The 124,003-nt window shown below is 44.1% G+C and overlaps 3 protein-coding genes and 1 pseudogene across 4 annotated transcripts; 2 read left to right on the top strand and 2 right to left on the bottom strand.

Moving 5' to 3' along the window:
- The first annotated feature begins 15,136 nt into the window (after nucleotides 1-15,136).
- GM2A (ganglioside GM2 activator) lies at nucleotides 15,137-27,500 on the top strand. Its single transcript, XM_028106579.2, has 5 exons — nucleotides 15,137-15,289; nucleotides 20,502-20,654; nucleotides 25,280-25,462; nucleotides 25,826-26,010; nucleotides 27,165-27,500. Exons 1-4 carry the CDS (start codon nucleotides 15,200-15,202, stop codon nucleotides 25,979-25,981), a joined length of 582 nt encoding a protein of 193 aa, XP_027962380.1. The 5' UTR covers nucleotides 15,137-15,199; the 3' UTR covers nucleotides 25,982-26,010; nucleotides 27,165-27,500.
- An 11,932-nt stretch (nucleotides 27,501-39,432) lies between these two features.
- SLC36A3 (solute carrier family 36 member 3) lies at nucleotides 39,433-64,278 on the bottom strand. The gene is made up of 10 exons (XM_028106553.2): nucleotides 64,124-64,278; nucleotides 61,012-61,102; nucleotides 58,343-58,431; nucleotides 55,429-55,524; nucleotides 50,494-50,578; nucleotides 49,341-49,559; nucleotides 46,763-46,861; nucleotides 46,217-46,383; nucleotides 42,815-42,984; nucleotides 39,433-39,701 (listed from the first exon to the last, which is right to left on the bottom strand). Exons 1-10 carry the CDS (start codon nucleotides 64,261-64,263, stop codon nucleotides 39,433-39,435), a joined length of 1,425 nt encoding a protein of 474 aa, XP_027962354.2. The 5' UTR covers nucleotides 64,264-64,278.
- On the top strand, nucleotides 53,879-55,019 carry LOC114211970 (rab9 effector protein with kelch motifs pseudogene; annotated as a pseudogene).
- A 3,285-nt stretch (nucleotides 64,279-67,563) lies between the features above and the next one.
- On the bottom strand, nucleotides 67,564-94,110 carry SLC36A2 (solute carrier family 36 member 2). 2 transcript variants are annotated; one of them, XM_028106705.2, is made up of 11 exons: nucleotides 93,925-94,110; nucleotides 93,124-93,332; nucleotides 90,001-90,091; nucleotides 89,352-89,440; nucleotides 88,720-88,815; nucleotides 85,201-85,285; nucleotides 82,182-82,400; nucleotides 80,707-80,805; nucleotides 75,226-75,392; nucleotides 73,112-73,281; nucleotides 67,564-69,977 (listed from the first exon to the last, which is right to left on the bottom strand). In XM_028106705.2, the coding sequence occupies exons 1-11, from the start codon at nucleotides 94,078-94,080 to the stop codon at nucleotides 69,706-69,708; spliced, it is 1,653 nt and encodes a 550-aa protein (XP_027962506.1). In that variant the 5' UTR covers nucleotides 94,081-94,110; the 3' UTR covers nucleotides 67,564-69,705. The 2 variants fall into 2 exon arrangements, with proteins under 2 accessions (XP_027962506.1, XP_027962507.1); XM_028106706.2 differs by having other exon boundaries at nucleotides 93,124-93,295; nucleotides 93,925-93,982.
- Nucleotides 94,111-124,003: the final 29,893 nt, after the last annotated feature.

Raw genomic sequence — 124,003 nt, 5'->3', positions numbered from 1 at the left:
AAGCAGAGTAGCGAGGTGGTTCTAGAGATCTGTAGTACAACATTGTGCTAGAGTTAACAGTCCTCAATGGTGCACTTAAACGTTTGTTAATAGGGTGGCTCTTATGTTAAGTGTTCTCACCACAAAAACAACAGGAAAAATAAATGGGCACAAGGAAACTTTGAGAAGTGATGGATATGTTTCTCACCTTGATTGTGGTGATGGTTTCAGGGATATATGCATATGCCCAAACTCATGGAATTGTATACATTAAATATGTGCAGTTCTTTCTATATGGATTATACCTCAAGAACGTTGTTTTTATTTATTTTTTAAAAGATTTTACTTATTTATTTGTGAGAAAGAAAGAACAAACGGCAGGCAGAGGAAGAAGCTGGCTCCCTGCTGAGCAAGGAGCCCCATGCGGGACTCAATCCCAAGACCCTGGGATGATGACCTGAGCTGAAGGCAGACGCTTAACCGATTGAGCCACCCAGGCATCCCAAGAAAGTTGTTTTTTAAAGAAAAGACTTTCTTTCTGATCCTTGGCTTGCTACTGATTTGCATTTTGACCCTGGGTAATTCACATGCGTTGACTTCGCTGGCCTCACATCCCTGCCCCATGTTTGACCCAGTGCCTGGCATGGAGTGAACTCAAGCAAAGATTTGTTGAACAAATGATGAATGGATTAATTGATTGGATTGGGTCCGATGTTGGATCAGGATCCATGGGCTTCAGAGGTTACGCGAACCTCTTGAAATTTCATTCACAATTGTGTGTGTATGAATGACCCCATTTTTTCTTGGATAGGGTCAATGGCTTTAATCACCATTGCCATCATTTATTGATGATTTATTATGATATGCTAAAGTCTACATCCTTTATCACATTTAATCATCAGGAACCACCCACCGTACTAAAGTGAAAACCCAGGTTTGAGGAGTGTTAAGGACTTGCTTAGGGTCATATGCTGGATCAGATGGACATCAACCAGACTTCCCAACCTGAGCTCTAAACCACTATGATGAATGACTCAGCTTCTCAAAGAGATCTGTGACCCCAGAAGGCAAAGAGGAAACATTCTAAGACCCCAGAGCTTTATTTCCTTTTGGGACTGTGGGGAATGGGGGATGAAGGGCGGAGGTGGAGGAGAGAGCCAACCAGCCGGAGCAGGACAGCGCCCACGCGGGCAAAGCTGCTATTTAGAGCAGCCCCAGAGCCCCCAGAAAGGATGATAAGGGGGCAGACAGGGGAGAGCAGTTGTAAAAGGAGCCCGAGGGGGGGGGGGAGGGGGCTATCTCCTCCCCCGCCCCTGCTGCCTCCAGCTCACTCTGTCGCCTGATGTCTAAATAAGGCTTACAGGCACATTCTAGGCAGCTAAAAATAAACTCCTGCTCCCCCTCCTGCCCTTGGGCTCTGGCGACCTCCCCAGCCCAGTCAGGGTTCCCCTGGGCAGGACCAGCTCTCCGGAGCACGCCCTCTGAGCTATAGAATTGGGCTTCGCTGGGGACCCCAGGGTTCTGATGGGTGTTCTTCCTACCGTGAGAGAGACCTGAGCTAGATGTCAGGATTCCTGAGTCCTACTCTTGTCTCTGCCCTAACAGACTTGGACAATTCCCTCTTTTCTCTGAACTCAGTCTCCACACAGATAAAATGCTGGCGTTGAAATAATGATATAAAGCTCTGGCATTTTTGAATGAAGTCAGGATCCTACACTCTGTGGTCCCAAACTTCAGTTTGTCCACGGAGGTTGTTGAGGGTCCATCTGTCTTGCAGACTTATTTTTAGCTCACTAGGTCTTTTATAACGATCTGAATTCGCTGCCCACACTTAACGATTTGAAGAATTCACATAAAATTCTGTATTTCCAGCTTCTCTTGAAAAATCAGACCTGTCCACACTGGGCCCGCGTGTCTGCCAACAGAAGCTCGAATTGGGTAACGGCCGCCCCCTGCCGGCGAGATGAATGTACTACAGGTGGCCGCCGATAGCCTCACCCAGATTTCCACCCAGCCCTGCAGGCAAGAGTGTGCGAGGTGCTGTTCGGAGCGATTGCTGGGAGTACTTACAGCGCAGGCCCATTCAGTTTTGCATCCCGGGCATGAGACCCTGGCATTGCTCTGCCCAGTAAATGCTTGTTGAATGAATGATCGAAAGAGCTAATGGAATGCTTTGGAAACTGTAAAGGACCCGTGTAGAGGTTGTGATGATGGTGCTGGCTAGAGGAAATCTGGTGCCCGGCGGTGCATTGCTAGCCCCTGTCCCGGAGTCCAAGTCCCAGGTCCTACTGATGTGGGAAAAAAGGCAGAAGGAAATGTAGATAAGATTAAATGGCCTTATAACCTGCCCCCCCATGGACAAATACTTGAGGCAGGCAGTGTATAACCTTCGTCCAGGAAGCTCCCAGCTGTCTTAATGCCTTGCTAGAGGGAAAAACGACCTTGGTTTGACTATAACAAGGCCTCAGGTTTCCTGCATCTTCTATTAGCATATGAAAATCCTTTTGGAACTTCTCTTATCTTCACTTCCCCCAACCCCAAAGTATATATACAAGTAGTTGCTCCTTACAATCCTGGGGCGGCAGCAGCTCTTTCTGCCCATGGGTCCCGTCCCTGTGCTTTAATAAAACCACCTTTTTGCATCAAAGACGGCTCAAGAATTCTTTCTTGGTCTTCGGCTCCGGACCCCACCAACTTCACCTGTATTCCAAAAACTACATCACTAAGAAAGGGCAAGATTCTTATACCCTCACCCTCAACCCCCAACCCTGTTGGGAGTTACCAGACAAGGTTCTTTTAAAGGCATTGCCTGGACCTCCTGAGAGGGAGGACAAGGGATTGTCCTTGGTTGGAAAATTACGGACAGAAACAGCCAGGGTCTGTTAAACTCAATCCTTCAGAGCTACTTTGGAGACAAGCAGGGGAGCAGAGAAGGAAGCAGGAGGGAGGAAGGGCAGGAAAAGTAGAACAGAGCTTTTCAAAGAACAGGCTTCTGGTCAGCCTGCTTGGATTCCCCCAACTCACTGGAGCTGGATGCTGCCTTTGGACTGACCCTCAAACATCACGAAATCCACCTCACCTCAACATGCAGTAGGGTGATGTGCAGAGATGAGAACCTAGGAATGCCAGGCCTTATCCTTCCTGCTCTAGCTCCATAAACCAGGAGGAGTCACCCGATGCCTTCTTTGGAAGGAAACAGTGACTCTATAGCCTATCTCTGCCCCTCAAGAGCAGAGGAAAGTCAATCAGTCTGGACCCTTGCTACTCTCATCATGGTCCTCTGACCAGCAGCGTTGACTTCAAGGAGACTTTGTTAGAAGTGCACATTCTTGGGCTCCACCTCAGACCTGGGGAATCACAATCTGCATTTTAACAAGATCCCAGGTGTGCTGCATGCATTTTACCATTAGATAAAATCATCTTTAGACCAGCGGTTCTCAATGTTGGCTTCACCCTGGAATTCCCTGGGGGACTTTTAAAAAATGCTGCTGTCTGGAGTGCCTGGGTGGCTCAGCAGGTTTGGTATCTGACTCTTGATTTCAGCTCAGGTCACGATCTCAGGGTCGTGAGATCGAGTCCTGCATCGGGCTCTGCCCTCGGCATAGAGTCCGCTTGAGATTCTCTCTCTTCCTCTGCCCCTCCCCCCTCTTAAATAAATAAATAAATCTTTTAAAAAAAAGTGCTGATGTCTGGGTCCCATCCTCAGGGGCAACCTGGGCATGGGCTCTCAGGTAATTTGTTTAAAGCTCCTCAGGTGATTTCAGTGTGTGCCAGTAGTGAGACCACAGCTCTAGGCAAAGGCTCTAAGGTGATGAAAATCTTTGGGAATCAGAGCCATGCAAATTTGAACAGGGGCCTCCCACCCTGGGCCCTCAAACTCAGGTTGGCCGAGGGGAGGTCAGGTAGGCCGGGCTGGTGCTCAGAGGCACCTTCCCCAGCACAGCCGCCACCGCCCCCCACCAACCTGCCTGCCAGACCAGGCTAACCCCTACCCCCCAGGGCATTGTCAGGCCACCAGGTGCTCAGGTTTCAGACAGGTGGACTGAGAAACAGGTGATGCTCCTCTGAGTTCGGGCAATCCCACCCAGGGGTGTGGCCCTGACCCAGGAGACTAGAAGGCATTGCCTAAAGTCAGAAATACCATTTACCATTTAGAAAAAATTGTTGGCTTCAATGCAAAACTGTTTATTGCCTAGAGCGTCCCCTTCCAATGTGTGCTTGTGATTCTATGGGCGGGCTCCATGCCTTTCATTGCCTCTGAAGTTGTAGATAACTCATGACACTGGAAAATCATCTTTGCTTATGGACATGTAAATGCTTGTCCTGCGGAGATTAAATTGACTTCTCTCGTCTACCATGGAAGAGGCAGCTTTGCCTCCATTTGCACATTTATCTCAATATTCCTGATCTACAAGTGTGTTTGTGCTTTAGACTTTCCTGTGCCCTGGTTGTAGCATCCGTATCCCTCATTGAAGAAGTTAAATAAAATCTCTCACGTGTGCTCATTTTCTATCTGTATGAGAGCTATGATTTTACCTTCTTTTTGACAATGACACTTTCTAACAAGCATAGCCATGATTTAAAACTAGATATCCAGACTACACTTGGGTTGAAACCACACAGAGACCAGGCTATAGCAGAAATGAGAGATGCAAACTGTATACCCACAGGGGCTATGGAGACTGCTGAACTCAGATCCTACGGAAGGGGGCAATGACAGCTCAGCTTCAATGGACTGTTGCCTGTGGGAGTGCAGGCTGGTGTGTCCAGATTCTCTGATTTTTCAGAAAAAGTTGGAAATCCACAATTTAATGAGGAATCACTTGTTTTTACTATACATTGGCAACTACATAAATTTCTAAGAAATACCATTCGAACAAATTGTGAGTTTGAGGCTGGTGACTTCTGATCTGACTCAGTGCCTGCTTCGTATACATTTAAAGTGGTAAACCCTCCTCATTACCCTCCGGGCACTCACCATGCCAGCCTGTATGCACCTGCTGGGTCCCCAGCAGCACTGACTCACCACACCGCGTAGGTGGTAGGTCATCCTGGGCTCTGTTATTCTAGGGCTCAGACCCAGTTACTCCTCTAGGAAGCCCATGACCAGGAATGTTAGACTGATAACAATTTCCAGTTTTCCAGCCGGTCACTCCCAGGATGCAATTTCTTCAAGGACCATTGTTTTAACAATTGCCACTTTTGGGCGCCTGGGTGGCCCAGTTGGTTGGGCCACTGCCTTCAGCTCAGGTCATGATCCTGGAGTCGTGGGGATCGAGTCCCGCGTGGGGATCGAGTCCCGCGTCGGGCTCCCTGCTCGGCGGGGAGTCTGCTTCTCCCTCTGACCCTCCCCCCTCTCGTGCTCTCTCCCTCTCTCTCACTCTCTCTCTCTCTCTCAAATAAACAAACAAAATCTTTAAAAAAAATAATTGCCCCTTTTATGTGCATGTGCACCTGTTGTTGGCCAGGTGCTTCACATCACCGGATGTCACTTTTGGCTACATATTTGAGTTGTCTGGAATTAAAAAATATGCTGAGGCCAGAGATTTAGATGTAATTGGTCTGAGTATGGGCCTGGGGATGGGGATTTTTAAAAGCTGCCTCGATGATGGTGGTGTGCAGCCCTGTCTGGGAACCACGGCCTGATGGTCTTGACCATGTTTATGTTTCACATTGACTCTTACCCCAGATGTTTTTCACTTCTCCCAAGGATGATCGTCTGTCTCTTCAGAGAATTCTTACCAGACTCAAGAAGCCCTGTCACACTTTGTATTTTTTGTCTTCCGGTATAATTACTCTTAGATAGTATCTTGTTTATGTCCTTACTTGCTGATTGCCTTTCTGGAATGGACTTTGTTGGGGGTAGGGGTGGGATTATAAGGGTGGGGGCAGGACCTTTATATAGTTCAAAACTTTCTATAGTTTAAATCTATAAGTATTTGTTGAACGAGTGAATAGTTTAGCACAGACAAGTAGTTGTTTATTATTATTATTAATTATTATTATTTTAATCTTTGTTTTGTTTTGCAAATGAGGAAACCAAGGCCAGAGAGGATAAGGCCCCTTCCCAGGCTCTCACTGGACAAAGACCTGGGTCTGCCTGACGTGGAGTAAGTGCTCTGAACAAGATACTGTCCTTGTGGTTTCACCTTCCACATTGGTTATGTTCTTGGTTTCTAGTCACTGTGTCTGTGGCCTTCCAGCATCTCCTCCAAAGCCCTTCAGATGGAGGTTAAATACTCTCATCCACAAGGAATGTGCCAGCTCACTGAGAGATCCTCCAAGATGGCTGAGAGCATTAACCTTTGATGCCCAAGATCAATAAGGGCTTGTGTGAAGGAGTGTGCCTGAGGCTGAGAGACTAGAGTATTCAGGAGTGGGGAGGAAGTGGGTAATGGGGTTGAAGGGTCTTGGCAGGTGCAAAGATGGAAAAAGAATGTTGCTGGAAAGGAATTGGTGCTGCCCTTTTCCTATTTCCCAATGAGGTTCCAGGGCAGACTAGCATTGGCTTCTAGTTCCCCTATCTACCACCCACACAACCACCAAGGAGTGTAGCCATATGGGCATCTCTCATACCACTGTGGGATTAGCTTCAGGAGAAGTGAGTTCTAATTTTTCTTTTGCTGTGGGTCATTGGACAAATCCTCTACCTCAAGGGGCCTGAAAATGCACTTGCATATAATGAGGAGGCTGTTCTAGATGAGAAAAGGAAGAGCTTATCAGAATGGAAGGAAGGCATGCAATTTAAAAAGCATATTAATTTTAGCCATTCTGACAGGTGTGAGATGGTATCTTACTGTAGTTCTGATTTGCATTTCCCTGATGATGAATGATGTTGAGCATCTTTCCACGTGTCTGTTGACCATCTGTATGTCTTCTTTGGAAAAACATCTATTCATGTCTTCTGCCCATTTTTAATTGGATTATTTATTTTGGGGGTGTTGAGTTTGACAGTTCTTCAGATATTTTGGATACTAACCCCTTATCAGATATCTCTTTTGCAAATATTTTCTCCCATTCTGTAAGCTGCCTTTTAGTTTTGTTGATTGTTTCCTTCACTGCACAGAAGCTTTTTATTTTGATGTAGTCTCAATAGTTTATTTTTGCTTTTATTTCCCTTGCCTCAAAAGACATTATCTAGAAGGAAGTTGTTATGGCTAGTGTCAAAGAGGTTGCTGCCTGTGTTCTCCTCTAGGATTTTGATGGTTTCCTGTCTCACATTTAGGCCTTTCATCCATTTTGAATTTATCTTTGTGTATGGTGTAAGAAAGTGGTCCAGTTTCATTCTTCTGCATGTTGCTGTCCAGTTTTCCCAACACCATCTGTTGAAGAGACTATCTTTTCCCATTGGATATTCTTTTCTGCTTTGTTGAAGATTAATTGACCATATAGTTGTGGGTTTATTTCTGGGTTTTCTATTCTGTTCTGTTGATCTGTGTATCTATTTTTGTGCCAGTGCCATATTTCAGCTTCATAATATAGGTTGAAGTCTGGAATCGTGATGCCTCCAGCTTTGCTTTTCTTTTTCAAGATTGCTTTGGCTGTTTGGGGTGTTTGTGGTTCCATACAGATGTTAGGATTGTTTGTTCTAGCTCTGTGAAAAATGCTAAACAACAGGTGTTGGGGAGGATGTGGAGAAAGAGGAACCCACCTACATTGTTGGGAATGCAAACTGGTGCAGCCACTCTGGAAAACAATATGGAGATTTCTCAAGATGTTAAAAATAGAACTACCTTATGATCAGCAATTGTACTACTAGGTATTTACCCAAAGAAGACAAAACTACTAACTCAAAGGGATACAAGTACCCTGATGTTTATAGCAGCATTATCTACAATAGCCAAATTATGGAAACAGCTGAAGTGTCCATTGACTGATGAATGGATAAAGATGTGGTATATATACATGATGGAATATTACTCAGCCATGAAAAAGAATGAAATCTTGCCATTTGCAATGATATGGATGGAGCTAGAGTGTATTATGCTAAGCAAAGTAAGTTACTCAGAGAAAGACAAACACCATATGATTTCACTCATTTGTGGAATTTAAGAAACAAAACAAATGAGCAAAGGGGGAAAAAAAGAGAGAGAGAGTTAAGAAACAGACTGTTAACTATAGAGAATAAACTAATTGATGGTTACCAGAGGGGAAGTGGGTGGAGGAATGGGTGAAATAGGTGATGGGGATTAAGGAGTGCACTTGCTGTGATGAGCACAGGGTGATGTAAGGAAGTGTCGAATCACTATATTGTACACCTGAAAGTAATATTACACTGTGTGTTAACTAACTGGAATTTAAATAAAAACTTAACAAAAGCATATTAAAAGATCAAGTGAAGTCTGGAGCTTAGTTAATAGCAATGCACCAATACCAGTTTCTTAGTTTTTATAAAAACCCCTGATCTTTTTTTTAAACTTAAAATCAATAAGTTAAGACTGAAGAGTCCAAGAAGGTGGAGGAGTAGGAGACCTTAGTTTTGTCAGGTCCCAGGAATTCAGCTAGAGAGCTATCAAATCATTCTGAATACCTGCGAACTCAACCAGAGATCTAAGAAAAGAATAGCTGCAACTCTGAAAAGTGACTGCTTTCTGCAAGAATGACAAGATGGAAAAACTCACCTCAAAAAAGAGAAGAAGAGGCACTACTGACTGCCAGGGACCTAATTAGAATAGATATAAGTAAGATGTCAGAGCTAGAGTTCAGAATAACAATTATAAAGATATTAGCTGGGCTTGAAAAAAGCATAGAAGACACTAGAGAATCCCTTTCTGGAGAAATAAAAGAACCAAAATCTAACTAAGTTGATATCAAAAAGGCTATTAATGAGATGCAATAAAAAATGGAGGCCCTAACAGCTAGGATAAATGAGGCAGAAGAGAGAATGTGATAGAGAAGACAAAATGATGGAGGAAAAAAAAAAAAGGCTGAGAAAAAGAGAGATAAACAACTACTGGATCATGAGGGGAGAATTCAAGAGATAAGGGATACCATAAAGTGAAACAATGTTAGAATAATTGGGATCCCAGAAGAAGAGGAAAGAGAGAGAGGGACAGAAGGTATATTGGAGCAAATAATAGAGGAGAACTTCCTTAATCTGGGGAAGGAAACCGGCATCAAAATCCAGGAGGCATAAGGAACCCCACGTCAAAATCAATAAAAATAGGCCAACACCCTGACATATAATAGGGAAACTTACAAATCTTAGAGCCAAAGAGAAAATCCTGAAAGCCGCTCAAGACAAGAGGTCCGTAACCTGCAAGGGTAGAAAGATTAGATTGGCAACAGACCTATCCACGGAGAACTGACAGGCCAGAAAGGACTGGCATGATATATTCAAGGTGCCAAATGAGAAAAATATGCAGCCAAGAATACTTTATCCAGCTAGGATGTCATTCAAAATAGGAAGAGTGATAAAAAGCTTCCAAGACAAACAGAAACTAAAAGAATTTGTGATCACCAAAGCAGCCCTACAAGAAATATTAAAAGGGATCCTCTAAGCAAAGAGAGAGCCCAAAAGTAATATAGACCAGAAAGGAACAGAGACAATATACAGTAACAGTCACTTTACAGGTAATACAATGGCACTAAATTCATATTTTCAATAGTTACCCTAAATGTAAATGGGCTAAATGCCCCAAATCAAAAGACACAAGGTATCAGATTAGATAAAAAAGTAAGACCCATCAATATGCTGTCTGCAAAAGACTCATTTTAGACCCAAAGATATCTGCAGATTGAAAGTGAGGGGGTGGAAAACCATTTATCATGCTAATGGACATCAAAAGAAAGCTGGGGTGGAAATCCTTATATCAGACCAATTAGATTTTAAACCAAAGACTGTAATAAGAGATGAGAAAAGACACTATATCATACTTAAAGGGTCTATCCAACAAGAAGATCTAACAATTGCAAATATTTATGCCCCTAACATGGGAGCAGCCAATTATATCAGCTAATTAATAACAAAATCAAAGAAACACATCGACAATAATACAATAATAGTAGGGACTTTAACACCCCCCCCCCACTGCAATGGACAGATCATCTAAGCAAAAGATCAGCAAGGAAAAAGGGCTTTGAATGACACACTGGATGAGATGGACTTCACAGATATATTCAGAACATTCCATCCCAAAGCTACAGAATACACATTCTTCTCTAGTGCCCATGGAACATTCTCCAGAATAGATCACATCCTGGGTCACAAATCAGGTCTCAACTGGTACGCAAAGATTGGGATCATTCCCTGCCTAATTTTGGACCACAGTGCTTTGAAACTCGAGCTCAGTCACAAGAGGAAAGTTGGAAAGAACTCAAATACCTGGAGGCTAAAGAGCATCCTACTAAACAATGAATGGGTCAGCCAGGAATTAAAGAAGAATTAAAAAAATTCATGGAAACAAATGAAAATGAAAACACAACTGTTCAAAACCTTTGGGATGCAGCAAAGGCAGTCCTAAGAGGGAAGTATATAACAATACAAGCCTTTCTCAAGAAACAAGAAAGGTCTCAAATACACAACCTAACCCTACACCTAAAGGAGTTGGAGAAAGAACAGCAAATAAAGCCCAAACCCATCAGGAGAAGAGAAATAATGAAGATCAGAGCAGAAATCAATGAAATAGAAACCAAAAGAACAGTAGAACAGATTAATGAAACTAGGAGCTGGTTTTTTGAAAGCATTAATAAGATTGATAAACCCCTGGCCAGACTTATCAAAAAGAAAAGAGAAAGGACCCAAATAAATAAAATCATGAATGAAAGAGGAGAGATCACAACCAACACTGAAAAAACACAATTATAAGAACATATTATGAGCATCTATATGCCAACACATTAGGTAATCTGGAAGAAATGGGATGCATTCCTAGAGATGTATAAACTACCAAAACTGAACCAGGAAGAAATAGAAAACTTGAACAGACCCATAACCAGCAAGGAAATTGAAGCAGTCATCAAAAATCTCCCAACAAACAAGAGCCCAGGGCCAGATGGCTTCCCAGGGGAAGTCTACCAAACTCTGAAAGAAGAATTAATACCTATTTTTTGGAAACTGTTCCAAAAAATAGAAACAGAAGGAAAACTTCCAACTCTTTCTATGAGGACAGCATTACCTTGATCCCAAAACCAAAGACCCCACCAAAAAGGAGCATTACAGACCAATAGCCCTGATGAACATGGATGCAAAAATTCTCACCAAGATACTAGCCAATAGGATCCAACAGTACATTAAAAGGATTATTCACCATGACTAAGTGGGTTTTATTCCTGGGCTGCAAGTTTGGTTCAACATCTGCAAATCAATGTGATGCACTACATAAATAAAAGAAAGGACTAGAACTATATGATACTCTCAATAGGTGCAGAAAACACATTTGACAAAGTACAGCATCCTTTCTTGATTAAAACTCTTCACAGTGTAGGGATAGAGGGTACATACCTCAATATCATAAAGCCATCTATGAAAAACCCACAGTGAATATCATTCTCAATGGGGAAAAACAGAGAGCTTTTCCCCTAAGGTGAGGAACACGACAGGGATGTCCACTATCACCACTGCTGTTCAACATAGTACTGGAAGTCCTAGCTTCAGCAATCAGACTACAAAAAGAAATAAAAGGCATCTGAATTGGCAAAGAAGTCAAACTCTCACTCTTCACAGATGACATGATACTCTATGTGGAAAACCCAAAAGACTCCACCCCAAAATTGCTAGGACTCATACAGGAATTCAGCAAAGTGGCAGGATATAAAATCAATGCACAGAAATCAGTTGCATTCCTATACACTACCAACAACAGAAGAAAGAGAAATTAAGGAGTTGATCCCATTTACAACTGCACCCAAAACCATAAGATACCTAGGAATAAACCTAACCAAAGAGGCAAAGGATCTGTACTCGGAAAACTATAGACTACTCATGAAAGAAATTGAGGAAGACACTAAGAAATGGAAAAACGTTCCATGCTCATGGATTGGAAGAACAAATATTGTGAAAATGTCTATGCTACCTAGAGCAATCTACATATTCAATACAATCCCTATCAAAATACCATCACCTTTTTTCACAGAGCTGGAACAAATAATCCTAAAATTTGTATAGAACCAGAAAAAGGCCAAAAGAGCCAGAGGAATGTTGAAAAAGGAAACCAAAACTGGTGGCGGGGCACCTGGGTGGCTCAATCATTAAGTCTGCCTTTGGTTCAGGTCATGATCCCAGGGTCCTGGGATCCAGCCCTGCATCAGGTTCCCTGCTTGGCAGGAAGCCTCCTTCTCCCTCTCCCACTCTCCCTGCTTGTGTTCCGTCTTTCACTGTCTCTCTCTCTCTGTCAAATAAGTAAAGTCTTTGAAAAAAAAAAGACAAAACTGGTGGCAACACAATTCTGGACTTCCAGCTCTATTACAAAGCTGTAATCATCAAGACAGTATGGTACTGGCACAAAAACAGACACATAGATCAATGGAACACAATAGAGAACTCAGAAATGGACTCTCATCTCTATGGTTAACTAATCTTCCACAAAGCAGGAAAGAATATCCAATGGAAAAAGACAGTCTTTTCAATAAATGGTGTTGGGAAAATTGAACAGCCAAAAGCAGAAGAATGAAACTGGATCATTTCCTCACACCATACACAAAAATAGACTCAAAATGGATGAAAGACCTAAATGTGAGACAGGAATCCATCAAAATCCTAGAGGAGAACACAGGCAGCAACCTCTTTGACCACAGCCACAGCAACTTCTTCCTGGACACATCGCCAAAGGAAAGCAAAGCAAGGGTAAAAATGAACTATTGGGACTTCATCAAGATAAAAAGCTTTTGCACAGCAAAGGAAACAGTCAACAAAACCAAAAGACAACTGACAAAATGGGAGAAGATATTTGCAAATGACATCTCAGATAAAGGGCTAGTATCCAAAATCTATAAAGAACTTATCAAACTCAACACCCAAGGAACAAATAATCCAATCAAGAACTGGGCAGAAGACATGAACAGATATGTCTGCAAAGAAGACATACAAATGGCCGACAGGCACATGAAAAAATGCTCAGTGTCACTCGGCATCAGGAAAATCCAAATCAAAACCACTATTACATACCGCCTCACACCAGTCAGAATGGCTAAAATGAACAAGTCAGGAAATGACAGATGTTGGCGGGGATGCAGAGAAAGAGGAACCTTCCTACACTGTTGGTGGGAATGCAAGCTGGTGTAGCCACTCTGGAAAACAGTATGGAGATTCCTCAAAAAGTTGAAAATAGAGCTACCCTACGACCCAGCATTTGCACTACTGGGTATTTACCTCAAAGATACAAATGTAGTGTTCCGAAGGGGCATGTGTACCCCAATGTTTATAGCAGCAACGTCCACAATTGCCAAACTATGGAAAGAGCCCAGATGTCCACCGACAGATGAATGGATAAAAAAGATATGGTATATATATACAATGGACTACTGCTCAGCCATCAAAAAAATGAAATCTTGCCATTTGCAATGACATGGATGGAACTAGAGGGTATTGTGCTAAGTGAAATAAGTCATTCGGAGAAAGATAATTATCACATGGTATCACTGATATATAGAATTCAAGAAACAAAACAGAGGATCATAGGGGAAGAGAGGAAAAAATAAAACGAGATGAAACCAGAGAGGGAGACAAACCAGAGAGGGAGACAAACCATAAGAGACTCTTAACCATAAGAAACCTAAGAAACCATAAGGAGGGTTGCTGGAGGGGAGGAGGGTGTAAGGATGGGGTAACTGAGCGATGGACATTAAGGAGGGCATGTGATGTAATGAGCACTGGGTATTATGTAAGACTGATGAATCAAAGGCCTGCACCTCTGAAACCAATAATACATTATGTTCATTAATTGAATTTAAATAAAAAATGTTTAAAAATTAAAAAAATACAATGTTTTTTTAAAAATATTTTATTTATTTGACAGAGAGATACAAAGCGAGAGAGGGAACACAAGCAGGGGGAGTGGGAGAGGGAGAAGCAGGCTCCCCGCAGAGCAGGGAGCCCGATGAGGGGCTCGATCCCCGGACCCTGGGATCATGACCTGAGCCAAAGGCAGACGCTTAACGACTGAGCCACCCAGACACCCAAAAAATACAACAATGCTTTTAAAAATAAGATTAAAAAAAAAGTCAATTAGTTAACATGTAGTAGACTTTAGTGATTCTTTGGTTGCGTATAACACCCAGTGCTCATTACACAAAGTGATAAAAATACCCTGATTTCTTAATGTTAACAATGGGGAAATTGGTAGCATTCCGTACTAGTTTTGCAATTTTTCTGTAAATCTAAAATTAATTCCAAAATTTAAAAAATTATATATAAAAAAGATGATTAGGTAAGTTTTAAATTCTACTCATGTGTTCATTTATGCAACCAAGACTGATTGCCTATTATGTGTCAGGTCTTAAGTACATGTTAGTGCCACCCCTTGTGGGGTTTACAATCTAGTGGTGATTTGGCAGGAATAATATCCCTATTGTTTTTTTAAAAAGCAAAACTCAACTACAAAGCATTATAGCTTAACAAAATCTTGGCTGTGGGCTCTATAAGCAGAATCCTTGCCCTATCACTTCCTAGCTTTGTGACCTTGGCAAAGCTAACCTCGCCTTGTGTGTTTTCCTCAGTGTTAAGGTGGGGCAAAAAAACCAGATTCCCTCATAGGCGTTTAACAGTGCTTAGCATGCATTAAAGCACTTACTCTCAGTTATTACAATTATGATTATAATCATTAAGAAGACACAGTGATTCGTAACACGGATACAGGAGAGCGTACTATGAACAGGGAGCGTGACATTCGCTCGAAGAACGCACCCGGGTCTGACAACCAAAATGCTTTTCAGACAGCGACTGTCACTGCCTGCGTGGGTTTAGAAACAGCAGCTCCGGCCCCGCCCTCGGCCCCGCCCCTTTCATCCTCGGGCTCCGCGGTCGCCGGTCAGAGGGAGGGGCTTGACGCCTACGCCCAGAGGGAGGGGCTGAAGCCGGAGCCTCCGCAGGTCTGAGTCCGGAGAGGTCTGTTCTACGCCAGGCCTTGAAATCTCACATCCCCCCACGGGGCGGAGCAAACCTGGAAGTGGCCGCGCTGTTTTGCATAGCAATGACCAGCTTTGCATAACGAGCGTAGGCAAGCATTTAAAGGCGCTGCCGCGGCCACAGACCTGGTAATCCGGCGCAGACCCACTGCTCGAAATGATCTCAAAGATGCAGGCTCCGCTCCTGATGGCCTTGGGCCTGCTCCTCGCCGGCCCTGCGGCCCGTGCACGCGTCCATCTGAATCAGGTGAGCCCCCCTCTCCTTTCGGTGGCTGCTTCCAGTTTGCCGGCCCAGTTGGGGTGGGATTATGGGGGTGGCTGCTCCGCTTTCTAGAATTCCTTCTCTTCAACAGAGCCTCCCAAAGTCACTAACTGTGGGACTCTGAGTGGGTCCTTTTCTGTCTCTGAGTTTCGGTTAACTCATCTGTACAGTGAGGGTGGGCTATTAGGCCTTGTCTGCTCCAGACTTCTGGGGAAAGGTTAATCTCCCTCAGGTCTCTACTCTCTTGTCCTCTTCTTTCTGAACATCTGAGTGAAATTTGCCAGAACTGCAAGGCTAAGGAACTGCTCCCAGGCCCAGAGACTCAGCCTTGTTTACCAGCCCCCCCTTCCACCTCCCATAAAAAGGCCTGGCACCCATCCCTTCCCCTTCTGTACTGCTCTGTGGCTCCGCTTGTCCTGATGGGTGGGTGGGTTTGAGAGGCTTGTTCTTCTGGTGATTGAGATCCAGCACTGTGACCCACTGCTTCTAGTTACAGGCCACGAAGAGTCTCCAGCTTCCTCCTTCACTTTTCACTCACCCCATGCTCCAGACCCTTGGAAAAGGGAAGTTCTGTCATTCTAAGACCAGGAGAAGCCTGGTTCCATTGCCTCTTTGCTGCATAGCTGTGGGCAAGACACAGATGGTGTCCTCATCTGTAAAATGAGCATGATGATTTCAACCTGCCTTTCTCAGATGCATATGGGCATCAGAAGCATCTGGAAAGTTGAGTTTTATTTCCTGTTCTAGCATTAACCAGTCTCGTGTCACCGGGCTGAGAAAGGCAGGTTGAGAATGTTTCTCTTGGCTCCAGGCTGACCACTGTGAGGTGGAGTCTGGCTAGAGCTCCAACTTGCCCTACATCCCCAATTCTCTTAGATGTCTTGGCCAAGGATGCCCTCCCAGACCAGAGGCTTTAGATAGATCAGCAGTTTTGGGGAGGCCCTGAGACATCATAGAGTTCACCCACCTTGTTCAGGACCCTAGAGGATACAGGCCCACCCACCATTGTACAGCAAGAGGCACTTTACTTCGTTTTTTCTGGGCTCATGGTTATTCAGAGCCCTGTGCCTGAGACCATGGTCCAGATAAAGGCATTGGGGTGATAGTGAGCATTTAAGCATCTAGAAACTCGAGTTTTATTTCCTTTTCTAGCATTAACCAGTCTCGTGTCACCGGGCTGTGGCCAGCATTAGACAGTGGGGAGAATGTCTAATCCTGTGCTAGGCATATAGTAGGTGCTTAATAGACTCTGTGACACTGTATAACGACTGTCATTTATTGTGCACGTACTCTGTGCTATGTGTTGAGCTGTGTGCTTTTTCTTCTAATAAGCTTTTTTGGGGGAATACTTTTATTTTTTTTTAAAGATTTTATTTATTTATTTGTCAGAGAGAGAACAAGAGAGAGAACACAAGCAGGGGGAGTGTCAGGCAGAGGAAGAAGCAGACTCCCTGCTAAGCAAGGAGCCCAATGCAGGACTCCATCTCAGGACCCTAAGATCATGACCTGAGCTGAAGGCAGATGCTTAACCAAGCCACCTAGGTGTCCCTGGGGGAATAATTTTAGATTTACAGAAAAGTTAACAGAGATAGTATAGAATTCTCATATACTTCTCACCTCGGTTCCCCTAATGTTAACATCTTCTGTTACCATTGTGCATTTGTCCAAACTGAGAAACTAACATTGGTTCATCACCATGAACTAAACTCTAAATTTTATTTGGATTTTACCAGTTTTCCCACAAATGTCCTCTTTCTGTTCCAGGATCCAGTCCAGGGCACCACAGTGCATTTGCCCTCAGGTCTCCCCAGCTTCCTCTGGTCTGTGACAGCTTCCCAGTCTTGTGTTTTCATGGTCTGACAGTCTTGAGGAGTGATGACCTGTATTTTCTGTACAGACTTCTCTTTTTCCCAGTAGCCCTGTGAGAAGATATAATTGTGCCCATTTAATAGATGAGGAAACTGAACCTCAAGAGGGTAACTTCACTCATGGTCTCAGCTGGTACGAGCAGCTCAGGTGTGATTGGAACCCAGGTCTGTGATGTATACCCATATTTTTGCCTCCAGAGCTGTGCCTTTCCCCACTGCCCTGTGTTGCGTCTTCCCACGTGTTGGCCTCTATTGGGGCTGGTAAATACAGTAGTCTTCCCCTTATCCATGGTTTTCCTCTCTGTGGCATGGAAGCCCAGTCTGGAAGCAGATGATCCTCCTTCTGATGTCATCGGAAGGTTAATAGTAGCCTAATGTTCTATCACAATGCCTGCGTCATTCCCTTGCCTTACTTCATCAGACGGGCACTTTCTCGACTTACATCATCAACAAGAAAAAGGGTGAGTGTAGTCTAGTAAGATATTTTGAGAGAGAGAGGCCACATTCACAAAACTTTTATTATAGTACATTATAATTTTTCTACTTTGTATTAGTTATGGTTGTTAATCTCTTACTGTGCCCAATTTATAAATTAAACTTGATCATAGGTAAGTATAAACAAGTATGCATAGAAAAAAAAAATGTAGAATATAGAGGGTTCAGTGCTGTCTGTGGTCTCAGGCATTCAGTGGGGGTCTTGGGACGTATCCTGCACGGATAAGAGGAACTCCTGTGCCAGGTCTGGCCCTCAGTGGGCATTGCTAATCCTTCATGCCTCTGTTTCCAGACGAGGCTGGACCCAGCTGTAGAAATCATTGCCACAGAAACCTCTAGTCGGGCACTGGGAAACCGCACTGTTATGCCTCCCCCAGGGCCTGAAGGAAAGGAGCTTAGGAGAAGGGAGGGAATTCTTCATCTCCAACAGGACACTCGGGATACCTGCCGCAGCCAGAAATGAGTCCTCGATGTGAAGCAGGTTGTCTTAGAATCTGTGAAAGCAGCCCCAGAAAATGGCTAGTCCTCCTACCAACCCTCCAGCCCAGCTCTTAAGTCCAGGCCTTCTTTCATTTGACAGTGGCCTCCGAACTGGTCTCCCCCTTCCAGACTTGTCCCTCTCCAATCCATTCTCAACCATAAACCAGAGCGTGGCACTCTCTTGCAGTGGGATTCCATTGCATTATAGTAAATCCAGGGTTCCAGTTGTGACCTATGAGGTCATACATTAAATGACCTTGCCACCCCTCCAGCCTCATCCGTGTCAGTCATCTGCTATACCTAGCCCAATAGCCTTCTTGTAGTGCCCAGACCAGTTAAGCTTCTTGTCACAGGGTCTTTACCCATGTTGTCCGCCTAGAGAGAACATTCTTTCTCTCTGTACTTACATGGCTGACTCCTCATCCTGCAGGGAGTCCAGCTTAAGTATCATTTCCTTACTGCCTTATTTAAGTAAGCCCTTTATTACTCTCAGCATGACCTCTGCGCATTTCTTTTCCGGCACTCAGAAATCATGGTGGGTAATATTTATTGGCATTAGAATCTAAGTTCCTCAAGGCAGGGCAAGAACATTTCAAATTGTTTACCACTGTTAACACAGACTGAGCCCAGGGCCTGTGATCATTGCTCCCTAAATATTTATGGGATGAATACTGAAGGAAACATTTATCGGTACCTACCCTGTGTAAGGGGCTGTGGGGCATGAATCAGACCCTCTCCTATTTTTCTTACTCATGGCATGACATTTCATTCCAAGGGACAGAAACCCATTCCAAGAAGCTCAAGTAAAGGGATGTTTACTCCAGGTATACAAGGAATCTCATGGAGCTAATGGCAGGAAGTGGAGGCTGGGCCATATAGTGGCTTCCATTCTGTGAGCCAGCTCATGCTTTGGGCCTGGCATTGTTTTAGGAGCTTGCACGCTCTCATGCACGCTCTCGTCCTCACAATCACCCTAAGAGGAAAGTATAAAGCCTTCACTCCAAAGATGTGGGAATTGGGGTGCCAAAGGGGAAACTATAGAATCATGTGATATGGTGGCTGAGCCACGCTTGTTGAGTAAAGCTCTGGTTTACCCCATATCTGTCTGAGTCATGCCTTTCACTGCTACCCCGTACTGCCTATTTAGACCGGGGTGGGGGTGGGGAGGGGACATTTCTGTTCTCTCTTCCAGACACCAGCAGAGCTCTTAGTTCTTGTCTCTTCCCAAACTTCGGCTTGGTCGTGGGTCTCAGGTCTAGGTGTTCTGGCCTCATCCCAAAGGTTATGACCCAATGACAACACAAAGTTCTCTAAGTGATTTTTGTGTCAACCTCCATTTCCCAGAGGCAGAGAGAATCTGTCAGCCTAGATTGGGTTACGTGTTTCCTTTCAGCCAGTTGGCTGTGTTGACGATGGGGTCGGCTTGGGGATGTGGGGCTGGCAGGTTTTCCTTCTAAGATGGGGTGTGCATGGTAGGAGTGCCTAAAGTGTGTCTTAGATGGCCTTCAGGGGGCTGGGAAAGGGGTGAGTGGGTGGGCAGAGTCTGCATGATACATAGACATAGACAAGTAGGCAGGGTTCTATGGGAGTGGGGAGTCAGCGGTCTTGTGTAGCCAGATAAGATGGTGGAATCTGGAGACCTCTGGGGGATGTGGAGGAAGAAGAGGAAGTAGCTCAGCAGAGGTGAGGAAGGTGATTCAGATGGGGCAGGGCATGGGTAATGGGATGGGAGGCAGGAAGCACTGGTTAGGATTGGGGAAGCTTGTTCACTGGGGTTCAATAAGCACCCCACTGGGGGTCTCTCAACATGTGTCCTATTACCTACCCAGGCTGACTGCATTCCCCTTGAGGGTGGAGTTTCCCACTGTGTTAAGTTTCCTTTTATTCCTGGCCCTGGATTGGGCATGAGGTGTGACATGAATAAGGTCCTGGGCATGGGGCTGCAAAGGTGAATCCTCCAGGAGCTTCCCTCTAAGGAGATACCAGGACTGGCTGGAGAGGGGGAGGGGGCCAGGGGTGGGAGATCAGAGAAGCTACCTACCAAGGGCGGATGTGGTTAGTCACCTGTTTTGAAGCTCAAGGTCTGGTATATTGTGCTCTATAGTTTACAGCACACTTTTGGGAGATTATGTCTTTGGAGGCTTTTAGTATAGTACTACCTAGGAAATGGGTGTCACAAGTGTTATCTCCGGCTTCCAGATACAGAGTTGCAGATAAAGCTCAGGGGAGGGGAGGAGGTACCTCGCCCAATGTCACACCATCACTAGCCTGTTCTGTTGATGCTTCTGACTTGTGAGGGTTCCTTTTGTCAATGTTTCTTTTCTTTCTGCCGGATTTTTCCTTGGCCATCCCAGCTGGGTAGCTTTGACTGGGAGAACTGCGATGACAAGAAGGACCCTGTGGTGCTCAAAAGCCTGACTCTGGAACCTGACCCCATTGCCTTTCCTGGGAACATGACTGTCAGCGCCGAGGTCCAGATCGATGTCCCCCTCAGTAGTCCTCAGAAGGTGAGCCTGGGCATGGGTAGGGTTGGGGAGGTGCTGGAGGGAAGGTGATGGGGCCAGCTGGCAGGGGCCCTGAGGGATGTATGTTCACTGTGAGTGATTTTGCAATCCTGGATTTCCCAGAGCAGCAAAGGATGCATAGATTCGTCGGCTGTCTAACAGCTCCAGTTGGGCAGTGTTGTTGTGGTGCTGTTGTTAATTATAGGACATACACATCACTTAGTAAATAACATGTAGTCACTTTAGAAATCACAAATTGTCAAAGGGGGCGGGGAGAAATATATCATCTGAAATCTCAGTACCCGGTGTTAAGGGGTAAGCACTTTTAACATTTGGTAGGTGAGGCTTTGGAACTGTCCCCCATGCAATCAATATATAACACACATATTAATTTTGAATGGATATGTATGAAAAAAAAAAGCAGTGCTCCTTGTAAATGTCCTGCAATGTGACTCCTCAGGAGATAGTCATTGTTAGCTATTTACATAATTGTCAGAATGTTTTCTACAGGACGCCTGGGTGGCTCAGTCGTTAGGCGTCTGCCTTCGGCTCAGGTCATGATCCCAGGGTCCTGGGATCGAGCCCCACATCGGGCTCCCTGCACTACGGGAAGCCTGCTTTTCCCTCTCCCACTCCCACTGCTTGTGTTCCCTCTCTCACTGTCTCTCTCTCTGTCAAATAAATAAATAAAATCTTAAAAAAAAAAAGAATGTTTTCTACATTTGTAAATATATGTACATTTACACTAGTGGGTTTTTATGGCATGTGCTATTAAACTTGCTTTTTTTGGCATCATCTTATAGGTTCTGTACCTCTTTCTATGGCATTTTGCAGCAATCTACCTAATTTTTTTTTTAAGATTTCACTTATTTATTTGACAGAGAGAGAGAGCACAGGCAGGGGGAGCAGCAGAGGGAGAGGGAGAAGCAGGCTCCCCGCTGAGCAGGGACCCCGACACGGGGCTCCATCCCAGGACCCTGGGATCACGACCTGAGCTGAAAGCAGATGCTTATATGACTGAACCACCCAGGCGCCCCTACCTGATTTTTTTAATGGCAGAAATATTCTGTTGTAAATCTGTCTTGGTGCACTTAACAAATCTATTGCCAGACATTTAGTTTGTTTCTGTGGTAGTTTTTGCCTGTTTGGCTTTGTTTATTTTTTGGCTGTTAGAAACACCTTTGCTAAAATTATCCTTGAAATGTATCTTTTTGTCCTTCTCTGATTATCTAGTCACAACCTTTCTAGGTCTTTAGATACAGATTGCCAGAGTGCCTCCACATATTTGAACTCATGTATCCTCTCCAACAGATTTGCCAGCAACAGATTTGATTTTTCTACACATTAATGATTCTGAGCATTTTCTAATAATATTTTCCACTATTTTATGTCATCCCTAGTGAGGTTTGATGTCTTTTCATTAATTTTGTTGCCTTTTGTATATACTTTGGGATTGGCCAGTTTGATGATGTCTGTTTTTCTCTTTTGGGGTGGCTATTTACATGCTTTTCAACAGAACAATAAAGGCTTTTCAAAGGTCTATTGTAACACCATACATACTGTACTTCTCACTACTTTGAATTGCTGCCTTTATAGCATATTCTTACATGCCCTTCAGCTTGTCCCAGTGTAGATCTATTCTGGCACCCGTTTTATTCTGTTTCTTTAAAAGGTTTCTGATTTAGAATCTATCCCTGTAACTACCATTCAACCTGGCCGAATCACAGCCTCTACCTCGTAGGTTGCTGATGGACAATTACTGGGTTAATAATGTGGAGAGCGCTTTGCACAGGACCTGGCCCACAAGACCTGCTCAGAATGTTAACTCTTGTTGATAGTTCAGTTAGTGTCAGTCTTTTCCTGCTGCCCCTGGGACCCGGACAGAAGCCCCGGATGTGTGTGGGCCACTCTCGGGCCCTGCCTTCGTCAGGACCTCCTTCCAGGTCTTCTCCAGGCAAGATCATTGCATTTTCTTTAGCCAAACTTCAACTGATAATCTAGCAGGGTCACACAAATGCCGTTTCCCTACTCCTTCTGCTGAGTCTGGGGTGCAGGGCTCTCTGGCAGGTGCTCTCCTGACACTGTTATGCAAAACGCTGGCTTTTCCATGACACTGTGCGTCTGACTTGGAAGGAAAAAACTGGCGATCTCCTTCTGCCCCCAGCCTGCTTTTCTTGGCTTCTTTGAAGGCCATTAAGAAGAACACCCCCTTTCCTATTACTTAATTACCTGTCATAAATTTGGGCCATTGCACTTTTTAAAAACTGTGCTCAGATTCCCTCTGCCGCTCCCCTTCCCCCTACCTTTCTCTTCTATATTTTTGGTTTAGTTCTTTTACTTTTCAGGTAATGTGCATATTGGCCGTTAAATGAAAGCCTCTGAACACTTGTGTAGGAGAAACAATGATTAACCTCGTTTTACACATAAGAGACACTGAGGCTCATAGAAGGGTGCAGCCTGCCCCAGGTCACAGGTTATTAGCACATTCAAGGCCAGGTGTCCTTATATTGTGTTGTTACTGTTCCTGAACTTTTTCAGGCAGGGAGGTGGACTTCGTGCTTGGTGTGTTTGTAGGAGAGTGCTCCAGAACTCTCCCTTGCTCAGCAGAGACCCCCCTTGGGACAGTACCGACTCTAGGACTCTAGCCCCGTGTGAGCCTGGAGGCCTCAATGGCTTCCACCTCTTGTTACTGAGGCCCAGAGGGGAGAGTAAGTGTCCAGGCCACTGGAGAGCCAACCCATCCTCTCTTCCTCTGACCTGCTGAAGTGGAACTTTTTTAATCCAGAGTCTCATCTCAGACCTGGGTGGATTTAACCTTAGCTGTAGTGTTGAGAAGCTGGATGCCCCAGATTCCATGAGCCATGGGCAAGACTGGGGATACCCAGGAGCTCCCTTTTCCTCTTTTGACTTGCTTCATAGGATTCGGCATAATTTATAACTTCCCTCTCTGGGCCCTCTCTCAAGTTCCAGCCTCTGGGACCCTGGTTTTCCCATGCTCAGGAATCAAATTGCTGCTTTATTTGGCCTATACGCTTATTTGGGGCTTTTAGACGTGGCTTTCAGGCCTGATGGTTTGGCCTTCTTTCCCCTCCTAAAATCATGTACCTGCAGTGCCCCTGCCTGAGGCCTGTGACCTTTTTAACTGCCCCCTTCCCAATGTATCACATGGCTCCCCTTCAGTTGCTATCAGTGTATCTTTATCTAGAGCCTTTGTGTGCCTCTCTGTGTGGGAGAGAGGTCAGCAAGGGAGGCAACTTGAGTTTGTCCACTCAGGATCCAGAGTACACTGATGTCTCCCTTCCTCCTGGGCCTGGATCCTGACATCTAGGGTGGTTGGAAGATTGAGTCCACAACCTGGGGAGCCAGCCCAAGCCCAGCAGGCTCTGGGGGGAATAAGCGCCCATCCAGGATTTGTCTCTTAAACACAAAAGTCCTAAATCAAGTGAGCCTGGAGGCTGGGAAACATGGAATTAATAGGATGTCAGAACTGAAAGGGTTCTTAAAATTGTGGTTTCCCGCCATAACACCCACAAGGAATCAGATGCTCCAGTGAGCTAATGTCCTCCTGCCCTTTCCTTACTGTTTTCCCTTGATACGTTTTGGGGGGCTCGGGGCACGAACATGGTCAAGAGAGACAACTCACTTAGAGAATGCCTGGCAAACACCAGGCACAGCTGGGACTGTCCCCCTTGAGATGCTGGCCACTTCTGGGTCAGTTGCAACCTGTAGAACAGGAATAGCATCAGGGCAGCACGGAGGTGTGAAGCACATCATAGATCTCGTCCAGCTTCTCTCTGGATGTAGAGCTCCTTCAGTGGCTTCCCCAACTGAGTCCAGGGAGCCCACCACTTTTTGGGGTGGTTCTGTCTGTTGTAACCTAGCTATGATGGTTAGGAAGATCTTGCTTTATATCAATCCCCAAGTGACCTCCCTATAAATTCCTATTGTTTTAAATTCTGTCTTGTGGCACCTGGGTGGCTCAGTCAGTTAAGCGTCTGCCTTTGCCTCAGGTCGTGATCTCAGGGTCCTGGGATCGAGTCCCCACATCAGGCTGCCTGCTCAGTGGGGAGTCTGCTGCTCCCTCTCTCTCTCTGATCTCTCTTGTTCTCACTCTCAAGTAAATAAATTAAAAAAATCTCTAAAAAAAAAAATAAATTTGGTGTTTGATGGCTGTACACAGGAAATTTGATCCAAGGATAGAAAATAGGCTTCTGCTCCAATTGGCTGGCAGTAGCTGAGGTCCTACACAGACAAGGGCTCTGAAGCCAAGATTGGACTGAGAAGGGAAGTCTAGGAAGTGATGCTAGTTAGCCAGATAGCAGTTAGACAAGTGCATTTCAAATCCAGTGTTAGCTTCCACTGATGGTAGCGACACTACCTAAAGAATTCTAAGACTGTGGTTCAGTGAAGGGGGGGGAATCACAGCAATGATTAATACCTGCCATGGGCACAGGAAGAGGTACCATTGTGGTATGTGCCACAATATTGTCTCTTCTGGATCAGAGTATCTCTAAGACCCCATCTGATGGAAAATTCTGTGATTAAAATAAAATGCTGACTTTTGGAGATGTAGAGGGTCTGGCATGTTTGCCTTGGAATTCATACTGTGTCAAACTCTTTCTTACCAGCTGGAATTAACTATGGAGAAGGAAGTGGCCAGCTTCTGGGTCAAAGTCCCATGTGTGGAACAAATTGGTAGCTGCACCTATGAAGACTTCTGCCAAATACTTGGTGCTTTAATCCCCCCTGGACAGCCCTGCCCGGAGCCCCTGCACACCTATGGGCTTCCCTGCCACTGTCCCATCAAAGTAGTAAGTACTTAGGGAAGGAGAGTATTATTTCTGTGGCTGGAGTAAAGACAGGGGTCTTGCATTCTCCTCCTGCAGATCTGGATGTCTGTGGCTGTAAATTGGTGTGATCTATCCCAAATTGCTTGTGTTTGGAGGGCCTTGGTTTATCCATCTGTGAATGGGGAGACTTGAATTGCAGTGTGCCCTCCAGTGCCTGTGAGCTGTAACATTCCATGCTCTGTAGACCTCCGGCGATGTCTAATCTCACGTGGCTCTTGGGAGAGTGGGAGGAGGGGCAGTTCATGACTGCAGTCTTACAGGAGAGCTCCAGGAGAGTCCCATCAGTAGGGTCCCACTGACTGTGATCCATTGGTTTTCCCACAGGGCATCTATTCACTGCCCAAGACTGAGTTCACCCTGCCCAGCATGGAGCTGCCCAGCTGGCTCAGCTCCGGGTCCTACCGCATCAAGAGCATCCTCAGCAGTGGTGGGAAACGCCTGGGCTGTATCAAGATCTCTGCCTCCCTGAAGGGCAAATAATGTAGCACCAGCCACAGCAGAATGAAGGGGTATGAGGAAGATGTCCCTCTTCTTCTGTCTTGCATTTGCCAAGGTCAAATTCTGACTCTCTGTCCCCCTTCAAGCCCCTTTCTACAATGATGCCACTTCCCTCACTGAAAATCCTTTTGTGCCACCTACGTTTTAGGCACGGGCAGGCAGCCCTAACCTAGGGAGGAGCTTGGCAGTTCTTGATAGCCCACGACACCTGCCAGGCCGGCTGCTTCATTTTCCTCGTCAAACCTATGATTTTCTAAGAGCTTAACTCATTTTCTAAATAATCAAGGAATGGGACGAATATATTTTGTGAACCCAAGTTCAGACTGACCCAATCTTGGTTTCCTGAAGTACCTTCATGATTTTCTTAAAAATTTTTTTTTTTTTTTTTGGTCACTGACTTAAAAGCAGAATGAGAGTATTAATAGTTTTTGTTTTACTCCAGGCCCCTCTTACGATGAAGGGACTGAAGTAGTTCACCTTAGTCTATTCCTCCATTAACTTCTATGATTAATTCAGTATTCTTTTCTAGATTTGCCCAATGAACAGTGGGGCCTAGCGTATCCTAGGGAGGTAGGGCATGTGGTGGAGGGCTTCACTAGGAGAGGTATTTAAGAATGCTCTATGTATTTAAAATAGTTTACAAACTCAGGTGCCTTCTGGGCCAAGCACAAGACCTAAACGAGTGAGGATGACCACAAGGAACATATTGCTTCCAGGCATGTCTTTTTTCCCCCCTTTGTATAGCAGCTCATATCCACTGTTACAAGGCAGCTGATGTCCAGGCTTGAGCTTGGTAATATTAGCAGGGATGATGGGGCCTGAACTGAGTTAGAGAGGGTGCATTCAGCCCTTAGGGGCACCTGCTGTAGGGCTCTGGCAGTTGGTGCCACCTGAGGATGTTGTGGGCCCAATATTACCAAATAGTCTCCATTGTTTTTCCTTGGAGAAGCCAGAAATCCAGACTTTTATATGAAATCTTATAGTTTTTAAATATTGGCAACTAATTATTTTTTAAAACACTGTGCAGGCCAAAAGGGCCAAACAGACTTGTCAGTGAGGAAATCTGGCCCAGTGTGGCCAGTTTGCAACCTCTGACGTAAGAACATGCATTCCTTGTCCTTTTGGTCTTGAGACAACTCCTCCAGTGCCGTTTCTCCCTCCCTAGGGCCAAATCCATAGTGTCTGACCCACGGAGCAGGCTCTTCCAGGGCTTGAGGAGGGGGAGGCAGCCTCTCAGAGATGTGAGCTGCAGGGATCACAAGGCTGCCTGCCCCAGCCTAAGAGTGTTGTTGGGGTGAATGGGGCAAACACTGAAGAGTTGGAACCCACCAGCAGCTGCTCTGTGGAGCAAGGATCCCACGAAGAGGGGTGGACTCACATCAGGTGCCTGGGTTTGTCCATCATCCCATCCTCCATGACAGCCTACTGACCCATGGATCGTCCCCAGTTTCTGGGCTCATTTGAAGCCTGAAATGGCAATAAAACTTTGACTTGCTGAGAATTCCTCCTTTGTCTTGGCTGCATATTTGTCCACCTTGGGGTTTTTGGAGCTTCTTCACGGTGGGCTGTTCCTGCTGGAAAGTTTTGTTGGTGGTACAGACGAGCCGAGGTGATTTCAGGGACTGTCTCTTCTGTTTCTGCCTTGTGAGCTGCTCGTTATCCCTGCTTCATTCGGCCTCATCACCATACAGTGTCCTTGGTTTGCTTTTTTGCTTTCCTATTGCTCTGTGACCATGCCAGCCTTTTCCCTTTTTGGCTTTTTTGACCTGATTCTCACAGTTGTTCTCAGTTCATATCCTATAATGGAATCTCATTGGCTCAGTATATCTTTCCATGTCATGCCAAGCTCTTGGGTCCAATGTTCCCCCCGGTCTCACTGAGGAGGGGATGAGAAATCTCAAAATCACAGGCAAAATAGACTTTTTAAGGAATGGTATTGAGCCAACTGGAAAGCCATTTGGAAAAAGTTGAAATTAGATTCATTCTTCACACCATATGCAGAATAAACTCCAAATGTATCCAGGGTCTAAATGTCAGAAAGTGAAATCATACAAGTACTAAAAGAAAACATAGGTGAAAAATCTAGAGGTGATAAAAGACTGATACATTTAGCTACATTAAAAAAAAAGTCACTTAAGAAATACCATAAAGTCAAAAGACTGGAAGAAAACATTTACAGCACATATCATAGACAAAGTGTTAATATTTCTACTATATAAAGAAAGAAACATTGAAGGGACTAAAAACCTGATAGAAAAATTGAGAAAAGACAACTCTCTCTCTCACACACATTCACACTAAAATGTGAAAATGGCCCTTAAACACGAAAAGTGTACACACTTACCCATGATTAGAAAAATGTCAATTGAAACAATAGAGAGGATGTCATGTCTCAGACTGGTGAACAATGGAAATACAACCACACTGCTAGGCAAAGCTGTAGGGAGACAGGTATTCCTACACAGCTGGTGGGAATGCAAAGTGGTACAATTCTTGACAAGGATTTGTCAGTACCTACCTAAACAAACCAAAAATGCTTACTCTTTGACCCAACATCTACCGCTGGGAATTTCCTCTGAAGTTACACTGCCAAAAATACAAAATTATGCCCACATGTTGATTATTCATTGCAGCATTGTGATTGCAAAGACTGGAAATGTAAATGTCTATAAGAAAGTGACTGAATAGGGGCACCTGAGTGGCTCAGTCGTTAAGTGTCTGCCTTTGGCTCAGGTCATGATCCTGGGGTCCTGGGATCAAGCCCCACATCGGGTTCTCTGCTCCACGGGAAGCCTGCTTCTCCTTCTCCCACTCCCCCTGCTTGTGTTCCCTCTCTCACTGTGTCTCTCTCTGTCAAATAAATAAATAAAATCTTAAAAAAAAAAAAGAAAGTGGCTGAATAACAAATTGGATAATCTGGAAGAACTGGATGCATTCCTAGAGTTGTATAAACTACCAAAACTGAACCAGGAAGAAATAGAAAACCTGAACAGACCCATAATCAGCAAGGAAATTGAAGCAGTCATCAAAAATCTCCCAACAAACAAGAGCCCAGGGCCAGATGGCTTCCCAGGGGAAGTCTACCAAACACTGAAAGAAGAATTAATACCAATTCTTTGGAAACTGTTCCAAAAAATAGAAACAGAAGGAAAACTTCCAACCCTTTCTATGAGGCCAGCATTACCTTGATTCCAAAACCAGACAAAGACCCCACCAAAAAGGAGTATTACAGACCAATAGCCCTGATAAACATGGATGCAAAAATTCTCACCAAGATACTAGCCAATAGGATCCAACAGTACATTAAAAGGATTATTCACCATGACCAAGTGGATTTTATTCCTGGGCTACAAGGTTGGTACAACATCTGCAAATCAATCAATATGATACACTCCATAAATAAAAGAAAGGACAAGAACCATATGATACTCTCAATAGATGCAGAAAACACATTTGACAAAGTACAGCATCCTTTTTTGATTAAAACTCTTCACAGTGTAGGGATAGAGGGTACATACCTCAATATCATAAAAGCCATCTATGAAAAACCCACAGCAACTATCATTCTCAATAGGGAAAAACAGAGCTTTTCCCCTAAGGTGAGGAACACGGCAGGGATGTCCACTATCACCACTGCTGTTCAACATAGTACTGGAAGTCCTAGCCTCAGCAATCAGACAATAAAAAAAAAAAGGCATCCAAATTGGCAAATAAGTCAAACTCTCACTTTTCACAGATGATATGATACTTTATGTGGAAAACCCAAAAGACTCCTCCCCAAAACTGCTAGAACTCCTACAGGAACTCAGTGAAGTGGCAGGATATAAAATCAATGCACAGAAATCAGTTGCATTCCTATACACCAACAACAACAGAAGAAAGAGAAATTAAGGAGTTGATCCCATTTACAACTGCACCCAAAACCATAAGATACCTAGGAATAAACCTAACCAAAGAGGTAAAGGATCTGTACTCAGAATACTATAGACTACTCATGACAGAAATTGAGGAAGACACAAAGAAATGGAAAAACGTTTCATGCTCATGGATTGGAAGAACAAATATTGTGAAAATGTCTATGCTACCTAAAGCAATCTACACATTTAATGCAATCCCTATCAAAATACCATCACCTTTTTTCACAGAGCTGGAACAAATAATCCTAAAATTTGTATGGAACCAGAAAACACCCCGAATAGCCAGAGGAATGTTGAAAAAGAAAAGCAAAGCTGGTGTCATCACAATTCTGGAAGCTGTGATCATCAAGACAGTATGGTACTGGCACAAAAACAGACACATAGATCAATGGAACACAATAGAGAACTCAGAAATGGACTCTCATCTCTATGATCAACTAATCTTCCACAAAGCAGGAAAGAATATCCAATGGAAAAAAGACAGTCTCTTCAACAAATGGTGTGGGAAAACTGGACAGCCACATGCAGAAGAATGAAACTGGACCATTTCCTTATACCATACACAAAAATAGACTCAAAAGGGATGAAAGACCTAAATGTGAGACAGGAATCCATCAAAATTCTTGAGGAGAACACAGGCAGCAACCTCTTTGACCTCAGCAGCAGCAACTTCTTTCTGGACACATTGCGAAAGGCAAGGGAAGCAAGGGCAAAAATGAACTGTTGGGACTTCATCAAGATAGAAAGCTTTTGCACAGCAAAGGAAACAGTCAACAAAACCAAAAGACAACCAACAGAATGGGAGAAGATATTTGCAAATGACATCTCAGATAAAGGGCTAGTATCCAAAATCTATAAAGAACATATCAAACTCAACACCCAAGGAACAAATAATCCAATTAAGAACTGGGCAGAAGACATGAACAGACATTTCTGCAAAGAAGACATACAAATGGCCGACAGGCACATGAAAAAGTGCTCCACATCACTGGGCATCAAGGAAATACAAATCAAAACCACAATGAGATACCACCTCACACCAGTCAGAATGGCTAAAATTAACAAGTCAGGAAATGACAGATGTTCGCGGGGATGCGGAGAAAGGGGAACGCTGCTACACTGTTGGTGGGAATGCAAGCTGGTGCAACCACTCTGGAACACAGTATGGAGGTTCTTCAGAAAGTTGAAAATAGAGCTACCCTATGTCCCAGCAATTGCATTACTGGGTATTTACCCTAAAGATACAAATGTAGTGATCCAAAGGGGCACCTGCCCCCCATGTTCATAGCAGCAATGTCCACAGTAGCCAAACTATGGAAAGAGCCTAGATGTCCATCAAGAGATGAATGGATAAAGAAGATGTGGTATATGTATACAATGGAATACTACTCAGGCATAAAAAAAAATGACATCTTGCCATTTGCAACAACATGGATGGAACTAGAGGGTATTGTGCTAAGGGAAATAAGTCAATCAGAGAAAGACAATTATCATATGATCTCACTCATATGTGGAATGTGAGAAACAAGAGAGAGGATCATAGGGGAAGGGAGGGAAAAATGAAACAAGACAAAACCAGAGAGGGGGATAAACCATAAGAGACTCTTAATCTCAGGAAACAAACTGAGGGTTGCTGGAGTGGTAGGGGCGTGGGAGGGATGGGGCGGCTGGGTGATGGACATTGGGGACGGGATGTGTTGTGGTGAGCGCTGTGTATTGTGCAAGACTGTTGAATCACAGATCTGTACCTCTGAAACAAATAATACATTATATGTTAATAATAAAAAAAAAGAATGAGGAAGATCTTTGAACTGATATAGAGTTATTTCCAGGGTATAGTGTTAAGTGCAAAGCAAAGTGCAGAGAAGTGTAATGTGCTACTTTTCACGTAAGACAGAAGGGGTGGGTATAAATAAATATACATGCATTTGCTCATTTGTAAAGATGAGCCAGGACTAATGAGATTAGTGATTTACAGAGGTTAGGTAGGAATAATGTGGAAAGAGGGGGAAATGATAACAGGGTGTAGAGGACGAAATGGGTGGGACACTTCTGAGTATATCTTTTTGTGTAACTGTGACTCTTAGAACCATAATAATGTTCCTCATACCCAGAACATGATTAAGATCATCCAGGAGATGAGGGGAATTCAATATGAAATACAAACAATAACCAACAAATGGTATTTCAAATGAGGAATGCAACCACACTGAAGGAAGTGATAAGAAATATAACTAACTGCTGTTACAGTATTTTGATGGGATACTACACAGCTAAAGACCAATGGATCTGCACACAAATATTGGACTTAATTAGTCAATCTGTTTTTCACAGGAGTAGGGGTTAGAAATTCTGAAAATATTTGGAATTGAAGGATTGAAAAAATAAATATATTGTGGATAATGAGAGCATGGGGGCATACTGAAAGGACATAGGAGCCAACTTGAAGGAGCTCTCAATAGCCAAATCTTGGACATTTTGAGCAATAAAATAAATGATGACAATAATGTATTCTAATCCACAGGATAAAAAAAAAAAATCCATAAGTCCATACACAATAGAATCCCAGTTAAATGTAGAAGGAATGTCAGGAAGAGAAAAAAAAAAAATCACCATTAGGCAAATAGCATTGTAATAGCAAGGAACACCTATGAATGCTAAAATTATTGGGTCAAAATATGATTAAAAACAGGATTTCACAGGGCACCTGGGTGGCTCAGTCGGTTCAGCGACCAAGTCTCGATTTTGGCTCAGATCATGATCTCAGGGTCATGAAATCAAGCCCCCCATTGGGCTCCACACTCAGCAGGGAGTTCACTTGAGATTCTGTCTCTCCCTCTGCTCTCCCTATCTCCTCCCACTCTCCCCATTCCAGCTTGTGTGCTTGCGCCCTCTCTCTCTCTAAAACAAAACAAAACAAAACAAAATAGGATTTTCATGGTTTCAAGGTATTTCCTTACAAGATATCAGCTGCAAAGGGGAAAATAGTCACTATAGTGAGAAAACTGGCAGGTGCCATCTTAACCAAATGTACATCACCAAGTTAACATCACTAGTAATAAGACATTGACCATGTGCACCTCTTGATATGATGCACTGATAAAGCACAATGAGACTTCTGTGGGCTTGTCAAAAGTGGGTTAACCTCAGTGAGGAGGAAAGAGGAGACAAACCCAGATTGAGAGACCAGTACAAAATAAATGGCCAGTATTCCTCAAAAGTGTGGGGCCATGAACAATAAGGAAAGACTGAGGAACGGTCACAGATTGGAGAGAATAAAGAAACTGTGGGCTCTTGAATTGGTTGCTGGATTAGAAAAAGGCCCAGAAACAGGATTTCACCAATGTTAATTACTTGGCTTTGATCATTGTATTTGAGTTCTGTAAGATGTTAACATTTGTGAAAACAAGGTGAAAGGTATATTGGGAACTCTGTATTATTTTTGCCACCTTAAAGTTTTTTCAAAATAAAAAGTTGTAAAAATATATTGCTGAAGTTTCCATTTTGAGGGACAAAAAGGGTATGAGCTAGCTCTCATGCAACTTCAGTCCAGGAAGGGAGACAAACATGTATGCAAATAAATACCACAACTGTGGTGGGTTACTAAATAGAAGTTCCTGGGGACCGCAGAGTCTGGGTCGGTGCATGAAGTCAGAAGAGGGTTTTCTTGAGGAAGTGGTAGCTGACATCTGAGACATGAGGAGGGATGAATCAGGGAAAGAGAGAGAGGAATAGTGTACGTGGAAGCTCTGCAGCAAGGGGCAACATGGTGCTTTTAGGCAACTGCATGAGGGCCGTTAAGACTGGAAGGAAAATGTGCTGCTGGTGCAGGAAGAAGCTGGAGAGGTGGGGAGGGACCAGATCACCCAGGGCCTTGTAATTGGGTCCCAGTTTTTGCCAAAGCAGCACAGACAGCAGAGAATTTATCCTCCATTGTTGCAACTAGACTGATCAGTTTGGGTCCTATCGGTGATCTTCAGAGTGCTGATTGCAATCAGCCAGTGTACGTTGTACCCATTACATGGTGCCTGAGGTTCCTTGTCTGGTAGCTTACCTAAACTCCCTGACCTGTAAGTCCAGCTTCTTAAGTTGGAGTCCTCCTAAATATTTTCTCTTTCAAGAGTCATATCACCTCAATGTCACTTTTAAGTGGTATTGGCATACCAGGCAGAAGTTCTGCCCCCTCACCCATTTTTTTTTATCTTTGAACTCAGGGACTTGCTCGAGGCGCTCCTATGTAGGTCTAAGTCAGCCTGGACATTATTTGCCAAGAACAAATCTTGTGCGTCCTTAGGAATTTGCCTTTCAGTCTCGTTGCCAGGGCCACTGTGGCTTATAAACCGCTGCACTTGTGTCACTAATGTCTACTTGGAGTCAACTCTGAATGCCTCCATTTCACATGGGTGACTTCTGCTGCCCGCCACCCCCACCCACCCAGGCAGGGCTTGTGTTGCTTTAGCAATCTCAACTTGAGTTCTGTAGCAATCCCAGTTCTCTTATTGCTCCTTCTTTCAGTGGACTTGCTGAAGATCCAAATTAAGCCTCTCTTTAAAATGACTTTGTGTCTCATTCCACTCTTCGCCCCAATTGTAGTCCAGCTCTGTCATTTTAAGAGAGATCACATTTGTCCAGCAGAGAACTGCAATGGGAAATATTTCTGAAGGTCCTGGGGCAAGGGCAGGAACCCCCCTCCATCCTTGGTATCCTCTAAAATATCTCTATTCCAGCTACCAGGTCCCAGTTTTTGCCAAGGAAGCACATAGCAGTAGAGAATTCAGCTTACACTGATGCAACTGGAATGGCCAATTTGGGTCCTATCAGTGATCTTCAGAATGCAGGTTGCAATCAGATAACATGTGTCGCACCAGTCACATGGTGCCTGACGTTCATTGTCTGGTGGCTTACCTCCCTAATTTGATTTTGCATTGCTTTATTTTGCATGCAAACCTTTGTGCCAAGCTTGGCTATCCACTATCTGTAGATTGTTCAATGTTATGAGAAGCAGAGATTCTTGCATTTCTTTTTCCAGAGGTTCTTTTGCAACCCAGGGTCTATTAACTTCATGGACTTTTTGTTCCTCAAATTGCACGTAAAACTTAGCATGTGTGCATATGTGTGAATTTTATGAAAGAGGATCTATTATCCTCTTATATCCTATTATATCACTTCCATTAGAATTTCAACAAGGTGTATGACCATCCCCTACCCCAAAGTCATAAACCACACTGTCTTACCTGCATTTTATTGCTCTATATTCTATAGGAAGGCTTCCATATATTCCCCAAAGCCTCACTTTCTCCACGCTTGTGGTCTGGGTCTCAAAAGGGCAAAGATTTTATTATTGGCTTATAGTTTTCTTATCTAGTGATAGGATGCTCCTCTCTACCTCCCTCTCTTTCATAGCTACTTCACATCTCCTCCAGGAGCTTGTTGCTTGACATCTGACTATTGGTAAATGGATGGTGACACACAGAGGATGAGAGCTCTCCTGACTCCAGCTGGGATTCCTGGTGTTCCATAGCATCAATTATGTTATAGAAGGGGAGGTTGAAAAGTGACATTACTTACAAGTATTCACTATACTGTACATTTATGCTTTATGTACTTTCCCATATGGGTTAAAAATAAAAAGTGTTTTTTTTAAGATTTTATTTATTTGACAGAGAGAGACACAGCGAGAGAGGGAACACAAGCAGGGGGAGCGGGAGAGGGAGAAGCAGGCTCCCCATTGAGCAGGGAGCCTGATGCGGGGCTCAATCCCAGGACTCTGGGACCATGACCCGAGCCGAAGGCAGACGTTTAATGACTGAGTCACCCAGGCGCCCCAAAAATAAAAAGTTTTTTTAACATTGTGTTTCCATTATAGTGAAACAAATCATCATTAAAATTTCCCCTCACATGAAGTTTCTTTAGCTGTAAAGTCAATACATTACTATTAAAAATACAGTAACACAGGCAAGCAAAAAAAAAAAAAAGCATAAAATTTCACTCCTAACTCAACCAACTTGGTGAAAATTCCTATAACGTTTTATGTTCTGCATACCCTTCAAAATTGCTTGACTATATGCAAATGACCTCTTTTTAAAAAAGAACCAGAATGGAATCATGCTTTACATTTTATTTTTAACAGCTGTATTGAGGTATAGTTAATATTAAACTGCACATATCTAAAGTGTATAATTGGTAAGTTTTGAAATATATACACATCCATGGGAAACCATCCTCACAATAAAAATTATAAAGACATTATCCATAACATCAAAAATTTTCCTCATGCCCCTTTGTAATATCTCCCACCCACTCCACCCACTCCTTCTCCTTTCAGAAACCAGATTTGCCTTCTGTCTCTACAGAACAGGTTGCATATTATCTACTATGATAAAGCTACCATGAACATTTATGTACAAGTCTTTTTATAGGTATATGCTTCCTTTTCTTTTATGGGAGTTCCAGTTCCTCCACATCTTTGCCAACACTAATATGGTCAATCTTTTAAATTTTAGATATAAAGTAGTATCTCATTATGGCTTTTATTTGGATTTCCCTAATTACTAATGATGTTGAACATATTCTCATATGCTTTTTTACCAACCATATATCTTCTTTGGTAATGGGTCTATTCAAACCTTTGCCTATTAAAAAAATAAGTTGTTTCCTTATCACTGGGCTTTGAGAGTTCTTCATGTATTCTGGGTATGAGTGTTTAAATAGACGTAACTTTGCAAAGATTTTTCTCTCAGACTGTGGCTTTTCCTTCCATCCTTTCAACAGTGTCTTTTGAAGAGCAAAAGTTTTAATTTTGATGAAGTCTACCTCAGTGATTTGTTCTTTAATGGATTGTGCTTTGGGTGTTGTATCTAAGAAATCTTTGCCTAACCCAAGGTCACAAAATTTTTCTCCTATGATTTCTTCTAAAAATTTTATAGTTTTAGGTTTTATATTTAGGCCTAAGACCCATAGGTCTATTTTGAGTTGATTAATAAATATAATGTAAAGTATGGATCTTTTTTTTTTTTTTGCATATGGATATCCAATTTTTGTAGCTTCATTTCTTGAAAAGGCAATCCTTTCCCCACTACTTTGCCTCTGCATCTTTGTCAAAAATCAGTTGACCACATATGGGTAGACTTTATTCCAGGCTCTATTCTGGTCTATTCATCTACTTGTCTATCTTGGCACCAACACCATGCAGTTTTGGTTATTACAGCTCTGTTATAATTCTTGAAATCGGTGTTAGCCCTCGATTTTTGTTCTTCTTTTTCAAAGATATCTTGGCCATTCTAGGTCCTTTACATTTTCATAGAATCAGCTAGTCAGCTTATAAAAAAAAAAAAAGCCTGCTGAATTTGGTGAGAATTGATATCTTGACCACAAAAAATCTTCTGAGTCATGAACAAGGTGTATCTCTCCATTTTTTAGGCATCAATTTCTTTTAGCAGTATATTATTGTCTTTATAAAGATTATATATGATAGCCTTTAACAGGTGTTTCATATCTTTCATCAGATTTATCCCCCATTATTGCATATTTTTGATGCAATTATAAGTGCAATTTCGGATTGTTCTCAGCTAGTACAGAGAAATACAATGGATTTTGTATATTGACCTTGTGTCCTGAAGCATTGTAAACCAATTAGTAGTAGCTTTTTTGTAGATTCCATTGGGTTTTCTACATTGGTATCATGCCATCTTCATAAAGACAGTTCTTTCTTCCTTTCTGATCTGGATGCCATTTATTTCTTTTTCTTGCCTAATTTCATTGTGTAGATATCTGACACAATATCGAATAGAAGTGGCTAGAATAAGTGTCTCTGATTGCTTCTGATCTTTCTTACAGGAAAAGCATTCAATTTTTTCCATCAAGTATGATATTAGCTACATGTATTCATAGATGCTTTTTACTGGTTGTGAAAGTTCCCTTCTATTCCTAGTTGCTGGGAGTTTTATATTAGGAGTAGATGTTGGATTTTGCCAAATGCTTTTCTGTGTCTATTGAGATGATTATTTCTTTTTTTAGTTTGTTAATAATGGTGAATTACACTGATTTCAAACATTAAACCAACCCTGTATTCCTAGGATAAATCCCATTCTGTCATGATGTATTACCCTTTTAATATATTATTGAATTGCTAAAATTTTGTTTACAATTTTTACATGTATATCCATGAAAGATTTTGATCTGTAGCTTTATTTTCTCATACTGTCTTTGTCTAGTTTTGGTTTGCATGTTTTTAATAAACCAGCCTTTTCCCACTGATCAATCACAAATATATTTGCCTATCGATAGATGCATTTTTGCAGTGTGGGGGGGCATCACACCATTTTATTTTGGATGAGTCATAATTTAACCTAATGTTGGATGTTTGTTTCCAACTTTTTAGTATTATAAAAAATACAAGCTCTCCTTTCACATAAACTTTTGCAAACACAAAATATTCTTAGGATAAATTCCCAGAATTAGTGGGTCAGAGGGCCACTAATTATCCCTCAGAAAAGCCATAACAATGTATACTCCCAACTGCAGAGTACAAGATTATCTGTTTTTCAAAACCCTTCCCAAAACTCGGTATAATTTTTTTAAGTAGGTCAGTAGTCCTTGCACATGATGAAATCCTTTCTCACACAAATCGCACAGCCTCTTCAGCCTAAATAGCTCTAAGTGGCCTTGAGATGTGAGAGAAAAAAGAGAGAGAAAGAAAGAGGTAATGTCCTTCTAGGTAGGGAAGTCACCATAATGACAGTTTGCTAAGACATATGTTTGTATCCCTTACCCTACTTCTGGTAGGCCCATATCTCCAGGGCAGTACTGTGGTTTGCTAGATGGCAAACACTTTGATTTTCACACATGTGGTTAAAGGATAAATTAATTTCTTGGTTTAATATTTGAAATCAGTGTAATTCACTCAGAATGTTAGATCTAGATGAATCCTTAACAACCAATTCGTCTAGTCCCTCATTTCATAGATGGGAAAACTGAGACAGAGAGAGGGAAAAACTTGCCCAAGATCCCATAGGAAATTAGTGGCAGAGCCAAATGGTTGAATAAAATTACTGCTAAGTTCTGTTTTTGTTCTGTCTGTGACTCTTCCACTTAGAAGCATATTCAAATAGAAAACCTCACTTCCCCAACATATACTTCTCTAAATCCCATGCTTTAAGAGAAGCAACTGTAGAATAGAGAAAAAAATTGCTTTTGCATTTACATGCTTGGTCTGTTTCCAGGGATATCATGGGCAAATGGCATCCCTTTCCCCAATAAATGAGGCTGATGGTACAAATAGTTGAATGTGGTTTTGGTTCATAGGTACAAAAGACCTCTGAAGAAATCCAAAACCAAAAAAGGCATAGTCTGAGAGGTGTGAGTACTGACTTGTGTCATGTACATTTCTCGTGGAAAGATAAAGAAGCCGCTAATTAACATAGAGATGTTGGGGTTTGATGAATGTATATAACATCCACAATGGAAGTCAAGTTGGGGATGAGAGGAAGGGAGAGCTATTAGAATAAAAATAGATAATTATGCATAGACACCTGTGGAGTTGGCTATGGAATGGTTGATGGGTTGGATCAACTCATAGAGGGCTTGGTATGTTCCAAATACACACCCCAACAGGCCCAGGATACTGATCATGATGTCCTTTGCAATGGTCACACAGCTCATGTCTTCAACATAAAAGGTGATGAGCTCCAGGAGGGGCGGGATGATGAGGGCCAGGGCACTGCTGCTCACGGAGCCCACAAAGGAGATGACCAGGTCCAGGCGGGGAATGAGGATGGCTGAGACACCTGCAGAGAGAGAAGAAATTTAGAATCACTGATTGTTTCTGCAGCAAGGAAGTTCAGAAACCAATCATTTCCTTGGAGCCTTATAATCCCACAGATGCCAGACTATTTCGGAAATGTGGGAAGGAGTCCCAGTGCAGATGTGGGCAGTAGGTCAGGTACTGTGGTTCTGGATTCCCCCCTGTTTTAAAGGCCAATATAGATGCTCTCCTTTTATGTTTTATCTATTGGGTTTTTCTCATATAATGGTTATTAGAAAGGTTCCTCTACCACCTATCTATTATCACCTTCTCATTAAAGAGATGGGAGAATCTAGAGCTCTAGAGGGAATGGGATGTGGCCAAGGTCACACATTCTCTGAGGTGAGAATCCATTGAAATGCCTGTCTAAGGCTCTTTCCACTCTACTATGCTGCCTCCCTTATATATGAAAGAACTTGTACATCATAGGTGCTCTTACTCAGACACTGAATCTACTGTGAATTTGTACTACTCTACAAAATACAGCAACCGTCTAGAAGCAAGAATGAATAAAAAATGAGAGTTTTTTTTTTGTCAGAATCTCAACTACGTGTTTTCCTACTCCTAGAATGATCCTGGTAATTAAAAAGAACATAAACATGAAGACAGCAATAGGCTGCTCCCTCCCCATCTCTTCTAAAACACCATTTTCTTAAATCTCCATCTTTTATACAGATGATGAACATACATTATGAATTGTCCAGGGGAGTCCAATTTCAATAATGTATGAATGAATAACTATACCACTTATGTGATTTCACTTTGCACAACGGTATGATTTTCCTATGAACAAATTAGGGAAAAACTGTCCTGGAAAGCACTCATACTAGCTTGCTGGATTTGAAGAAAACTTCACCTCTTTCTGAAATTGCTGCAGCACATCTAATTCAGAGAATGAGAGAGACTCATCAACTCTCGCAGTTGAGAATTTGTCACCCCTCTGATAGGATGGTCCCGTCCACAGCTTTCCCTTCTCAGATATTTAATAAATTGTTTACTGGACAAGGCACAGAGAAGAATCTGTCTGTTCTCCAGGAGACCTCACACTGACAGGGCAGAGAAAATATTTTAAAGGAAAACTATAATGCAAGTTAGACTGGAGGAGTTCTCTAGAAAGATCCTATCTGGTGATGCCAGCCCATTGCTCACAGACGTTCCATGGCTCCCCATTTCCAGATCTCCTTAGCCAGATGTCTCTGACAACGTGGGCCCCGCCAGGTCCTCTGGCCTCATGTCTTATCTCTCCCCACTGCTTTTAGTTCTCCAAAGAGGCCATACGTAAGTACTTGCCTCTGATCTGTGCACAGCCTGCTTCCTACACGTGGTACATTTTTCATTCCTCCATCTACCTTCTACTTAGCTCTTAGGTCATTTTTAAAAAATTTATTTATTTATTTGGGAGAGAAAGAAAGAAAGAGAGAAAGAGCACAAGAGGGTGGAGGGGCAGAGGGAGAGAGGAAAAACAGACTCATTGCTGAGCAGGGAGCCTGACTCAGAGCTCCATCCCACTGGGATCATGACCTGAACTGAAGGCAGATGCTCAACCAACTGAGCCACTCAGGCGCCCCTATCTCTTAGGTCTTAACTGAAATATCATTCCATTGAAGAGGACTCCCTGATCTGGCCTTGGCTAAAGTATAGGACCTTCTAATGTGCTCTCAGAGCATCCTCTTCTTATCTGAACCATCATATGGTACATCATTAGGTACTATCTTAACATTCATCACAATGTGTTGTAGTTATTTCCTTGCATATATTTCTTACTCAACATGTCTTCTTTATTATTCATTATTGTAACCCCAGTGCCTAGCACAATGCCAGGCATACAGTAGGTGCTCAACAAATGACTGTTGAATGAATGAAGGATAATGGAATTGACAGCTGAATAAAGGAGGAGGAAGTGGTCATCCGGCATATAACAGAAACAGAGCCTCTCATTAGATGGTCGGCTCTGTCTAGCACTGCCTTCCCTGACCTGAAGTGGCCTGAACTACTCAGTTTTTCTCTTCAACTTAGACCCTTCCTATTAGGAATGATCTCAAAACAATAGAGCTACAGGTCCCTAATGTCTTGGTACAGACCGGAAACTCTGTAATACCTTAAACCAGCAGGTGTGTTGTTTCTGTTTCTAGAAATCCATTTATGTGAAGCATAACATCTGATAGCATATTCTTCTGCTGAAAGGCTCCAACAATTACACACTTTCTCCAGACCTTGAACTGAAACTGCATTTCCTCAACTTTAAACTCCTGGAAACTTTAAGACTAAATTTTCTCTCTCTCTTGCACAATATACCACAGGTGTTTTGAGGACAGATAGAGAAGTTCCCCAAGCCTTTGCGTCTCCAGGCAAAACGTCCCTAGTTCTTTCCCTCTTTCCTCAGGAGGCACCTTTTCTGATGTTCTTTCTCTGAACATGCTTCAGAGAAAAAAGTCCCCAGCCCTGTTCATGATGTTTCCCAAACATCTACAACAGTGCCTAATGTAGAATGAATGAGTGAATCAGTGAATGAAGGAAGCCTTAAGGAAGGAAGATGAGAAGAGGAGAGGAGAAAAGATTGCATCCAAAAAATGATCGCCAAGACTTTAACAAATCAGCCCCTTGTTTTCTCCTACAGTTCGAGGCCACTTTATGATAAGGGACTCAATCTTAATTTATAATAGGAAGGAATATGGCACGCGATGGAAAACAGGCTTAGGTGCTCTACAACCTGTGCTCAATTCCCAGCTCTGTCACTTAGCAGCTATATGATTTGAGTGTGTTACCTAAACACTCTGGACCGTCGTTCCTCCAGTTGGTAATATTACGTTGCTAGGCTGTCATGAGTATAAGGCAATGCCAGTATGGCACCTGGCGTCCAGCAGGCACATGGGAATATGATTGAATGAATGGTACTTCTTTCTCCCATAAACCAGCCAATGGAGACTTTCCATGTGTAAGCCCATTTTTCAGGTGGAAAGTTGAGGTTCAGGGAGGTGAAGTATCTTGCCCAAGGTCACAGAGACGGTAAGTGGCTGAGCCAATGATAGCGGGGTAGATGTCAATGCGACTAGCAGCCACAGCTTTGGGCAACGAGTGCCCTTTTATCCTACTCACAGGTCAGACAGACCAAGGCTGTGCGGACAGACAGGTCTATAAACAGTGTCCAGCTCTCTGACCCCTGGGAGATGATGAAGGGGATGATGATCTCGGCTGGGACGTGGAACTGGAGGGCATAGGTGAAGAAGATGCCGATGGAGTACATCAGCTTGACCGACTGGTACAGCCTGCAGACAGACGGATAGGATGTGAAATTTGACGTGGCTCCTGGGCAGGGCCAATCAGGATTCACTCATTGCTCAGAAGTTGGTCCCTACCCCTGAGTTACAGAACCGGCTCAGGCCTGACCTGCCATCTGGGCCACCTGGGAAGCTCGTTAAAAGTGCACATTCCTGGAGATTCTGATTCAATAGGCCTGTGGCTCAGGCATCTGTGCCTTTTATTCTTTTACTTTCTAAAAGGGTCTATCTGTATAGAGTAAAAGTTCTAGCTCAAAAGTCATACAGTGAAAAGCTTTCCTCCGACCCTTGATTCCCATTCTTCTTTCCATAGGCAGCTCCTCTAAGAATTTTCCTGTAGCCCTTTCAGAAATAACCAGTGTATATAAAAGCTTATAGCAACGTAAGGTACACCTACACACACACCGTAGCATCCTTTATGCACTGCTGAGTTCCATTTTTGTTCATTAAATATTTCTTGGAGATTGTTTCTTATCAGTACACAGAGATTTGGCTCCTCTATTTAATAGATGCTTGGTATAGATAATTACATAGATACACTATAATTTTTTTTGACCAGTCCCCAATTAATGGATATTTAGATTATTCCCAGTCTTTTGCTAGTAAATGATGCTGCAAAATATATCCTATTACACAGATATCTACGCACATTTAGCATACAACCTGAGAGGTAAAAATGCTGGCTAAAAGTATAGGTGATTTAAACTTTGGTTAGCTACTGACATATTTCCCCTTTGTTGTCCTAGCATATTGGGATGCTTGCTTCCCCACATCCTTGTCAAAACACAATGTGTGAACATGTGTTGGTCTTTGCCATTCTGTTTTTTTCTGGCATTTCTGTTATTATGAGGGAAACAGTATTTTTTCAAATATATAAAATGCCATTTAAAAAGTCTGCCTGTGAACTGTGTGCTCATGCTCATTTTTTCCTCGGGTTGTTGGTTTTTTTCTTATTGGGAAGGGGTATTTGTCTAAGGCTCCTCTGGGGAATCTGGTGGCCAGCCAAGTTCAGAGCAGATGTGCAGTTCTCATGGTACCTGATGCCCACGTTTTCCAGCTGAGGCCCCCACAAGGAAAGTGCCCTGCCCAAGGTAGCCAATGGCAGCCCGAATGGCCCGGAATAGGAAGAGCATATTAGAATGATATCTTACTTGCATAAAGTAAGTTGTGACCTCAAAGAAATTCCACATTATTATAGCACCTAGTCATTACCACAACACAATGAGGTGGGTGGGGCTGGTGGTATTTTTTCTCATTTTATAGCTGTAGCCTTGTGGGAAATGAATACCCTACCACTCTATTCACCTCTGAAAGAATAAGGCTGTGGGGAGACTTAACAATGACAATAGCTAATCCTTGATGAGTACTTACTATGTGCCAGGCACTTTTCTTTTCTTTTTTTAAGTGGACTCCACACCCAGCATGGAGCCCAACGTGGGTCTTGAACTCATGACCCTGAGATCAAGACCTGAGTTGAGATGAGAGTGGGACGCTTAACCAACTGAGCCACCCAGGCGTCCTTGTGCCAGACACTTTTCAAAGCATTATATATATATTAAAGCAGTTAGGGTGGGGCGCCTGGGTGGCTCAGTCGTTGGGCGTCTGCCTTCGGCTCAGGTCATGATCCCAGGGTCCTGGGATCGAGTCCCGCATCGGGCTCCCTGCTCAGCGGGAAGCCTGCTTCTCCCTCTCCCACTCCCCCTGCTTGTGTTCCTGCTCTCGCTGTCTCTCTCTGTCAAATAAATAAATAAAATCTTAAAAAAAATAAATAAATACATAAATAAATAAATAAAGCAGTTAGGGTGCCTGGGTGGCTCAGTTGGTTAAGCGACTGCCTTCGGCTCAGGTCATGATCCTGGAGTCCCGGGATCGAGTCCCACATCGGGCTCCCTGCTCAGCAGGGAGTCTGCTTCTCCCTCTGACCCTCTTCCCTCTCATGCTCTCTATCTCTCATTCTCTCTCTCTCAAATAAATAAATAAAATCTTAAAAAATATATATTAAAGCAGTTAATCCTCACAACCACCCCCGCCCGAGACAATGAGACAACCATTTATTTACGATGGTCATCAATACTTCCTGTTCTTTCAGGCAACGGTAGATTTTCATTTCCTTGCCCTTTGGAGTGGGATGTGGCCATGGGACTTGCTTTGACCAATGGATTGCAAGCAGAGGAGATGTATGTCAATTCCCAGCAAACCTTTAGCAGCTTCATGGTGAAGGGCGTGATTCACTGCACTCTCTGCCATGGCAACATTTGAGGGAGCGGCTGTCATCATTCTGTGTCCTTGAGTGGGGATGGTGCGGAGCCGAGCCCCAGCCACCCCGTAATGGGCATGTAGCATGAGCATAGAATTAAGCGTTTGTGTGTGTTCAGCCATTAAGATTTTGGAGTTGTTTATTACTGGAGCATAACCAAGCCTATATACACAGGCATTAGTATTATCCCCATTCTACTGATGATGGAAATGAGGTCTGCAAGATTAGGTTGCTCGTGCAAGATCATGCAAGAACCAGGATGCAAATGCCTTTACCTAGCTTTAGAACCTGGGCTCTTCAACACTTGGCCCTACTGACCGCTTAGTCGCAATGCACTCCGTGTACTACCAGCATGATGACAATAGCTAATACTCAATGAGCGCTGCGGGCCGGCCCTGGAAACGTTACCGGGATGAAGGAGGGGACAAGCAAATGAATGAATGATCAAATGTAAGCACTTCAAATTAAATTCCAACTGGGGCATAACAGTGGCAGCCTAGGTCCTTTGCTGGAACTGGGGCCTGAGGAGTGGTCCACCTGCAGGACTCGCGATCATTATTCTGGCATTATACTTTTTGTTGTTGCTGTTTGTGTTTCCCAAACACTCCCAGATCATTCTGTTTTAGGGTCTCTGAACCGTAGAGTCAGACAGGTTCAGTGTCAAGTTCCAGCTTCTCATAAACAAGGTGAGCTGGGAAAGCTCCACAGAGCTTCTCCAAATAGCAACTTCCTCGTCTAGTGAAAGGACTTGATAATAATCATGCTGACTCATAGGGCTACTGTGAGAGCTTAACCAGATAATGCACAATGCCTGGATTATCAAACCTACCTGTTATCATCATACCAATATTGACAGTTAATATATGGTGCTAGTGACAACCCAAGGGAATGCCACATTCTGTTGCTCAGGCTCAGATCCTGTGACTCTACTCCCCTTGTCACCCAAGGCAGGCAGGGACGTACCAGCAATTGGGCAAGTTGAGGGTGATGCTGGCCTGGGTGTTGGACCCAAACTTCATGTAGCCCAGTGTCCCCAGGCAGATGTAGAGGATGATGACAAAGGACATCCCCAAGTACAGAACAAAAGAAAACTGTTGTGGATGCTTCATCTGATTTTTGAGGGGTAGAACCTAAAGGTGAAGGAGGTTGAGAAAGAAGAGGTAGTCAGAAATGTGGCTCCTCATGAAGAAGCAGGCTTCCCCTTCAGGCACAGACAGCCTTCTCCGGGTGGCCCAGGGTCAGGAAGGGCCACACTCCTTTTTATTTTCTTCCATGCTCTTTTGCCAGGAGTGCCCTACTCCGGCTGGACTAATGAGTACATTCGCACTCAGTCTTCAGGGCTTAGTGTGATGCATGGAGCAGTTGGTGCCCAGGACGGGTCCTGACTTTCCTTTCCACTAGGAGAAGATCATATCCTACACTTTTCATAAATACTTTAAGACATCTGGAACAACTAGCTTCCCCGGAGGGCACCAGGGACCGTTCACACAAATCCCTCATCCATCTTACCGTACCGACGCCTTCAAATGTGAAGATGGCTGTACCAAAGAACAGCAAGAAGGTCTTCCAGCTTGCCATCAAGGGGAGGCTGCTGGGATCTGGAATCTCCTGAAAGGAAGTAGAAGAAGGGCGTTGGTTTTGCCATGGTATAGGAGTCATCCTCAAACTTTTCTTAGTAGAAAGCTGGACCACACCTGCCATCATGGGTATCATGAGCACCTGTGAGATAGGCAGAGCTGAATCAGCCTTCTTATCTTTAAAAAAGTTATTGGGGCACCTGGGTGGCTCAGTAGGTTAAGCATCCAACTCTTTTTTTTTTTTTTTTAAGATTTTACATATTTATTTGACAGAGAGAGAGAGCATGAGCACGGGGAGCAGAAGAGGGAAAGGGAGAAGTAGGCTCCCCGCCCAACAGGGAGCCTGATGTGGGGCTGGATCCCAGGACCCTGAAGGCAGATGCCCAACCAGCTGAGCCACCCAGGCGCCCAAGCATCCAACTCTTGATTTCAACTCAGGTCATGATCTCAGGGTCCTGCAATCGAACCCCACGTTGGGCTCCATGCTCAGTGGGGAGTCTGTTTGAGACTCTCTCTCTCTCCCTCATCCTCTGCCCCTCCCCTATTTGTGCTTTCTCTCTCTCTCTCAAATAAATAAATCTTTAAAAAAATAAAAAAGTTGGGCGCCTGGGTGGCTCAGTTGGTTAAGCGACTGCCTTCGGCTCAGGTCATGATCCTGGAGTCCCAGGATCGAGTCCCGCATCGGGCTCCCTGCTCAGCGGGGAGTCTGCTTCTCCCTCTGACCCCCTTCCCTCTCGTGCTCTCTATCTCTCATTCTCTCTCAAATAAATAAATAAAATCTTTAAAAAAAATAAAATAAAATAAAAAAGTTTTCTTTTTATTGTGGTAAATTACACGTAGCATAAAATTTACCATTTTAAACATTTTTAAGTGTACAATTCGGTGGCTTTGAGTACATTCTCACTCATGTACAACCCTCACCACCACCCATCTCCAGAGCTTTTTCATCCTCCCAAATTGAAACTTTGTATTCATGAAATAATAACTCTGTATTCATGAATAATAACTCTGGTCACTCCTATTTTACACCGTTTCTATGAATCTGTCAATGCTAGGTACCTCATATAGGTGGAATCATATAATCCCTGTCCTTTTGTGACTGGCTTATTTCGCTGAGCATAATGTCTTGAAAGGTTCATCCATGTTGCCGCATAGATCAGAAGTTCATTCTTTCTTAAGGAATGCATTGCATGTATTTAGCACATTTTGATTTACCACATCTTTACCTGTGGGCAAAGTGGGACCCAGGGGGGAGAAGGGAGTTGCTTAAGGCTACTCTGCAAGATGGTGGCCCCGCCCGGATGAGAATTGAGGTCTCCCGTCTTCCCATTCTCCAACGCCTCTTTTTCATCACTTCTGCTACAGCAGCAACGTGCATGCAGAGAGAATGGTTATTTTAAGAGACTCCTGTGGTGGGCAGAATAATGGCTCTTTCCCAAAGATGTCCATGTCCTAGTCCCTGGAACCTGTGAATACGTTACGTTACACGGCAAGTGGGAATTAAGTTTTCAGACTGAATTCAGGTTGCTAATCAGCTGACCTTAAAAGAGGGAGATTATCATGGGTCATCTGGGTGGGTCCAAGGTAGGAACAAGGGTCTTTAAAAGTGGAAGAGGGGATCAGAAGAGAAAACTAGAGAGGTGGTGGTGTGGGGAAGACTCAGCCTTGCATTGCTGACTTTGGAGATGGAAGGCGGCCATAAGCCAAGACATGTGGGCAGCCTCTAGAAGCTGGAGCAGGCAAGAAAACAGATTCTTCACATAAGCTTCCAGAAAGAAACCCAGCCCCTGCTGATACCTTGATTTTATCCCAGTAAGACCTCCAGAACTGTGAGATAAATTTGTTGTTTTAAATGGCTAGATTTTTGATAATTTGTTACAGTAGCAATAGGAAACTAATATAGCCCCAAAGACTTTCAGATTCAAAGAAATTAAGCTATAATGGTAGAATTTCAGGGCCTGTGATAATAACAAAGCATGGGCTTGGGAGGCAAACTGATGGGAATTAGTGAAAAAATTACTTTCTGTTTATCAGTTTCCTTGTCTATAAGCTGAGTAGTTACAAAATATAAAACATATAAAACAGTATCACTGGAAAGATTCAATGAGTTAATATATGTTAAGAACTTGACACCAAGTCAATAAAAAATTCTTTATCATACATGTATTCCTTGTCAACCTTTTGTTGGTTATTAGTTGAGGTTTATCTCCTCTGAATGAATGTGACCTCCATGAGCACAGATATGCCAGCAGTTTCACCTACCACCGAATCTCAGTGCCTTGCACCATGCCTGGATCACAGAAGGTATTCAATAACTAATTGTCAAATGACTCACTGTTATCCAGCGTGACAATGATGATGATGTCGACTAGCTCTTACAGCTTGTGGGGCTGAAGCATTCACGGATGTCACTTTAGCAGGGGACCTTCCTCACCTTCACCTGCCCATAATGATACTAACCTTCCCCAGGTGTCTCAGAACCCCTTCTGCCGTCAGTTTCAGGCACAGACCTGTATGATATATTCAAAGATCAGAGCCATGCTCCCCAGGGTGGTGATATTGGCCAGTGTCGAGAAGATGGACAGCATCCTGAGGTTCTGGATAAACACCAACAGGACCAGGAAGGGCAGGATTGTCAGCATGTAAAAGCGGATGTCCAGGATGGGGGTCAGCACCAGGATCTTCCTGGGTTGGCAGTTGTTGGAGGTCATGTGGGCATCTTCCACCATCTGGTGTAGACATAATGAGGGGCAGTATAGTTAGAGTTGTCAGATTAAATACAAAAGACCCAGTTAAGTTTCTTCTTCCGATAATTATCAAGTGACTTTTTAGAAAAGTATGTCCCAAATATTCCACAGGACATACTCACAGTAAAAAATATATATATATATTTGCTGTGTATCTGAAATTCCAATTTAACTGGGTGTTGTATTTTTTTTGGCCAAATCTGGTAACCCCAACTGTGGTGCCCATGACTGTGACAATAAGAAACCCTTAGAATCTTAAAATCTCCTTTTGTCATCTAACCCAGCCTCTTCTTCCCTGTCAAATGGTTTCCTTTCATATACTCAGAGAATGGAAGTTGATTACACGAGAATATCTTCTCGAACTTTACATAGCCCTAAAAGTTAGAAAGCTCTGAACACTGAGCAAAATCTATCTGCTTGAATATTTCATCTACAACACTTGCCATAGTTCTGGGCGTTTGAATGCACAAAACCAATTATGCTCCCTCTTTTCCATGAAGCCAAGAAAGAATGCTGTGATTGATTCATAATGCCTCTTGGGAATGCAATGAGGGCAAGAGTGCAGCTTGTTTGTCTCATATGTAGTTAGTCATCTTCTATGTGACAACCCTGAGATACATAAAGTGAATCTCACCAACACTTTTCAGGCTAAAAATTCGCAATTATTTCTGATGGGACATGATTGGAAGCCTCTCTTTCCACCCTGGCTACACTCCTCAGATGTTGCTTTGGTTTCTCAATAATCCTCTTTTTTAACAAGTGATTTCCAGGACTGAGAGAACTCCCAGGTAGTCTGATCAGGAATGACAAATGAAACCATCTCCTCCCAAGATCCGAACACTATACTCTTGCTAATGCAGCCCTAGCAGTGGGATGTCTGCTTTTCTCCCACTCTGCCCAGAAGAATCCTCTTCACCTGTTGTAAGTTGTCTGCCACAAACATAAAATAAACGCTGCAGAATCCCAGTTGGGTGGTGATTAATAAGAAGTTAATGGTGTACCTGAACAGGAAAAGAAGAGACAGAGGGAGAAAACAAATTACCTTTTAAAATGTATCTATTTTTATTTTTTGAAATGATTATTTCTGTTATTATTTTTCATACTTTGCTACATTTTTTTATTTTGAAAAATTTCAAGCCCACAGAAACAGTTGAAAGACTGGTATAATTAACATCCATATGTGCTTTAACTAAATATGCCATCCACATGTGCTTTATTTTATTTTATTTTTTTAAAGATTTTATTTATTTATTTGAGAGAGAGAATGAGAGATAGAGAGCACGAGAGGGAAGAGGGTCAGAGAGAGAAGCAGACTCCCTGCTGAGCAAGGAGCCCGACATGGGACTCGATCCCAGGACTCCAGGATCATGACCTGAGCTGAAGGCAGTCGCTTAACCAACTGAGCCACCCAGGCGCCCCACATGTGCTTTAACTAATTGTTAACTTTTGGCCCTAACTGCATTATATAAATATGTGTGTGTAGATGAATGTATGTATTCATCCACACACACATGCATTCTTTTTCAGAACCACTTGAAAGTCAATTGCAGATTTCATAGTACTTCAGCCTTAACTCCCTCAGCATATCCCTCTTGAGACTATGATATCCCGAATATCAACTTCAATGTCCTCAAATATATAGTCCATATTTTAAATAACTCAACTGTCTCAAATATATCTTTCAAACTGTTATTTCTTTTTTGGATTCAGGATCTAATCGAGGTTTATATATCGCATGTGGCTATGTCCCTAGTCTTTATCCACATAGACCAGCGCTATGAACACACACGTTCTTTGGTTTTCCATGACATTGGCTTTTGGGGAAGAATTCAGGCCAATTGTCTTGTAGAATATCCCACACTGTGGACTTGGATGATTGCTTCCTCATGATTAGATTCAGGTAAGTATATTTGGCAAGCATACCACACAGGTGATATTTGGTACTTTTTCCATCACATTGGGAGGCCCATGGTGTCCTCTGGCCCCACTGTGATTATGACTGTCAGATGACTCCGTTGCAAGTGCACATTTCCCTCATTAAAATCTGGAAGTAAAGCCTTAAGATGTATGAATATTCTGTTTCTCTCCAACCAAGGGTTTTAACATTCATTGGTGATCCTTGTCTGAATTGGTTATTTCATCGGTGACAGGGTGATGGTTTTCTCATTCTATCTGGCATTTTTTTCTAAATTTATCAGTTGGCATTTAAGAAGGATATATTCTTCCTCTTTTTTGGTATCGCAAAAAAAAAAACCCTCACATTGATTTTTTTTAAATTTAGTATATTATACTCTATTATTGTCATTATTCTTTTGAATTCTTCAATTGTCCCAAATTTGGAGATGCATTTGTTGTTTAAGGGAACAAAAATATGTTCCTCTACTTAGATGAGTTTAGATGAGATTGAGTGCGTTCAGGGTAGTATGGCCTTAGATCAGTGGCTTTCACAGTTGGTTTGCAGTACCACTTGCATCAGCATTACCTGAAGTTTATGCAAAAAATACAGATTCCTGACTCTCGTGTCAGCCTATCAAATCAGAAGCTTGGTATCATGTGAGACCAGAACAGAGATGGTTTCTCTCTTTATTATGGAAATTTTCAAACATATACAAAAGCGATGACAATAATCCTTGACTCCTCATCTGCCAATCGCAGCTTCAACAATCATTAACTTTTTGCCAGTCCTCTTCTATCTATGCCTTTACCCCTACCACACATATGCTTATTTGTTGGAGTATTTGTAGCAAACTAGAGAATTTGAGGCACTTCATCTGTAAATAATTCCATACGCAACTCTAATGGATAAGGACTTACTATATATATATATATATATATATATATACATATATATATATATAATATATCCAACATGCCATTATCATCCCTTGCAAAATTAGTAATAATTTCTTTATATCATTTAATAATAGTCCATATTCAGATTTCTCTAATTGTCTTAAAAATATCTATTTTACTGCTAGTTTCTAAACAAGTCTATACATTGCATTTTGTTATTTCTATTACATCTCTTAAGTTTTTAAAACTGCTACATTCCCCTTGCTCTGCTTTCTTTTTTTTCCCTTGCAACTTTTAACTTTTTAGGGGGTGTTGAAGATACCAGATAATTTATCCTATAGTATGTCCCACTTCCTAGATTTGGTTGATGACTTCCTCATAATGTCAGTTAATGTGTTTCTCTATCCCCCGTCTTTCCTCTAAACTGATACTAGATCTAGCAGCTTGACTACATTGAGGTTCTTTATTTATCTCTCTGGCAAGGATATTTCGGGGGCGATACTCTGTACTCCCTAGTGTATCCCATTATAAGACACATTGTGTCTGGCTATCCCATGTCTAGACATGAGATGCTATGATTAATACCTGGGGTCAGGTGGTGTCAGTGTTGTCTTCCTTTATAAAGTTTCCCAATGACCTTTCACCTAGAAGCTTGAGCATCCATTGATGATTGTTGCCTGCATCAAGCTCCCAGGTATCCCTTAGCATACTAAAAATTACAAATCATTGTTTAAAATATGTTCCCAACTCTTTTTCAGTTACTGGGCCTCTCAAGAAATGGTACAGTGTAATGGGTGGGAACTAGATGTTCAGGATTCTAGTTCTTGCTCTACCACTCAATTCCTGTGTAACGTTGGGCAGCTTTATTGCCCTATCTGGGCTTTATATTTCTCCATTGACTAGGCATGGATACGGTGGTCTCTAAGGACCCTTCTTACCCACAAGTTTTATTCAGGAGTCATCAGAAACAAACCTCGGTGAGAAAGGATGAGCATTTGTAAGTCATTCATTATTACTGCCCCATGACCTCACCTGTCTGATAATCAGAGTGTCTCCTGATCAAGAGAGCGATGACCTACTGAGAGTCCCAAGAGAGGAGCTGCAGAAGGGATCTTGGCAGCCACAATACTGACTCACTACCTCCTGAAGGGCTCTGCTGGGAAAGGCTGAAATGTTAGGTTTGGGTCGAATTTCGTGTAACCGCTATCTCTAGCTCTTTGTGGACATGTTATTTTTTTCCCTTATGAGCCTTGGTCATCTCATATTTCCAGGACAATAAAGACCCTCCCTGCATATCTACAAAGTCAAGGAGATGATCAGAGGAGCTAAGACACAGAAAAGCATCTTGTATACCAGGCACTTTTTATCAAGCAAGGGAGCAGCCTGAATGCTCACCATTAGGGGAAGGCTTACATGAAACTATGGCACATGTCCCCACTGAGGAACATCGTGAGACTTAAAAAATAACCAGGTAGGCCCAGGACCATCCTAAGCTGCCACAGGACACCATGAAGCTGCTGCCAGTCTTGGAGCCTGGATACAAGCCCAAGAAAGCGACATGGTATGCCTTGACCATACCCCCCCCACCCCCGCCCCCGAGATAGCTCCTGTGCTCGGGTTGGCCCACGGTTGCTCATATTCACCCCCAGTTGGTGATGCCAAGAGAGGGAAGGTCTTCATTGCTGTGGGGGCAGATCCAAGCAAGAGCTTCTCAGATGTGCACACCACAGGTCCAGGAACACACCAGTGGGATTAAGCCACCCTGGAGGGCCTCTTACCCCATTACAAGCATGCCAGCTCCATTTCCTCTTATGCACCTCATAGCACCTGGGTGTTTAGAGGTGTTGACTAGTCAGGAGACTGAAATTGCCTACAAGTTCTGAATCCTGAAACTAGGACTTTGGACCATGCCAGAGGTAAGCACCCCCCACCACCCCTAAGAACATTCCACACAACATCTGCAGCCATTAGAAACCAGTTGTATGTCTTTGTGGGTGGAGAGAGAGGTGCCCAGCCCATCCAGGGTGTGAAGCTGCATGTGTTTGACACAGACTCTCTGACCTGGTCACAGACAGACACACTTGAAAAACCTCCATCCCTCTGGCATGGTCATGTGATGGCGTCAGCAGGGGACAAAGCTCTTGATCCATGGAGGCTTGGCAGGGGACAAATTCTATGATAATGTCCATTGCACTGATAAAAATGACATGAAGTGGCAGAAGCTAAGTTCCACTGGGGCACCTCCCATATACTGTGCTGCGCACTCAGCTGAGGTTGTGGGGAAACACCTGTATATCTTTGGAGGGGTGACTCCCCCCCGGAAGCACTGGATACCATGTACCACTATCACATAGAAAAGCACCCATTGGATGGATCTTGCTTAAATTTGAAAATTTTTTACCACCTGGATGTTCCAATCATTCTATGTGTGTCATTCCATAGTCAGTGATATGTACTTCTGAGAAAGGAGATTCAAATTCGGTCACTCTGAACTGTGATACTAAAAAAGGGGCTTCCACTGACAAAGGAGTGACTCAAGGTGGTGACTCTCATGAAGAAAGTCAGACTGACACACTGCTCTGTTTTGCGTTTGGTGGGATGAATACAGAAGGGGAAATCTATAGTGATTGTATTGTGACTGTGGGTTGATTAATAAATCCCATATTTTTACTAAATGACAAAAAAAAAATAGGTAGATCTCTACGTCCCAGTGTGGAAAGAAATTAGAGACATATTGCTAGATGAAAGAGCAAATTTCAAAAAAAAAATTCTAATTAGTGTACAAGAAAATGCAAAATGAAATCCGTATTTCCACTCACACACATATATTCATGTACGTGCAGAGACAAAGTCTAGAAGAATATTTACTAATTAGGTATCAGTGGTTGCTTATCGGATGAGGAGTGGGATGGGGATGGAGAGGATTGTTCGATGGTTTGTAGTAACAACATATTCACTTAACCCTGTGTAACTCGGAACAAAGGAAGATCAGGTGAAGATTATTATTGTTCTTACTACTCACTCCCACCACTACTGCTACAACATCTATGAGTACTACCTGCCCCACACTGAGTGGGTCCTCAGCCAGGCGTTTGGGCAGGTTTCCAGGCTGTACATCATGGCCTCTCCGTAGTTCACAAAAGTCTTTTGCGATCTAGGGGAAGGGCAAGAAATGTATAACTTAAAGCATTTTTGTTAAAGGTATACTTTACTCTCAAGGTGAGTAATTATTATATATATATTTGTGTGTTAGCATGGAATGTTCTGGAAATTTTCCAGCAACGGTATTAACAAGATATTTTATGATACACTTTCACAACTTTCAGGAGGACTGCCTTTTTTTCTTTTTTGTAGTTGTCTTCTTGAACACTAATATTTAAGTGAAAAAAGATTTTTAAGGAAACAGTAGCTTTGCATTGACTTAAGTCTACAAACGAGGAAAGAGGGGTCATGAAAGTTGTGAGGTGTGCAAACCAAGTCAGGGGAGGAAGTAGAAGAGGGGGTGTGGGTATGGCCAAGCCAGCGATGGTCTTTTCTGGACTTTATTCCCTCCCTCCCACTGCGGAGGGCATTGGAACATTCGAGAGGCCTGTCTCAGACAAGGTCCCATGCAAACGTGGTACTTAGGCTTCTGCCCAGCAACCCTGTAGGATGTGACACCCAAGCTGCCGTCTGTCTTGTCCCTCTGCCCTAGATGGCCCTTCCTAAGGGCAGGGAAGGCCCTACTGAGGAACCATCTGCGGGCGGTGGGAGCAGCAGTGGGTGGTCGGGGGACGGATCCCCGCTGCTAACTGTGTGACTGAGGGGAGTAGCTGGGAGAGGGAAGGACACCCAGACTTGGGTCTTGGGTTTAAATCCCAACACGCCCTCCCCTCTCAGATGACTGAGAAACCTTGAGCAAATCTCTTTAGACTTCTGAGCCTCAGTGTTTTTCACACACAGTCTGGGTTTGAGGGAGGAGCCAGTGACCGAAGAATGTGGAGATGCCACTGGAAACAGGGCATAATCCTTCTATTTTTATTATTGTTCACTGGGCTTGGCACTCCCATATAAATGAGGTCATGTTGCATAGGAGTGGCAAATTTATTAGTCTGAGGGTTACAAATCCAAAAGCTATGGGGCCAGTCAGGTATCAGTGATATGGGGAGAGGGCTGGTGTACCACAGAAGGAGGAAGAGTAGAGACCATGGCAAGCCCCTGGTACACATTCTGTTCTAAGAGGGATCGACCGGGATTTGGTTCTCCCTGAGCAATGAAGGAATGAGACCCCAGAGGTGCCAGACTGTCTAACTGGCAAGGAGAAGGTGGAGTTTGATTTTTTCCCTAATGGGAAATCTCCAGGTCTGTAAACATAGGCTAAAACAAAACGAAACAAAAACTGCAAAGCTCTTAGGCCATCAGTCTGTAAAAAAAATCAGGGGGCGCCTGGGTGGCTCAGTTGGTTAAGCGTCTGCCTTTGGCTCAGTTCATGATCGCGGGGTCCTGGGATCGAGCCCCGCATCGGGCTCCCTGCTCAGTGGAGAGTCTGCTTCTCCCTCTCCCCCTCCAACCCCTCATGCTCTCTCCCTCTCTCTCATAAATAAAATCTTTTTTTTTTATTTATTTTTTAAAAGATTTTATTTATTTATTTGAGAGAGAGTGAGAGAGAGAGTGCACGAGCGGGGGTAGGGTCTGGGACTCCAAGATCATGACCTGAGCCGAAGGCAGTCACCCAACCAACTGAGCCACCCAGGCGTCCCAGAATAAATAAAATCTTTAAAAAAAAAAATCAGGAAAAGGCTTATCAGGAATGGCTTAGGCATCAGAAACCTACAAGGTGATATAATTGTCCCAGCAGGTGTGAAGGGAGAGAAGATTTGCAGAATGGTTGGAGTGGGTCCCACAGGCCTTTGAATACCAGCTCTGCCACTTCCTAGCTGTGTGACCCTGAGCAAGGCATTTAATTCACCTAGGTCTCAGTTTACTCATGTGTAAGATGGGGATAATGATAGTGCCTGCCATAAAAGTTTACTGTAAGGAGTAAAGAAAAGAAGACTTGTAAAGCTCTGGCCAGGTATCTTGCACATGTAATGTGCAATAAATTTAATTGTTGAATAAGTAAATGCTCTTAAAAGTGTTTTGTGAGCTGGAAAGTGCCCTACAAGTTAGGTGTGACTGATGTATACTCCAGACACACCAGTTTGGGTTTGATAATTTGGCTTTATGAGGAGTTGCAGTTACTATCTCTACTTTGACCTATGAGGAGTCTCTGTATATCTACAAGGACCCCTTTTGATTTGCATGCCTTGGGAGCAGCTAAGTGTCGCAGATAGAGAGCCACCAGGCAGTTGGCTGTAAGGAATTACTAATCATACACAAATTGTTGGTTTGTAAATATGAAACTCTCAGCATTGTTTGTCTTCATTGCATTTGTCTTCCCTTTTGGGAATTTTTTTTTTCTTTGTGCTGGAATTTCAAATATGGAAACATTGAGTATTATATGTATGCTTTATTAATGACTGGAGCCATTGTGAATTATTCATTTCAACTATATTTTTTTTTGCTTTTACTAAATTGTCCCAGAGAGGGTTTACCTGGGACAAATTACTCTAACAAGGTGCGTGTCTTGGAGTTAGGGGGAGGGTGGGTGTAGGGAGATAAGGGGAAAGAAGGACATCCTAAGTCTCTCGCATACTCATGGCAGTTTATAAAGCATGCTTGCATCTTTTATCACTTTTGATCTTTCCAGGTACAGATATTTAGGGTCAGAGGGTGCAGGAACTCGACAAAGTCATCCAGCAGGTTAGCAGAGCTGGGCCGGGACCTAGGAGTTTCCAGTTACGATTGTATCACCCTCTCCACCACCTCCATAGAATCTAGAGCAGTAGGTGAGGTAGCTGGAGAAGTGGTTGGTTAATCGGGTCAGTGGCCAAAGGAAACTCAGCACAGATGGGGCCTGGCACTGGGGGGAGAGAGAGAGGCAGGATTCTCACCTCCGACTGAGGTGATGGGCGCAGTTCAACAGGATGACCATGCAGTGCACAGTGAGGATCCCAATGGCCAGCAGGCTGATAGGACCCACCTGGAGGGGAAAGAGAGTGGGGACAGTGAGCCATACACTGATTATTCCCATAACTGGCGCTCTCCCAGTCTGGGTGCTAGGGCCCCTCTCATCATAAAGGTGCCTCTGGGATGGAGGTCCTTGCCTGAATATCCCTGGGTCCCTAGACAGTCTAGTTGGAATGCCCTTCTTCCCACTACCTCCACAGATAGCCCACGTCTTTCCTCATCTGTCTTGGGTTCTGCCTTCTAGATCCCTCTTTCCTTCTTCACACCCTGGCCCTCACCTCCTCCAAGATACTTGAAGACCAAGGTTTCTCTTAGGACTTGGTTCTCTTCCTCTAGCATAGAGTTGCCAACAAGGGCATTAGTGAAATTTTGGACCAGATGATTCTTTGTTGTGGAGGCCCTCTTGTGCACTGTAGGATGTTTAGCATATTCCTCAGCGGCACTCCCTCTCCCCATGAGTTGTGACAGCTGAGAATGCCTCTAGACACTGTAAATGTCTTGGGAGGTGTGTGTGCAAAATTGTCCCCAGTTGAGTATCATTGTCATTAATCCTATTATTTTTTTTTTAAGATTTTGTATTTATTTATTTGAGAGAGAGAATGAGATAGAGAGAGAGCATGAGAGGGGAGAGGGTCAGAGGGAGAAGCAGACTCCCTGCCGAGCAGGGAGCCCGATGCGGGACTCGATCCCGGGACTCCAGGATCATGACCTGAGCCGAAGGCAGTCGCTGAACCAACTGAGCCACCCAGGCGCCCTAACCCTATTATTTTTTAAAGATTGTATATATTTAAGGTGTACAACATGACAATTTGACATACAGATACATAGTGAAATACTTATACTGCAGTCAGGCTAATAAAACTATCTTATCCTCACATAGTTTCCATCCTTTTGTGTGATGAGATTAAAAAACAGAACTCATTATTAATCCTAATCTCTCAGATATTACAGGGGCATAGAGTAAAGAGGGACTCCCTCACCTCCTCTGTGCTGGACACCTGTGCCTTTATAGATGTGACCTGATGTAACATTATCACAAAGTAACACATGAGAGATCAAGAGCACCACTAGATTTCACTAGAACATAGCCTCCATATAACAGAGACTTCTTTTGATCTTGCTTACTTCTACATTCTCAGGGCCTAAGAATGCACATAGTAGGTGCTCAGTATGTATTTCTCAAATGAGTCATGGTCAGAAGTTCTGGTGGGAGATGGAGGGCAGGGAAACCACCGAATGAGTCTTAGGAAGCAAAAATCAGAGGATAACAGAGCTATCTTCAACAGCAAATATCACATGGCTGAGGGCCATGTGGTAATAATACTCTTCAGAGGTTCTAGAACTCTGAGGATTTCAAAGGCGGAGAGTCTCATCTGTGGGTCGGAACTGCTACAGATTACAAGTCACGTCAGAAGAAGCCAGAGTCTTGATATGCCTTCTTTTGACATGCGGGCCACTTACGAGGCCTGGAAAGGAGAAATTAGCATCATCTAAATGGAAGTCATATATTTGGCATGAATTCAATTCAATAGACATGAATTGGGACTTCCTGTGTGTCAGTCTACAGCAGGTATTGTGAGGAGGTGTAAAAATACATCAGAGAGTTCCTGCCCTCAGGGCTTTCAGGTAAGTGAGGAAGGTAGGTATTCTAAAAAATTATGTCTCATCTTTTTAAGAATTCCGGGTGCAGTAGATATAAGTTCTAGAAAAACACAAGGGGAAGGTGGCAGTAATTTTAGTAGGAAACAGTAAAGTTTCACAGAGGAGGCATATTTCAAAAGACAGAAACAAGGGAGAAGAAAGAGCCGAAGCCAAGAGACAGAGGTGGGATGATGCAGGGTGTCAGGGGACTGGCGAGGCCTTCACTATCCTCCTCTTTCCAGACACTTTCTCAGTCAACCTCAGGGTTTGAAACAAGAGCCAGCACTCACCTGTCTGCAGAGACCAGGCTGCTAAGGTAAGTGAGTGAAATGGGCTGGGGACAGTTCTAGGGAGCGGAGAGGACAGTGGCAAAGTGGATTGCGCATCAGTATGTGAGTAGGGTGGGTCTTTAAGAACAGTGGTGGGGTGGGGGAATTGGATGAAGGGGGTCAAGAGGTACAAAATTCCAGTTATGGATAAACAGGTACAACATGATGACCATAGTTAACATTGCTGTATGGTATGCCTGAAAGTTGCAAAGTATATGATAAATTATATATGTGTATATATGAAGATACAGATGTTAACCAAACTTATTGTGGTAATCATTTTGCAATATGTGTATACCAAGTCATTATGTGGTACACCTTAAGCTCACGTATGTCATTTATATCTCAATATAAAAGTGTGGTACAACTTAAAGTACTGTATGTCATTTATATCTCAATAAAACTGGGGGGGGGGAGAGTAATGGCCTGTCCCCTCTAGAAACACTCCATTTGGCTCCAGGCTTGCTCCAGGGGATTGATGCCAAGAGGCACATTTGCTATTGCAGAGGGTACCCCCAAATCGCCCACTGATGAACAGTGCAGAGGCCTTAGGGGCCTACTATCTTTTTCCCTTTTTCCCCGAAACGGGTAAACCTAGTTTCCATTGCACGGGTCCCTCTTACCAATAAGCCGGCATTTTTCATGGCCAGGGGAAGCCCCAGGAGCCCTGTGCCAATGTTGCATTTCAATAAATGGATCAACGTTTGCATGATCCTGTAGGAGGAGAGTAGGGAGACAAGAGGGTATGTTAGTGGATGGGAAAGGTGACCCAAAGCTCAGGTTCCTTCCAGCATCTCCAGCACCCTCAGCTCGGAAGAGTGACAGAGCCTGATGAAATGGACCCTGGAATATCTGATCCAGGGCTGGTGCTAGTTTAGGTGACCCAACAAATATTTAATACACAATAGGCTCTAATGAAAAGATTCACAATTGCTACCATTCTGGGTAACTCCCTAGAAGCAGTTTATGCATTGATTCATCCAGTGATCTCTTTCACAACTTATTCACTCACATAATATTTATTGAGACCTACTAGCTGCTTGGCGTTTAGATGAACAATGAGAAAAACCTGATAGTAATTTTCTCAATTTCTAGTGTAATTATTGATGCCAGGTCACTTGTTAATTTCACTCACTAGAAAAAACATAACTTCTCCTGACATACAGAGTATTTTAAGTTCACTCCATCCATTTACTCAACCAACATTCCTTGAATTATTCCATGCTCTGCATTGGGTACAATTTAATAACAATTGTTACTGTGCATAAGGAATACTTACTACGTGCCCGGCTGCGTGCTGGGTACCAGGGTTCTAAACACTCTCCATGCCTGTGCTGGCAGCTTCTGCCCAGGCACTACCCATCCATTGGGAAGGTGGGACAGGCTCATGAGAAGAGAAGCAAGAAGGAACTGAAATGAAAAGCTGAGTGCAAGAGCAATAAACTCAGAGGTAAGGAGCACTGAGTTCTGAGTTCTAGCTCTGCCATTAAGCTATGAAGTTTGGTCACTACTTTGGAAAGACCCTCAGCTGCTTACATCTTCTGTTTCTTCATCTGCCAGGAAAGAGAGAGAAAAGGGGAATAATTCTTGCCTTTACTTCCAGGGAAGTGGTAAGAATCACAAGGGGTATTGACATGACGAATCTTGGAATCATGACGTGCTTCTAAGATGTGACCATAGCCACCATCATCACCATCCTCTTCATCATCAGCATCACTACCACCTTTGGTCTGAGCTTATGGGGCTCACCTGCTAGAAGGGCCCCCATGAAGGGGAAGCCGAGCTGGGCTGATAGAAAAAAAGGCAACTAAGGGCTGCTTAAGCAGGTAGAGGTGTCCCCTCCTCTTGGAATAAAAGGCACCTTGAGGAGGCCATTGCAGGTACCTCCTTGTGCAGTCTTAGGACTGTCTAGAGGCAGCCTGTCTCGGTCACAGAGCGAGTCCCTTAGAGACTGTGCTCACGTCTCCAGGTCTTTGTCCCATCGGTTAGGGAGTTAGGGCTGCGTCCAATTTTACAATTCAATACTGACCTGGGAGAGGGTTGGGGCTGAAAGAACAGGGTAGGCCTTGGGACCCCCCTGACTTCTTTCTTCTTCATTAATTTGGTCTATTCACCTGAGGATGGTGGTGGGGGGCACCTATTGTCCCTTCACTTCCAAGAGGACATTTTTATGACTTTTATTTCTTGAAAACTGTAATTATTGGAAAACATGTCAAAGCAAAAAAACAAAACAAAACACTACTTTTCATGTTTTGTCATTTCTTAGTAGCAATTTCTCCAACAGATGTGCTCTTCTCCCCGCTTCCTGCCCTCTGTCCTACCATCCTTACTTCTGGCCTACAGCACCATCTTATCCAAGTTGAATCACATCTCTTGGAAAAGGTGAGATCAACTTTTGGGGAAACCAGATGCCCTAGCTAACAGCATTATAGATCAGGGCCTTGGAGAGTAAAACACATGTTGGGATTAAAAAAAAAAAAAATTATTCTTCTTTGAGAAATGATACATGGCCATTGTAAAACAAAATACCAAAATTCCACTAATTGGAAATAACCACTGTTAGCATTTTGACTAGCATTCCTCTGGGCATTTCTGTTTGTTTTTGAAGGCACACACTTTTAAACATGCAGGACCATTATGATACTGTATCCTAAATTAATTTTCTTTATGAATAGTATGTCCTACACATTTTCCACAGATTTCCTTCATCACTTGTAATGGCCATATTGCATTCTACTGTACATGTGTACCATACTTTATTTAAATAATGTCTTATTGTTTCCAAATTGTCAATATTATAACCGGTGCTTCAATAAAATTATCATGCGTACCTGTGTTATTATCTCATTAGGAAAAATTCCTAGAAGTGGTATTTATTGATCAAAGGATATATTTACATCTGTATTTAAAAAATACCTAAGTAACACACAGTATGAAATTTAAAAAGTAAAATAAAAACCAGAACCAAAAAACCTTATTAGTGAATATAAATCTCTCTCTCGGTCTCCCAATTTTCTCACCCCCAAGCTCTGTGTGTGTGTATGTGTGTACTTTCAAAGGAAGCCTATGCCAAGGAAGTATTTGCATGTTCTATATAAATAGGTGTTAGGATTTGACATACATTACAACATTGCCATTTGGAAAGGTACAAGTTTAATTCTTCCTAGAAGGACACGAGTGACGGCATTTCCTGACATCCTTATTGACCCTGGCTATTGTCATTTACAATCTCATTACGCCCAAGGCTATTATCTCATCTGATTACTGGATAATAGTCTAATTGGCAATAAAGTTCTAAGAAAAAGTTCCATGTGTCTGAGTTTACGGCAGTAAAAGTAGGGAAACGGGGCTAGGAGGTGTTGTTTCCTGGGTGGGTTTGTAGGACGGAGGGAGGGAAGGAGAGAGAATGAATAGTAGCAGATGCAGAAAGAGGAAAGCCACCTCAAACTGTGGACAAGCACAGAGCCGGCCTATGATAAAAATCATTCCTAGAACCAAGTTCACGTTGGGATGGCTACTGTCTTTGGGTTCTCTGCAAAAACTGGGAGACAAGTGTAATAATACCCAGAGCCACACGAATCAACCTTCTTAGATTTGGCTTTCATCTTTCCTCCATGCATCTCCTGTTCAGTGGGGCTATGGGGGTTAGGAAGAAAGAAGTAGGCTGATGTGGCCCGGAGCTGTGAAGGCAGCGGCGCTTGGCCTCAGGTCGGGAAGGGCAGTGCGGCCACTTACGATAATCCACTGGCTTCCTCAGCAGGATGGACGTTCTCTGAAGCTAAGCTGCCCCTACTCTCCGAGAATGACTTGGACCTGTCGTCCAAGGAGCTGGGCTCACTGGTGAAGTCCTTTCCAAGCAGTGACATCTTCAACATGGTGGGTAGGTGGTGCCAACTCAGGGTGAAGGCCTATAACAGCCTTGAACCAGCCTCCCATGGGTTTTTCTCCAGAGAAACTAGGGCTGCAGGCCCAAGATGCTGGTTCCTGTTTCCCGAGGGTGCCCGACCCAGAGTGAAGCCCAAATGTGTGAATCAGTGAAGCACTGGTGGCAGAGGAAGCTGATGTTGACTGTGCCTCACATGGCTTTTGGGGGACTTAGGAGAGTCTCATCTCAGCATGACCCTCAGTGCCCCTCAGAATTGGTCGGCCATAGGCCAGGACTCACCTAGGTCAGCCCTAAGTGCTATAGGGCACAGTGAACAGTGTGACTGGGAGGAGGAAGTCACCATTGGACTGCAGGTCCTGGTGCCTGGACGTGGGGCCAGGTTCAGTGCTTGTCTACCTCTGAGGAGGAAGCCAGAGCTACCTCACAATGAAGGCTGCCCGGCCAATAAGGTGCTACAGAATCCCAGGATGCAGGTGTGGCCCAACCGAGACTGATCAGCCACCACCTTCCCTGGGTGGCTTTTAAGCCCAGTTCAGGTGCTACCTGCTCAGAATTCTTGTACAAGAAGGGCATATGTTCTGCACCTACTTGGAAGGGACTAAAAGTAAACTTTTAAAAAAAAAATCATTTATTCAACAACTATCTATTGAGCACCTAAGGTATACTAGACACTGTTCTCCCTACTGGGAATATATTAGGGGAGAAACTTATTAGAATCTCTAGCCTTATGGAACTACATCTAGTGAGGAGACAGACAATAAACAAATATGCCAAGTTATGTTAGTTGGTAGTAAGTACTATAGAGAAAAATAAAGGAATAAAGGGGAATGGGAAGTGCTGGCTTGGGGGGGTTGCAATCCTGGATGGGGTGGCCAGAGAAAGCCTCACTGAGAAAGTGACAGCTGGTAAAGGGCTGAACGGGATGAGGGAGCGTGTCTCCTGTATGTCTTGGGTAAGAAACTTAAAGCAGAGGGAACAGTAAGTACAAAGGTCCTGAGGGAGACCCCCAAATGCCTGGGCATTTTGGGGCTGGTAATAAGGCCATGTGGCTGGCTTAGCATGCACAAAGGAGAGGGGAGATGAGTAGAGCGGATATATGTCTGGTTTGCCCAGGACTGTGCTGGTGTGTGTTCATTGCCCTGTGATAATTACCAATAGTGCCTCTTTTCATTATCAAAATTGTCCTGGTTTGGATGATAAATTACATGGTCACACTAGAGATGCAGTTTAATGTAAGTAGAAGTAACGGAAGAGGGATGGAATGGGATGGGTAAGATCTTATAGGCCACTGTAATGCCTTTAATTTTTACCCTGAGATGAGAAATCACAGAGGGGTTGAGAAGAGAAGTGACATGACTTGCATTTTAACAGGATCTCTCAGGGCCATTTGGTTGGGAGCAGACTGAAGGAGGGCAAGGGCCAACTCGGGGAGATAATTAGGAGACCGCTGTGATGAGCCGGGTGCCTGTCAACAGTGGTTTAGACCAGGGTGGTAGCTAAAGAGAAGCTCCTGAAGTCTGGGTACCTTTAAAAGATAAAGCCAAGAGGATGTGCTGATGGACAGATGAGAGGTGGGTTATAGAAGAGAGGGAGGGGTCAAGATGACGCCAAGAACTTTCACATAAAGGGAAAGATGGCGTTGGCACGCACAAGCCTTGTCTTGAAGTGCATTTTGCAGAGCAAGCCCGGGCACACTGTACTTGGCCCACATGTTCATTTGGGATGGTCTAGACAGGCCAGTTATGAAGATTATGGGAGCCACGTGCTGCCTATGTCAACTCAGTACTGCTGCAAAATCTGCTCCAAGAACCACCTCCTTCCTCTGAATGTCCAATGAGACCTCTCCTTCCTCTGACGTCCCAAAGGCTTTTCCTCAAGTTGGAAAGAGTTTCCCCTCCCCCACCGCACTTATTCACTGCTTTAATACTTTCTAGTGAATGTCTACTCCACGTTAGGCACTGCAGCCTTAGCAATGAACACTTTCAAGGAGTCTGCACTTGAGTGGAAAACAGGAAGATGACACTACACATGTAATCTAACAGTGAAAGATTATAGTAAATCTCCCCACCATCCAGGGAGGACAACTGTGAACATCTGGATGTGCCTCATTATTTGCACACATCCCACCACCGACTTACCGTGTAATAAAAATAACTGTGTTATGCATAACGTAAAATTGATCATCTTAACCATTTTTGATTGTACAGTTCAGTAATGTTAAATAATCCCCAATGTTGTGCGACTAACCTCCAGCCCTCTTTTCTTCTCACAAAACCGAACCTCTGTCCCCATTAAACTGCTGCCTGCTCCTCTCTCCAGCCCACCTCCACCATTCTATGTTTCTAGGAGTCTTACTACCCCAGGTACCTCATAAAACTGGAATAATGCATTATTTGTCTTTTTGTGACTGGCTTATTTCACTGGACACAGTTTCCTCTTTTTCACTTTGACCATCACCCTTCAAGGTCCCTCTTGGGCCCTACAAAGTGAAGGGTGTTGGTGCACAACTCTGAGTCCTGAACCCAACTACATGTTTGACCATCAGCCACTTACTTCCTATCTCTCAGCTGTTTCCTTATCTGAAAATAGGGACAATGACAGTACATATCTCCTAGCATTGTTGTAAGGACTAAGTGAGACAATCCCATGCAAAACACAGGAAGTGCTTGGTGAGGGAAGTAAGAAAGGATTTTCTATGATTCTTGATTCAAGAGCAAGCTCCAAAAGTTAAAGAATCAGTTGGGATGGGGAGGGGGTGGAGGGTGTGTGTGTGTGTGTGTGTGTGTGTGTGTGTGTGTGTGTGTGTGCGTGTGTGTGAAACAGACATCAAAATTTAATACCCTCACCGCTCAAACACAATTCCAGCAATTGGTATTCTTTAGTGTTGCTGACAATTACTAATGAGTCTCCCCAGCTTACTTTTCTTGGTTACATCTGTTACTAAATTTATTTTTTTCTTCCCAAAATTGAACTTTAGCCAGATTAGTCTAAATGGTAAGATTGACCTGAGCATCTTACATGGTAGGGGCTAGGCCCTGGACAATGACTGTGACCATTTTTTAGTAACGGAGGACAATCTTTTTTTTTCTTTAAATTTTTTTATTGTTATGTTAATCACCATACATTACATCATTAGTTTTTGATGTAGTGTTCCATGATTCATTGTTTGCATATAACACCCAGTGCTCCACGCAGAACGTGCCCTCTTTAATACCCATCACCAGGCTAACCCATCCCCCCACCCCCCTCCCCTCTAGAACCCTCAGTTTGTTTTTCAAACGGAGGGCAATCTTAAACTGAGCAAGCCTGGTTGGGGTAATGGAGGAATATGGCGGGAGAGGCAAGCACAGAAAGAGGAAGGAAGCTTTGCCACAGCTCTGAGCCCGTCAGCAGAAGTGCTTGGGGTCTGCTGATGAAACAAGTGCAGGGGGGAAATGATCAGCCCTCTGGCTAGGTGGGCTGTGGACCACTGCATAGGCTCTGAGCGCCCTGATTCCCAGCACGTACTCTGCAGTCTAGGGGATCTGGGTGCGGTCTGCTGGCCCTTCTCTCACCTAAGCAGGGCTGGTGCACATGAAGTACCGCCTTGAAGTCTAGCAGGTAGAAAGTAACACACAAAAGGAGCAGACCAGGATTTAGGAATTGGGACAGACACTCTCCCCAACATCTTCCCTAGGCCATACAGGAAGGATCACGGTTGAAAATAAGCAGGGAAGGGCTTTTTCAAATATTCTCTTAAAATGGAGGCAGAAACAAGCATGGGGCATTCCCATAAATTACAGAGTATGATGCGAAACTCTCTCCCCTGGGATTATAGATCTGCCCTGTAATATCTACTCGGTTATTTGGGGACACTTTCCTAATTTTAGTGATTTTAGGAAGGACCAAACACTACCTGGAAGGTTGAGATGGTGTTTCAGGTTGGCTGGCTCCTGCTGCCAGCCAAGCTCAGAGATGAGAAAAGGCCCAGGACTGTCAAGGAAGCAGGTCGGAGTGGAAGGAGGGCAAGATTCAGTGTCAGGAGACCCAAGTTCTACTCGAAATCCAGGTCAATGGCGCCACCTGTGGAAAGCCATACTCAGTACTCCAGAGCAGTCAGCATCCCTCTGCCCTTAAAAGGACCAATGATGCTATCAACTTAGTTGATTACCTCTAATTCTTCCCCAGTGGATAGTGAACTAGCTTTTGAGGGCAGAGATGCTGTTCTCATTGGTATATCTCCTTTAGAGTGAGTATCAGTTAACTTTTGCTGCATAAAAACTCCCACACTTTATGGCTTAAAACCACATTTATTATTTCTCACAACTCTGTGGATCATCTGGGCAATTCTTAGGATCTGGGTCAGCCTGGCTGGGGCTGGGTGTAGTCTAGGAGGCTTCCCTCATGTGTCTTGAAGTTGGCAGGCTGGTTGATCTGAGGGATGGGTTTAACTGGGATGATTCGCTTCTGCTCCACATGGCCTCTCATCCTCCAGTAGGCTAGCTCAGGCTTCTTCACCTGATGGTCGTGGCTCCACAGCATAGCGAGAAATGAAAGTCCTGATGCACAAGCTATCACCAAACCTCTGCTTGCATCACATTGACTAAAGTCCCATTGGTCCAAATAAGTCATGAGGGCAAGACCAGATTCAAGGGGTAGAGACATAGATTTCACCTCTTGTTGAGAGGAGCTGCAAAGTCACATTGTCAAGAGGAATTTGTGGCCATTTCTGCAACCTACTCTTAAGAACCTTGAACTGTGCTTGACACACAATAGGTAGAATGCTTGTTGCAAGAATTAAGAGGTAAATAGTGTCAGATACTGTAATGGTATTGTCCACTCCCCTCCCCCCTGCCACTGACACATCTACCGCCACACCTCCTATCTACTGTTGGCATCTCTGAACTGGGCCAAAACTTTATCCAGTGGTTTAGAAAGTTTACTGCCCTTGACTTAAATATGATGGCTCCTTTCTGAGAGTTGCAGCTCACACTGGACCTCCTTGCTGTATCTATTTTGTCACAGGAGTTGTGTATACCTTGAATCCCCTAGTCTATGTTCTTTGAAACCCTTTGTCTACCAGCTCACGGTCAGCATTAGCCAGCTGCACCTCCTTCCGCCTGTTGCTGTCACTTGGCTTCCCCCTGGTGGCCTCTTCTTGCATAGCACCACTCAAGGTACAAAATCCACCTTGTAAATTGCCAAGAAGTTGGATGAATCAAGAGCCTTCCATGGGAGACTCTCAACTTAAGGGAAAGCTAGAGATGGAAAGAAAAGTAATAAAAACAAATCTGTAAATTACCATCTAGACCCTGTAGCTGGTGAGTCCTTGTTTGCTTCACTGTGACTTGGCCCAGAAAAAAAGATAAAAAGGTAAAATAAAGATAAGGCATACACAAGATATCCATACCAGCAAAAGTCAGGTGCTGGTGGGGAAGGAGCAGTGCCATTCTCACTGAATAAAAACGGTGGAGTTGGAAAAGTTGAGGGCTTGTCCCGAGAGGATCAGCTCGTCCAGGGCCTGGTAGGTCCCCACCACAAAGCCCACGAAGCCCAGGATGCTGATCAGGGCGTCCTTGGCGATGGTGAGGGGGCTCATGCCCTCCGAGTAGTAGGTGGTGATCTCCAGGAGGGGCGGGATGATGAGGGCCAGGGCACTGCTGCTCACGGAGCCCACCAGGGAGAGGACCAGGTCCAGGCGGGGAATGAGGATGGCCAAGGTACCTGTGGGAGATGATACGGGATATATGGATCTTTGGGACTCAGTCAAGCTTCCCAATCTTTGTTTTAGGATCCTTTTCTTAAAACATAAACCAGTTTCTCGATTTTAGTTACGTAAGGAAAACACTGAAAGTCCTGTAATACTCCGATCACGTCAGTAGAGGCTATGAATTAAAAATCTGGTGTGTCTCCTCATCATTTTTCCAAAATAAGCATTCATATTGTTGGGAAGAGAAATCTTCCCTCTGCCTACTTAGGTTCAATGATGGGGGGCGCAGGGAGGGGCTGGGGATTTACTGACAGTAGACAATATTAACATGACAAAAGACAGTTTGCTTAGGGCTAGGGAGGCTTCAGAGGAGTTGGCTCCCAGAACAGCCAAAGATAGGGGATCATGTGCCCATTTCATAAAGGGAAAGGAGGGGGCAGAAAGAGCATACGTAAGAATGAGTGGAAGCTATGACTGGTTCGGAGAGTTTATGTACGGAATTAGTCTGTGATGATGGTTAGTCTCCTTTCTGGCAGAAAACCTTCCAGAGAGATTTGTGGAGGCTGTGCTTTGTCAGAAGGTCCTGCTTAATTCAGCAAAGGAAGTTCAGATAAGGATTTATTTTTCCCCTCCTTGTAGCTGCTGTTTGTTCAAATATTTTTCGCTTAAAATAATTTTTATGCCACGGAGGCGCACTTCAAATCCCCACATTATTCAACAATGATTAAGGGGTGCTTGGCGGGCTCAGTCGGTTGGTGTCCAACTCTTGGTTTCAGCTCAGGTTGTGTCTTGGGGTTGTGGGATCCAGCCCCACATTGGCCCCCTTGTTCAACAGCAGTCTGCTTGTCCTCCCTCTGATCTCCCCTGCCCCTCAAATAAATAATCTTTTAAAAAAGACAATGATTAAGCTCTTACTTAATAAATAACATTAAATAACAGTGCTGGGAACTGTCCCATCTGTTTGGGACACATCAATGTACAGGAGATACAAAAACAAAACACAAAAAAAAGCCTTTATGGAGCTAACATTTTAATAATGAACATGACTACATGTACCTTTTACTTGCAAATGATTAGAATGTGAAATTATTTATTTATTTTTTTTAATTTTTTAAAGATTATTATTTATTTATTTGAGAGAGAGAGAATGAGAGACAGAGAGCACAAGAGGGAAGAGGGTCCGAGGGAGAAGCAGACTCCCTGCTGAGCAGGGAGCCCGACGTGGGACTCGATCCCGGGACTCCAGGATCATGACCTGAGCCGAAGGCAGTCGCTTAACCAACTGAGCCACCCAGGCGCCCTAGAATGTGAAATTATTTATAGGAGAAAGGGGTCTTCAGTTGGAACAAGATCGCAGGGTCTCCTTAAAAGAATGTCTTTTCCAGGTTTTACATACATGTTAGAAAACAACAAACGCCAGAAGCTAAAGATTTTGAAATTATCTATTTTTTAGTAGGATGCTTTATAGGCCTGGGCTCCCACATTTTTTATTTGACTTGTTGGGAGACTTTCACCAAGAAGGCCCAGAAGCCTTCTCCCAGGCCTCCTGTGGAGGAGGAGTGTGGTATAGCAGAACCAAAACAGGTCTGGGAGGCAGGATTCTGGCTTCCCCTTGTGGCCTTGGGTTAGGTTCCTATCTCCTCCTCAGCTCGTTTCCTCCTCTGCAAAATGGGGATAAATGCTATCTATCCTTTTAGGTGTTATGGTTCACACTGCAAATGGTGTTCAAGTTTTAAACTCATTTATATGCCCCAAGATAACTGAGTTAATATAAAGCACTGAGTTAATATAAAGCACTATAATATAACTCAGAAAAGTTTGTTACTTCAATTTATTTCCGCATTTGTCTGGATTGGGGCAATGCATGCAGAAGCTGTAGGCTTCAGGGATTATTATCTTCACATTTAGGACAAATGCCTTGATCTCTCTGGAGTCTCTAAGGTTCCGGATGGCAGTGTCCCTGCTTCCTGGGCTAAACTGGGAACAAATCATTTCAAAGAAAGAAAACTGGTGTCCACTGAACTGCATGGGTTGGTCTAGTGCAGCAAGAAGCAAGAATCTCTGTGAGGGGGGCACCTGGGTGGTTCAGTTGGTTAGGCGGCTGCCTTTGGCTCAGGTCACGATCCCAGGGTCCTGGGATCAAGCCCCACATTGGGCTCCCTGCTCAGTGGGGAGCTTGCTTCTCCCTCTCCCTCTGTCTGCTGCTCCCCCTGCTTATGCTCTCTCTCTGTCAAATAAAATCTTAAAAAAAAAAAAAAAAGAATCTCCCTGAGGAAGAGTCTTAGAATCGCAATTAAAAGGAGCTAGGGACAGCTGGGGAACGCCACACTCCATACAGGAAATCTCTATCTTCTCCTTCACCCCTGCTAAAAACACTTGCACAAGTGGGGCGCCCTGGATTATGGGGCCTGGGGCATAAGGACGACTGTGAGGGGGTGAGCGGGGCCAGCTGAAGCCCGGGGGGCAAGTCCAGCTCACTGCTACCAGTGGGGAATGTGATCCTAGGCTTGCCAAAGCATTTTAATTGAAAACGTTAGAAATCTGGATTTGTATGTGAGATCTTGGATGTTTTAAATGTTGGCACAAGTTTATACAACACTCTGAGGCTCAAAAACACACCCCTCTGTTAGATTAGACTCACTGGCCACTGACCTCTGTCTCGGAGGTGAAGGGTGCTGACTCTGGACTTAGATGACGTGGGTTCAAATCCAAGCTCTGGCACTTCCTGGCCAGTTACTTATCGCTCTCTGCTTCAGTTTTCTCATTTAAAAAGGAAAGTTTATCATAGTCCTACCTCCTAAGAGTTCCTGCAGGGCTGAATGAAATACTATGAAATATGGCCTAAAAAGAACACAGTGGCTGGTACACAGTAGGTATTTAATAAATAACAGGTATTATCATTATGATTATTGTTCAACCAGCTGTGTCACTCCCTCAGGCTGGACACCTGTGAATCCGACTAATTAGGTACATAGAAAAATTAGTTTGTCCCCGAGGCTTACATGAGTTATACTTGTAAAGCCTTAGTGCAGTCCTTGAGACACAATTAGCACTCAATCAATGCTGGTTATCAGGACATCATTCACCATCTGGCGGATTCCTGATAGCCTCCGGAAAAGAGCAACATTTCACTCCGCCTTGTACTCACATGTCAGGCAGACCATGGCGAGGCGGATAGACAAGTCCAGAAGCAGCGCCCAGCGCTTTGATACCTGCGAGGTGGCGAAGGGGATGATGATTTCTGCAGGGACATAAAACTGCAGGGCGTAGGTGCACAGGATCCCAACAACGTACAGCAGCTTGACTGACTGGTACAGCCTGCAGGACAAACCACAGCAATGCTCCCTAAGGCCACCACGATCAGGCACCTGGCCTCCTGGAAACATTAACCTCTGATGGTGGAATCGCCCCCTTGGGCTCCAGTTTCCTTGTCTGAAAATGATGGGCAGGGGACTTCCCAAAGCCAAGAGGGAGTCACAGCAGAGCACGCGGTGAAAATAGAGTGAGGGATCATGGATCCAAATGGCAACAGGGGGTCATCTCTAAAGAAAAAGAATCTTGAGCATGGCTACATGTAACCCCTTCACAAACCACTATCACTTGATGGTCAAGGTTAGATTTGAGGGAACTAGAGGCTTAGGCCAGCTGCCTTGCCCAGGGAGACACAAGTGGTAAGTAGTGAAGACCAAAAAACCTAGATCTAAAACATGTTAGTCCCTTGTGATCTAATGTCAGTCCGTAGCAATTCTCTGGATTCCCCCCAAAGCTCGTGGCACATAACAGGCCCCCAGCACATGCTTCTAGTAGGTTGAGAGAACTGCAGAGTCCCGAATCCTCGGGGAAGGAAGCAGTCTACAAACAGGGTTGCGAGGGGGTTGGGAGGTAAAAGGAGAGGCAGGGTTACTTGCAGGCGTTGGACTAGGGGCAGAGACAGGGTGTGAAGTTTTACCAAAGCCTTTTTTGACCTATGGAGATAGGATTTTTTCCTTGATTCCACTAATGTGGTAGCTGCATCTCACATGTTTAGTAAACCTGTATGTGTATGGGGGCTGGGGAGCCATTCCTTAGGAAGATTAACTTCCACATTTCTGAGTTTCTGGCTCACACTAGTCCTGCTGTCTGAAACACCACTTTAGTCCCTTTCCATCTGTCCCATCTTTTGAGGTATACTGCATGCCCAGCTTAATCCCCATGGTAACTCTGCTTTATAGATGAAGACACTGAGTGTAAGAGAGGTTAGGTAAATCATCCATGACCACAAGGGTGGTGCAGCGAGGACTTGGGCCCATGAATGGCAGAGTTGTCCTCGTCTGGGCAGAGTTGTCTTGTTTACAAAGATTCTCATTCTGATGGATTTCTTTCCTCAAAAGTCCCCAACGCCTCTTTGCTACTCTGGAGGGCTCCCTGTTCTGTTCTGTTTGTGTATATACACTATCCCTCCCCCATTGTCACTGGATCATGAGCTGGGGAAGGTAGTGAAGTTCAAGATCATAGCCTACTCAATCAGTACCCTCCATGCCCCTGTGTGACTAGACCGGTGTCCGCACATAATTGGCATGCAGTAAATGCTTGATGAATGACATTTAGCACCTTGGGAAAGGAGCCCCATTTAGGCAAATTAAGCCTCCAAGTGACCCTTAAAAAGACAGGCATCCTATAATTAAAGACATGCCGCCGTGTGGGAGAGTGCTGCACAACGCATTATGGGTTCATGTGTCTATTTAAATATGGTACTGTTGAAGTCTGGGTCAGCTAACTGTTGCATGAATTAAGTACATTTGAATACAGAATTTTTACAGTGGTCTTCCCAAATTGATTCTTGTTTTACTACTTTTTTATCCTAGCTACTCTAACTTGGAGGATGCGCGCCCTTGTCTGTGGCAAGCAAGGCTTGTAGCACAGGCCTCAGGAAATGTAATCAGAGATGAGTGCTGCCACCCACCAACTCCTCTCTCTGCCTCTTGTTCTCCCTGAGGGCCCCTTCCTTCTCTCCTTAGGTGACCAAGAACTATCACTTCTCTCTCTTCCTAAATCCTGTCCTTCTTCATCCTAAGCTACCAAGGCTTCATTCAACATGGCAGGCTATTGGAGGAGGAGCTCCTTGGACAGAGAAACCAGAGTCCAGCGTTCTAATTACAGCTCCACCTGTCACTGTGGAGGCTCTCTAGACCTTAGTTTGCCATCTATGGAAGGGAGGAGGCAGTCACCCACACATTCCCACCCGGCCCTGAGTCCCCACCACCTGGGGGCCTGTGAAGTTACCAGCAGTTGGGTAGGTTAAGGGTTATGCTGGCCTTGATGTCATTTCCAAACCGCAGGTAGCCCAGAGACCCGATGCCAATGTACAAGGCAGTGATGATGGACATTCCCAGAGACAGGATGGCTGGGAAGTGGCGGGCATCCTTCATCTTGTTTTCCAGGGGCAGAACCTACAGAAGGATCATAGTGTAAAAAGAGAGAAGGAGCAAGAGGAACATGAACAAAAGAAAGGCATGCCACTTCTGAGTATATCACAAAAGAACCGGAAGCAGGGACTTGAATAGATATTTGTATAACAATGTTCATAGCAGCATCATTTACAATAGCCAAAAGGTGGAAGCAACCCAAGTGTCCACTGATGGATAAATGGATAAGCCAAGATGGTATATACATACAATAGATATTACTCAGCCTTAAAAAAGAAGGAAATTCTGACCCATGCTGTAACATGGATAAATCTTGAGGTCATTGTGCTGAGTGAAATAAGCCAGTCACAAAATGGCACATACTGCACGATCCCATTTACATGAAGTACCTGAAGTTGTCAAATTCAGAGAGTCAAAAGTAGCATGGTGGTTTCCAGGGACTCATGGAGGGACAAATGAACAGTTATTGTTCAAAGGGTACAGAGTTCCAGTTTTGCAAGACCAAAAGATGGATGGTGGTGATGGTTGCACAATAATGTGAATGTACTTAACGTCACTGAACTGTATGCTTAAAAATGGTTAAGATGGTAAATTTTATGTTAGCTATATTTTACCACAATAAATGAGAAAAAAGGGAAGAAAGGAAGGCAGGCCTGGAGTCACAAGATGAGCCCTGGACCATCAGAGCTGGAAGGGCCCTTCTTCAGGTTGTACAGATCAAGGAACTCAGCCCCCGGGGGTTGGGTCAGGCCTGACCTGGCCAGCAGAGGCATTTTGTTTGGCCAGCATTGCCTTTTAGACAATTGAAGATGAACGCCTATGGGCACACTATTCTTGCCCCATTCACCAGTCCCACCTCTCCCCCTCACAGGGACATATACCTGGTTTCTTCACTCCCATTGCCTTCTAAAGGCATTTGAGTTTGAGACTTCCAATTCTAGTTCGCTGCTCTCTGTTCAGATGGGAAGGCTGCGACTCAGGTTTACACAGCAGACTGTGGCAGAGCTGGGACTGGAGGTTCCTGGTTCCCCAGCAGGACATTTCCCTACACACCATGTTCTCTGGATCCTTCTTCCCCAGATGTATACCTGGCTCTGAGAGAATCCAAGTTGAGACAGACTACCTGGAGCCTGCTGGGCATCCCAAGGTCACTTCTGTTTTTGGAACCAACCTTCTGGCCTCTCATCCCATAAATCCTTTCTTAGGCTTCTATTGGCTGAGAGGCCGCCCCCCCCCCCACCTTCTCCTTCTCTTTGATCAGGCCATGGACTAAAGCACACTTTGCATGCATCATTAGACTGATCTGTGCCTCAGTTTATCTGAAAACTCACCTACTGGATTTTTTTTGAGATTTATATGAGCACCATAATGGCATACAGTAAGGGCTTAGTAAATGTCAACTGTTCTTATTTTTTAATACTGTGAAGACTATATCTCTATGAAGATGGTGCTTGTATAATTCTTATTTTACAGATGAGGAAAACAAGACTCTGAAGATGGAGTAACTTGCCCCAAGTTACAACGCTTGAAAGTTGCAGAGTGAGGCGGCAGACTGCGGCTGTCTTCCAAAGTTCAAGTACTTGCTTCTCCCCAATCTCCAGCACTGGATATATTTATTACTCAGTAGGACCTGGGTGTCTACTCCCTTTTACTTTTAACTCCTTTTTTGTCCTACAAGCATCTCAACCCCATGCAAATGGAAATGCTTGAGGGGAATGCCATGTCAAGGTCATCACCGTGCCTTTCCACTTTCTTCCAGATTAAAGGCAGGTTCCTAGTAGCAGCTGGTGCTCAGGAAAATGTCTGGGGGGATTATACGGAGAGTGAATGATCCAACCTGAGCTTTCCCACCCTGCAATACATTTTCGCTGCATAAATTCTCCAGGCTAAAAATTACCTTTTTTACTAGGTAGCTGGCTTTCTTCTTCTCTCCTTCCCACAATCAGTCAAATTGATAAATTGATAAATTTACATAAAGTGCTAAGGTCTCTGGAAGTAGCACCAGGCTTTAGCCACAGCTGCAGCTGTCCCCAGCTGGTGACCTGGCTCAAGTCCCTTTCCTTCAGGGCTTAGGCTCTTCGGAAAGTTCAGAGACTGGGCTAGAAGGTCTCTAGAGCTAATGTGAACTCTGATACTAATCATCATTAGCACATAGTAGGTGTTCAATACTTACTGAAAAATTACTACCATCATTTAGTGGGGAATTAGAGTGCAGAGAGTAATTCATGGCCAAAGTAAGATTCCAGCATATTCTGCTTCCAAAATCATTTGCTCAACGATTGCACTCCGCTTTTTGCCATGAGTATCCAGAATTCTAAATATAAAGTGCTTCTACTTCCATTAAGATGGTGTAGGCACATTCCACCATAGCTCTCTTACTGATTAAAACTAAAAGCCCTGGACAGAATACATAAAACAACTATCCATGGACTCTGAAAAGTATAAAATAGCACATGGATTGATCAAAACCAGTAAAAATGACCATTATGGTACTGGGTTTCTTGATTTTTTTCCTTCCTGTATCTCCCAATTTAGACTCAGGAGGACCTCAAATCCTAGAATCCTGTGCAGTAGATGGAGATAGAAAAAAGTCCAAGAGAAACCCTCTTTCTGGCCAGAAGACATAAAACAGAGGCCTCTGTGGGACAGACAGTATGGAGAGGGCCCCTTTTTTACTCTCTCAAGACCACACTTCCAAGGCAAGTCACAAAGCAGCTTACTCGTGTTATCAGTGACTGTGGTGGTCACACAGGCACCTAAACATCTGACACAGGGGCGCCTGGGTGGCTCAGTCGTTAAGCATCTGCCTTCGGCTCAGGTCGTGATCCCAGGGTTCTGGGATGGAGTCCTGCATCGGGCTCCCTGCTCTGCAGAAAGCCTGCTTCTCCCTCTTCTACTCCCCCTGCTTGTGTTCCCTCTCTCGCTGTGTCTCTCTCTGTCAAATAAATAAATAAAATCTTTAAAATAAATAAATAAATAAAAATAAAAATCTGACACAAATTTTTCTCTTTGAGCAAAAGAACTAGGAAACGGGGTTTGGGAGTCCAGAGAATGTGGAGATAAATCAGCTCTGCTACATGATTTATAGGGTCCTATGCAAAAAGAATTTTCATTTGCAGGGCTTCTTGTTCAAAAATCAAGAATTTCAAGATGATGAAAGCAGAGCATTAAACCATGAGTAGGATCCTTCCAAAGACAGGTCCCTATGTAACTGCATAGGTTGCATGTCTATGAAGCAGGCCCTGGAAGGAATTGCTGTTAGTTCGTTCGTTCATCCATTCATTCATTTTTATTTTAGTTTTTCCTTCTCTCTTTTCTCTCAGTGCTTAACCCCAGTCAGACTCAGTCACAGGAAGTGCATAGCACTATAGGGAGGCTATAACTCTGGCTTTCTAGCCAGAGAATCAGAAAAAGAATCCCCTGGAAGCTGGTGACTGTGCAAGAAAACATGGATAGGAGGATGCTGGAGAAAGTGATCCCCTAAATCTATAAGTGAAGTCCTGGGCTCTGCCCTAAGTTGTGAATGTGTGGGAGTGATGTGAAGCATCAAAGAAGACCCAAATAAGTGGAAAGACATTCCATGTTCATGGATTGAAAGACGATACTGTTAAGTTTTTTTACAAAGATGCAAAGGCAATTCAATGGAAAATGGGCAGTCTTTTCAACAGATGATGCTGGAACAAGTGGGTATCCTATCAAAAAAAGAACCCCAACATACAAACAGTTTTATCAAAAATTAACTCAGAATGGATCATAGATCTAAATGTACAATGAAGGGCACCTGGGTGGCTCAGATGGTTAAGCGTCTGCCTTCGGCTCAGGTCATGATCCCAGGGTCCTGGGATCGAGTCCCACATCGGGCTCCCTGCTCGGCAGGAAGCCTGCTTCTCCCTCTGCTTCTCTCTCTCTCTCTCTCCCTCTGTCTCTCATGAATAAATCAATAAAATCTTTAAAAAAAATAAATAAATGTACAATGAAAACTATAAAATATTTAGAAGAAAATATAGGAGAAAATCTTTGTGAACTTGGGTTAGGCAAAGTGTTTTTAGATAAAACACTAAAAGTAGGATCCATAAAATGAAAATTTTGATATACTGGACTTCATCAAATTTAAAACTTTTGCTCTATGAAAGGCACTGTTAAGAGAATGAAAAGACAAGCTACAGACTACAGAAAATATTTGCAATTATATGTCTAATAAAGGACTTGTATTTGTAATATATAAAGAATTCTTAAAACTCAACAGCTCAGTTTTTTTAAAAGTTTGCAAAAGATTGGAACAGATACTTCACCAAACAGGATATACAGACGACAAGCCCAGAAAATGATGCTCAAAATCATTGGTCATTAATAAAATGCAAATTAAATCATGACACTACTATGAACCTATTAGAATGGCAGAATAAAAAAATGCTGACAGGACATATAAGAACTAGCGACGATGAGAGGAACTGGAATGTTCATCCATTCCAGTGGGAAAGCAAAACGGTACAGCCATTATGAAAACCTGTGTAGCAGTCTGTTATAAAGTTAAACAACATACATTAATATGTGACTAGCAAACCTACTCCTAGAGAAATGAAAACATATGTTCACATAAAATCCTGTACACAAATGCTTGCTTATAGCAGCATTATTCATAACTGTCAAAAACTAGAAACAACCTAACTGTTCTTCAGCAGGTGAACTGATAAACAAATCATGGTGTTGCCTGTTCAGCAGATGCTCAGCTGGAAAGCAAGGAGTTACTGATGCATGCAACAACACAGGTGATCTTACATGCAGTCTCAACAGGTTACATACTGCATGATCCCAGGTATATGACATTCTGGAAAAGACAGAACAATAGAAACAGAGAACAGAAGGCGGTTGCCAGGAGTTAGTGGGAGGTGAGGGAGCTGTTCTGTATCCTGATTGTGGCACATCTATGATTCTATGCATTTCCAAAACTTACAGAAATGTATACACTCCCCCCACCAAAGTGAATTGTACTGTATGCAAATTTAAAGTAAATAAAATCAATTACACAGCACTATCCTTCCTCAAGTGTGGAAACACAAACTATGTAATAATCCATTGTAAATATATAGTACTTCCCAGCTTAAAACTCCTTTTGTTTGTTTCATTAAATCCTGTAAATTGTATGCCTCCACTTGTCTTGATTTTAAAAGATTAGGAAACACATGTTGGTATGAAGATAAATGTTTAATAGATGTATTGAGACAAGAGGTTACTTTCCCCTATGTGCACACAGAAACCCAGAAACCTAGAGTTCCTGGATCCTGTTCAAAAGGCCACCCACAGCACGGGGGAAAGATCACCCCAATGCAAACCTTACCACACCAATGCTTTCAAATGAAAAAATGGCTGTTCCAAAGAAGAGAGGGTAGGTCTTCCAACTTGCTATCAGTGGCAACCGGCTGGGGTCTGGAATTTCCTACAGGAGAGAGAAGTGTAGTAAGACCTTAACTCTCAAAGCACATTTCAGTCCATTTAAAAGGGGAGTATTCTGAGAGTAGACCTAAATTAAAAAAAAAAAAAAAAAAAAGAATGTCAAGAAATTCGGAAAACTTCAAAAGGAAGCAGGCATCAAAGTTGATTTTAACACGTACAACACCAAAGAGCCAGAGGGCAGAAACATTGAGGTATTGTCCAAGTACTGAAGGGTCAGTACCTCATGGGGGGAGTATGGTTTACCAGAATCCTCCAAAAGAAAATCTCACACACCACAGGTCGGTACCAGCCTGAAGTGCCCACGTACACTTGGAATGTACCAGTGGTTATGGGTGACAGAAATTGCTGTGACTGTAGTTAGTGATATTCTTGGGAGTCCAGAGTAATTAGTTAGATATGAAAGTCCCCTTTTCTTCAATGAGCTATAAACTGAAGGGAAAGAAAGTGTGTGGAAAAAATATCTTATGTACCCTGTGACCTGAATGGGACAATAATTATAGAGCCATTTCTCTAATTGGACAACTTCAGGAATGGTCCAAAAATGAATCGAAGGTAGCTATCTTACTAGGAAATTCAATTTTGTAGAATTTATTGATGTTGCCTTAAGGAAGATAAGACCTATTTGTAGTTATCCTAAAATATTTGACTAATTTGTCATTTTTACTAAATTCCATGGACACAGTAACTTTTTTTCATGTGACTTCTGAAATATAAAAATATCTGAGTGATATGAGGGATATGCCAAGGGCCTTCTGGGTTTAAATTTCTATGTAGTCTTATCCAGTAAATAAACATTAGAAAGGATAGAAAAGTAGGAAATTGAGGGAAAATCAATATCCACAACTCAACCTTGAAGGCGTTGTAATTTGCATTGTGATATATTTGCTTGTGGTCTTCTGAGACTATGCCTCTGTGACTAAGTATTATTATTTTTTTCTCTGGAGTTCCTATGGGTAATTTTGGACACCTGGAATTGTAGCCTAGAGGATGTAAGACTATAGGTAATTTGGTAAGTTTCAGCTTTGGTAGGAGATCCTGCTTTTCATTTGCCTTTGCTGCTATCCAACCCTTACAGGAATGGTCTGTGGTTCACCCATCAAGATGTTTTCCTTGCAAAGCAACATTTTTTTCAAAGGCCAGAATTTGACAAGGACTGGAGCAGCAACATAAAAGAGGACCTATCCAGAAGAATGAGATGGCACAGAGACATCTTTGTGGAAATAATGGTACAACAGTATGACGAGGCTGAAGAGTGAGGTACACACCTACCCTCAGGGCTGGCCCTAGGTAGGTATTATTGTCTATTATTGATAAAAGGCTCTGCCCACTGGAGGAGTCGGGTGTGTCGTGTGCACTAACCTGGACGATGTACTGGGTGATGATGATCAAGCTAACCAGCATGCTGATGTTGGCCAACAAAGAGAAGACGGTCAAGACCCGGAGGTTCCGGATGAGGACTAGCAGCACCAGGAAGGGCAGGAAGGAGAGCATGTAGAGTCGTGAGTCCATGGTCGGCGTCAGAAACACTGTCTCATTGTAATGGCAGTTGCTGGTGGTCCCATTAACTGCTTCCACTACCTGAGGAAGGAACGGGAAAAGCAAGAGGGGAAGATTCAATACATCTACTGGCCACAGGATTTGCTTAGTGCCCGGCCCATAACTCCCTCACAAAAAGCATGTCTCACATGCCAGGGCCTCACAATGAGGTAGTTAGAGTTTCTTTTGCTTATAACCAAAAAACCCATCACCTACTGTTTCTCAATCGGACTAACACTGTCATTTGAGTGAGAGAATTATTCCTTATGAGGACTGGACCATTCACTGCAGGACATTTAGCATACCTGGACCCCACCCAATAAGAGCTATTTGCATCCCCCAATCATTGTGACAAACAAGAAACACCCTCCTGCACACAGTACAAACACCACCTGGCAAAGTCAGGGGGGAAGGGGAGGAGAGGAATGGTACTACCCTTGTTCCGAATCAACCTGACTTAATGGGTACAGTCTTACTGTGCAAGCAGTATTGCAAAACATTGCAGAACAATCCACTACAGAACAATTAGAGACTACAATTAGGCAAGAAGAAGATGTAAAAACAATGATGATCTCAGTACACACTGGCAGCCAGGGTGATGTCCTGGAATATATTCACCTATGCATTTTCTATACCGTATCACAAATTACATGTATTATACTCATTTTTTTTTTTTTACAAGATTGCAATCACAGCATATACTCTTATTTGGAAATCTCCTTTTCACCTAAGAAGATACCATGCTTACTTAAACGAACCATTAAGTCTTATTTTTTTCTGATTCCTCACCTTCTGATTCCTTTCAATAGGAAAAGTACTTGAAACATTAGCAGGCATTCATGACCCTCCATCATGGGCCCCATTCAACCTTGAAGGCTCTTCTTCTCCCAAAGTCCACACCTTCTTCTACAACCAATTTTATTGCATCTCCGGAGCCAGGCCTGTACATTCCTGCCTCCAGGTGTTCACTCCTCCCTTCTTGGCTGCCACCCCTTCTCCTCGAACCTGTCCTTCAACACCCAGCTCAGATGCATCTCTGCTAGGGAGCCTTCCCTTGCTGCAATGATCTTTCCTGCCCCCTCACATTTTTGCCCCTGAAGTTCACCATGAAGCGGCCCTGCTTTCAGAGAGTTGTTAGTGGTGTCCTGACCCAGCACCAAAATATATTGAGAGCTAACTTGTTTGTTTTAGAACACATCCTACTTAGCCTGCAAACTCTTAGAGAGAATGCTTGCCTTATCTCTAGACAGATGATAATGTTCTTCTGATAGCTGATTGATTTCCAAGCGGCAATCTGGCCCTGTTTAAGAGCCTTCAAACAATCAAACTCTTTGTTTTGTTGTTGTTGTTGTTGTTTGTTTTTAAAGGTTGTATTTATTTATTTGACAAAGAGAGATAGAAAGAGCAGGAACACAAGCAGGGGGAGTGGGAGAGGGAGAAGCAGGCTTCCTGCTGAGTATGGAGCCCGACGCGGGGCTCGATTCCAGGACTCTGGGACCATGACCTGAGCCGAAGACAGATGCTTAACGACTAAGCCACCCAGGCGCCCCATAATCAAATTCTTTGACCCAGTAATTTTACTTTAAGGAATATATGCCAAAAAAACAAAGGGGTGTACAAAGACTTCCACGGATTATAGTAGAAAAACAAGGGGAAACAAATAAAATATCCAACAAGAGAAGACTACGTCCTGGCCAATCTGTGTGATTAAATATTATGAAGACAAAAAAAAAATGTAACGACATTACAAAATGCTAACCAGTTAATACTAACTTAAAATAATAACCACGAGTGGTTGAATTAATAATCATTTTCTTTATTCCTTCCTTCCTTTCTTCTTAATTTTTTAAGTAGGCTCCATGCCCAGCATGGAGCCCAACATGGAGTCCAACATGGGGTTTGACTCACAACCCTGAGATCAAGACATGAGCTGAGATCAAGAGTCAGATGTTTACCCATCTGAGCTACCCAGGCACCCCAATTCTGTTTCATTTTGAAAAGTAATATAGCATAGTGTTCAAGAACTTGAGCTCTGATGTCAAAAGGCCTGGATTTTTAACCTTGGCTCTGTGATCTTCTACACATTATATAGAGTTTATAGCTTCGGTTTTCTCATCTGCAAAATAGGAATAACCACAGTACCTATAGTGATACGGCCACAGAGAGAATTAAATGGGAGAACGTATATATAATACTCCCTGTTCCTAACATAGAATAGCAGCTAACTCTGAAAGCATGCTATTTTTTTCCTTCTAATTTCTTTACGTTTCTAAATTTCTGGTATTACTATAAGCGGGGGAAAAAAAAAGAGAGAGAGAGAGAGAGCCCTAAAGGATAATTTATTTTTTAAGCTTGCTGATTGACTAAGGATGGCCTTTGTCATTACCAACAATATTTTGCTTAAATTGCTACAAGATAACTTCTGGGCTAGATCAAAACAACTTCCTGGAGACAACTGTTAAGCCAGAGGTTAAGCAGCTAAAGGTAGATAAAGATGGTCCAAAGATTAAGTATCATCCAAAAAGAGCCTATCAGTCTTAGGAGAGTTAAGGATGATTAAGCTCCAAGACAGGACAACTGACAAAATCCAAGGTTTCTTCCAGCTCAGTTTTAGAGACCGGCTTTGTGAACAGGTCCAAGATACCGGAAAAAGTAACCACTTGTAGAACAGATAAGTGAACTGGGGAAGTCTGGATTCTTTCATAACATCTAGTTTAACTTCCTTTGTTCTACTGTTGAGGAACTAGGGGCCCAAAAGAAGAAGCCACATTTGCTGAACAACTCACAGAGGACCCTCCTTTGCCATGTCCTTTCCCTTTCCACCTTCTCTAGAAGACTCTACCTGTTTTAAATTATCAGCCAGAAACACAATGTACACACAGCAGAAGCCCAGCTGGGTGACTATAAGGAAGAAGCTCACGATATTCCTGGAAGAGAGGAGAGAGAAAGAAAACATGTTATAAAAGAAGAGTTGGTTTGTCATTTCTATTTCTGTCCCCAGGGATTGGTGAACCTGTACCAGCACCCTTGCTTCTGCTAACGCAATCAACAATGGGGCAGTAAGAAGGGAGGTAACAATAGTTCTTTAAAAAAAAAAAAAAAAAAGTTTCTCAACCACCCTCACACTCCCAGCTCAGCAAGTGGAGGAATTCTTTATGGTTGGGAACCTCCCCCCAACACCTGGCTCTGCCGCATTCCTCATAATTGATACTAACTGATGTAGGGAAGTAAGCACACCATTTTTATTAGCTATCATTAACATGAAAATTTGTTCTACCATGTACCAGACACCGTATTAGGCTCTGAGGAAACACAAATAAACACATGGTCCCCTCCTCGAGTGGTTCATAGATTAGTGACCAAAAAAGAATATGGCACTAAGGGCCACAGTGAAAAGGATATTTTATCCTAATTATAGAGCAGACAGCCTTCATAGAAAAACCAATAATACCTGAGCGGGAGTCCCTTGGGAAGAGGAAGAAAGAGAGAAATTTTTAAAAAGACGAGGAGGAGAACATGGAGAGGAGTGAGGGAAGCATTTCAGCAGAGGGATTAGGCAGATTTCTCTGGCTGTGGGGAATCCACTGGAGGGGGCAAGACTCAGGATGGGTAGACCGCATAGCAGATTCTTACAATAACAGAGGTGGCCAGTAGCCTGGACAAAAACGTGGTCATTAGGAGAAGAGAATTAAAGCAATTTAAGAGGTACTAGGGAGCTAGAACTTAACAGAACTTGGTTACCACTAACATCTGGGGGAAAGGGAAAGGCAATGATCAAAGGTTCCTAAAGGCTTTGGCTAGGACAATGAAATGAACTGGAAGGAAGGAACAGGTTTTAGGGGAAGGGGAAGAAGTGACACAGTCAGTATCTGAATTGTTGAGCCTGAGGCTCCTACAGGAGACATTCAGGAGATGACTGTGTATGAGGGTCTGGAACTATCGATTTGTCAGAAATGGATAAAGCCTTGAGAAGGCAGTCAGTGTTGGGGAGCGTGCAGAGGGAGAAGAGGAGAAGGTGGTGTTCCAACCCTAGAGAACACCAACATTTAAAGGGAAGACAGGCACAAAGGAGCCTGCAATGAAAGCCAAGGACTGGCCAGAGAGGCAGGTGGGAAACTAGGGGCGGGGGAAGGGTTTAATAGAAGCCAAGGGAGGAGAAAACATCTGAAGAAGAGAATAGTTCTTTGTGCCCACACTGTTGAGAGGTTCTCTAGGGCAAGAAGGTGCAATAAGGAGGTCTTTTAGGACACTGGTGGAAAGAACTTCAAAAGCAGTCTAAGGACAGAAAAGCCAGGTGACCCACAGAAGAGGTGCGAACCAGATGAATGGAAGTAAAGTCAGAGGGTGTGCTGTTCTTTCACAGAACTAAGTGTGAGCTCCAGTCTTGATGGTGCCCATTCTGGTCATCATTGTAGACCCATTGCCATGACACATCCTGACACACTGCAGGTATTCAATAGATATCTATTGAACAAGCAGCTGCTGAATAGAAGATTGTATAGTGGCTAATGGACGGTGTGAGGCCCAGGAAACCTTGAGTTTATATTACTATTTTTTAAGATGGAGACACGTGAATGCATTTAATTATTGAGAGGAAGAGCCCACAGATCCAGAAAGAAGTTCAAGTTATAGGAGAGGAGATGATTAGTGGAGCAAGGTCCCTAAAAAGAGCAGGAAAAGCTGCTTTATATGTCCAAAGGTCCGATGCGTAGAAGGATTTGAAGAGTAAGGGACAGTTGCAAAGCCTCCTCTTGGGTCACACACTGGGAAAATACTGGTTATTGTCCCAAAGCCGCCTTCGTCTGCTCAGAGGCTCAATTTATTGATTCAGTATGTGAATGGGCTTTGGGCCAAGGGAGGTGCCAGAGCCATGATGCTCTGCAGACTGCATTTCGTGAGAGGGCACACAGCAGGGCCGTAATGGTTCAGAGTATCACAATTCAAGAGAGACTTTGGCCTAGATGGTACTCAGAAAAGTGTATGCAGATGGAGTGGGCACAGGCCTGAAAACATAGACGAAAGAGCAGATTTGTTCCAAGTACTGAGGATGGAGGGGGTTGACTTGTTCTGTGTCAGTCCTGAAAGTAAAAGTCAGCAGTTGCAGGAGGACGACGTCAGCTCAGCAAAGTGCCCTTAACGTCTTGTGTGTTTTGTTGTTTTTTTTTTAAATACACTTTTCTTCTTACTATAAACTCTCTCCCTAAGGGACGTCTTCTGCCCCCTGGCTTCACGGCTGATGACGTCAGTTCTGTATGTCCTGCATGAAGATAGGTTCAAACCTAAACATATCACTACCCACTTGACATCTCCATTTGAACCTCAAACCCAACTTGTCTAAACTAAAAGTCATCAGAAATCTGAGTCAACCTTGATTTTTCTTTTTCCCACAGTCCTGGGATCCAAAGCATAACCAAATTCACTTTTCTCCATCCCCACTGCTACCAGCTTGGTCCCAGGTGTCATTGCTATCTGCCTGGACGTTGCCAATAGCCCCCTCATGGGTCTGACCTAATCTATGATTGCTCGCTTACCATGTATTCTCCTAACAGAAGCCAGAGAGATCTTTAAACAATGCAAGTATGATGACTTGCCTGATTGAAACCCTCCAGTGGCTTCTTTGTTGTTTTAAAGAAAAAAACAAAAACCTTTAGGAGGGTCTAAAATATACAGTTTGCTTGAACCCCTGGATTCTTCTTAAGCCTCATCTCCTTGACTCTGCCCTCAAGCTCCCTGTTGTTCTGTACCTTGGAAACTGTCACACATTCCATCTTGCTTCAGACCTTCCAGCTCTGTTCTTCCATCTTCCTGGAAGGCCATCCAGGCTCCTGCCCACTTTCCCCTAGGTAATTCCTTATTCTTAAGAATTCCTTCCTTCAGGGTTCATCTCAACTGTTCCACCCTAGGAAGCCCACAGAAGCCCACACACATTGATTACCTGCTCGGTAGCAACTAGTATTTCCTTCCTTCATCACACTCATCCCGGTGGTTATGAAGTGACTATCTCCTAAACTGTGTAATGCTTGTCTTTCCCACTGGATTATGGGTTCTGTGAGAGCAAAGCCTCTTTGCCTTTCTCCCCACAGTATTTCCAGGACCTGGTACATAGTACAACAGGATAAATACAGTTTCATAAATAAGTCAATAATATTAAAGCTGCATAACAAAGGAATGAGCACGCTGTCACTGGAGGTATACAAGGAGGGGGGCGGGGTCAGGAAGGTTGCCAGTGAACCCCTTCCATGTGGAAAGCCCAACATTCTGTGCCACACGAGTCAGCTTTCCAGGAAAGAAGGCATCCCTGACAGCCGCATTTCCACCTCCTGTAGCTCACTCCACTTCCGGCAGAGCAAGAACAAGGTACCTTCCCCAGTGGGCATGGGTCCGGAGCCAGGCGCTGGGGCTGGCTTCCAGGCCGTGCATCACCGTGTCGCCATAGTCCATGAAGGGCTTGTTAAGCCTGTAGGAGAAAGTGCACATAGAGTTACCAAGAGAGGGTTTAACCTCAGATCCTGTACTAAAAAGTCAGGAGACACACAGCAAGGCAGGACCCAGCTGGAGTAGAAAGAACACTGGGGCAGAGACCCAAGTTCTAGTTCAGACTTAGACACCTGGCAGTACTTCCTGGGTGGCTTGTTTTCCTTCCTTACCTGTCAAGTGGGGTGGTTCCTACATAAGCAGGGTAATAAAGCACACCTCGCATGGGCACAGTTTTCATATCCATGATCCCAATGGGTTCCATCACAATTCTCTGAGGCAGGGTCAGGCATGGATTGTTTATGCCCCATGTACAGATAAGCCAAGTGACCTGACTGAGATCACCTAATGAGTCACATGGCAGAGCCTCATCTTAGGTCCCTATCCCAAATGCTTTTTCTCTTTTTCTTAGCCTTGTTGGAAGAAAGAAGTAAAGTGTTGTTTCATGTAGGATGTTTCTGCAACATCCCTGAGAACCAAGTACCAAAGCAAGCGACATGAGGATGCTGTTTTCCTCACCTGTGGCAGAAGCGCTGGGCACACCTGACCAGGATGTGCATACAGTGGCAAGCGATGAAGCCCATGGCCAACAAACTGAGGGGGCCCATCTGAGGGAAGGGGGAGCCAAGGGAAATGGGAAGAGAGAAGAGAATGGATTTATGAAGAACATTGCAAGGACAGATGTGGTAACACAGATATCATTTGGCATTCAAGGAACTTTCTAGCAAACTGCTTTCCAAGTCCTTTTTGGCAGCAATACCTATTCTTTCAAATATAATCTCAAGTAGTACTCCAATAAAGTACATAAAGCAATTACAATGGGTGTTGTGGTGGGAGTGGGGGACTCAGGATTCTGACCCATAGTGGCCTCCGAGGTGTCCCTGAGAACTAGTGCTTCATAGGGCACAATAGGAAAACTCATCATCGTCCAACCCCTGCATTCTCCAAGGGAGAAAACTGAGCCCCAGGTAAAGGATAAATGACCCGCCAGGGCCACTCAACGTCTGTGGCTGAGCCAGAATTCAAACCCTGGCTAGTCCAAGTCTGGACCAAGCTGTCTCCTAGAAAGACTGCTTCTTGCAAGCCATTATAAACTCTGAGAGGCTCTCCTCCTGCTTCCCTGCTATAACTCGGTCATGCTGGCCCCACCTGCAGCAGCCCCTCTTACCAGGATGCCCGCATTCTTCACAGCCAGGGGTAGTCCCAGGATCCCTGTACCCATGTTGCCTTTCACCAGGTGAACCAAGGTCTGGAACGCTCTAAAGGAGAGGAAAGAGACGTAAGGGTGTAGGTGTGTGAAGGTGAGGAGGTCCAACCGGCATTCCCTCACAGCATGCCAACACCTGAGTTCAGCTGGATAGGCGGGCTCCTGGCCATCTCTCAGTCCCTGCGGCCTTGATTGGCACCTCTGGGTCTCCTGTAGGGTGACCAACCATCTCAGTTTGCCTGTCCTGGTTTTAGCAGCTAACACTCAATATATGCCATGCTAATATTTACTATATAATAGATACTATGCTAAGTACTTTACCTGTTATTACCTCATTTAATCCTCTCGTCAAGACTAGGAAGTAGGTTATTGCCTTTGTTTTGCTGATGAGGAAACTGAGGCATAGAGATTTTTTTTTTTTAATGACTTGTCCAGAGATATACTGGGGAGTCAGGATTTGAACCCAGAAATGCCTCAGAGTCCCTGTTCTTCACCCCACTTCTTCTGGACCACTTCCCGGAAATAGGCCCAGAGAGATATATAAAAGGAAAAATCCCGTTTTGTAATGAAGGAAATGGAAGCTCAGAAATTCGGGCATGGCCCAAGGTCATAAAACTAGTAGCTGAGACAGGGTAAACTCAGAGAAAAGGGAAAAGGGCCAGCAGCAAAGACACTTCAGATACTTCATGGTGACTTCTGAATTAAATAGGTCAAATGATTTGGGTCCCCAGATGGGGTCTGTTGAGACAGTGTCATTTGGTGATTGAGCTCCAGAATTTTTTGGGCCCTCAGGCCAGGATCTCAAGCTGGGGGAAGGCATGTCTCCTCCGCCCCACCAAAAAAAAAAAACAAAAATAAAAACTCAGACCCCCTTTAAGACAGTTGGGAAGGTGGTCTGAAGGGCACCTTCAGGGATAAGTTCCAGGGAGGTACCCTCTGTGTTGATGAATTACAGAACAACTTATTACTATATCCCTTTGTACCTGGACCAAGTTCGACCAAGGTGAGTGTGGGGTTCACATCCACAACTTTTGAAACATTGGAAATTCCCTGGGAGAACCTTTCAGTGAGGACACCGACTGTGAGGGGCACCAGAGGTATTCTGAAAGGAGACTGGTCTCTGAGGTTGGACCAACCAGAGATTAAATCCCAAGGCCACTACTTAAGGCCACTACTTTAACTAGCTGTGTCATCTTGGGCAACAGGTCTACTTTGCTGAGCCTCTGTAAAGGTTGGGAGGAATGATATTTTGAAAGAATTGCCCCAGCCACCCTTATCTTTATGTTAATCCCTAGATCTTCTAGCTTTCTGAGGATCGGCCCATCGATTTGTTATGGGTTAAAGAGAACAATTGAGGGAGAAAGTGGGCGGAGAATCGCGTGCCCTTCTCTCCCCCTGTGGGTGTCAACATCGCTGAGCGAGCACTTGAGCCCTTGTGCCCTACGGCCCTCCAATAATGGGCTTGTTTTGCAACAAGAAAAGGGTCAACAGGTCACTTTAGAAATTTCTAACCGAAGGACTTATGAAATCAGAATTTAACTTTGGGCCATGCAGCCAAACATAAAAACAGTGTGGTGAGTTGGGCACAGCACTGGGCTGGGAGGCAGGACACCGGTGTTCTAGCCCCAACTCCTTTGGTGACCTTGGACCTTCAAGGTATCTGCAGTGGCCAGCTTTTAAGGTGCTGTGTTTGGGGGCTTTATGCACAAATCACCTTTGCAGCCATCCTGGGAGGAGTGAAATGTCATTTCACAGAGGAGAAACTGGGGCAGAGAGTTCTGTCACTTGCTCAAGCCAGTTAGCAGCTAAATGGGCATCTGAACCCAGGTGAGCTGACCCGAGTTCCATGCTTGCCCGACTTACTTCTCTTCTGCTCCAAACTGGGAGGGCCCCTCTAGTTCTCTCATGCTTTATGTCTTTGATTCTTAAGTAGTTGAAACTGCCACCAAACCATGTGTCAGTTTAGGACACGAGAGCTATTTGGTTCCCCCCAGGCCTCTGATTGAGAAATAGCTCTGCTCCGCAGTGGATGGCCCCAAGGCCTGGAGAGGTCATTCTCAGTGTCAGCAATTCACAGCCCCCAGGACTAGCCCCTGGGGGCAACCAAACCCTGTGGGGGGGCCATCCTGGTGCTGACAATGGAAAGGGACTTCGCCTGCCCTTGTGGTAACATCTCCCTCCTAGCTGCACACCCCCACCCAACAGATGTAATGCCCACAGGCAGCCTCTTTAAATTGGCACTGCCACCTGTTTACCCCTGTTTTGCATCTGGGGGACACCGAGGCTGGGGGAAGGGAAGGTGCAGATCACTCACTAGTTGAGTGCAGGTGTTCTCTCTACTATACCAGTGCTGTCAGCATTTTCTTCTTAAAGCAGCAGCAGGCTCCAGGAGGCCACCCACCCACATGTCCTGAGTAAACTGGCCACTCTGCTCCAGCGGTGGAAGCGGAGGTTGCTGAGCCCCGCCCGTAGCACGGCTCCCCCACCTAAACTCCTTCTGCAGACCCTTCCTGGCCATGGTTTGCAAGCCTCCCCCACCCACCCCCCCACACACCCCAGGGAGGTGAGAGAGAAGTCTTCCACATGCTATGCTTTTGATGTCCTCACAAATGAAGTACAGGCCCAAGGCCAGGCCAGAGTAACTGGAGGAAGGAGGCAGAGAGGAGTCAATGCCTGGCTGACAGTGAGGCCACAGTTTTAAGCTCAGATCTCCCCTCCTTGGAGAAGTTAGGGATTCTGCCAATGATCAGGACTGACCAGGAACAAAACTGACTTAGGGCCAGCACTGGATTCCAGTGCCCATCCTGCCAATGACCCAGTGTATGGCCTGGGGTAAGTGGGCCTTTGTGTCCCCATCTGCACCTGTTTGAGTACAGGACCATGAGAGCCTAGGGCTTTCTTGAGTCTCCGCTCCTACCCCTGTAAGCTCTCACCTTGACTCAGTCTCTGCCTGCACTTTTTTTGACCTTGGTTTTTCCATCTGCATAATGGGCTGGGGGTCAGACACCGCCGCGCCAGGGTTTTAGTCAGTGCAAGCTTGCAGGCTCGGAGGCAGAAATGGGGGTGGCAGAAAAAAGCACTCACGTTATGCCCTTGGTCTTCTCTAAGCCTGGTGACTCCGAAGGGCGTCCATCCCAGAAACTGGAGTCCTTGTTCTGCATCTTCTTGGCACTTTTGGGAGGGGACCTGAGGTCCAGTTTGAGGTCAACAGTGCCCTGGGGGCCCCCGGAACTCTTTGTCACAGGCATGACTGCTTCTGAAAGAGAGGGCTCTGGGTGTTGAGGAGGTGTGCTCTGGAAGGAGGCAAGCAGGAAGGTGTCCGTCAGGTGCAAACTCCAGCTCAGCAGCCTGTGCCTTGCTCTGGCCCCGCTGGAATGAGGCCCCGCCTACCTCCCTCGGAGAGTATGCTCCTCCTGCCCAAGAAGAAGCTCTGTGCAAGAGAAGCTGGAGCAGGAGAGGCTGGAAGGGGTTTGAGAGGAGAGTCATCCACCTTAATAGGTGAGGTGACTACAATACCCATCATTTTCCTAATTAACATGTATGAAGCACTTCACCAAGAGACAGATGTTCTCCTGAGTGCTTTACCTATATTTTCTCATTTAATCCTATAAATTAAATAATGAGGAAATCAAACTCTGAACTAAAGGGACCTGCCCAAGGTCACACAGCTAGAAAGTGATAGAGTAGGGACCATTGCCCAACTCAGCAGGCTTTTTAACTAATACCCTATTTCTGTCTCCAAGAGAATACCTCCATACCCCATCTCCTGTTCATCCCAGGTCAGGGGCTCCACTTCCCACTGGCTGACATCTGTCATAAGTCATCCTTCCGGGAGACCCCTTCCCTGGGAAAAGTTGGGGGGAAAAGGAGCAAGCCCTCACTTACCTCTAGCTGCTTCTTAGCTTTTGTGTGGCTCCAGGGAGAAAGCGGTGGGGGTTCTTTGGGAAAAGGGCAGAGATTGTACAACCCCCAGCCACATTTCACTGGGTAGGACACTGCCACCAGGAAAGCACGTGATTTGCCTAAGGTCGCACATGACATTCAGGATAGAACTCTGCAGCTAAAGAAGGCCTTGCGGGGGTTTCTCTGGTGTTTCATTCTCTGTCATTATCTCTGCTTCCGTGACAGATGAACGGGCCAAGATTTCCTCCTTCCTCAAAATTATAGCATTTCACTCAAGCCAGACCACTCTCCGTACCACCATCTCATGTGCCAAGGGCTTTACTCCAATGGTCTCTCAGCTAACTGGTAGCATCCAAGACAGATTTGTCTAGCCCCTCCCTTACGTGGGACCCCTTCCAAGGTCCTGTATGCAATTTTGAATTTGTAATTTTGTATTCCTTTTCTTAAAGAGGCCCTCTCCACCCCTTACCGGTACCCCCCACCCCCACCCAAGTGGTATAAGCTTCAGGCTCCAAAAAGCCTGGCTACTTCTCTGGGTAACATGTCATTCTGTTTTTACAGATGTGGAAACTGAGGCTTAGGGAGGTATAGAATAACTTGCCCAAGGTCACCGCTAATCTTTGGCAGAGCCCCAAATCTACCCTAGCCAGATCTTTCTGTCTCTGAAGCCTGTGGCTGTGACAACCACAGTGACCTCCTGGTTTGAATCCTGGCCCCACCCTTCTAGTTTCTTGCCCTGAATTAACTGAGACACTTGCTGTGGTTTGAGAAATGTCCTCTCTTCACTGGCCTGGCAGCATTACGTGGCGGCATTCCTGGTCTGGGGGGCGGCAGGCTTCATCCTCGGGTCTGCTCGCTCGCAGCACTGAGATTCTATAATTTGATTCTAATCTCAGCTCTCATCCCACCAACAGATCTTTGTTCCCGCTTAGGCAACAAGATGGATGAATAAGATTGTCAAGGAGCTTGAGATATTTAGATATGGGGCTAGGTCCTGTTTTCCTCCCCAGTTTGTGAGAAGCCTGAGTTATCTTCAGACCTTTGCTGGAATACGGGAATTTGCTGGGGCCCTTCCCCCCAGATGTCATCGGCCACAAGGAAACTAGCAGAGCACTCCCTCCAGACATCCAACTTGCCGTAGCACCTGTCAGCAGGCAAGAGGGCTCCATCCAGGTGGGGGCCTCCAAAGCAAGCCCTTTAACACTGGCCCAGGCATCTGTAGCTCTTGGTTCCACTGTGGCTCTTCCCATGAAGCTGCTGTGACCCTGGGAAAGGTATTGCTTCTCTCTCCCCCAACTTTGTGAAATGGGTGCTAGGTTGTAGGGGACTTCTGAAACACTGAGGACCCCTGGCCACTGAGCTGCAGGCCCAGCCTTCCTTGTGTCGGAACCCATGGCACTTGTATGAGCACAGCCTACTCACTCGCCATTGCCTGGTGGGTGGAACAAATGGGATTTAAATAATGATAATCATCTTTTATGACCCTTTAGAGTAAACAGAGGGCCTTGTTTTTTTCACTCTTTGATGGCTCTTCTGAAAGCTAGCGTGTATCAGAATCATCTGGGAAGGTAATAAGGCACAGAGAGACTCTGACTCACTGAAGTACGGGGAATCTGGGCCTTTGCATTTTGACCAAGTTCTCCGGGTGGTTCTGACCCTGGCCAGAGTTTGAGTTCCACCGTGCTGTGGGGTAAAAGTCATTGCCCGCCTTTAATAGATTAGAGGCTGGGAAGTGCTTTGCCTGAAGGTATAGGACTTGGCGGGAATGAACACAAAGCACTCCTTTAGGCAGGAAGTTGGAGACTTCAGAAGCAACACTGAAACCCCTTACCCAGATGGGAATTCATGGCCCATCCTCGTTCCCTGGGGTAGCTCTTCCCAGCCTGTGGCTGATTACTATGACTCTCTCCCTGACTGCACAACAGTGGCGATAATCATAACTCACTGTAGTGAGTCTCTTCTGTGTGCTAACTCGAGACTAAGTGCATTACACAAAGAAGGCACTGTTATCACCCCCCCCTTTACAGATGAGGAAATGAGGCTCAAACGGGTTACTTGACTTGCCTAAGGCACTAGAGGCTGAGCTCTGATGTGAATTTGGGCCTCTTGGAACGTGCCTCTGAAGCTGTAGTTTATCACCGTGTGCCTTGATGATGCTTAATGTATACTAGAAACTCGTGTGCCTTGATGATGCTTAATGTATACTAGAAACTCCAAAATAATAATAATAATAATAATAAACCCTTACATGTACATAATTTATGTGGTTGAAGATTTTGGAATTTCATGCAGCTATCAAATTTCCAAATGAATTTTAGGAATTGGCATAGATGTCCAAATTCTCAGTTTTCTAAGTATCTTAAAAGGGCCATTTCTTGGGGCGCCTGGGTGGCTCAGTCAGTTAAGCGTCTACTTTCGACTCAGGTCATGATCCTGTAGTCCTGGGATGGAGCCCTGCATCCGGTGAGCCCCCCATCAGTCGACTTGCTCAGTGTGGAGTCTGCTACTCCCTCCGCCCCTCCCCCTGCTTGTGCGTGAGCACTCTCTCTCTCTTTCTCTCTCTCTCTCTCTATTGCGCGCACGCGCTTTCTCTCTGACAAATAAATAAAATCTTAAAAAAAAAAAGGTCATTTCTTAAAAGAAAGAATATTTCAATCCCCAAAAGCTGGAAGGATACAATCTCAGGATAAAGGTCAATGTTTTTAATGCTAAAAGCACTCCTCCCCTTTCTGGCAGGTCGCTGTTCTGGGCCTTGGTGTTGTTCCTCGCCTGTGAAATGCTGACAAGGGCATCTGTACCTCTCCAGCAGGAGTGAGGAGCAACAGAGAAAAGGGACAAGTACAGTACCTAGATCACCATCAGTGCCCCAGAGAGGGGAGCTAGCTATTTTTTTGTGAGAGAGAGAGAGAGGGCGTGCATGCACAAGTTGGGGGAGGGGCAGAGGGAGAGAGAAAGAATCCCAAACAGTCTCCTTGCTGAGCATGGAGGCCAAAGCAGGGCTTGATCCCACGACCCTGAGATCATGACCTGCGCTGAAATCAAGAGTCGCCGACTGAGCCACCCCGGCGCCTCTAGGGGAGCTGTTTTTCTCATACCACTTTATCACTAGGGAGAACTGGAAAGGTCATCTTGCTGAGTTGTACTATCTTGCCAATCAGGAAACTGAGGCCCAGAGAGGGAAGGGACACAGTGAATTAATGGTGGTACCATGGCAGGGCCAAGACAATGACCCAGTCTAAGTCTCCTGATTTCCCAGCCCTGCTGCTCTCACCCCTTCCCAGACACCTTGAAACGCAGCGCAGACGAGAAGTTTCATTCATTCATTTAACCAATATTTACCAAGTCCCCGCCATGTGCCAACTGCTACGGCCCTAATGGGAGAAGGTAACGAACAAACAAAACAAGTGCCTGTGTCTTAGCTAGAGCCGCACGACAAAATACCACCGGCCGGGTGGCTTCAACGCACACATTTACTTCCTCGCTGTTCTAAAGGCTGGAAGTCCCAAGGTCTGGCAGGTCAGTTCTTGGGAAAACTCTCCCCCTGGCTTGCAGACAGCCTCTTTCTCCCTATGTCGGAGGCCGCATCTCCAAATACAGCCATGCTGGAGGGCAGGGGCTTAGGGCTTCAAAATCTGAATGTTGGGGGACCCAAACATTCAGTCCATGACAACCTGCCAGACGACTCACGGTCTAGTGTGGGAGCCAGACGATAAAGGAGCAGAAGATAATCATAAACTGTGGTCAGTGCCTTGAAGGGAATGAGCGTGGTGCAGTCAAGGAGGATAAGGGGGGGCGGGGAGGGAAAAGGCAATTTAGGTAAATCTGTCAGGGAAGGACTTTGAGAAGGTGGCATTGGAGCCAAGAACCAAAAAGAAGGGGCCAGCTGTGGGAAAATGGGACACGGGTGAGGCGAGGAGTTAGCAGTGTGCTCCAGGCAGAGCTGGTAAGGGAAGGGGCCCTGAGGAGGCGGTGGCCGAGAGTTCGAGCCCCTGAAAGGAGGCCAGGGCAGGGAGTCGTGTGAGTGCAGGGGACGGAGGCCAGAGGAGGGCAGAGGCAGGTGGGGGCCCTGCAGGTCATGGTAAAGAGTCTGGATGTTATCTGAAGTGTGCTCTGCAAGATCTGTGTGGAGAATGGGTCACCCGAGAGCAAGAGAGGAGGCAGGGAGACCTCCGAGGAGGTGATTGCAGACTAAGTGAGACGGAGGATCTGGGCTTGGGTTGCTGGGGTGCTGGTGGAGATGGAGAGAGGTGTGTGTGTGTGTGTGTAGAGCGAGAGAGACAGACAGACAGACAAAGTTCCAGGCAATGATACTGTAAGTTTTCATGATAATATTGTATCAGGTCTAATCTCCACAAAGGTCTACCAGCCTTACCATGCCATTTTGAACATTAAAAACTATCCCTCAGAACTCCTCGAAGGCCTAAGAATGTATCTGTGTCAGCGGGCATGGGTTCTGACACATTCTAGGTTTCTGAACTTGTGGGGGTGGGAGGGTCAGGGAGGGAGAGAAGGTCAGTGGCTTCAGGGAGTGGCTTCTGGTGGGCAGGAATGAGGACACAATGGCGCTTCTTTCACTGGCTGCAAGGTGTCAGCTCTGCTCGCACTACCCTACCCAGTGTGCGTTGTGTTCAGCCCAGTTTGTTTTCAGTAGCTCATAATGATAATGATGGTGATGGTGGTGGTAATAATAATACCATAACAAGAGCTTCCGCTTATTGGCCATTTCCTGTGTGCCAGGTGCTTAGCACTCATTATGTTACCTAATGCTTACAGCAGTCCTTCACCCTCATGGTCCTCAGCCTCATCCAGGCCAGCACGGCTTCTCACTTGGACGACAGCAAGAGCAGCACCCTGAGGAGTTCCCTTGCCTCCCTCTTCCCCACCTAAAAATCTACGTCCTCATAGTAGCCAGTGATGATGCCACTTCCCTGCCTAAAACCTCCCACTGCTCCGAATTGCCCTGAAAATATAATCTATAGAATCCTCACCATGGCTCGCAAGGCCCTGCATGTTCTGGCCCCTGCTGCCTTCCCAACAACCTCCCCTTGTTTGTCCCTCTCTCTAGAACAGGACACCCAGCCACTCCAACTGCCTTTCTGTTCTCCAAAACTCTTGCGCTTTCCTCCTTTTGCTCCTCCTCATGCCTGCACTGTTCCCTCTGCATTTTGCCTTGCTGGTCTTAGCTGGAGTTTCTTCTCCTCCAAGGGCCTCCCCTGATCCACCTCTGCCACCTAGTTACTGTGTCCCACACCGTTTACCCTCAGGTTGCTTCCCACAATCTGTAATTGTCTTGCTTATGTACTGGCGTCCTCTCACTAGAAGTTCAGCTCCGTAAAGTGGGAAGGCCTTGGTCCCCTGCTGTCCCCAGGACTTAGGGCTGGCCCCTGGTAGGCTCACAAAAAACATCTGATGAATGAATGTGTTATTGTTCCTATTCAACAGATGGGAAGAAGGCTTGGAGAGGTAAAGTTCCTTGCCCCTGCCTATATTAGTTTCCTTTGGCTGCCTTAAGACATTGCCACAAACTTAGTGGCTTAAAACATCACAAACTTGGGCTCTTAGAGTTCTGGATGCCAGCCTAAAATCAGTTTCAATGGGCTAAAGTCAAGGTGTCGGCTGGGCCACATGCCCTCCAGAGGCTCTAGGGGAATCCGTCTCCTTGTCTTTCTAGCTTCTAGAGTTGCATTCCTTGCCTTCCTTGACTCCTGGCCCTTCCTGCATCTTCATGTGGCGGCTTCTCTTTCTGACTCAGCCTCTATCACACGCTTTTCTTCTCTTCTGCCTGTCATCAAATCTCCCTCTGTCTCCCTCTTAGAAGGATACTTGTGATTCATTTAGGGCCACCTAGATAATCAGGATAATCTCATCTTGAGTATCTTAATTTAACCAAGTCTGCAAAGTGCCATATAAAGGAGCATTCACAGATTCTGGGATTTGGACGTGGATATCTTTGAGGCCATTATTCACCTGATTACCTTACCCAGCCAATCATCAAAGCCGGATCTGTCTGACTTCAGAAGCAAACTGCCGACCTTAAGCTGTAGTGTTCTGTTCGTATCTAGGCATTTCTTTTCCCTGTTAGTGTCCCTAGCACATGGTTGTGCACACAATTACCTCTCACTTAGTGCTCATCAAATGACTGTAACAGTCTCCCTTGGGGCATTAGAGCTTTTCTCATTCAGGTAAGACTAAAGACTCAGATGTGGCTTCTGGGCCAACCCATTTTCCTTGTCTATCTACCCAAAGCTCAACTTGCCTTCTTCCTTAGTTCCTTATCTACCACTTGGTGACTCTGTGCTTGTTTTGTCCCATTTCCCTTCCCCTTTCCCCCCTCTTGCCACCCCCCCTTCATCTTCTGCCTGTTTCTCTCTTCCTCTCTCTCCTGTCCTTCCTCCCTTTTTATCTTAGATGTCACAGAATTGTACAACCTGAAGCACAGACTAGTTTCTCCATTCTATAGATCATGAAACTGAGGCTCAGAGAGAGGAAATGATCATACACAAAGACCCACTGGTGTTTGGGACAGAGCCAGGAAAAGAGCCTAAAATATGGTTCTCAGTTTAGGAACTGCCTACCCAAACCTGATATCGTCTTAAAATTTTTTATTATTATTAATAGACTTTATTTGTCTTAGGTTCACAGTAAAATTGAGTAGGGGGCGTCTGGGTGGCTCAGATGGTTAAGCGTCTGCCTTCGGCTCAGGTCATGATCCCAGGGTCCCGGGATCGAGCCCCGCATCGGGCTCCCTGCTCGGCGGGAAGCCTGCTTCTCCCTCTCCCACTCCCCCTGCTTGTGTTCCCTCCCTCGCTGTCTCTCTCTCTGTCAAATAAATAAATAAATAAATAAATAAATAAATAAATAAAATCTTAAAAAAAAAAAACCTGAGTAGAAAGTGGAGGTCCTATTATAACCCCTGTCCCCAAACACTCACAGCTTCCAGCCACCCCCACTATCAACATCCCCCAACAGGGGGGTATATTTATTACAGTCAGTGAACCTACAGTGACACATCATTATCACCCCAAATCCATAGTTCACATTAGCGTTTAGTCTTGGTGTTGTACATTCTGTGGGTATGGAAAAATGTTTAATGACATGTATCCACCATTATATTATCATGCAGGAGAGTTTTTCTGTCTTAAAAATCCTCTGCTTATTCATCCCTCCTTCCCCCTAACCCCTGGCAACCGCTGATCTTTTTATGTGTCCATAGTTTTGCCTTTCCCAGAATGCATGTAATTGAAATCATTCAGTATGTAGCCTTTTCAGAGTGGCTTCTTTCCCCCAGGTGATACTCATTTAAGGTTTCTCCATGTCTTCTCATGGCTTGATAGCCCATTTCTTTTTAGTACTGGATAATGTTGCACTCTCTGGATGTAGTACAGTTTATTTATCCATTCACCTACTGAAGGGCATTTTGATTGCTTCCAAACTCTTGCAATTATGAATACACCTGTTATAAACATCTGTGTGGATGTTTTCGTGTGGACATAAGTTTTCAACTCCTTTGGGTAAATACTCATCATAAAATGATGTCCTCATTTTATTAGGTCTGGTTTGCGGAACAGCTGTTCTGGAGGAAATTATCTTTTACCTAGATAAATACCTGCACTTCAGACAAGCCCCTGTGCTTCTCTGTGCTGAATCGCATGAGTTAAAATGACCTTGGAGAACAGAGTCCAACCTCCTTATTTTATATATGGGGAAAAAGGCCCAGGGAGATTGACTCTGCCCTGGACCTGGGGCCCCCACCTCTCAGCTGGAGTTGGGAGTTGCTGGATTGAGCTCTACTTTGGTAGGAGGACAGGAAGGAGGGATGATTCTAGGGCTGCTCCCCCTCTTTCTCCGTCGCTCTAGAAATAGTCCTGGCACTAGCTGCTATTGACCGGACTGGGACACACGCACAGCTACTGTAACTCTGATGGCCCAGGATTGGGTTATCTGTTCACCCCTGGAGTGGGGGACAGAGTCAGCCTCAGAACTATGTACATGGGGGGTGGCAGAAGTGTTTTTCCAAAGGAAATCAGGGAACAACTACCAGAAGAAGGGAGGATGGATGCTGGGCAGCAGAAAGAGATGCTCATCACATAGGAGAAATAAAACTTGAACATCAGGAGCTGTAATGCAAGAGACAGCATTGTAAGACCTCTCCACTGATCAAAGACAGGCCCACTAAAATAACAGTGACATAGCACTGGAAGTTAACTTGGTCATATTTATTGAAATTTTGAAAAGCACATTCCCTTTAACTCAGCAATTCAATTTCTAGGAATCTATCCTGCAGAGATGCTTGCACGGCTGTACACCACGGTGTTTACTATAACATCTGTACCGGCCAAAGATCGGAGACATCTTGCGTGTACATCAAGGGGATCATGATTAAATAAACTACTATGATTCTATTGAGTAAAATGTTGCTACAGCTGCTAAAAAGATTCAAGTATCCATACATACTAACGTGGAGGGATGTTCAGGGTATATTACTGTGAAATATGAAATGCTCACCTAAGTATAGTATAATCCCTTTTTTCTAAAACTAAGAAGCCACATACACATACAACCACAAATACCCACCCACACATAGAAAACACACATGCACACACACACACACACACACACTGCTGTGATCTGAGTGTTTGTGTCCCCCTAAAATTCATATGTTGAAATCCTAATGCCCAATGTGATGGTATTAGGAAGTGAGGTCTTTGGGAGGTGATTAGGTCATGAGGGTGGAGTACTCCTGAGTGAGGTTAGTGCCCTTATAAGAGAGACCCCAGAGAGCTCCCTTGTCTCTTCCACCACATGAGGATACAATGAGAAGTCTGCATCCTGGAAGAAGGCCCTCAGCTGACCATGCTGCCACCCTGATCTTGGACTTCCAGACTCCAGATGTGTAAAAAACAAAGTTCTGTTGTTTATAAGTCACCTAGTCAGTGGTGTGTTTGCTACAGCAGCGTGCATGGACTAAGACACACATATTACATCCATGTGTGTATGTGCTTGCAAAGGTCTAGAAGAATTGATAATAGTTCTTCCTATACTGTAGACGTGTACGTGGAGACACAGGGCTAGAAGCAGGGGTGGGAACTTCATGTTTTAATTTCAGTGCTTTAATTTTTAAGATATATATGTTATTTTTGCAACAAGATTCAAAATTTAAAAAGGGTATGTTAAGAGTACAGGGCAGCTCTGATAAAGCCCTGGAAGAAAAACAGAGGAGTGAGAAGTCTGTTGAGCACTCACGTCCCCGCCAAGCAGGAGCCGATCAGCTCTAGGAGGAGAGGGGCTGTGTGCTGGTGGTGACCTCTGCATTCCTTTCCGTTTTTTTTTTTTTTTTAAAGATTTTATTTATTTATCTGAGAGAGAGAGAATGAGAGATAGAGAGCACGAGAGGGAAGAGGGTCAGAGGGAGAAGCAGACTCCCCGCCGAGCAGGGAGCCCGATGCGGGACTCGATCCCGGGACTCCAGGATCGTGACCTGAGCGGAAGGCAGTCGCTTAACCAACTGAGCCACCCAGGCACCCTCCTTTCCGTTTTGAGGGCCGTGTCCCCCACGTAGTAGACCCCTCTGCTGCACCATCTCTTCCCTGCAATTCCAGGACCGGCTCTCCTCCTGCACTTCTGCAAGGAGAAATGCACTCACTAAAGTCTAGCTTCAAGCCACTCTCCCATCTGCTCAGACAAAGACGGAAGCAGGTCAACAAAATCCTCCCATAGTGAGCTTAACTGCTGGGTTTTAGGTTGTGGGTAACCCTTCTTGTTGGCCATAGTTCTCTGCTATAAATTCAGTAAAAAATGTGCTACCAAACTGGGGATAATTTTCTTCCTCAAATTTAACTTCAGAGGTATCTTTTCCCCTCTACCTGCTTGTGATTCCTTGTTGAAAGGTGAGGATCATTAAGGAAGAAAAAAAGAGAGATCCGGCAGCTAATATCTACCCAGGCAGAGTGCTCCTGTGGGGACAGGACTATGCAGTTTCCCAGGAAGTAACTCATCCAGAATCCTGTTGATGTGAACAACAAACCTGGGAGGAAGAAGGGGGGGGGGTTATAGTGGGGGGGGTTATAGTCCCCTTGTTACAGATGAACCACTTGAGGCCAGAGAGGTTTAGTGACAGGACCACATGTGTTGGTGGACAACCAGAAAATCCTCATTTCAGCCTTCCATTCACAAAGCCACAGAAGGTCTGTTCCTAGGTCAGCCTTAACCTCCCCCCCAGCTTTAGCCACAGGCCCACATAGCTAAGGAGTTTATTGCTGTGTGATAATAGGCAGTAGTAGCAGGCAGCAGGAGAAATATTGTTGGCAGCCAGTATCCGCGGACAACACTCATCACTCTTCTTTGTACTAAAAGGAACATTCTAGCACCAGCCAGGTGGGGTGTGTATTGACATGGGAGAGATGGAGCTTCCATTGCTGATTTTGTAGAGTAAGAGACTTTAGTGACTTGTACTTTTTTACAAGATGAATGGGATGCCAAGAATTGATACTGATCTTGTTTGATTTCTCTCTTTCTCTCTTCCCCTAAAGCAGGGATTGGTAAACTATGACTTTGTTTTGGCCAAATCTATCCTGATGCCTGCCTTTGTAAATCAAGTTTTATTGGAACACAGCCATGTCCTTCCATTTACATATTGTCCATGGTTGCTTTCACACTAAGCAGCAGAGTTGCTTAGTTATGACAGAGATTATAGGGCCCACAGAGGTTAAAGTATTTGCTATCTGGCCCTTCATAGGCGATGTTTGCCAACCTCTGACCTAAGTCAATCAATCTTTTTTGAGCATGAACTCTGTGTCTTCTTACTCTTCCGCTCCCAGAAACCCACTGCTATTTTATAGGATCGGAACTTGAAGTTTGTGACTTGTTTTACATGGTCCCTGAGAAATTCCTTCATTCCCACCTAACTAATAGCCATTACTGACTGGAGCGGTGGTCCTCAAGCTTCAGTGGGCAGGCAACCACCTGGGAAACTGGTTAACATACTGATTCCTGGGCCCACCCCCTAAGGTTGATTTAGGAATCTACATTTTTGCAATCACTGAGGAGTGATTCGAATGCAGTCATGTGAGAGACAGTATATGTGACATTACTCAGTCCTAGAACTATAAAACACGTATCAAACTGATTTCCTTTCTCCAGAGCAATGACAGCTGCTTAAACCACGATGCTTTCAGCTTCAAACATTTCCACACTTTCCTGAGTTGGCTAACTTGCGCACAACATCCGTGAATGTTCTAGATCTCTCCTGGCCATCCCACTCAACCTACATCTCTACTGCTGCTCATCATGCTGCTCATGTTATTTAGATGTTATACTAGTGCTCAGCTGCATCTTCACCCAGCTGAAGTGACCAGTGGCTGCAAACCCATTATCATTCTGTCTCTACTTGATAGGCTCAGGGAAAGCAACCAGTCAGGGGGCTACAGAAGGCTGAAGGCAAGGCCACAACTGGCCCCAACAACTGGGGGCAGGAGAGGTGGAGGCCAGCCTCTTGTTAAGAAGACTTTGAAGTGTGCAAAGATGGTTTAGAATGGGCCCTCAGAGATCTAGCCAACCCTCCCATTTTACAGATGGGGAAATTGAGTCCCAGAGAAAAATCACTTATGTCATGCAGCTAAGGTAGTTTCAGGGTGTAATGGTAATGAGCATGGGCTTCAGTGCCTACTAGGCCAGTGTTTAAATTCTAGTTCTGCCACTTACTAACCGTATAGTTTAGACCATAACCTAATCTCTTGGAGCCTAAGTGTTCTCTCTTATAAAATGGAGGAGATACCATTTACCTTATGGGGCTCAAGGATGACTTAATGAGATAACGTATGGGATGCATTTTGTACACTGCCCGGCCCGCAGCAAGCCTGGATCCATGGCGCCTGCTCCTGGGGTTGCTACAACCAGGTCTCCTGGATCACGGTTCAGTGTCTTGTCAGCTGTTAGGACAAGAGATATGTTAACCTGGCTTGAAGAAAGGGAGGTTCCCTTCCTGCCTCTCTGGCCCTCAGAGGAGGAAACAGCAAAATAAGAAGAATCACTGACATTGGTAGAGCACTTTATCTTTTCAAAGTATGCTTGTCCACATACTTTCACTTGTTTTCCACAACATTCTGAGGTAGGTTATGCTGGACTCTTGAACCACATTTGTAAAACAGGCACCTGAGGGTGTGTGGCCTGGCCCAGATCAAGTGGGAGTAAATGACAGAGCTCAGGATTAAAACTCAGATCTTCTGACCCCATTTCTGCCCAGCACCATGGAGGTCTCGTAAAAATAGATACTAGCAATGAAAGGAGGATCTTTGCTCAGACAAGGCTAAAACGTTAGTTTAAGGATTGAAGGGAGAAGTGTCAAGTTGAAAAGTAGTCACTCTTCCATGGTGCCAGTGGAGTTGGGAAAGGTGAAAGTGTCTCCCAGCTGGATCAGCTTGTCTGGGGCTTGGCAGGTCCCTACCACAAAGCTCACAAAGCCCAGGACACGGATTAGGGTGTCCTTGGTGATGATGAGGGTGCTCAGCCTCTCTGAGTACTAGGTGGTGATGTCTAGGAGGGGTAGAATGAGGAGGACCAGGGCACTGCTGTTCATGGACCTGACTGGGTCCAGCTCGGGGATCAGGGTGATCACGGCATCTGCAGGTGAAGAAGACTCTTGATTTCCAATTGCCCTGGAGGGAACACACCTACGGTAACAGAATCTTAGCATGGCAGGGCATTAGAAAGCATTTCACTAGGGCGCCTGGGTGGCTCAGTTGGTTAGGCAACTGCCTTCGGCTCAGGTCATGATCCTGGAGTGCTTGGATCGAGTCCCGCATCGGGCTCCCTGCTCGGCAGGGAGTCTGCTTCTCCCTCTGACCCTCCCCCCTCTCATGTGCTTTCTCTCTCATTCTCTCTCTCTCTCAAATAAATAAATAAAATCTTTAAAAAAAAAAAAAAAGAAAGAAAGCATTTCACTAGACCACATCCTGCTAATAACACTTTACAGGGACAGGTTATTTTCGTGGGGCGACTTCAGTGTGGCTATATTGAGGCTGCGATTTGATAAATTCTGAAATACAAATCAATAAACTTCTGGTCTTTTGTAAAAATACCAAGTTATGTAGAAAATATTTCTCACCCTGTTCTTTAGCTTTATTTCGTCTTCCCCATACTTTTCTCCTGTACTCCCTGGGGTTTACCTGGGAGTGAAACACGCTCAGGAATGAGGAAAGAAACAAGTCTCTTCAACCATCTCATGGAAAGAAAAGGTGGTGTTTGTGGATTTTGATGTATTAATAACAAAATGCCCTTTGAGTCAAAATGACTACAGAATATTTGTGTTTTTTTTTCTGTTTTACTGAAATATAATTGACATATAGCACTACATACGTTTAACGTAAAGAGCATAATGATTTGACTTACATATGTCATAAAATGATTACCACAATAAGTAAAATTCATCATCTCATATAGATATAAAAAGAAAAAGAAAAAGAAAAAAAGTATTTTTTTCCCTTGTAACGAGAACTCTCAGGATCTATTCTCTTAACAGCTTTCACATATACCACACAGCAGTGTTATCTATGGTCACCATGCTGTATATCACATCCCCAGTACTCACCTACCTAAAACTGGAAATCTGTATCTTTGACAACCTTCATTCAATTCCCCACCCCCTGCTTCTGGTAACCACAAATCTGATCTCTTTTTAGATAAGTTTGTTTTTTGTTGTTGCTTGGATTCCACATATAGGTGGCATCGCAAAGTATTTTCTTTTTCTGACTTATTTCACTTAGCATAATGCCCTCAAGGTCCATCCACATTTTCATAAAGGGCAGGACTTCCTCCATTTTTATGGCTGAATGTATTCTATTCTATATATGTACCACATATACCAAATATACATATATGTATATACACACACACCCTACATATACACATATATGTTATTTTTGTTGCAAAAGGGAGCAGGGATCACCTCCAGTTGAGAATCACGGGTGTAAGTAAAGAGGGAAGATAAATAAATTCAATTCAGGGAAGGGCTCTGCATGGACCAATAACAATTATTCCTTACATTTGTATAGAACTTTTGAGTTTTTAGGTAATCTGGTTTTCTAAAAAATATATTCAATGTAGAAAAGTTGGAAAATAAACATAGAAAGTGTATACACAATTCTGCCACCTAGAGATCAACTGTTATCCCCCTCTTTGGACACACACATACAAAACACACACCCTCACCAATCCACACACACACACACACACACATTCATTTTTTACAAATGGCACTGCATAATATTCTTGTCCTACTATATGTTTTTCTCAGTTAATATATCATCAGCATTTTAAATGTTATATTATGGCATTATATTTTTTTATTATATATATATATTTTAAAGATTTTATTTATTTATTTGACGGAGAGAGACACAGTGAGAGCAGGAACACAAGCAGGGGGAGTGGGAGAGGGAGAAGCAGGCTTCCGGCCAAGCAGGGAGCCCGATGTGGGGCTCGATCCCAGAACCCTGGGACCATGACCTGAGCCGAAGGCAGACACTGAACGACTGAGCCACCCAGGCACCCACGACTGAGCCACCCAGGTGCCCTCATTATGGCATTTTAAAGCCTAAAAAGGAAACAGAACAGAAATGGATTCCACTTTAGAGAGAGATCGTTGAGGTTTAGTGAGGTTAAAATAACCTCTAGTTAATAATAATAATCTCTTATTGGCTCCAACTATCAACAAAGATTTGGAAAAGCAAATTTAAGAAAAAGAGATGTTCAAGAAGGTTAGGGGACAGTCTTGTTTTTTATCCCTTCCTTTTGAGAAGGAACTAAGACTCCATATCCAATAACATTATAGAACACTTTAAAGAAGACAAGTGTTTACTGATATTCCTTAGATTTTCTTCTTCCTATCAGTGGCTATGTCATTCCTGGTATATGTGGGGGTGAAGGTCAGGGAGAGGGGAGATCCTACTTCTGTTGTGACTGTGACACTCTGATCAGGGACTGACCTCCCTCTAGTGGTGCATTAACATCATCGATCCACCTGAAGGAGGACAGCATCCTCCCTTTGAACTCAGCTGCCTTGTGAGCTGGTGAACGCCCTTCCCTGGAGGTATTCAAGTTCTTAAAGTTCAACTCTAAAATCTTATGAATTTTTTTTGAACCCTAGCTTCAAGATTCCAGGATGATAAGCTTCTAGAATTCGGAGATTCTGTGACTCTAGCGGAGAATCCCTAGAGATTCCAGGATGATAAGCTTCTAGAATCCGGAGATTCTGTGACTCTAGCGGAGAATCCTTAGGTTGTTACCCTGGTTGTCCTCTACAAAAGGCTGCTTTCACAAACTGATTCAGCTCAAGACTGCTCTCCACCATCCCAGAAGGCCAAAAGAATTGAGAACATGACTATTTCTGAGTACTCCATGGCATTTCTGAAATTGATTTGGACAAAATGTGTGAACAAACGGAGAATTCAGTGGAGAGATGGAAACTATAAAAATAGTAAAAAAAAAAAATACCACGAAGAATTTTTGATATGATATTAAGAATTCTTTTGATAGGATTAGCAGTAGACTCAGGAAAGCCAAGGAAAGAGTCTGTGAACTTGGGGATAGGTCAATGAAAATTAGCCAAATTGAAATACAAACAGAAAAAAAGAGTGAAGAAAAACCTGGAACATCAAAGAGCTAGAAGACAATATAAAACAGTCTAACATATCAGTAATTGGAATCCCAGAGGGAGAAGAAAGAATGTGGCAAAAGAAAGTTTGAAGAAATAATGGCCAAGAATTTTCATAAAATAAGACATAAAACTACAAATCAAGAAATTCAGAGAAAATCACCAAAACAGAATAGGATAAACACCAACACCCCCCACCCCCTACAGACACTCTCACTCACCTAGACACATCATATTGAAACCAATAAAAACCAAAAATAAAGAGAAAGCCTGAAAGCAGCCAGGGGAATAAGACATGTATCTACCAAGGAAGAAATATAAGAAATGTAGCCTCCTCATCAGAAATCATACAAAACAGGGGGCCTGGGTGGCTCAGTTGGTTAAGTGACTGCCTTAGGCTCAGGTCATGATCCTGGAGTCCCGGGATCGAATCCCGCGTCGGGCTCCCTGCTCAGCGGGGAGTCTGCTTCTCCCTCTGACCCTCTTCCCTCTCATGCTCTCTGTCTCTCATTCTCTCTCTCTCAAATAAATAAATAAAATCTTAAAAAAAAAGAAATCATATAAAACAGAAGACAACAAATGACATCTTGAAAGTGCTAACACATAAACACTCTCAACTCAGAGAAAATATTTTTCAAAAATGAAGGAGAAATAAAGACAAGCAAAAACTGAGATAATTCATTACCAGCGGATCTGTGCTATAAGAAGTGTTAAATTCTTCAGGAAGAAGGAATATGATGACAGGCAGTACGGATCTACAAAAAGAAATAAAGATCTCTGGAGATAGTTAAAGGAAAGGTAAATACAAAAGATTTTTTTCCTTCTTTCAAAGAGACTGGATTATCTAAAGCAGGGATCAGCTAACTATGGTCTGGGCTATTTTCATGAGTAAGCTTTTCTTGGAACACAGCCATGCCTATTAGTCTATGTATTGTCTGTGGCAGCTCTCAGCTATAATGGCGGAGTTAAATAGTTGTGGTACAGGCTATATGGGCAGAAAGCCTAAAATACTTACCATCAGGCCTCTTAAGAAAAAGTCTGGCTATCCCTGGTTTAAAGCAAAAATAGTAGCAACATATTATGGGTTATAGCATATATAAAAACAAATATATGACAAAAACAGCACAAAAATGGGAGGAAGGACTTGGTGGTATACTGCTGAAAGATTCTTACACTACACATGAAATGGTATAATATTACTTGAAAATACCCTGTGATTAATTAAAGATGTATATTATAAAACCTAGGGCAACTCCTAAAAAAGTTGAAAGAGGTAAACATAATTTATTTATTTAATATATTTAAATTATAAGACATTAATCTGTTAAAATTACAGGGGAAAATGTATTCCATGCAAACACTAACTTAAAGAAACCTGGAGGGGCTGTGTTAGTATTAGACAAAGTAAGGGCACCTGGGGGCTCAGTCATTAAACATCTGCCTTCGGCTCAGGTCATGATCCTGGAGTCCTGGAATCGAGCCCTGCGTCTGGCTCCCTGCTCAGCGGGAAGCCTGCCCCCCCCCCCAGCTTGTGTTCCCTCTCTCGCTGTCTCTCTCTCTCTGTCAAATAAATAAATTAAAATCTTAAAAAAAAAAGACAAAGTAGATTCTGGACAAGGAATATTGTCAGAGATAAAGAGAGACATCATATAGTGATGAAAGGGTCAATTCATCAAGACAAATCCAAATGATGTAAATGAGCACATACCTAACAATGAAGCTCCCAAATATATGAAGCCAAAACTGATGGATTTGAAAGAATATAAAAATCCACAAGAGTATTTGGAGACTTCAGTACTCCTCTCCTGGTAATTAACAGAATAAGAAGGTGTAAAACCAATAAGGAAATATAAGACCTGAACAATACCATCAGTCAAGTTGACCTACTTAATATTTATAGAATGTTCCATTTAACACCGGCAGAATACACATTCCAAGTGCACATGGAACACAGACCCAGATAAACTATATTCTTGGCCATAAAACAAACCCACGTATTGGAATCATACAGAAAGAATGTTCTCTGACAAAAATGGAATTAAAGAAATCAGGAATGGAAAGATAGCTGAAAAACCACCAAATATTTGCAAATTGAACAACACACTTCTAAATAACCCCCATGCATCGAAGAGAAAGTTGTAAGGATCATCAGAACCCTATTTTTGCTTTGAATGCCATCCCTCTCTCACTGCTGGGGGGGGGGGGTGCGTCTTGGAGGCACTGTCAATCTGAATGCCCCAACCTCCTTCATCCAATGAATGGGCCTGTGTGATTGAACTTGATTTCCATAGAATTTGTATCTTACGCAGAGAGCACAGGATCAAAAAGAGTTGGTGGAAATTCATCCCAGAGGCATTCTCTTAATTCCTTTGACTTCAATCTCAGGCTCTCCCTGGTCTCTGTCTTCTTCAAGGTTTGCTTCTGTAGCTTTTCCTTTGACTCTGTGAGCTACCTCCAAATCCCTTTGTTTTAGCGTAAGTTGTCCAGAGTTGTATTCTGTTTCTTAACACCAAAGCTCCCCTTAGGTTTGGCTTAATTCCACAAACATGTACTCTGCCTGAAATTTTGTACTGCCCTGGGGAGGCCCCGGGAGCCTGACTTCTGGAAATTTTGTGGCCTGCGAGGCTCCCTGCCTTTTACTCACATGTCAGACAGACCACAGCAGTGAGGGTGCCCGGGTCTACCATGAAGGCCCAGTGCTTCAGTGAAGGGCATGACGATCTCCACAAGGACACAGAACTGCAGGGGTATGAGGTAGAAACTGCCCAAGGAGAGGAACTTGACATACTGGTACAACCTTTGGAAGGCAAAGGGGATCAGAAAAGATCTATCTATAGATACCAGCAGCCTCTGGAGAACCTGCCGAAGGACAGCAGGGAAACCAGTTTTGCCAGAGTGAGGGGCAGAAATGGGGAACTGTCAAAACCGCCCTGAATAATCCCTTAAACACCCTAAAATACAGCAATGTGTTTAGAGGCAATATAGTACAAAAGGTTATACACATATATCTAGGCCCTGAAGTCCTATTCAAGAAAGAGCAGCAAAGAGCCTCAGTCTATGAAGGGCACAAAGGGACAGAGACCTACAGAGAAAGTGGTGGATTCACATTTCCCATCTCACCTCCTTCAGGGACATTTATCCAATGAATGGGGATGATACGTGAAATGGTCAGCCCTTTAAAAATAGCACACTCTCCCTCTTTCATAATCAAATTTGCATGAGGTCAGAGTTATGATGTGGATGTTCAAAAAACTAGGTAGAGTTGCAGGAGCTCTATCATTAGCTATCAAGGTCACTTCCTTGAACTTCACTGGCCTCATCTGTAAAATAGGGATATACTTTGTACTTGGTAAAAGGCAGGGAGGGGCTGGATCTGATGGGCTCTGATCATAAAATATCAAACATGTGGGACTCTTTTTTATCAAGAATAGAAAAAAAAACACACTACATTTTAGTGGACTTAAGACAAAGAAGAGATGAGTGATTATGTTACTATAATGCTCAAAAAGACCTTAATAGTATCTTATCGCCCATAAGAAAGACTGTCAAACCTGAGCCTGGGATTAAAAGCCCATATTTCAAGTGCAATTTCCCACCACATCATCTCAAACAGTCCCTGCCTCGGCCCCCACCCCCCATGCTCAACACTGCAACCCTACCAGACAATGAGAGCTATCCCCCTGAGCGTAAGACATACTGTCAGCCATCAGTGCCTCTGCATACGCTGTTCCCTCCACCAAGGATGCCTTTTCCTCCATTCCTAATCTGTCACATTCCTGCTCATTGTTCAAGTGTCAGAGGGCCCTGTGAAGCCTCTCTGTTCCCTGGTCAGGATTCACTGTCCTTTTGAGTTCTCATGACACTTGGTCTTCAACCAGGTTCCAGAGCCTCTCACACGGAATACGAATTGGTTGTGTGTGTGTGTCAGCCTTTCTATGAGGCTAGGAGTGTGGCCAAATGGTGTCAGGACTCCTTGACCTGGTACTGTTATCTCCCCTGGCAGATGGGGCTATATTAAGGACAAATGAGATCATGTCTGTAAACCACTTGGGAAGCACTTAGTAAATACCTGTATTCTTTCTTCTCCATTGTGTTAACGATGAGTGTGAATTACTCATTCAAAATGAAACCCAAGCTATCACATCAGATGTTTCTAAATTTTCATTATTTATACATTAAGCACGTGAATTTCTGTTTTTTTTTTTTTTTTTTTTTTTTTTTTTTGAGTGCAGGCGAGGGTGAGGGCAGAGGGAGAGGGAGAAATTTTTAAGCAGGCTCCACACCCAGCACAGAGCAGGGGGCTGGGGGTGGGCTTGATCTCAAGACCCTGAGATGATGACCTGAGCTGAAATCAATAGTTGGACGCTTAACTGACTGAGCCACCAGGCATCCCTTAATGTCTATTCTTTGGGCCCGTAACTTACAGTAGCCAAAAGTCAATTAGAGGTCACACACAAGGGAAAGAATGTATCTTGGTTTAGATTTTTTTTTTTTAAATATTTATTTATTTGACAGAGAGAGACACAGTGAGAGAGGGAACACAAGCAGGGGGAGTGGGAGAGGGAGAAGCAGGCTTCCCGCGGAGCAGGGAGCCCATTGTGGGGCTCGATCCCAGGACCCTGGGATCATGACCTGAGCCGAAGGCAGATGCTTAACCATCTGAGCCACCCAGGCGCCCCTAGATTTTTTTTTTAAGGGAATCTCATGTATGGGATTATATTTACAGGGGAAGATAATAATGAAAATTTATTGAGTCGCTTCTATGTGATCATCACTGTGCTAAGCTCTTTATTTAAACTTACACCGAATATTCCTGAGGATGTCAATGTAAGGGTATAAAGCAGGGAGCAGAATCCAAGAGGGGGTCTGGTCTATGTACCTGAGAACCTGAGCACTTCCGGAAGTCAAGATGGTGAGCAAAAGGGAAAAGAAGCTGTTAACCACCCTCTAGTGATATCCCATATACCACCTTTGTAATGATCACCTTCTCTGGCTTACTAAGAAGTTGTAAGAATGTCTATCAAATAATCTATGGTCCTCAGATTTGACCACAATTCTGATCTGTGTTAATGCGCCTCGGTTGGATTAACTAACCCAGCAGCGAGCACCCCATCAGTAAGCCGGGGTTACCCCATCCCCGCTCTCAGTCCACTAGGTTCAGGGTGCTCCTGACCTACTCCAGCAAGGCACAGGATCGCGGCCAGCCAATCAGCAAATTTCATCTACCGGCCATAGCATTGGTTCAGAATGGACATATGACTCCAGCTGCAGGGATCAGAATTCATTCCAAGGATTTTATGGCCCTTTTGGAAAAGAGAAATTCTCTTTACATGGGGCTGACGGGAGAATGGCCTGTCACCGAGAGGCTGTCAGCAGTTATCTGCCACTGTATACTGCATTGAAAAGTCTATTTGATAAAGTCCGTGCGGAGGAAACACAAACTGAGAGATGAAGACAAAGTCCTGCTGATACTACTTAAACAGCTGGATCTAGCTATGCCTAAAGTTAGATATATGCATGGACTTCTCTTTTCTTTTTTTTTAAAACTTAGGCCAGACAGGATTGGTTTTCAACCACTTGCAAATGAAAGAGATCTGGTTAATACATCGGTCAAAGTTGGGAGGGCACTTAGAAAGCATTTAGTCTAATCCCTGTGTTGGGAAGATGGGGAAACTGGAGTATATAGAAGAGGAAAATATCCTGTCCAGAACATAGGAGAATTAATGGCTGCGCTGGACAAGAATCCAGAATCCCGATCTACACACCATAGTCCAGAACCCAGGCCACCCCTCTCCACAGTGCAGTTTCCTGGACAAGAATCCAGAATCCAGATCTACACACCATAGTCCAGAACCCAGGCCACCCCTCTCCACAGTGCAGTTTCCTGGCATCTCTTCTCCACACTGCAGACCCGATCCACATTCACGCTCTTGCTACTCCCCTCTGATAAGGGGAAACTAGGCCAGTCCCACCCTGCACATCATCCTTTTGGCTCTGAAGCGTGAACTCACTCACCGGCAGTTGGAGAGATTGAGGGTGATGCTCGCCTGGGTGGTGGTCCCAAACTTGAGGTAGCCCAAGGCCCCTAGGCTTTTGTCCAGGGGTGGTGATCTTGAACATCCCTCCATATAGGATGAATGGAAACAGCATGGTTCTGCATCTTGTTTTCCAGAGGCAAAACCTGTGAACAGAGGGGCCATAATTACACAGTGGCCCCCATTTATGTAGAGACCCCATTTACCCACTGTTTCTTATTCTAAATTCCTTCATCTGAGCCATCATAAAGCTTGAGAGAGAAGAACAAACTCAAAGACATGGCACCACTACGTGCAAGGAACTACTGAATTATAACAGTATCAGTTACTGAAAAGACCTTAAAGGTCTTCTAGTCCAGCCATCCATACTTGAGTGTCTTCTTCCATGCTCAGGAAAGGCTCCACCTCTGAGCAGCTTTGTGGCCCATGGATGATGATGATGATGATTGCCATTACTGAAAATCTCACAGTGTACGAGCTGGTCTCTTTGCGGGAGTTGTGCTTCTGCACACAGCCCACCAGGGGGAGCACCATCCCTAATGTCACGCCTGGAAGGTGACCTTCCAGCAAGAACAGGTGTATGGCCTGCAGGATAATTTTGGATTCCTTTTGCTTGGAGTGTAGAGGGGGGACTACCTTACACACCATAATATGCAACAACTCCTGACCGAAGGATGGAAAAAGAATATAGATTGTACTGAGGAAATGTTTCCTAATTTGTGGTGTTAGCGTCTAGAAAAATCTATACACAGTCATGCTTTAATCCAGCTCCAGCTGTCTGTGATCTGTGATTCTGTGTCTCTGAGTAGTAACCTGGGGACATCAGCTCTGGAAAAGAGTTCAGGAAGTCTTACTCGTGTGTGTGTACGTGTGTGCTTGTAGGGAGGGAGGGAATGGTGGCAGAGTCGGCGGCAGGGAGACCCAGTGACACTCCTGTTAGGCGTTTCCTGACAGGGAAGCTGTTTGAAAAGAGGAAGATCAGAAGCAGCATCTGAGAGGAGAAATGCATTGATCTGTAGGCTGGAAGGTGAGGGCTTGAGCCTTGGCTTTGGAATTTCAGAGCCTTATGTGCTCAGACAAGCCTCATCACTTCTAGTCCCTGGTTTCATGATCTGTGTATGGATGTGAGCACCACTTCAAGCTGGGGATAAAATTCTGATCTGTCTCTTTATTTATTTGGAAGTATTTCAGGCTTGTGGAAAAGTTGCAAGAATATATAGCCTTATACCCTACCCATATAATCTTCACCAGATTCCCCAAAGGTTAGCACATTTATTATTTACTTCTCTCTACATGCGGGTGTGGGACATATATATCCCCACACATAGATATAAGTATGCGTGTGTGCGTGTATAATTTTTTTCCGAGGTATGTGAGGTAACTGGTTTGTATTAAATACTGTGTTCCTCTTGTGATTTCATTCACAGGGTTCTCAGGATAAAAAATATATTTGAACACCATTGCTAAATTCCCTTGTAGTGCTGGCTTTTTTAGTAATTTTTCTCAGGCTGCATTAAAATATCTCTAGGACCCAAAAGTGAGGATGAAGGACATAGCAAAGTAAATAGCAGATTTTTAATATGAAGACCATGTGTTTAAGTCGGGTGACTTGTTGGCTGGGATTGTCATAAAGAGGGTTCCAGTTCTATTTTACAGATGGGTAAAACAAGGCTCACTGAAAAGAGAAGATCTGCCTAACATTCCACAGCTTTCTGTCAGATATTTTTCTCTAGCATGTTAGTATTCTCTCACCCACACTTGGTAAAGGACTGGTGAAACAAAATAATGATAGTGACTTACTTTGTGCCAACAACATGCTATTTTACCTACGTTATCTCATTGAGCCCTTACAACATCCTTGTTTTGTAGGTATTATAAACCCATTTTACAGATGAGGATACTGAGGCACACAGAGGTGTTAAATAGCTTGTCCAGGATCATACAGATTGAAAAGACGAAGCCAGTCTCAAACCCCTGTCTGTCAGCTCCATAGCCAGTGCCCTTCCCCTAGACTAGCCTGCTTCCTCACTCTCATCGGGGGTGGGGATGCTCACTCCATCTCCAACCTTACCACCCCGATACCCTCGAAAACAAAGACAGCTGTCCTGAAGAACAATAGGTCTTCCAGATTGCCACCAGGGATCTGGGATTTCCTGACAGAGAAATCCAGGAGGGGCAGGAGGAATGATAATGGTTATGATCAAACCAGCCTTGAGAGAACACAATGGAAATCCAGCACACAGAGAGCCCGCCTGCAGAGTTCTACAGTGTGTTCAACCTTCTGCTGGCCCAAATCCTTGGTGGATGGACTCTGTTTAAGAGGATAGAGGCAGTAAGAAACTCAGGAAGAATTGGGGCGGCGGGGGGAGAGTTCTAGGACAGAAATCACCAGGCAAGTGTCTGGGCCTCAGTATCTGCATGTGTGACGTATGCCGGGGAACTGGGTGGGGTGGGGGTAGAGGTTGGCCTTCTGCCTTCAGCCACTCTCTGGAACCAATAACCTGGGGTCAGTGAGGGAACGAGGGAGTTGGGAATCCAGAGATGCTAAGCCCTCTTCTCTGATGCCTTAACTATACAGATGGTGAGCCTGAGGCTCCGAGAAGTGATCCTATGAAGAAGGTACCTCTCTGACACGTAGGTGAGCCGCTAATATTCCTTAGGTCTTTATGAGGGGCCAGGCATGTGCTAAATTCTTTAAATGTACTGTTTAATTCTCCCCGTGACCCTACAGAGTAGGGATCATTATCTTCATTTTAAGGATAAGAAAATCCAGGCTTGGGACCTCTCTAGCTTTGGTTTCTCCTCCCATAAAGCAAGGAAGTTGGACTAAAACAGCATGTCTTCAGTCATTTATCATATGTGTGCTCCACCTACATAATTTTTCTCCAAAAAGTCAATGTTTTAAAACAAAATTGGTTTTAGAAAGAAGTATTATAATGCAATTCTAAATTGCTATAAGTAGAAGAGAACAAGTATCACCTAACCCTCTCCCCACTAAACTCATGACACACACAACACCAGAGGTATGGAAACATGTTTAGAAAAACCAATGAATTAGGGTGCCTGGGTGGCTCAGTTGGTTAAGCGACTGCCTTTGGCTCAGGTCATGATCCTGGAGTCCCGGGATCGAGTCCTGCATCGAGCTCCCAGCTCGGCGGTGAGTCTGCTTCTCCCTCTGACACTAACCCCTCTCATGTGCTCTCTCTCTCAAATAAATAAATAAAATCTTAAAAAAAAAAAGAAAGAAAGAAAAACCAATGAATTAAATGATCACTAGGTCCAGTCCTATCTCTGACTCTGTAAGAACACAGAATCCTGGAGTCTGGTGAGGCCTGACAGCTTAAGAACAATGTTCTTCAAGAGACACCAGCCATGAAAAGGAACACCTTAAAAATCCACTTATAATCAAGAGGATCTCTAGGTTATTTACAGCAAATGGTCTCCAGGAGCCTCTAGGTACTTTATTCTTTCTGGAAACAGAGAGACCTTCCAAGCCAGGGCGACCTGAAGAGGTGAGTAGGGGCTTCCACTGTTGTTCAGGCTTGGGGAGTGGGGGGTGGTCCACAGGAGATAGAGACCATCTGGAGTTCACATGCAGTATCCTTTCCTTACCTTGCTTTTGGCTACTAAAAAAAAGAAACAGTGGCAGCTATCTGAGCTCAGTCCTGATTGGAATTCGACAGGCTTTGAGTCTACTATAGGACTCAGACACCATAACATGCATGTATATAAAGTGCTTTGGAGCTTTGTGACTCAGAGTGTGGTCAGAGGACTGGCAGCATTGGCCTCACCTCCCCACCTGGGAGCTTGTTAGGAGTACGGATTCTCAGGCCCCACTCAGATCTCCTGAATCAGAACCTGCACTGTAACAAGGCCCCCAGGTGGTTGTATGCGCACTGGAGTTTGCGTGGCCCTGCTCTGAGAGGCCGCTGATGCTTCTGGTCCCAACTGGGCATAGCAATGCTTCAGAGCAGTCGCCCTAATGCTTGGCCCATCATCAAAATCAGCTGGGTAGTTAAAAACAAAAAACAAAAACCCCAGGGCGCCTGGGTGGCTCAGATGGTTAAGCGTCTGCCTTCGGCTCAGGTCATGATCCCAGGGTCCTGGGATCGAGTCCCGCATCGGGCTCCTTGCTCAGCGGGGAGTCTGCTTCTCCCTCTCCTTCTGCCTCTCCCCCTGCTTGTTTTCTCTCTGTCTCTCTCACAAATGAATAAATAAAATCTTAAAAACAAACAAACAAACAAAAAACAAAAACCCCAAAGATTCCTGGACCCTTAATTCCAAAGATTCAGATCCACTACAACTAAAGGAGGGCCTGGGAATCTGTAATTAAACAAGATCGCATGGTGATTCTGCTACTTAGCCAGGTTTGGGGGAGGTAACAGCTTACGTTTTTAGTGGTACTTACTAAGTTCCAGACAGGAGCCCAAGCTCTTCACATCTCTTAATCTGTTTGACCCTCAGAACAGCCGTAGGAGAATGGCTACTAGTATCAGTCCCATTTCCCAGATGGAAAAACTGAGGCACAAAAAAAAGTGAGTTAACTTGCCAAAGTTGAAATGGGGGAGCTATAAATAGAATTCAGGTCACTTGTCCTGAGCACTGCCAGATGTTTAACAGCATCCCTGGTTTCTATCTACCAGCTGCCAGTAGACAGAACCGTCCCAGTTGTGACATCCAAAAATGTCTCCATGAGTTGCCAAATGTCCCCTGGGGGGCAAATTGCCCCTGCTTAAGAACCGCTGCTCTAGAGTCTATACCTGAACCCTCTAAACTTGCTCTGTTGCCTGAGAACCACTGGGTTTTTACAAAGTAGTTTTACAGAGCAGCCTAACAAGGTAAGAACTGTTAGCTTGATTTTAAAGCATGACTTCTTCAGGGTCACATGGCTTGTGAGTTGCAAAGCTAGAACTCAAATCCACATTTCAGGCCATTCCTTGATTGACCCTACACATGCTGGATGTCTGGGGGAAGGTTTTGTGCCTTGTGGATGAGCAAAGTTGAAGGCTAGGGATGGACTATGCCCAATCTTTATTCTTCATTTCCTTTTTCTTTCTTTCTTCAAGGTTGTCAAGGGTATCTGTGGGATTATCTGCTCAGCAACCCCCCTTCCACATTCTGAAGTGGCCTGAACCCTTTGTATCAGTAATAGTTTCCATGAGTGCTTCCCCCCACTACAGTCAGTAGGTTCAGGGGTGGCACCTGACCCAAGCTGAACCAGTGAATTCCTTCCCTGGATTTTTGGGATCAGCTAGAAGTCAGATTTGTTTCCCTCTGAAGTCAGATTTGTTTCCCATTACCAAAATGGTAAAATCTAAAATTTATCTAAATCTAAATCTAAAAAAACCTAAAATCTAAAATTTAAGATCTGTGGACAGAGCTGGTTCACATCAAGAGAAATAAAGCCAATACAGAGCTAACCTAAGCAGAGGCATCAGAAGCCCTGATATGGCCTGACCCCTGGGTTTGTGCTACTCCCAAAGCCTGACTGCCTTGGGATCTTTCTTGGGCCCTGGCTGTTCCATGAAAGTTCCCTGTAGGATCTTTCTCCGATACTCTCCTTTTCCCCCACTTACTTTTAGTTGAGTTGAGTAAGAGTCCTTATTACAGTTTCTCCCTGATAACAAAATGCCTATTTGCTGGGGGGAAAAAACACCCTTTCTGGTATCAGTAATCCACTCCTAAAATTTCATGTTCTGTGCAAACATGCTGATGATCAAGTTCCTATTATTCTGAATGGGAAAAATTAGGTCACATGACACATTGGCGCCAAACACAGAACCAATTTTTGAAACATAAGTAAAACTCAGTAAAATGTTTCTATGTAAGCAATTAACTATGTTTGGCTATAAATGCTTACAATGTGATATTCAGCACAAACTAATGTGGCTGTTACGGAAAGTTGCTTTATTCACAGTAGCATCTTCCACATCCTCTTTGGGGACATTTGTTCTGCTTTCTGAGCTGTGTGGGATTCTAACATTTGATTGTGTCTGAAATATAAAACACTGTAAGAAATGCCTCAAGACTTTGCTCACAGATTGTTTGGTTAAATCTGTTATATTGAGTTTGGGGACATACACGTACATGTTACCTATATAAACAGAGTACAGAAAAGTTGGAGCAGCAGAAATGCATTCATTCTATACAGTTTGGGCTTACCAAAAAAATAAAGAGGAGTTCGCTTAAGAAAACAGTGAAAAATGTTCTGACAGACGATCCTGTATACATGTCAAACAGTGCAGACACAAAAAACACATCCCAACCTGAAATCTCGTCCTGCAGAGGAAATCAGTTTGGACGGTGTGTTTCCTGACTTTTGTTCCACACACACCTGTGCGTGCACCTGCATGTGCGCACGCCGGCACCCCCACCCCCACAAGACACATCTGGCAAGAGGAAGGCCTGGGGTGGGGAACCTGCCTGGGAGAGGTGCTGTAAAATGAGGACGAGGATTCCAAGCATGAGAACGTTGGCCAGCACCGAGAAGGTCCGAAGGCCGGGGAAGTTCTGGATGAGCACCCGCAGCGCCGGGAAAAGGGAATGCCCCCACTGCGCAGATGCGGGCGTCCACGGTGGGCGTGGGAAGCCCCGCCCGGCGCGGTGCCGGGTAGTAGCTTGTGGTCCCATCGGCTGTTTGATAGCCTACAGATAAGAAAGGATGACGTAAACCTCAGCTAGACCTGCCAGTCCCCGCCCGCATGCCCTCCGGCCTTTCCTGCCAATCTTCAGCCCTCAGAAGGGCCAAGCCACTGGAGGACGTTTCCCTTCTCTCTCAACCTTCTCTTAGTGATTGCTCAGCCTTCAGACACAATGCTCGGCAAACTAGATCAGGCATCTCAACTAGATGAGAGCACCTAGCCCATTTCCTCAATGGGGTTTATCACAGGCTGTGATTTTACGCTGGCTTAGTATGGCTAAATGTTGATCTTCCCCACTAGAATGTAGGTATCCAGTTTGCTCAGGGCTGTATTGTCAGCACAGTGATCAGCACATGGTTGACAGTCAATACCTACTTGTCGAAAGAATGAATGAATGAATTGAAAGAGAGCATTTAATGAAATTCTGAACAGAGACAGAGAGGTGGCCCAGATACTTCATTTTTTTTAAATAAAGGTTTTGTTTTATGATGATAGAAAATATTTGTGGTTAAAAATTTAGAAAACAAAGAAAGCAAAATTATCTCTAGAGATTCTGTCTTGTTTATAATAGCAATAACATAAACTAAAATAGACATAACCCAAATGTCAATAAGGACTTGGTAAATAAATCATCTATGATGAATTTAGGATATATCATTAAGCAAGAAAAAAAAGATCAATATCATAGTTTGAAAAGAATGATAACTACATAGGATATTTGAATAGTCATAAAAAAACTTGAAAAACAATTCATATAACTTTTAATGGTGTGTTTTTGCAGGGGAGAGATTTATAGGGATCTTTAAGTCAATAATGTTTATATTATGGTTTGATTTTGTTTAAGAAAGAGCTGTGCTGGTTTTGTGTTCTGAAGGGATAAAATCAACCATAATGTTTTAAAAATGAAGATAAGGGATGCCTGGGTGACTCAGTTGGTTAAGCGTTTGCCTTCAGCTTGGGTCATGATCCCGGGGTCCCGGAATCGAGTCCCGAATCATCGGGCTCCTTGCTCAGCGGGATCCTGCTTCTCCCTCTGCTTGCCGCTCCCCCCTGCTTGTGTTCTCTCTCTCTTTGTCTCTAACAAATAAATGAATAAAATCTTTAAAAAATATAAAAATGAAGATAAAAGATACACCTGTAGGTTCATCTCAGAGAGGTAACTGCTGTTACTATTTTAGAGTAGATACTACATATAGTTAGACATTTGTATATATACACAGGCAGACATAGATATTTACAAAAGTGAGACCTAAATGTACACAGTACCTTGTAGCTGCCATTATGGCAAGCTATATCACTTGAGTTTGTTTCAGCACTAGGGCCTGAAGAACTATGTGCTGAAAATACACACCTAACAAATATTTATGAGCAGATACTTTGTTTTAATAGTTCCAGAGGAAATATCCTAATCTCAGTGAGCTCACAAGCTAGTCATAAAAAAGGAATGTGGACAGAGAACTATATTTAAGGGAAGCTATATACATACACAGACACACACACACACGTGTGTGTGTATATATATATATATATATACATATATATAGGTATATATAGATGTATATAGTTGAATTGAGAAGGGAAAAATAAGGTAGCAATTCTGCTGTGTGGATCAGGGAATGATACCCAGAGGAGGATGGGTGTGATTGAGATGCCGGGAGATGTGTGGAGGAGGAAGGACATTGCATGTGGGAAGAATTGCATAAGGAAAAACTCAGGGGTGGGAAAAGACAGGCTAT

Source organism: Eumetopias jubatus, unplaced genomic scaffold (genome assembly GCF_037043125.1).
Source record: "Eumetopias jubatus isolate StellerSeaLion01/CBP00866 unplaced genomic scaffold, mEumJub1_p1.0 scaffold_5, whole genome shotgun sequence".
In the NCBI taxonomy this organism is placed as follows: domain Eukaryota; kingdom Metazoa; phylum Chordata; class Mammalia; order Carnivora; family Otariidae; genus Eumetopias; species Eumetopias jubatus.
The sequence above is the reverse complement of the archived record's forward strand: the minus strand, read 5'-3'. Positions and strand labels throughout refer to the sequence as shown.

Coding starts and splice junctions, on each gene's coding strand:
- SLC36A3 (XM_028106553.2), bottom strand. CDS start 64,263: ATGTTGAAGATGTCACTGCTTGGAAAGGACTTCACCAGTGAGCCCAGC. Junction 61,103..64,123: donor GAGGAAGCCAGTGGATTATC/GTAAGTGGCCGC, acceptor CTCCTCCTACAG/GATCATGCAAACGTTGATCC. Junction 55,525..58,342: donor GCCCATCACCTCAGTCGGAG/GTGAGAATCCTG, acceptor CCCTTCCCCTAG/ATCGCAAAAGACTTTTGTGA.
- GM2A (XM_028106579.2), top strand. CDS start 15,200: ATGATCTCAAAGATGCAGGCTCCGCTCCTGATGGCCTTGGGCCTGCTC. Junction 15,290..20,501: donor CACGCGTCCATCTGAATCAG/GTGAGCCCCCCT, acceptor TGGCCATCCCAG/CTGGGTAGCTTTGACTGGGA. Junction 25,463..25,825: donor GCCACTGTCCCATCAAAGTA/GTAAGTACTTAG, acceptor GTTTTCCCACAG/GGCATCTATTCACTGCCCAA.
- SLC36A2 (XM_028106705.2), bottom strand. CDS start 94,080: ATGTCATGTGCGACCTTAGGCAAATCACGTGCTTTCCTGGTGGCAGTG. Junction 75,393..80,706: donor CATTTGAAAGCATTGGTGTG/GTAAGGTTTGCA, acceptor ATCCTTCTGTAG/GTTCTGCCCCTGGAAAACAA. Junction 73,282..75,225: donor CTTAACCTACCCAACTGCTG/GTAACTTCACAG, acceptor TTTGTCCTGCAG/GCTGTACCAGTCAGTCAAGC.